The sequence below is a fragment of the Pyrgilauda ruficollis genome, unplaced genomic scaffold, assembly GCF_017590135.1.
Source record: "Pyrgilauda ruficollis isolate IOZ18807 unplaced genomic scaffold, ASM1759013v1 scaffold23, whole genome shotgun sequence".
In the NCBI taxonomy this organism is placed as follows: domain Eukaryota; kingdom Metazoa; phylum Chordata; class Aves; order Passeriformes; family Passeridae; genus Pyrgilauda; species Pyrgilauda ruficollis.
Window position 1 is genome coordinate 16144344 of NW_024522539.1, and position 120667 is coordinate 16265010.

Consider the following 120667-nt stretch of genomic DNA (forward strand, 5'->3'; position numbering starts at 1 on the left):
AGTACCAGGTAAGGATGGGGTGGCCCTGGGTATGGCACCAGGCTGGGTCCCTGCACACAGTGAGGGAGCTGAAGGAGGGGAGGAAATCAGGGTTTCCACTTCTGTTGCTCTTACAAGAGGCATCCTAGTGCCTTCTACTGCCAGCAGTGAGGAGGGAATTGCTGCCCACTGCCTATGTTTTCCCTTTAGTCTGACTGCCGCCTGATTCCTGGGGCAACCAACCAAGACCTGCCCATCATTGCAGAGCAGACCCAGCTCTACACCTGCAGAGTCAATGACCTTCACAGAAATGCTGTCTTCTCTGACTGGGTGAAGGTAGAGGTCCATCAGTGCGTTGCCAGAGGTACAAGCTTGTCTTTTACCTTCTTGATGTATTATGGAATCACAGAATGGTTTGGGTTGGAAGGGACCTTCAAGGTCACTGTGTACTGCCCCTTGCCATGGTCAGAGACACCTCTCATTAGACCAGGTTGCTCCAAGCCCCATCCAGTGCACCTGCACCTCATGCTTGCCATGGGTTTCCCAGAGTTATTCTGGGTATTGGAACTGGAAGAACCCATCTGGCTACTTTAAAGTTGACCAAAAGTGGGGTGTGGTTTTCCTTAGAATGTTGACTTCACCTTTGTCAGGAAAGGGCGAGGATCAGGTTTGGGAAGCCAGAGGCAGGGCTTTGGTGTGGCATTTGCTATCACAGGCATCGCTCCCAAGGCTTCCCTGCTCCCCAAGGAGAAAGGTGCAGTAGTGATGGTTGAAGATGGCGTTGTTTGCTGTCCCTGTGGAGGGAGGGCCAATTCTGTCTTGCTGCCTTTCAGGTCTGCCCCCTCGGCTGTGGCAAGGAGAGCCAGTCATTGTCCTCAACCCCCGGGAGCAGCGGGTGGAGGTGGGGCAGCCGCTGCAGCTGCAGTGTGCTGCCATGGGGGTCCCGGCCCCCAGCTACCAGTGGTACCGCAATGGGAACCTGCTGGAGCAGCAGAAGAGAAAAAAGCTCTGGGTAAGGTTTTCTGGGGATAGTACAGGAGCTTTGGGTGCTGGGAGAAGCTGATTGCAGGGTTGTGAGAAAGCCCTCCATGTATCACCCTGCTGCTCTGGCAGCTGGCTGGATGACTCTGTGTGAAGGGGGAATATGTTTTATGGATTTCTTCCAAAACTGTGGATATTTCTCTCAGAGGTGACCAATCCATAGATGTGTCAAGGGCTCTCAGCACATCTCTTGTGCCCTTTTATGCAGAGACATGAGAACAGTTACTGTCTGTGTGTGAAGGGGACTGTGGACTGGGGACTGGGAGCTGTGGGAATCCTGTCTGCCTGCTGGAGACCTAGAAGCAAATGTGCTTGGTCCTGACAGAAGAGAGTCAGGGAGGCAGTAGAGGGGCTGGCTTTATTCTGTGTCTCTGGCTAAGTGTAAATCAGTGCTGTGTTCTTGAATCAGGAAAGGAGATTTCCTCCCAGGGCATCATGTGAAAGGCACAAGGAGAAGACATCCAGTCTCTCCTCAGCAGTGGTCAATGGTGTTACAGATGGTCTTAGATGGTATTACATGGTGGCCTTACATTGCAATTCTGATGAGAAAGTGCAGTCTGGGCGCTAAGAAGAGGTTGTTTTTGGAGGTGGTTGGTGCTGTGCTGGAGCCAGAAAGGCAGCAATGTGCTTGGAGGTGTTCAGGGCTTAAATAGACAGAGCTGTGGCCACCCTGACTCAGTGGTGGCTTTAGTCCCTCTCTGAGCAGGATCCTGGGCTGGAGAACCGGAGTCCTCACCAGCTGGTACTGCTCTGGTTCTTGTCCCTGTCCTGATTCTTTGTGAGGTAAAATCTCTGCAAACAGCAGGAAAAATACTTTTTATTCCATGAACACGAGTGCTTTCAGCAGATCCTGGCATGGAGCTTCATACTTTCACCATGAATAATGTAATTTAACTTTTGATCTGCCTAGATCACCCACACCAAGGTCAGTGACTCCGGCACGTACCTCTGCTGTGCCTCCAACAGCCACGGAGAGCATTGGACCAACGCCGTGGACGTTCACGTCGGTGAGCAGAGCCACCCACGTCACTTTGCTGCATGTCACCTGGTGTGAGACACAGTTAGAGGGGACAGAGGAATTTGGTGCTCTCTGGAGGTGACAAGGACCATGATAAACGGGATTCCTTGACACTGGGGCTCTGAGGGAGCAAAGGGAGCAGTGGCTGGAAAAGCCCCTAAATGCAGTGATGCGCTGTCCAGCAGGTGGGATGCTGCTGGGCCCTGTCGTGGGTCAGGCACCTGCTGTGTAAGGGCAGGCTCAGTGCTCTCAGCTGCTGCCTGCAGACCTGCCAAGACACCATGCCAAGGTGCTGCTTTCACAGCTCCAGGCCAAATCACAGCAGGCTCCTGTGGCCATACTCATTTCCAGTCTTACTGACACTAAGGGATGTGTTTGGATACAGAGCTGGAGTGGATGGTGTTTATTTGGGAAGGTTCAGGCCTCTTGGGCTGGCAGCTCAGGGCTGGTGGTGTGTGAGTGATGGGTCCCAGGGAGAGGATGTGTTCCCAGAGCCTCAGGCATGCTCCACTTCTGGCTGCTTTGGCCTTCTGACTTACCTTATGTGCATCAGGAATGGCTCAGGCATAGCTTATAGCTCAGGCTGACTTTGCTGGCTCTTTACTCCACCTAGAGATTTTTCTATGCCATAAACTTCTTATCCTGCCTTTTATGCTGGCTTTAACATTTCTCCAAAGTGCAAATTGATCTTGTGTAGCCAGACAGCACTCTGCTTGCCTCCTCACAGCTGGCAAAACACATCCTGGGGGGACAGACAGTGAGAAAAGGACACCAGATTGGGTTGGATTCAATGTATTACTGCTGGGGAGCTTTCACATGCAACAGGTGCCTCTGTAGGAGATGGAAAAGAATGAGTGGTTTTTTTTCTGCAGCTTTTCAGGAATCTCTTGTATATCAGCAGCACTGGTTCAGGAACCAGAGGTCTTCAAGACCCATGAGATTTATGCAATTTATTCTTAATTTCTTCTTTTAAAGCATTTAGGGTTCTAGAATTTTCTCCTGGTCTGGATTTTTAAATTTATTTCTGATTGAAATAGGAAAAGCTGGAGCTGTTAGGGTAATAATGATTTTAAAAGACTGGAAGTGCTCAGGCAGGAGAGCTTGTGGACCAAAGTGTGAGTGGCTTTTCTGAGCCAGAACTGCTAAAACAACAGGAAAAGGCAGAGCAGGGATATGAAAAACTGGGAATATTGTTGCCATCAAAAGCAAACAGGGCAGCTTCCTCTGCACTGCACATTTATGGGGGAGAAACTCTTGTTTTGGAGCTTGTATTGACCTTGAGTCATTTTGTTTCCCTTGCTTTTGCTGCAGAGGTAGCAGGTGAGTCACATCAGGTATGAGTTCTCCATGTTGACCCTCCTTCCCTGGTGTGCCACTTCTCCAGGCTTTGCTTCCCAGCTGCTCAGGATGTCATAAATCAGTCTGGATTTCATAAATCCTCCTAGCATCAGACCAGTGTCTTTAAGGTTAGCAGTCAGGTTATGAAGGAGTTCCATGAGGAATGTTGCTTGTGCAGATCCTCTGTGTGTTTGATCCAGCTGTGCAGTGTCAGGGCTATTGGTGCAGAATTCACACCTGGCACTGGGTGCTGGGCCCAGCTTACTGAACCCAGGCTTATCATTTCCTTCTTTCTTTCCCAGGTACGTGTCCAGGCTCTGGAAAGTTTTTTGGTGAGTACTGTCATCTTTTCTTCCTGAGCAATTATTTCCTTAATTAAAAGCCAGGCTCCAGGGTGGATGGGAGGACAAGGAATGGGAGAGCTTTTCCTGCAAAGACTGCTTCAAGCCTTTATGACCACATTGCCACAGGCTCTGCACTTTTGGATTACAGCTGTACAGCATAAAATGAGTCCCATTCCCTGCCAAGCCCTGGTCTTTTTCAGCAAGTGGAGTAAGATTATTCCTAATGAGTAACTGAGTCTTAAGCTCTGGGCCTGCCAAATGATTTTAAAAAATGTTGTTCAAATGACAAATTATCCCTACTTGAAATACCTCTTCAGAGCAGGGCAAAGTTCCTTGCTCCCACCACCACTGAGCAACATAAATCCCTTTTCTTTACAGTAGGAGGTGGGATTAGAATCAAAGCAGCAGCCATGGGTTTCTCTCCTTCAGCCCTGGGGGGGAAGGGCCCCTCAGCCTGGCTCAGTGCATCCCCCTCCCATGCACACTGACGTGCCAGACCTGTGGTCACAGTAGGGCAGCTAGAGCAGAACCTCTGCATTCCTGGGATTTTGAATGTCAACTGAAAACTTTTCAAGCCCTTCTGCCAAAATGATTATGTATTTTGTCAAAGTGTTCAGAAAGCCAAGGGCTTTCTGGAGGGTGCTCCAGGCTTGCAGTAGCCTCGAGTCTATCCTTGCTTAGATTGCCCATATCCTCACTGCAGCAGGAGGAGGTGAGATCTTGCCTCCTGCTGAGCATTTACAGCTTTTTCACTCGGTGTTTGTTTCAGCTACAGGCAAAATAGCACTTTTAGTGGGCAACAACCGTTACCAGCATCACCCCAACCTCATGGCTCCTGTGAGGGATGTGTTTGAGCTGAGGCATCTTCTGGAGCATCTGGGCTTCCAGGTTGTCTCCCTGCTGGATCTGAACAAGGCTGAGATGGCGACAGCGGTCACTCAGTTCCTGCAGCTCCTGGGCAAGGGTGTCTATGGTAAGGCAAGCCAGCTCAGCCACCTGTGCTGGGTAGGGATTAGGCAATTTTCTGAACAGCTCTTGGATTAAAAGAGAAGAAATTGAATGTTGCTGTCTCAAAGGAGACCAGGCTTGGCAGGAGCCTTTGCATATGCGTCGTTTAGTTTTGGCAGATGTTTCTCCAACATGTAGCTCACCTCCAATCCCAACAGCATGGGCTCACACTGAGTTTTTGGGGAGCCAGTTCTTCCAATAGTGAATGGGAAAGTTTTGATTTTTCCTTGAATAAAAGAATTGAGGAGACTGGCTGATTGTCCCCCCCCCCGACTCATGTGTGAGGTGGGGAGCTCCTTTTGGGCCCTGACTGCTGCATCTGGTCTTGATTTCCTTGTTTCTCTTTCCTGAAGGTCTAATTTGGGCCCCTGACAACCCCTTTTGCAGAAGAGCATTTCCAGCTGCAGGTGGCTTTGAGGTTGGGCTTTGTGCTTAATTGTGCACTGTGCTCAGTTAGGAAGCGTTCCTGAACCACAAACCCAACCAGCAGAGCTTGTGGATCTTAAAGCAGGTGTTCAGATTTGGTGGTGAATGTAGCATCTTTGGGGTCCCTGAGATTCTCACAGTAGGACAGATACCCTTGCAGGTGTTTTTTTTTTTTGCTTCCAAACCTCATTGTGAGGCTTACATGCCAGCTGAGTGGCACCCAGGCAGTGAAAGTCAGCGTGGGATGATTCCAGGCTGGCATTCAGCGTGAGGTTTGGAGGTTGTGCAGTGGATGGGGACCTGGCCACGAGGTAAATGCTGCACAACCACCTTGTTCTGGGAAGCACTGACTCATCTGGGGAGCTGAGCTGGTGGGAAGGGCCACGTGCAGTCCTGGCACTCCGAGCAAATCACCTGTGACAGAATATTCCCATGACTTCACTTGCAGCTTCCTTTTCTTGTTGCTCTCTGAAATCTCCTTGTATCCCAGGCTTTACCTCTTCCAGGCCAGAGTCATCCCAGCTGCCATTCTTGGCATGTGAGGACCAAAAGGCATTTTATCCATGGCCCTTCCAAAGCTCTGGAGAGAAAAAAAGGCTTGGAAGCAGCAAACCTTTCATATTGTCATGCCTTATTTAAACTTCTAGAGCTTCTCTGCATTCGTGCCCTCTGATCCTTCCTGGCAAAATTGATTTTGTGTGCTGTCAGGAAAAACATCAACAGCTGAGTGGAGTGTTTGTGAGGCAATGCCTGCTTAGGTTGAGGTTTTCATAACAACTCTCCAGGCTGAGTGGTGTGCTATTCTTTGAAGGCAGTGAACCCCAGTGTGGGCTGGATCCAGCAGTGATTGGGTTCAGGATTCTTGCCACATTTGCTGGAATCCTAACTGAATGGTGGGACATTGGGTCAGGCTGCCTGCTGAGTGCCCCAGCTGTGGTGAGAGAGCAGCTCCAGGAGCAGCTCAGGCAGCCTGGTAAAGACCCCAGAGGTGCCTGTGACAGCCAGTCCTGTACACCCCTGTGCATGTTGGACATGCTCCTGTGGCATCCCAGTGTTCTTGCTTGAGGAATCTGGAGGTGCCACCCCCTGTGTAGCAGCCAGCAGAGCTGAAGTCAGGAGAGCACATACAGAGGGAGGAGAGGGCTGACTGGTGAACATGAACCTCCATGGGTTGGTGCTCATTGCCCCTTGTTGTATGGTCTATGCTGACGAGGACAGTTGGGCTTTTTGGTGTCTGTAACTGTCCCTCTAGGAACTGTAGGCTTTTATGAGACTTCCTTCCACATCTCCAGACCATCCCAGCACAGCTCCCAGGCCTGGATCCTGAAGTGTTCAAAAACAAGTGGATGTGGCAGTGCATGATATGGTTTGGTGGGCATGGTGAGGTTCAGTCCAAGGTTGGACTTGATGATCTTGGAGGTCTTTTCCAGCCCTAGTAATCCTATGATCCAAAGGTTTGTCCAATTCATTGTATGGAGCTGGTGGATTATTGGGCTGCTTTTCCTCCAGATCTCATCTTAAAAAAGCTTCACAGGATTTTTGAAAGCTCCTGAAACATCCTCTAAGTGATCTAATTATTGCACCCTCAGGCAAGTGAGGAATCCCCGTGGATGTTATTTTAAGCATTCTAAAAAGTCCCAAATAAAAAAAAATTATGTTGGAAATGCAATGCAAGCAGAAAATCGTGAGTGGAATACTAGAAATATGGAGCCACGCCTTTATTCAGCCTCATGCTGACATTTCCTGCATTATAAGCAGTGCTTGGAGCTTCCCCTTTTTAATTTGGTACTCAGAAGTTTTTCTGTGATGACCAGTTCTGACTCATACAATGTGGGAAGAACTCAGAATGAAACATCCCTTTCCTTCTCTGGGAAAATTGTTGACTTTCCTGTTCAGAAGGAGAGATTCAGTCCAGGAGAGGTTGGAGAAGTTGCTCAGGTGATGTGAAACTCACCTATCTTGATTTGAACACAAGTCTTTGTGGTTTCTACGGCATGAGGAGCACTTGGTGGTACATTCAGGTACTGAACAAGACCTCAAAAGTTAGAAGATTCAAGGAGTGAATCATTCATTGTGGGCTTTCCTGGTACATTTCATTTTTTCCAAGCCTCACTGATGCTGCCTGGTAACAGATGTCATCACTTCCCTTGCATGTACAGGCAGAAGGACAAAAGCCACCAGTGCTCAATGGCTCAAGGGGCTCAACCTGCATCTAATTTTTCTAGAAGGCTTCCTTTTTTGTACTCTTTTCTAGTCTCAGAGGAGGGTTCTGTGGCTTTGATTTGCAAGCTACGAAAGTTTAAAGCTTCTGCAAATCAGAGCCTGCTGTCTCTGGCTGCTGATCCACCAGAAGAGGAACCCAAATCTCATGGGCACCTGTGAAAATGGCCATTTGAGAAACTTTCCATTGTCCCCTGAGAACAGAAACCAAAGGTGACTCAAGGTCTTTTTGACTATGAGATCATGTTTTCCGTTCTCCACACAATGAGATCATGCTTTCAGCCTTCAGCTCCTGCCCCTGTTACTGCATCCTTGCAGAATCACACCAAAGTGAGCGTCCTGCCAAGTGCAGCGGCAGGAGCAGTGGAAGGAAAATAGAAGGAGGTTACTCACTGAAGTGTGGATTTTGGCAGTGAATCTGAGTGGAGAATTTCTCCTCCTGTTGCCTCCTAGCTGCTTTTTCCCATTTCTGACCTCTCACTCTTCACTGTCCCCCAGCTGTAGTGACACAACTCTCTGTGTCACCTTGTAGAGCTATTTTTAACCTATTTCAATTCCCCAGGTTTCACCAACCAGCATCCCCCAAGCTGTGGCATTGGTCCTGGGGAGGGGTAGCCAGCCACTCTCCTTTTGAGAAGCTCCAGCCTGTTTAGGGACACCTGTGCCAGCCCTGCACTGAGCACAGGGTTGGAAAGGAGCCCCAGATTAGGCCATGCCAAGTTCCCCAGTGCTGGCTTTCCACCTGGATGGCTGTATTGCCATCTCTTGGGAAGGCAGAAATCATTACTAAGTTTCATTGTGCCTACAAGTAAAAAAAAATCCATAATTCTTGTTGGGTTTTGGGCTTCCCATGGGCATCTGTGTGACTCTGACTCCTCCCCTGCCTAATGGGGCTGGTGTCTGGTTTGAGGTTGTTGAAGCACACAGTCCTGATGTTCTGGACTTCTGAAAAGCTCATCTCTCCCTGTGTCTAATTTTTCACCAGTTTATAGGTGTGTGAATACAGGCAGACCTTTGAAATGGAGAATGTTTCCCATCACCTAATCAGTTGTTAGTCTCTTCTTCAAAGCTAGGAAACTGAGGAGCTTCTCATTTAAATGGCTGTTAATGTATTTTCCATCCTGGTAAAATCTTTTTCTGTTGCCTTATTCCTTCAGAGAGCTGAGGACTAACCAAAACATGGTGCAAGGATGAAATTCAGCCTGGCAGGTGCTGAGCCTGGGTGTTGCAGCACAGAGGGTTTGGAAGTGTGTAAACCCAGGGCCTTCAGGAGACAAACAGTGCAGGAATCCACAAGCACAGGAGAGCTTCTTGGGGCTGCTTCCAACACTAATGAAGGGAATAAATTGGGAAAAAGTTGAAATTGTGAGGTCAACGTTCACCAGTTCCATAGGTGCTACTGGTCTAGGTGTGCCCTGCACCTTTCAGTTTGGGGTGGGATGTGGCCATGGGGAGCTGGTTACAGACCTGCAGGTTGGCATCCTGATTCATGCTCTCCTCTCCCTGTTCCCAGCTATATTCTACTATGCTGGGCATGGCTATGAACATCTGGGGAGGAACTACATGGTCCCTGTGGATGCTCCACAGCCCTATGCCCCTGAGAACTGCATCAGCGTGCAGAGGATCCTCCAGAAGATGCAGCAGCAGCAGACAGCCCTGAACATCATCCTGCTGGACACCTGCAGGAAATGGTAGAGGCCTCTTCCCCCTTCCTTATCTGGGATGGGCTTTCTGAGGGCTGTGGGAGGGGAGCCATCCTCAGCTGTGGGTTTTGACAGCCCCCATGGTGCTGCTGAGCCCCTGCCAGAGGATATTGATCTATGCCATAAAATCAACCACGTTGTCAGGTCCTGCAGCGTGTCCTGGGGATGGGTCAGTCATGTCTTAGTGCAGACCTTGTCTGAGATCTGCTGGAGAGAAGGAGCTGGAAACCCTCCCTTGTTTTTTTGAGGTGAAGAAGCCTGGCAAATACAGGCAGGTTGCCTCAAGCCTATGGAGGGGTGACTCTGCCTGGCATAAATTGTTGGCTGAAACTCAGCACGGGGTTTGTCTTTTGTGTTTCAAGCCTGACCCACCTGACCTGATCTTGCTGATTGTGTGCTTTCCTGGTCCATATTTCCCACGTGCTCAGGCTGGGAGTGTTCACTTCTCTTCTCCTGGCTCCATTTTTGTTAACATCTGTGAGAAGAGTGCAGCATGACAGGAAAATGTTTTAAGCCCTGCTACTTCATTTTTGCTGGGCTTAAATCCTTCTGAAGTGGTCATGTTGTGAAGCTGCTGCTGCTGAGGTCAGGGATCAGCATTTTCCCACTTTCTGTGGAAAACCCATCATCCTCCCTTGGCCTGCAGACTTCTATCCTGATGCAGGAAATTACTACTTGTCCAATTTCAGCAGAGGTGGGTGGACTGTTGCAGTAGAAGCTGTCATTAGTTCATTTGTTTCAGGCTCCTGAGGCAGATTTACAGGTCAGAGAGGACCTGGAGAGTGAATGTAAGAATATCTCTCTCTCTGTGCTGTGGTTCCTGTGCTAAGAATTGGAAAGAAAACAGAGCTTTTGGTACCCTGAGAGAGCTGCCAGCCCCTGGAGAGATGATAAATTTTGGATGCCTTTTAGCTGCAGTGATGGGGCTGCTTGCTTTGAATAGCTTAAAGCTGTCTGTGCTGGGATTTGTCCCACAGCTCTGGAGCAGGAGCTTGATGTCCCCTAATGCTGCCCTAAACTCTCCAGAGTGGAGCATCCCCTTTGTCCCTTCCTGCTGGCTGCTGGGAGCAGAGTGTGTTGCTTCCCTGGTGCACCTGGCTGCCCTCCCCAGTATGATCAGAGGCAGGGGATGGCCTGCAGCAAAGCAGGAGCACCTGGCTCTCATGGATACTCTGCTGGAGCTGGGCTGGTGCAGCTCTGGGCTGCTGGTGTGCCATCTGTGTGATGGGGAGGCAGTGTGGGGGCTGCACAGGCCCCACCAGTGCAAGTGTTAACAATCTGTAAAACAGCTTTTGAGATGCTGTCTGTCTCCCTTTGAGCTGCTGTCTCCTTCCCTGGCATTGCCACTGGTTCCTTTGCTCAAAGGAGTCTCAGAGGTGCTCAGAGGATGCAGTGTGAGATCTGCTGTTATATTTAGGCAAACTTGTGCAGCTGGTTTTCTCCCTCCTTCCATGAAGTTCACACCTCCCCTTTTCCACAGTAAGCACAGCACTTCATGCAGTGGGTGTTATCCCTGATCTTGGGGCAGGAGCTCTCTCTTGAGCTCATTTTTTTCAAGAAGTCACCATTTCAGCTCAGGAAAGCATCTGGATTTCATAGCTGTGCGTGTTTACACTGCTGTGTAAAGCAAGGCTCCCAGGGCCTCCTTTCCCAACACCCTCCTGGTCAGACTCATGCATGAAGCTGTGTCTGTGCTAAGAGGGAGCTCACCCAGGGTTTCTGCTCACCCCATGTGTTGGCATCAGAAATGCCAGGGTGGTGAGAAACACATCTCCCTGTGCCAAGTGGGAGCAGATGCTCAGCCTTAGCAGGGGAGGAATCAGAGCACAGAGCCTGTGTGTAGCCTCATACATTTATATACTGATTTTGGGTGGATGTGATTGCCTTTTCCAGGAATTCCCTGATTTATCCTAGGACCTGGAACCAAAGATTTCTGCATTACATTAAGAGCAATTGAAGAGCAGATAAATCTCAATATTCAGATTTAGAAACATGTCTCCTTTCTCACGTTTTCTCTTCTGATCATCTTTAGGACAACTTACGCAAGCCAGTTGAATTCTGCCATTGAACATCTCCAGACTGTGCCACCAGCAGTAGGTCACACGCTGGCTGCTGGCAATACCCCTGTCCTTTCTACTCTCCTTAGTGTGCCAGCTCCAGCCCCAGGAAACTGTGCTGGAATTGAATTACATGGACTTACACTGCCTCTGTCACTGTGTGACTGGGAACAGCTCCGAGTCACTGGTGTGAACTGGAGGCAGCCTGTCCCCACGCTGTCAGTCTGGCTGCAGTCAGATGGGCAAGGTTTAGCCATTCAGTGCAACCAAGATACCTTTTTTGTTGGAAGTCAGATCCTGTCACCATGGATCTACCTGATTTTGGGAATAATAGGGGCTGTGCTCATTCAGCTGTGTCTAGATTGAAGTGCCAGGACCAGTTTTGGGCTTTGAGACTTGTGTGTGTGTCCTGATCCCGTCTCTCAGGGAGATCTGGGGGTGTATCACCCATAGCCTGTTTGGTTCCCTAAGGCAAAGGTGTGGGCATGGTCTGGAAGGGCCCGTGGGGTGTTCCAGACCCCCAGCAAAGACAGTTGAGCTGCCACCCCTAAGAGATGGACATGAGGAATGTGTAGGATTTGTCTCCTGACAAATGTCCTTGACATGTGAAGCTGACAGATGTCCTCAACACTGACTTGTGCCTTTGCCTCCTCTCCAGGTACAACCCAGGACGTGCCTTGTCCCAGGTGCAGCCCCTGGAGCCCTGGGGAAACACTGTCTATGGCTATTCCACGTGAGTGACTTCACCATTCCTGCAGCCTCCCACAGGACCAGACTCTGGCACAGCCCTGTCTCCTCTCATCCTTTCACGCACAGAGGCTGGAGAGGTTTCATGTTCCCTCTGGTCTCACCCTCCATCTGCTGGGTGTGCCCTTCAGGCACTTCTGTCCTTCCTGCTGCCATCAGCCTGTGCTTCAGTTAAAAGTTGTGTGTGAAGGTGACATCAGCTCCTGTCACCTGATCTTCAGCCTGGTTCCCCAGGTGGATGTCCCATGAGCAGCTCACCCAAAGCCTCCTGAGATGCTGGGCATTATTTACTGGTCCAGTGCAGTTCCACTGGCTTTTCATCTTTGTCACCCACCTGGGCTGGCAAAGGAGACTGTGCTGGCCTATCCCATTCCCTTCCCTGCTTTTTCCTGTCCTGTGGCCTGCCCATCCTCTCTGGGGCACAACCAAAGCACTTTGTGTTATTCCTTGAGCAGCTCACTCTGACCCAGCCAGTACAGTCTGGATGGAGTTGGCCACCCCAGCCTGACCTTGGACTTCATGTTCAATGCAGAACTGCAGGGACTCTGAAGAAATACCCTTACTCTTGCAGGAGTGAAGATGCAGAAGCCTATGAATTGCAGGATGGGGAGTTCAGCTCTGGGATCTTCATGAAATACCTGAAGAAACACATTCTGCAAGAGAAAAAGGTTACACACATGCTGGAGGATGTGTTAGAAGGTAAGAGAAGCTAGAAAACACTTGTTTCGGTGGCAGGGGTGAGAAGAGTCAGCAGTGGCTCCACATTGCCCCATCCCATCCCATCCCATCCCATCCCATCCCATCCCATCCCATCCCATCCCATCCCATCCCATCCCATCCTGCCCTCTGTTCTTCCCTAAGCTCCAAATCACAGGTGGTGCCCCATGGGAGCTTTCAGTAGCCTCCGAGCAGCATGGAGACATTAATGTAGGGCCTGAAAGGCAGGGAGATCAGTAAGGAGCCTGGAGTGATCCTTGTGCTCCCCACTCTTTCCACAGACATTGGCCGTGATCCCCTGGTCACTGGGAAGCAGGTGATGGAGATCAAGCACACTCTGAAGGAAGCCCGGTCCCTGACAGACCCCATCTGTCCCTTGGGAGCAGCTGCCGAGCACTGGGGACACGGCCAAGGTGAGCCATGCAGGGCGTGGGGAGCAGGCAGCTGGGGGTGCCTGTGGCCCTCAGGGACTCTGCTGTGCAGGGAGGTGTTGACAGAAGCCTCAGAGGAGCTGATGGTGCTCGAATTTCCCTTCCAGAGCTGCCGAGCAGAACAGTGACCTTCCCGTGCGGGGCGCGGGTGGAGCTCCGCTTCCTGCGGCTCTTCTCCAACCTGATGTTCGTGTGTGCCAAGCCACAGCCCCCCCTGGCCCACATCACTGAGCCTCAGCTCCTGCTCCGCCAGCTCGCTGTGAGTGCTCTGCCTGTCCCCTTCCTGGGCTGCTTTCCCCGGGTCTGACGTGGGGAGGGTGGTTGGGCTGAGTCCTGAGGAGTGGGAGTGGCTGGTCCCAGGTGAGAAAGGATCCCCTCCTCTGCATGCACCTCTTTGAGGCTCCTTCCACATCTCAGTGGATTCCCTGCCTTGCTCCTCATGCATCACAAAAAAAGATTTGGCAGCAGTTGGATGCCTTTAACCAGTCCTCAGATTGATTTCTGGCCTGCCTGATTAAATTATTGCATTTAATGTGATTGAGGCCAAGAGCTATTCTGTTTTCTGTGTTAGAAAGTAGGTCTGGCTTTTTAACTTCTTTAGCCTGCTGTGCTAATATATCTTAATGCAGTAATATACTCCTTCCCAGCTGAGCTGTACCAGCTTTCTTGAACCCTTTCTCAAGCCTTTCCTCCCAGACCATGTGCCCAGTGTGGGCTTTACTGATGGTCTCCATCCCACTTGTACAGATTTAATTTGCTGCTCCTTCCTGTAACTATCTCCCTTGTTTTCTGTAGTCCTCCTGAAGCATAGCTCATTTGTGGTGGATTTTTTGGCCCTTGTTTCTCGTGGAGGGACACTGCTCCTCAGCACACTGGGGTCACTGATGCAGCGTGGTGTATCCAGGAGGTTTGGAGCCTGATCCTGCCCATTCCTAAGCTGCAGCATCATTTCCCCTTGTGAGCATCATGCATGAAAGTTGTGTCTTGTGTATGTGAGCATGTATTTGTGTGCTTTGCCCCACATCAGTGACGGGGGAAGGGGACCCAGCTGCCTGCTCCTGCCTCTGGAGCTGTCTCAAGAGGGATCAGGGGGACCAAAAAGGACCCCAGTACAGCCAGACCCCTCTTCTTGTCCTAGTGCATGGTGGAGCTGGCTCCCACTGAGCTCCAGTGCTGTCTGCAGAGGCAGCAGCATGTCCTTCCACGACTGTCACCTGCCCCACCTCCGACATCACAGCAGCCACCACCCCGCTGTGGGATCCCTGAGATGCCCACGGGGGACACTGGGCTCCCTCTAGTGAGGAAAAGCTGGGAGAGCTGGGGCTGTTCATCCTGTGGAAGGACAGGCTCAGGAAGAGCTCATCCAGGTTTGCAAACACCTTCAGGAAGGGTGCAAAGAGGAAGGAGCCAGGTTCTTCCCAGCAGTGCCCAGTGCCAGGACTGGAGGCCATGGGCACACACTGATGCACAGGAAATTCCACTTAAAACTAAGAGAAAACTCTCCTCGCAGGATGATTGAGTATGTTTGGGCTTTGTTGGAAAATCAGGGCTGTGGGATTGGTTTTTATTTTCACTGATGTGCTTATTAAATACGCAGATCCCATAGCACCGAGTGTCTCTGCAAGGTGCTACAAAGCAGATTTTTGAAGCATTTGGATAACTGAAGGTACAATTGGAGCCCAAGGCTGTTATTCAGCAGATGCAAGTTCCTGCATGTGAGCAAGAATAAAAAGTAGCATCAGCATGGGATGGGCAGTGAGTGTAGAACCAGTTCTGGTCAGAGCCCAAAACAGCTGAGGCCACAAAAACAGGGCACAAAACCATGGCAAAGTTACAAACTAGAGCTCTGAGATTTGTGTGAGATCCTGTCTGGCTCTCCTGGCTGTTGCTGGAGCACTGGGTCCAGTTTTGGGTCTGTGCTTCATGGAAAAAAAGTGTGCCAACTAAAACACAGACAAAGTAATGAAAGGAAGGAGCAAGGCAATTGTAGTTTAGGCAAGAAAAGCAAAAATGTTGATTTTACCGGGCCTTGAAATTTACAAAAAGTTGTTTCCAACATGGAAGTAAGTCATGGTTTGAATTGCAGGCAGGAAGTTCCACAGTGAAGATGACATTCTCCCTAATCTCTAAGCTAACCCTGCCCCTGCAGTGGGAAGCCATTCCCCTCTTGTCCTGTCACTCCAGGTTCTTATTTTGCAGTCTCCTGAAGTGCTGTGGTGTTACTCTCTATGGGGTGAAGCTTTCTGATCATGTATGGTGATACTCTGTGTATCATTGCTGTCTCACCTGCAATATATGCTGACACTTGTGGTCTTCTCATTACATACAAGGCAAGTGTGTAAAATCTCTGCATTCCTGTGGCTTTTTGTAGTACTTCCATTAGGATACACAGCATTTCCACTAGGAAATATATTCATCAAAGCCCTGAGCACATGTTTGATGGGCAGTTGTGCCTCAATGCTTCATGCTGATGCTGAATTTTCCTTGCATTTCCTCTTGTTTTCCTGACCCAGGAGGTGGATGATGTGGCCATCCAGAGGGAGAGCTGTCTGGACCACGTGGAGACTCTGCTGGCCTCTGTGTACAAGAGGGAGGAGCTGGACTGTGTCTTCCAGCTCTGTGCACTGCAGAAAATTCAGGTAGAGAGCAGCCAGCAAATTTCCCCAGCTCTGCACTCTCATGGAACTGGTGTCCCCATCTGCATGGCTGGAGCTGGATCTGCCTCTCTGACCGTGTGTCAGTGTCACATCCAGACCGAAGAGGAGCTGTTTATCTTCAAGGCATAAAAGCTACCCTCTTTTAGAGAATCACAGACTGGTTTGGGTTAGGGGGGGACCTTTAAAAGTCACGTTGTTCCACCCCCATCCATAGGCAGGTACACCTTCCAGAAGCCCAGGTTGCTCCAAGCCCTGTTCAGCCTGGTCTGGGACACTTCCAGGGATGGGGCAGCCACAGCTTCTCTGGGCAGGCTGTGCCAGGGCCTCACAGGGAAGAATTCCTTCCCATTATCCCATTTAACCCTGCCCTCTGGCAGTGGGAAGCCATTCCCTCTTGTCCTCTCCAGCTCTCCTGGAGCCCCTTTAGGCACTGGAAGGGCCTCTAAAGTTATCTTGGATCCTTTTCTTCTCCAGGTGAACACTCCCACCTCTCCCAGCTTGTTTCCATAGGAGAGCACTGTCCTTTCACCTCACCTTTTCCATCTCAGCAAAATCTTTCTGATTTACAATCAGGCTGCAGAACCCAGCTGTGGATGCTCTTTGCTTTTGTGTTGTCTCCTCTGCCTGACTTTGCCATCAAAGCTGACCCACAGCAGCCTCTGCTGAGAGCAGAGAGGCACCACTGCTCATGGATTGTTCTGTATTTCTCTGCTGCCTGGCCCGGAGGCTGCTCCCTGCCCCATCAACCACAGGGAGGTCAGAGCTGCCCAGTTATTTCAGGTGGAGGAATGTCTCACTAGGCTGTGTGCTTGCCTGAGAGATGAGTTCATGGGCTGGCCAGGATCTCCAGTCATCAGAGTAACACTGCCAAGCCTGATCCAAGCTGTGCCTCTTTGGCACACTTCAAAACATCCTCAAACTATTTAAAGACCTTGAGAGAAGCAGAATTGCTTCCCCCCTGGCTTGTCTCACCTCACACAGCAGTACGTACCTTGTTTATACTTGGATTTTCCTTCCTCCCCTAACACACAGCCAGTGGATCTTACACCAGGTGCTGCTCTCAAGCTGCTGCCTGGATCTGCCTGCAGCAAGTTCTGCTTGCTCTGTACGTGATGTGCTCCAGCATATGGCAGTGCTTTCAGTTCTTGCTTGTTCCTGGAGCTCTTTTCTGAGCCTTTCCCTGTTCTGCTTTGCTTTTAAGTGCAGACAGGAGACCTGGACCAGGTATTGCCTGCCAGAATTTTCTTGTTCCATTATACCTCTCCCTGCCCTTTACAGGTGTTTCAGGCACAGTGCTGTGCTGGGGGTCTGTTTTCAGGGGTTTGACTGCCACAAATGTGGTTATTCTCTTATTTCTTCATCATTTATAAAATTTTAAAATAGAGCTAGGCTGTGAGTAGGTCCCTGTAGAGCACTGCTGGTTAAAGCTGTTGGCTTTTACAGTGTGAGGTGTGTTTTAGTTCATAGAATCCCAGAATGGTTTGAGCTGGAAGGGATCTTAAACCTCATCGAACAGGGATACTTTCCACTAGATCAGGATGCTCCAGCCCCATCCAACCTGGCCTGGAGCACTGTAAGTGGTTCATGCTTTCCTCTCCCTTGTGCATTGCTCTTGGCCCTGGTGCAGCTGCTCCTGCTCCCCCGTGCCCCCACCCCAGGGGTGATGCTGGCAGTGGCACTTCCCTGATGGAGCTGATGGGATCCCACATGGCCTGATTTCAGGAGAGGTCCTGAAATCCAAAATCCGTGGCTGAGGCCTGCAGGCATAGTGAGCTGTATGAGTAAGTACAGCTCATTTTCTCTGGCAGTAGTGTTGCTCCATTGTGCCACAGCATGGGGCTGTGAGCCTGCACAGCAGCCAGCCAAGGCTCCTTCCTGCCAGCAGCACTAGGAGAGCTCTGCTTCCAATCCAATTCCCCCATTCACTCGGTGTTCTTTGTTCTCCCCTTCCAGACAGATGTGGTCCTGCAGTTGGATCTGCATTACACCCAGCCAAGCACAAACCAGAGGACTTGTGAAAGCCTGCAAACGACCCTGCAGAAATCCCTGCTGAGGCAGCTGTTCAGCCAGGGGAAGGACTCCCAGGCAGCTCCGGCCAGCACAGGCAGCGTGTGCCCACAGGATGCCCTGGGGCAGAGCACTGAGCCCAAGGGCCAGGGGTCCCTGAGCACAGGCTCTGGCCACAGCTTGCCCAGCAGCAGCCCCTCCAACTTCAGCAGCGAGCCCGAGGAGAACGATGAGAGCGAGCTGGGCCAGCTCTGCTCGGCGCTGCCTCGGGCTGGCCCGGGGCAGGACAGGCCCTGAGCCTCGGCCTGGAGAGCTGCTCTTTTCACTGAGGCCTCAGTTTGAGTGCTAAATCTGTCAGAGTCCATCAGCTGCTTCCCAGCCTTGGCATAGCCCTGTCTGAATGAGGCCAAGGCTGCTTTTTTGGAAAGGTTTCTCCTATCTGTGCTCTCTGGTGTGCAGGGCCTCAGTTCCCACTGGGAATGTTCCCTGTCCCGTGGGAGCGTTGGGATCAGCAAGGAGTCATTGTGGTGTCTGGCAGGGGACACAGCCACCCACCAGTCATAACACTGCCAGGAAAAAATGGTGTTGCTGCAAGGCAAGGGCTCAGGCTGACGTTTTCTGCCTGGAAACAAAAGTTGCTGCATTGAGAAGCCCGCAAACACTACAGACCCCTCTGGCTCAAATCCCAGCCGTGACTGCTGGATCTCCCCAGCCTGTGCAAGGGACACAGGGCTGCACTGAGGGAACAGGTGAAACAGTGTGGGCTCTCCACGGGGTCCCAGTGTGGTTTCCTTGCCATGCCTGTGTCAAAGCAGGTGTTAAATTATGCATTTATGTATTTCTGAAGCATGTATTTATAACAGGGCGGGGGGGAGGCAGTAGCTTGCCAGGAAAAGGAAGGTCAGATGTTCCATCCAGTGTGAGTTTACATTGGAGGCTGGTGTTGCACTGGGCCAGGAATAGTGTCCAGGCAGGTGCACGGACACCTGCCCCTTCCAGAGTGGTACAGGGGCATTGGGGGGTGTTCAGCCCTCTGCACTTCCCAGTTCTTCTCAGGTGCAGAATATCCTACAGGACTGAGAAAGGATAAGTTCAAAAAAGTTATTATTAATGCAGATTGTTCTGTCTGTGTGCCTGTCTGTGCTGTGGGCAGCCTCAAGCACTAGATGGAGAACCAGCTGTCCAGGGAGAGCCCCAGGTGAGCAGGGCCCAAAGGACAGCCTGGGTGGGCACAGGCCCCTCCCTGATTGCTTCCCTAATAAATGTTTGATTGCTCAGTAACAGCCAGTGACCCTAGGGAAGTGTGGGGGCTCCATCCTTGGAGGAAAGTTCACTTTGGGCTGCAGAAGGTGCCGATGACGTGATCCAGGCTCGCTGAGGGCTGGACCAGAGACCACTGGAGATCCCTTCTGGCTGCTGTGGTCCTGTGGAAGAGAGAGGTTGGAGGGCAGAACTTCTTGAGATGTCAAGGGCAGTGGGGTGGGGAGAATGCCTGAGCAGTCTTGCTTTAAAAGAGGTTGGAGGCAGAACTTTCTCAGTTTTGCTCTCCTTCAGCAGTGAAGATACATCCCTGTCTGTGGTGTCAGTTGCAGCATAGAAAAATCTGAAATGTTGCTTCCAGATAAACCATTCTACAAGTGCTGGAAACCTGTCCAAAGAGAACAGAGGAGGTGTTTATTCTTCTCACAGTGAGTAGAGCCAAGGGAAAGAAGAGGGGCCCCAGCTGGCTGTGGACTAGAAAGTCTCAAAAAAAAAAATCTAAAGCTCAAAAAAAAAATGAGGATGTAGTTTAAATAATGAGGATGTAGTTTAAAGCTAAACCAGAAAATAATAAATTAATTTCAGGATGAACCAAAGATCAGCTCAACAGCAGCAGCCACTGGGGACAGGTCAGTGGGAGTGGCTCAGCAGGCATTTGGGAGGAGCTGGGGCTCTCTTGCCTCCGAGGATTATTCACACCCTCCTGTGCTGTTGAGGCACTGAGGCACAGCTTGTTCCTGGCTCACATTATCGTGCCAGGTGTCATCTAACGTGAATGTTTATCTCATTCAAAGCAAGGCTGTTTATTTTTTCTGAATAAAACACTATTGGTGTTTTTAATGCACAAAGCTTCGCATGGCTCTGAGTTAACTCTCTTTATTTTCCCTCTAATTGCCAGGATGTAACTTAATATTGATCTGCTGGGGTTTCATGCTTCCAGCCTGAGCTTCTAGGCTCTTCTGGGTGAGCATTGTTTCTTTTTTTAGGTAACTAAAAATACTGAAGTTTGGATTTAGAAGGCAGATCAAGTGACTAGATAGGATTATGTGATGTCAGGTGAAATGTGTAGATAAAATACTGGTCCTCATTCATTGTGATTTGTCCATCTGCTTTGTGAGTGTGCCTCTTGGGTGGCTTAGGTGGTCTCCTGTCTTGGTGCCAACCACAGCACTTGTCCCTGTCATCAGTTCTGCTCCTCCAAGGAGACCCTGCAGCCAAGCCCAGGGGAACCACCACATTCCCATGGTGGTTCATTCCCTGAGATCATGGTTTGTCATGTCTGGGAACTTGCTGAATTCCAAAGGTGGACTTGTGTCCTGGGCCTCAGCTGGAGTCATTGTAGGAGGGGATGGAGCTGTGGATCCTTCATCCCCACCTTTACGTGTGAAATCCAAACTCCCTCACGGTGGTTAAACTGTTTAGTGCCAGTAAATTTTCCTGGAAATCTCTGTTTCCATCTCCCAGCATCCAGGACAAACAAGGCATCCCAAGACTACCACGTGTCTTTCTGATCTGCACCTTGGGCTCCAGGGCCAGCTGGAAGGCTGGGAAGAGAGGAGAGCTCAGGCAGCAGCAAACAAAGCAGGATGAAGACATCAGCTCCAGTTTACCTCCCCTTTCTGCCTCCTTACCTTCCAAGCCCTTGCCCTCCACTTCCTCTGTTTCTGGGCCAGTCTGTGCCCAGAGGCTACAAACAGCACCATTTTTGTAGGTAATACAGGTGCTTTCCTTCCCCCAAGTCTTTAAAAAGCACCAAGTGAACTGAAGCTTTAAAACAATGTATGATGAAAATAGCAGCACCTAAATATTCAATAATTTTATTTTTAGATAGATGCCCTTCTTTTCCTCTCTGCTAATGCAGATGTGTTGAAGGAAAGGATCTTGGACAACAGCCTGATATGTTCTTCTGCTACAGAATTCATTTGGGATGCAGTTCTCTGCTTATTTGCTGAGGTTTGGCAGTTCTGACAAAACAAGGCAAGTGTACCCAAAAGGATTGAGAAAATAAGGCAGTGAAAATCAGAGGAATCAGGGAATCTTGGACATTTTAGTCTGTTACTGGAAAATCTGGGCCCAAGTGCAGTCAGGAGCTGTGTTACACGTGCATGGCAGATGCACCCCAGCCTGGCACCCTTCTGCTGGCAGCACATTCCTGAAGGTTTCTTTTCAGTTGGCATTTTTTGTGATCAAAGAAAGGAAAAGGTGGATTTGTCTCATGTCAGCCACACTCCAGTCTCAACCATAGAGAGAAAGAAACACAAGACAGGTCCTTCATTTCAGGAGGTGTTTCTAGGGGGAAAAAATCAGTATGGGGCAATATTGAGTAATTTTATTTACCAGCTCACTTAACTCTTTCCATCTTTTTGGGACAAATCCTTCTCCCTCACAGATATAAATCTGAATTTACTCTTCAGAAGCTGGTGGGTTCTCCTTACTTTCTGCAATAAGAGGTTTTCCATGGTGTACAGAACCTGCCAGATCATTTCTTACCCCACATAAGGGGCAGAGTGCTGTTGATGGAATGTGCTTGCAGTGTATTAAAACATGTAGAGTGACACACAGGGGAATTCCAAGATTCAACAACATGGTTTTGGTCTTCTTTCCCTGTTTTTTTAGAAGTAGTTTCTCATACAGGCAGTAGAGATCCTGAAGGCATTCAGGAGCCATTCACTCCCAGGAAGGAAGGAAGGAGCTTCCCAAAGGGTTAGTTCTCTAGAAGTTAATGCTGCCTTTCATGTGGACAAGGGGTGAAGAGGATGATCTTGTGAACTGATGGGATATGGGAATCACCTGTTTTCTGAAATGCTGAGGGTTGCTTCTGGAACACCAGCTACTGGAAGTCAACTTCCTCTGAGCACAACAGGACCATGCACAAGGCAGAAATGGGAGAGACAGGCTCGGTTCTAGTGAGGAGGGAATCTTTAAATCCAGGTGCTGCTCTCACAGCCAGTGTGTCACACAGCCTTTATCCATCGTGTTTTGCACATGGAGACATCCACAGCTCTGCTCTCCTTTCCCAGTGCTGGCAACTGTCCTGCTTCCAACAGAAATTTGGAGTATTTCCCTCCCAACCAACGCTGTGGTTGTGCTACAGAATATGCCCAGAAGAATGCATGTGTTCTGAGGGATTCTGAACACCAAACTGGGAGTTTCAAGATTCAGTTTCAGTGAAATATCCCTGCTCCCTGTGCAAAAAGCAAACAAGGACATTGGTTCAGCTTAGCTGGATTCAAAACTTATAAAACAAAACTCATGACAGGGCAAGAAAATAAGGAAAAAGTGGTAAAAGAGCTGATTTGAAAATGTCACATTGTTCAGATTCAGTTCTTCCAGGCCTCCCCATCAGGTGGATGGTTCAGGAATGAAGCCAGGAGCACAGTTTGAAACAAAAGGGGTGAGTGAGTGAAGCCATCCACTGTCAAGCTGATAAACCTGGGGTGACTCATGAGGAGATTCACACTGCTGACCTTCATTCAGGCACCTCTGCAGAGACCTGGGCACCTCCTGGGGAAGCAGGAGCAGGTCTGGTGTCACTGTGAAGCTTGCAGACCACGATTTTCTTATTAATGGTGAGAAATTATTGATAGCACAGACTTCTCATGCTGTCCCAGAGTTCTGTCCTCTATCACAGATTATTTCAATTACTGTTTTGCAATTGTTACTAATCTCTTGAAATTAGGTCTGTAACATCATGTGGCAGTGAAGAGAAAAACACATCAAAAAAAGGAGACTCCTTGAAGCACTTGAAATTGCTTCTTATCTTCACAGTTTGGATAACCTTTCACATAACAAGCAACAATTTCAAATATATTGGTCATATCACCCCCTCAAAGAGATAGAAGACACACTTTGAAATTACAGACCAGACTTCATGTGCAGGAGAAGAGCTGACGTGGTGTCACACAGTAAGGAAGAGCTAATGTCTCTTTGATAAATCTGTCTTCACTGAGTTGGATTTTCTTGCCACAGTGTCAGGAATAGTTGACGAGACAGACGTGTTATTAAGTGATAAAAATAAACAGATGGAAGAGAAAAGTGAGAGATTTCAGCTCTGACTTTTCCAGAATGTTTCAGCAGAGAATAACCTCCTCATTTCCATTCCCTACCAGAGATGAAAAACAGGCAATACTTACTGAAGGACTGCATGGCTGGAGAAATGGGGCACCTGCTCCCCACCTGCCCCATGAGAGATGGGGCAGTCCCAGAAAGGGGTGGTGGTCCTGACCTGCTGCTCCCCCAGATTCAAAGTCACCACTGTGGAGAGCATTGGTGCCTGCCTTGGGTCCTCCTGGGAATTGGAACCTGTTTTTGAGACCAAACCCCTACACCTTCCCTCTTCTCTCACTCCTTCCCTCCATGGAGGATGGAGCAGTTTGGTCAAGGCTGTGTTCCTGACAAGGGAAAGGACAGAGGACAGGCAGGCTGGAGATACAGGCACTGCAAGAGAGCCTCACCCCAAGACTGACATGGAGGGGCTGGAGCATGTCCAGAGCTGGGAAAGGGGCTGGAGCTGCTGGGGGGGCTCAGCCCAGAGGAAAGGAGGCTCAGAGGGGACCTTTTTGTGCTCCATGACTCCCTGACAGGAGGGTGCAGCTGGTTGGGGATTGAGCACTGCTCTCACGGAACAAGGGATAGGATGAGAGGAAACTGACTCAAGTTGTACCAGGGGAAAGTTTAGATTGGATTTTGGGGAAAAGTCCTTCACAGAAAAAGTGATCAGGCATTGGCACAGGTTGCCCAGGGCAGTTGTGGTGTCACCATCCCTGGAAGTGTTCAAAAAACATGGATGTGGCCCTTAGGGACATGGTTTAGTGGTGAACCTGGCAGCTGGACTCAATGATCTTACAGGGTTTCTCCAACCTTAATAATTCCATGATCCTATGATTCTATAAAATGTTTCATCCCCTGGAATGTGATGGTAGAGCACCAGCTTCTGCAAATGTGACACTGAAATAGGGTCAAGTGGCAGTGTTGTAGGTGTGGGGGAGCTGACCTTGGCAGCTGGGGTCCTCACCACAGCAGGGCACAGCACAAAATCCACTTTTCTGAAGAGCTGGTGGTCAAGGGATGTTGTTCCCAAACCTGGCTCATGCCCAGGTCAATGGGCATTGCTGGGAGAGCAGAGAGTGGCTTCTGCTGTGTCACTGCAGCCACCTCTTGGCCTGCCTGTGCTATTCTTCTGTGTCACTTAACATTAAATTATAAAATATTAAATCAGATAAATACCTTTAACCTTTATGGATGATAAGAAAAGATATTGTTCAGCCTCCTAAAATGCCTTGTATTCACTGGAAAATGCTAATGGGATTATATAAAGGTTATTTCAGCCTCCTTTCAAGTCTGGAGACGTGGCAAAACAATCATGATGCCCTTTGTTTATGCCTTTTTAATGACTGCTTTTACCTTCAGGTGTTTGATGCTTCTGCATCTTTTCAGGTGATCCTCTGGGAAGTCCTTGGACTGCTTTTTTTTTGGAAGCTTCCCGAGGAATGTAAATGTGCCTGTGATTTTAGAGGTCTGGAGGAGAGCTGGGGTGTCGGAGCGCTCTGGGAGTCTGGCAAGGGTTTGATGTGCTTATTTTGATGCCCTTGTGTATTTTGCAGGTCAGGAGCTGCACTCCCGGGTCCAACAAGCTCCTGAGCTGTGTGTGCAGCAGTGCTTGCACCCCTGGGGCACTGCTCGTGTCCTTCCCTGGAGGCCCCTGCCTGTGGGCTGTGCCAGGCTGCACAGAGAGGAGCTCAGGGGTGGCACAGCCCCTTTGCAGCCTCCAGTCCAGAGGGACCTTTGCTCCCCTCTGTGCAGCAGTGAATTTCTGCGTAAGAAACCATTCATGGTGCAGAGAAATACAAAAATAATGTTCCACTTACTCTGTCCTCTGGGAAGGACTTCCCAAGCCCGTGATTTCCTCTGCTTTTTTGTTGTTACTGGTCTTTTCTCCAGGTTTTGGGCTTTTTTTTTTTGCTAAATCTTGTGTCCCAAACAGCTCCAATGTTGTGCAGGGAACTTGTGGTGGCCTGATAACCTCCCTGCTTTCCAGAGCAAAGCAGAGCACCAATGTAGCCCAAGGCAGCCTGTCATCATTTCTAACAAAGGAAACATCAGCAAGAATTGGTTCTCAGCAGGGAACTCCAGCCGTGGCTCATCTAACTGGGCCTTGAGCACTTCCAGGGATGGGGCAGCCACAACTTCTCTGGGCAACCTGTGCCAGGGTCTCACCACTCTCACAAGGAAAAATCCTTCTTAGCCTAGTTTTATTGTGTTAATAGATGGAGTAATTAGAGAGGAAGAAGAAATTGTTCCTGGAGAGCAGAGGGCAGGTTAGCTGAGCCAGCTAACCTGGTTTGCATCTTTCACAGCTGGAAAGAGAAGGTGGTTGTCACTGCCTGTGGAATACAAAAGCATTTAGCCAAGAGCAGAGGCAGAGAAGGTGGTGCCTCCCTTGTGTTTGGTGGAGATACAAATGGCCCATTGCATTACTGAAAGTTATAATTCTCTTTTCTGAGGTTATTTTGCAGGTGTCCCTGGAGGGTCATGCCTGGGAGGTCAGAGGCAGAGCAGAGCAGCTCCTCTGGGAGAACTGTGTTCTCCTACCCATGGGGCTTTTTTCATGCACGTTGGCTGTGCAAATTCAACAGCTGTTGAGTTTCTCACATCCTTTTAAAAACGTCTCTCTGGCATCTGTGTTAATTAGGGAAAATCTGCAATTTAATCACTAGCACACCATTTCCAGTTTGGGGATAGCCTTTCTGAGTGCACTGCTGGTATAATGGAGCCCCTGGAGCCCCTCCTGAGCCTGCTGAGAGCTGTGCAGCCTCCTGGGTGCCCACCTGCACAGACCATCACACTGGCATCGCTGCTGGGCTCCCCATGACACTGCCTGCCCCCAGTCTCCCTCTCCTGCAAGCCATGGAGTCACTGTGGTGGCCAAAATGACAAGAAGAAGCAGAATGACCCTCAGCTGTAACCACGGACCAGGCTCCAGCTCCACTGTGGGCAGGGAGAAGCCCCAGCCTGCACTTGAATTTCAGTGAATCACAATCACAGACTGGTTTAGTTGGAAGGGACCTTCATGCTCATCTTGTTCCACCCCCTGCCATGGACAGAGACACTTGCTCCAAGCTCTGTCCAACTTGACCTTGGACAATTCCAGGCATGGGGCAACCTGTGCCAGGGCCCTAATTCTGGATACACACACTTCTTCAGCTCTTTTGTGCTATAGTCCTTGAATGAAGCATTGTCAATGGTAATGTCAAAGTTAATCACTTTGCATCAAAAGTGTGATCTCAGCTGGAGGGTCCAGCCTTTGCACTGGCTTGGGACAGTTCTACCAAGGATGTAATGGAGAACACCAAAAAACATGCTGAAAATTGCAATCAGTCTGGGGTGGGGGGAAATGGAAGGATTTTGGGCAGAAGAGAAGATTTATTGAAAGCAGAAGATCAATCCTTCTAAGTGGTCTGCATGCCTGTGTTGTCAGGGTCTGGAGTTCCTTGGGTCATGGATGTCTTTCACTCTGTTGTGGTTGAACACTGGCCAAACACCAGGCACCCACAAAAGTCATTCACTTCTCTTGTTACAGAGAGCTGGGCAGATGAGAGGGAAAAAATTTAACAAAGGGCTCATGAGTTGAGATAAAGGCTATGAGAAAAAACACTCTAAGGGCAAAACAGATTCAAATTTAAAGGTATAAAATAAATTTATTATTAGCAATCAGAAGAGGATAATGTGAAGTAAAATAAGCTTTTGAAACACCTTTTTTCCCCCCAGCCCCTTCCTATTTCCCAGCAACAGCACAGGGAGACAAGGCCTGGGAGTTTTGGTCAGTTTGTCACTTGAGGTCTTTTGTTTGCTCAGGGACAGGAGTCTTGTCCCTGCTATGCCATGGGGTCCCTCCCATGGACAAACAACCTTCCCAAAACTGCTGTGGTGTGGGTCACTCATCCATGGGGTGCACTCCCCTAGGGATAGGCTGCTCTAGTTTGGGAGCAAGGGCCCTCTCTCTCTGGAAGCAGAAGTCTTCTCTCTTCATTTGGGTTTCCCACTGGATCCCAGCTTTCTCTGGCATCCACCCTCTCTGGTGTGAGCACTTTTCCCATGGGCTGTGAGTGGATCTCTGCATCCCCTGTGGACTTAATGAGTTACAGAGGGACAGTTTGTTTTAACACAGTCTTTACCACGGCCTGCAGAGGATTCTCAGCTCCAACACTCGAAGCTCCTCTTCCCCCTCCTTGTTTCCACTGCCTCAGTGCCACCATGTTGTTTTCCCTCTCATCTTCCCACTTCCTCTTCTCTGATGAGAAGAAAAACTGTTGCTTGTAGGTACCATTGCCAACAAATTTCACTAATTAAAACAAATTCTTGCAGGATTTCACAGCATCAAAAGGTCGATCTTGTCTAGGTTCACACCGGGGAGTCACTCACCCTGTTTTTGCTGCCGGCCATGGGACCCTGAGACAAAGTAAGTCCCTATTTAATGCTCATCCATTGCCATGGTTTGGCATCAGCCCAGCTCAACTCCTCCCACAGGACATTCAGAAACACATCACAGCCCTCCAGCACACCAGCAAACTCCAGTGGCTTCCTTCAGGCCACTTCAGTGGTGGGAACAAAGAGACTGTCTCAGACACACGTGGTCCCTGTGTCATGGGCAGCAGTGCAGAAGCTCTTTCTGAGGTCCTGGTGTGATGCACATCCTTCTTGAGGAATGTGACATACAGCAGTAGGACCAGAGCAAATGGCCTCAAGTTGCAGCAGGGGAGGTTTGGGTTGGATATCAGGAGAGATTTCTTCACTGGGTATTCTATGACATGGAAAGGTGCTCGAGGAGAAGATGACATAAGCTACCTCCCAAAGAGGCCAGTTCCTTTATTACCTGTTTCCTTCCTACCTCAACCTACTTACCTACCTGGAGGTTATAATTTTCCTGTATACCTCATTGTAATTTTATTCTCTGGCTTCATCAATGCTTTAACAAGCCCTACTTAGCCCTTTCATAGGAAGAGGTTTTATGATCCACAATGCAATGAGGCTGCTTATTCATTCCTGGCTCCTCTCCACTGTTTTCCCTCACAGGAAATGCTGCTGATTCCCGGTAGGCTGCGATGAGAGTGCCGAGTGCATTTCTCTGCTACAGTGGCATGAGTCAATATGAGTTCAACCTTTGGAAAATTGTTTCTTGAAGGCCAGAGACATTTGTTTCTCCTACAGTTAAACATCTTTTGCTGACACATCAGAGCCACCACAGCCCATTGCTCAGTGTCCTGAGTGACAGTCCAGCTTAACTGAGGCCCCATGGATGCCTAACAGGATAAAAAAAGGATGTGAAATGCTCTAATGTCTGCAGTTAATGGGGTCAAAGGAGGCCCACAATGGAAAATTTCATTTTCAGATGACTTTTGACTGTGCCATTACAGTGCTTTCTCAGCATTGTCTGTCATGTTTTTAAGGCATTAAAAGAATTTTCTTCTTAACAAATCTTATTTTTTTTTTCATTCCTGAAAAGCCCATTTGTCACACCTCCTTATAGTTTCCTATCTTTTTTCCTTTCTCTCAAAGCTTGGTTTGAACAAAAAGTATTCAGAACCCTGCACTTCTTACGATACCATGTGCACTGATGGGGCTTGGAGCAACCTGGTCTAGTGGAAGGTGTCCCTGCCCACCACAGCAGGTGGAGCAAAATGAGCTTTAAGGTCCTTCCAACCCAAACCATTCTGGGATTCTATGACTTTCTAACTTTTAGGAACTTGATATTGCATCTAATACTGCTTCTCAGGAGCTGCAGCCCCACAACATGTGGCTGACAGCTGTGACCTCTCCAGGGGAGTAATTCCTGCTGATTGATTCCAGCCAGTCTCCAGGTCTTTCACAGGGGCATGGAACTGTGTCCTGTGTGGTACCAATATGGGCTGCCCCATTGGGCAGAGGGGCAGAACTAAAGGTGAACAAGGGCCAAAGGCAAGGCAGGAATGAGAGGCAACACAGGAGGGAGAGAAGATGCAGGAGGCACAGGAAATGCAGGAGGAAGAGGAGGTGCAGGTGCAATAAGTAGAGGCAGAGGTGATGCAGGAGGCACAGGACATGTAGGAGGCTGAAGCTGCACTGACTTTTCTTTTTTACCCCCCTGCAGTAGGTATGGGGGGCTCTGCCCTCATGTGTGAAACAGTGCAAGACACAAAGTAGAAGCCAAGACATTTGTGTTAACAAAATCGAAACCAAATTGAAAATTTAGCAGTTTTTCCAAGGTGCTGGTCTTTCCCTTGGCTGAGAGCTTGGTGGAAGGATTACCCAGGGAGTGAGAGCAGCAGAGTGCCCTGATTTCCTCAGGGTGGATCCCAGCTCCTGATCCAAATGCATTAGTATGACATTAATAAGTCAAATGCAAGACAAACACAGAGGATTTTTTTGCCTCACCTGTGGGATTCCTAGAAACTTGAAGGTTTGAAGAGCGAGAAGAAAAATCCTCTGGTTCCTAGTTATCCTCTTGTCCCTAGTTATGAAGAAAAGCCTGTGCCCCAGACTGGGAACAGTTTAAAATCCAGCTCCTCAGCACAACTTGTGGAATAAAGCCTGAGAATGTGCTGCCCTGCCTGGGGTTGGACCCACCCCACTCACACCCAGATCCATATTAAATTGCTCAGATGCTTCCCAGTCCCCCATGACCTTTTAACTACACCACGGGGAGGATCAGCAGGGCTCCTTGTGAGCACCTGGGAAAGTGCCAGAGGTCATTTCAACAACCAGAAGCATGAAGAAGGGTATTTAAGTATGCAAGTGCCAGGGAAGAAGTGGCACAGGTTGGGGGGGTGAGGGGAGGGGCCTGTGCACAGAAACCCCCATTTCTGAGCTATTTTATCCTTATTCTACTAGTGGAATTAGCTTCTGTACATTAGCCCCTTGTTTTGGGGCTATGTTGCCCTTAATTCTTGTTTAACATCTGGAAACATATTGATATGTTCTAATAAATACCTCTCCTAGCTCTGTGTGATAATTTGAAGCAGAAGAATTTAATCTACTGACCTCTTCTTTCCCACCTTACCTTAAACTTGGTCACGTTGGCTGCCTGTTCCTCCTGTTGGGAAAAACATTCCACTCATCCCTCAGCTACACCTGTGCCGTGTACTGACCTTGTGCCAATCCCATTCCTCTTTTTGTGAGAGTGCAAAGCAATTTCTCGAGCTTTCTTGGGGAAGTTTTTCAAGATACAACTGCACTGATACTGTTTGAAGTGTGCCACTGGCAGTTTAAGACTGACAACCCTGATGGAATTATTTTTCCTGCAATTTTCTCAAGCTTTTGTTTAAATTTTTTACCAAAGTTTGGGAGAGTTTCCAGGAGCAATGTGGGCTGTGGTTCCTCTACCCAAGCAGCTGTCCCTCCAGCTGGGTCCCACCTGGGAGTCAAGTACCTCAGTCTTTGTTTTTGCCCAAACAACCACTTGTTAGACTAAGTGTAAGCTGAACTTGAATCCTGGGAGCAGTTCTGGGTCCCACAAAATGTTGAGGGCCTGGAGCAAGTCTAGAGAAGGGAATGGAGCTGGGGAAGGGTCTGGAGCAGCAGGAGCAGCTGAGGGAGCTGGGGGGGCTCAGTCTGGAGAAAAGGAGGGTCGGGAGGGGCCTTCTGGCTCTGCACAACCCCCTGACAGGAGGGGACAGCCGGGTGGGGCTTGGGCTCTGCTCCCAGGATGACAAGAGGAAATGGCTTCTAGTTGTATTAGGGAAGGTTTAGGTTGGATATTAAGGAAATGTTCTTCATTGGAAGGATGTTCAGACACTGACTCAGCTGCCCAGGGCAGTGGTGGAGTCCCCAGCCCTGGAAGGATTTAAACATAAGTGGATGTGGCACCTGGGGACATGGTTCAGTGGTGAACATGGCAGTGCTGCATTAATGGTTGGACTCAATGACCTTAGGGGGCCTTTCCAGCCGAAATGAGTCCATGATTCTATGATAAGGGATGATTCAAAGTTTAATTCCTTCCCTGAAGAGCTTTACCAGCCTGGATCAGTTCTCTCTGGTTCACAGAGCCATCCCACTGCCATCACATGGGGCAAGTGGAGGCACAAAGGCAAGAACAGCTCAAGCCCTTGTCACCCTGGGAAAGGTATGGGGAAATCATGGTGCTCCCCAACCACTGGAGACATTGCTTCATCAGGAGAGGGAATGGACACTGCAGCCACTGGAGACATTGCTTCATCAGGAGAGGGTCTTGAGAAGGCTCTCTTGCCATAGGCTGGAGAGTGGGAGTGACTGTTCAGAGGCGGCTGGAGAAGGAGAGCGGTCACTGTGAATCCCAGTCGTGTTCAGCAGCCATGAGGAGCCCCTCAAGTGCTCATGTCAGCTCTTCTTGGGCAGAGCCACACAAAGCCTGGGGCTCTGCTGTCAGCTCAGAGGATTGCACAGAGGGTCCTTGCTTGCCCAGGCCTTGGAGCATGTCCATACTGTCTGGAGCCTGCAGTTCCCATGGTGAAGAAAACTGGCTGTCTGGAAGTTATTCTGCTGGTCTCCTGGTCGAGTAGTAGAATGGGTTTGGTATTGCACCAGAAAAAGGTGATGTGGGCAACGTGCATCTTGGCATTTCAGCAGGGATTGACTGCAACCTCCCTGCAAGAAATCTCATCATGTCTCCAACTGGGAATCCACCAAATTCCAACAAATGGGATTCAGAAGCATGTTAAGTCATGAAACAGTCCTTCTCTATTGGGATTTTGCCACATTATGGTACTTATTCCTGTTCCCAAACTCGCTGGGATACATGGCTTTGTTGTCTTAGATTTGACTCAGGAATTTAAGGTCAGGGCTCCATCACTGCAAGAGAGTATCACAACCACTACAAGTTGTGCTGAGTGAGGATGGATGTGAGGTAGAGGCAGGTTTTCCTGTGTTTGTGGTGGATCAGTGGTTGTACAGAGGGATCTTCAGTGAAGACATGCACCAGCTCATCAATATTTGTACCAATAAGGAAAAAGACAGAAAAATCCAGTTTGGGACAATGAAGAGGGCAGGGAGTGAGTGAGACCAAAAAGCCAAAGTGATAGCTGTAAAGGGTTTTAATTGTATACAGAAGTCATCTGTGTAATTAATTACCCTGGTTTAAGTTACACCACTTTTTGTGTGTGTGTCGGTAACACCAAGGGCTACGGTGTTATCTTAGAGGAATGTTTGTGTCTGGGGATTCATACTCACCCTGCCAATAACAAATCTTCCCCCGAGTTTCTGAAACATTAATTACAGTTTTGTAACAGGCAAGTTTTGCAACCAGCTCAAGGTAATTTACTACAACATAGACGTCTGGCAGAAACAAATGAATCGCTGATGTGAAAACTGACAGTTGCTTAGACATGAATGCTCAAGACTTTGTAATGTTTGTTATTAAAAATAAAATGGGTCTCACTGTCCTTGCCAGCCTGCCTGCCTCCATACGCTTTTCAACACATCAGCACCTGGGAAGAACCATTTCCCCCAGCTAAAAAGCAAGAACCAACAACCCCAAGCAGGTTAAGAATTGAAAGTTAAGGTCTCACATGTAGCCGGATGTAGCTTGAGGGTGTTTCATCCAGGGGTTTCCCTCTCTGAGGTGCCACCAGTGGGTCCCACCAATGTTGCTCTGCATGCAGGCCTCAGCACCTCCCAGGTGCAGAGGGCTGCTCTGTACCTTGTCTCCTTAGATCAACAGCTTCTGTCTTTTCCACATTACATCACAGAATCCCAGACTGGTTTGGGTTGGAAAGGACCTTAAAGCTCATCCCATTCCACACCCCTGTCATGGACAGGGACACCTTCTGCTAGATCAGGGTGCTCCAAGACCTGTCCAGCCTTGGATACTTCCAGGGGTGGGGATTCCACAACCTTTACAAAACAAGCCTAAAGAGACAACTTTAAATTTTAAAAGAAAATCAAAGAGGAGGAAGATGTTTTGCTTCCAGATTTGTCAAATCACCACACTGGACTACAAATAAGAAGAGGAAGGTGGTTTTTAGGTCATGCTGACAGACAGAGACTTTCCTTAGAGCATTTTGTGTATCTGCTGTCTTGAGGAAGGGACCCCAGCCACTCCAGGGCTGTCTCTCCTCCTGGGCCATCTGAGGGATGGAGATAAATTCCCATTGGCATTACATTTCTTAATTATCACAGTCCTTCAAATTACCACAGCTTTCCGACAAGCTACAACTTGTTCAGGACTGTGACAGCTCTTAGTGAATTGTGTAACAAATGTCAGCTCTCTTACTAGATACAATTTAGAGGTTTTCATAGACATGTGCTAAAATTAGAGGTAACAGTTGCAATTTTGAAAATGTTTTCTGTTTGTGACTCCTTTTGTCCTTTTGGTCGTTTTTGGAAACTGGCTATCGCCTCCAAAAGAAGAAAAGTGATGACACTGATTTGGAAATCAAAGATGTGACGCTACATGTGTCAGCTAGAAAAAAGACTTTCTTTGCCCATGATGACAAAGAAAAAAAAAATTATTTAACTAGATGAGAAACAAATGTAGTATGAGCAATGCTGTATGCCTGGTGCTGGGGGTAGATGGTTAAAATGTCAGTTCATAGAAAGACAACCTCAAGAAATACTGTTTATTTATTATGATGGGAGTGTGCATATCCACACCTCGATACAAAATCCTTCACAGCATCTCAGAATCTTGAAGGTGAAAAAGAACTCCTGATGTTGTCTGGTCCAGCCTCGAGCTGGGGCAGCTAATGCTGGCTGCTCAGAAAATCCCAACTGCTTTTGAACACCTCCAAGGTTGGAGACTCCACAGCCACGCTGGGCAACCTGAGCCAGCCCGTGGTTACCATCACAGGGAAAAGGTATTTCCTGATGTGGATCAGTGTGTGCCCATGGCCTCTGCTCCTGGCACTGGGCACCACTGGGAAGAACCTGGCTCCTTCTTCTTTGCACCCTCCCTGCAGGTGTTTGCAGACCTGGATGAGCCCTCCCCAACTCTGCTGTTCCATAGGATGAACAGCCCCAACTCTCTCAGTCTTTCCTTACAGGGGAGGTGCTTCAACCACTCCATCATCTCCACGGCACCTCGCTGGACTCTCTCCAGTATGTCCATGTCTCTCTTGTGCTGAGGAGCCCAGAACTGCACATGGGTGGAGAACAAACAATATCCATGACCCTCTCCTCATCCTCTGAACCTGCCATAGAATGGAAAGGGCCCTAAAGTTCATCCTGTTCCAGACTCTGCCATGGGCGGGGACACCTTCCAGAAGCCCAGGGTGCTCCAAGCCCCATCCAGCCTGGCCTGGGACACTTCCAGGGATGGGGCAGCCACAGCTGCTCTGGGCAACCAAGAAGGCCTCACCACCCCCACGGAGAAGAATGTCTCCCTAACCTCTAATCTAAATCTACCGTTCTAGTAATTTCCATGCAGAAGGCATCAGGGATGGAAGCCCTTTGCAACCTGTGCTGACAGATCCCAGACATCTCCTTGTCGTCGCTGTGTTTGCAAACGGCTCCAGGGGTTACTGGCTCCGCCGCCTTCCCAGGGATCGGGGCGAGGCTCCCCAGCCTGGAGCTCCGCACATCTTCGCCCTCGCCTTTATGAGAGATCAGCGGGTCGATCGGTGTAACTGTGAGCAAACCGCAGCTGCGCGGGTGTGGGACACAGCGAGGAAGGAGCTGGAGACACGGAGCGGGGACTGCAGCGGGAGCCGCTCCCGGGGCAGGTTTTGGTGAGGAAACCTTAGAACAGCGGGAGCGCGGGGCCTCGGCGGCGTGAGGGGGCGGCGGGACCGGGCCGGGCCCGTGGACACCTCTGTCAGGAGCCTCCCCGAGGGAGAGCGGCGGGGAAGGGAAGGGAAGGGAAGGGAAGGGAAGGGAAGGGAAGGGAAGAGACCGAGCCCTGCGCGCCCGCACCGGCTCTTCCGGCCCGCAGGCCGCCAGCTCTCCCCATTCTTCAGGTCCCTGCCCCGATCGGCTCCGGTGCCCGCGGCGGCCCGGCCCGGCCCGGCCCGGCGGCGCCGGGACAAACTAAGTTCGGCGGGCGGCCCACGTGCGGCGGGGCCGGGCCGGGCCGGGCTGTCAGCGCGGGGGGCGGCGGGGCCGGCCTTTGTCTCGGGTGGGGACGGCGTGGGATGGGGGCGGTGTGTGTGTGCATGTGTGCGGGGGCGTGCGTCTCTGTGTGTGTGGGAGTGCCACGGGCCGGACGAGTCCCCAGCCCAGCGGCCCCGTTCGCACCGAGAGCCGCACCGGGCTTATGAAACTTTCACGGGTGTTGCAGCCCCGGGTCCCGCCTGCCGCTGAGCCGCCCTCCGGTTTAGCCCTCGCCAGCTGCCGCTGCCCCGTGCCTCCCCCGCAGCCTGACACGGCCTCTTCCCCCGTGCCCTGCCTTCCCCGCGCTTCCCGGCTATCCCTGCCATCCCTGCCTTCCCATGGGATTCCAGTGTCATGCAGTCTCTGCATCCCCTCCCGGAGACGCCAGCCGGGCTTGAGCGGCCCTTGGCAGATGTCTTCCCTTCTACGCTGTTGTTTTGCAGAATTACCAATATTTAGTAATGGCAATGTAGATGATAAATAATCCGTACAGCAGGGGATTGAGCCCTTAGAACAGCGGGATGTCTAGATGGTCATCAAGGCCCCTTCCAACCCAAGCCATTCTCTGATAAATTTCCTTGGTGTAACTGGGGTTTCATGCTTCGCTATTAAGTGGCAATCTCAAACCTCCTCCCTAGTTTGAAAGCTGCAGAGCATCTACGCCCAGTCTCCAGAAGTCCCTGGGAATAGCACCGCTAGCAAAACGTTTGTAAGGAGTGAGTGGAGGAAGTGGCTCCTGTGGTGCCTCTCCTTGACTTTGAAGCTTATCCACAGCACACTGCCCTGGGATTTGACATCCTTCCCCAGGGCTTCTTTGGGTGCTTGGAGCCTTCCAGGTTTGCTGATTCCTGCAGAAATGTGCTATAGTGAGGTTGAGTTTGCACACTGAAATACACTCTTTACTCCATAAGTCCTTCTCCTTTGCTCACTCTTTTCACCTCTTCTACTGCTTTGGAAGTCTCAACCTCCATGTTTTCATTGGATCCCAAGCTTGGGTTTGCAGTCCTTTGCACAAGAATGATGGAATAAGGACAATGGTCTTTATTTTCAGCTTTCCTCACAGGCTAGTTTACATAATTTCCTTCAATATCCTTTTTTTGTTTGTTATCTATGATCAGAAGTATACAGTGTTAAGTCAAAAGTTTAAATTTATGTTATTTAAAAGTCACTTCTGTCGATAAGATACTTATTCTCCAGAATCTGGGTCAAAACTTGCTTTATTCTGGGAAAGTGTAGCTTTGTGTATGACGAGTTTAAGATGCAGTTCTGTAGAGAAATACTTGGGTAGAGACTTGTGCCCTCATGATTTGCAAAGCCAGTAAAACAGTGTTTTATAAGACTCAAAGATGAACACGAATCCTTCTGAAAAAGCGAGGTTTCATCCTAGTAAAGGATATTTTGAGATGCTGCAGATACATGGGATTTGTCTTTCATTTTAAAACAGATGCAGAGAGGTGTTCCAGAGTAGGAAGGGGAAGGTCAAGAGTGATTGGCAGGCTCATTTTTCTCTGTACAAAACTCAGTCATGCCAGGTTATGGAATGAAGTGTCTTCCTTGCAGAAGGATTTGTGTGCCAGAAATTTTGGGAGCTGCGTGGTGCCTAGTTCTCTCCCAGCTGGTACAACTTTTCCCACCCAAAGAAATGGGAAATTTCAGGTCCATGCCTTTGCCAGCTACAGTAATCTGTGTTGTTTCCGAAGTCCTTATCAAGTGCTGGGGATGTGGAGTGTGTGGATAATGTGGGCTTCCAGGGATTTCATGTCCAGCTGTGATTCCTTGAGGGACATGGTTGCAAATTATTGCATAGCCCTCTGTGGACCTTCATATTTGTAGTTTAATTTAAGAACGAGTTTAAGTTCAGCCACAGCAAGCCACTTTTAAGCCAAGTAAATCTCTGCAGAGTGTTTTGCACTAGATTAACCAAAGCAGCACCTCTGAGACTTGTCTGGAGGAATGGCTGAGCTAAAGCTCAAAGACCACTGTGTCCCTGTGTTCCACTCCAAGTGATTTCTCCTGGCCTAGGAGTTGTTCCCCATTCCAGCAGCCTGGCCAGAAGGGTTGAGCTTTGTTTGGTTTGAATGTGATGCTTGACAGACTTCTGTTGACAACAACAGCAGCCTTAAATCAGGCCCCTTTTGGGAAGGCATTAGATGGCTTTTCTCTCTCCCTCTGCCTTGTCCCCTGGTCCTGCTCTCTGCCTGCACCTCTGCTCTCAGTTCTTCCCCATTGTCCTGGAATCCTGCCACCCCCTCAGTCTCCCTGGCTTGCTGCTGGCTTTGGCAGCATTGTTGCAGCCCAAGTCCAGTGTGGCAGGACTCACCTTGCCTGTGGATGCTCCTTGCCAAGCAGGAACTGATGCCCTGCTAGTTCTGTTGACACATTTTGTTTTTTTTCCCCTCCCTTATGTACAACATGCACCAGTTCACATAAATTTGGGGCTTAAATAAAATATATTACGAGAATGACTCATTAAGTGTTTGTGAAGTCTCTGTATTGTAGCAACTCAAAAATATTTTGGTTTAACAGTGTAAATCCGGTATCCCTGACAGTAGTGAACGCAAATGTTCTAGTAATTCTGTGCTGTCAGTTTTCATGTACCTCACCAGAGCTTGATTATTGCTGTTGTAGGTTTCTGTGTTGAGTGCTCCAAGTCCCCACTTCCTTTCTGAAGAGCTTAGAAAGAAAGTGCTGGCTGGGAACACAATTTCATCTTACAGTTTGGATATAGTTCTTTATTCTGTCTTTGGGTGGTTTTTGGTTCCCATCATAATTAAGGATTGCCCCTGTTTCAAATAATCCTTGGAACAGTTATATCGAAATATTTCCTGAAGACTTCTATTATTTAAATTGCTCAGAGTAGGGAGTCATCTCACTTTTCAGGTCTGTGTCTCTCGGGCCACCTGTTTGCCCCTGCCTTTCTTCCTCAAGAAAGGACTGAGTTCTTCAAATGTGATAATCTGTTGAGAAATCAGCAGCGATTGCTGCCTATTAGCTCTACAAAAACCCCACCCAAACAAAAAAAACCAAAAAAAAACCTCTGCTAAAGTACTTCAGAACCTTCTGTTGAGGCTCACATGATGATGGCTGGCTTTGGATTAGTGGTGCACCTGACAGGTTGAAAAGATGTCCCCTGCATGAGCTGGGTGTGGTTTCAAAGGTCATGCCTTGTACCAGCTCTGTTCTTGGGGATCCTGGGAAAAGGGCATGCTTGCTGTCTCTCACTGTGCTGCTTGAAGCACCTCTGAGGAGCAGCTCTGCCCACATCCCAAGCTTTGGGCAGCTGTGATTTTTGTCACAGAAGATGTTGATGCACATGAGTCTTACAAAGTTTGTCCATGGGGAAAGTATATTAACAAAGTATTTTTTGTGCTTTTGATTGTAGCTTTCATCATGGGGGACATGAAAACCCCTGACTTTGATGACCTCTTGGCTGCTTTTGACATCCCTGATCCAACTAGTCTGGATGCTAAGGAGACCATTCCATCAGCTGGGGAGGAGAGTGAGAATCACCTGAAGTCATCGGGAATGTGCATCGATGAGAATGTGTCCTTATCCCACTCTCTGCCTCCCTCTGACGCACCTGTTGTCAGTGTGATAGTGAAGAACACAAGTCGCCAGGAGTCCTTTGAGGCAGAAAAGGAGGGGAATCACCTTGGAACTGGTCTGTTACACAATGGGTTTCGTGGCTCTGACCTGCCAGCTGAGGCTCATGCTTTAGTCCACAATTATGGCAAGTTTGAGTCAACTTTTATTAATGGTGACAGCTCTAGAGGTTACTCTGATAAACTGGATGAGTCCAAGTCAGAGCCTTTGCCAACATTTAGTCAGTTTAGCCCCATTTCCAGCCCTGAACCGGAGGATACATTCAAAGAGAACAGTATTGGGGATAAACCCAAACATGCCCAAACTCCCTATTTTCCACCACCTTCAATATATGTACCAACAGGGGCTTCAGTCCTAGATCATCTTAGGAAGGTGCCAGAGCCCGAATTAAGCATGTTTGATCAATACTGTAAAAAGGAACAGAAGACAGAAATCCACTGCCAGCCAGAGAATAGGCTGGAAATGAGCAGGAGAGAGCAAGATAGAGCAGTGGAGAGGTTTGCAGAGTCAAGCAAGGACTTGTTAGACACCAACAGCTTTCTTGGGGAAGGCTTGGTGTTTGGAGACCTCCCTCACAACAATTTAGGAGACGGCAAGGGGTCTGTGCCCGAGCTGAACATGTCTTCATCCATACCACCTCGGCAGAGGCTAAAGCCAACTCATTCCAAGCTGTCATCCTGTGTAGCAGCTTTAGTAGCTCTTCAGGCCAAAAAGGTTGTGTGTATTCCAAAAAGCGATCAGCCAAATTTTACCAAGGAACCTGGTCCTTTTAAAGATGGGACGAAGGGAAGTCCAAAAATGCCCAAGTCGCCAAAGAGTCCCCGAAGCCCCTTGGAGGTGGTGAGGAAGGCTGGCAAGCAGCCTGAGAGTCCTCGGAGTGTGTGCAGCGACAGCAGTGGGAAAGGCTCTCCTTCCATGGCAGCTGGCTCTCCGCCAGCTATTCCCAAAGTTAGAATAAAGACTATCAAGACATCTTCCGGTGAAATTAAAAGGACTGTAACTAGAATTTTGCCAGAAAATGATGAGTTGGGCAAATCTTCAGAAGAGTCACCTGCAGAAACCTCATCTGCCGAAGAGTTTATCAAATCTTTCCCATCCCCTGACACTAGTGCAGTTACGGAAGGTGAGGCTGGCAGGAATTCAACCAAAAACGGGGCTGCTGTGGCTATCCAGCTGTCAAATGTCATGAGTCCTTACTCAGACAGTATGAAAATGGATATTGCAAACAGCACTTGCACTGTGTCTTTATCTCCACTGCCAAACTGCGGCGGCGGTGCCATAAAAGTGGGGGTCAAGAGGCAGCAGCCATCCAACACGGCCACCTCCAGCCTCCTTCCCAAAGCTGTGCACTTGGCAAATCTCAACTTGGTCCCCCACAGTGTTGCTGCTTCTGTTACAGCGAAGACATCGGCACAGAGGCGAAACCAGCCTCAAGTGACACAGATGTCCGTGCCCCTGGTGCACCAAGTCAAGAAAGCTGCTCCCGTTGTCATGGAGGCATTCCACAAAGTGCTACACAGTGCCAATCCAGTGCCGATATATACGCCAAACCTTAGCCCCCCTCCTGACACTAGTATTAATTTACCTGCCTCTGGGTATTGTTGCCTGGAATGTGGGGACTCATTTGCCTTAGAGAAAAGCCTGACTCAACACTATAGTAGGCGAAGCGTTCACATTGAAGTCATGTGCACTCAGTGTTCAACTATGCTCCTTTTTTTTAATAAGTGTAGCTTGCTTAAACATGCACGAGATCATAAGAGCAAAGGATTTATCATGCAGTGCTCTCAGCTGCTCATGAAACCAATTTCCATAGACCAAATGTTTTCACCTTCTCCTACAAGCTCTTCAGCCTCTCCAGCTCCTCAGACTTTTCTCTCGTCCTCTCCTCCACCTAAGTCCAGTGCTGCTTCAGGAGGTGGGGTAGGGATTTCTGCGAGCTCTCAGCCAGCCTTGCCTCTCTACACAGACCCACAGAGGCTAATCCGTCATGGACTTAAGTGTTTGGAGTGTAACAAGCAGGAGCAGGATTACACTTCTTTAGCAGCTCATTACCAGAGAACCTCAGAAGATAATGAGAGACTGGTAAGTCATCATTTTAATGTTATTAGTTAAATCTCTCTGAGTTTAAAGAGATTGTCCTCAAGGGGAAAAGTAGGCATCGTGGTGGCAAATGAGTTGCTTTGCCTAAAAAAGTGCTTATGGGGAGAATTTGGAATGCACATGAGCCCAGACGCGTGCGTGTGAAGAGATACTTAGTGTTGCTTGCTTGCCTTGTTTCTACCCTCTGCCAATAAAAAGAGCATAGTAAGGAGACTATGGAGATCCCTGAGTGTCAAAGAAAGGTGATGGAAATGAAAGATCCCTTGGATAAGGTGTGCAAAAAGCTGTAGGGGAGGATCAGTGGAGCGTTACCTGGAACAAGTTTTTGTGCTGTAAGCGTGGCTGGAGGAGATCTGGCACAGTTGAATGTTGCCTTTCCTGCAGCTGGTGCCAGAACCTTGTGTGTGAGGCATTGCACATGGGGTGTTATTGTTGCTGTTTGTGTGGTCAGCTGTGTATTGGACAGGCCTGCTGTGGTTTGGGGGCGGAAGGCTGCTTCTGGCTGCTTTTGCCCTTTGGGTGGTACAGGGCAAGTGGGTGCATTGCAGAGTTCAAGAGCCTTGTTAGTGGCTTCCTCCTGTGCTGCTCTGCTGAGGTCTCCACCACCTTTATGGACCTGTTTGGAATCCCCTTAAATTAAACTCCAGCTTAGGTTTCCCCTGACGAAGAGAAGATGATTATTGTTGTGTACCAGGACCATACACTTTGTTTATGGCTTTTATTTTGGAAGACAGCGGTCAGTCTTGTTTAAGTGTTAACCAGCCTGCAGTTGAAGAGGAGGAGTGAGTACACCCTTCTCCTTATCTCTTTGCATGAGGTGAAAGCTTTCCAGGTTGGTGTGCCTGCCAGCAGAGCTGGCTCCCAGTGCAAGGGCTGTGAAAAACCAGGACTCCATGCCAGCATTTGGGAGGATGACCACATCTCTGCCGAGGCTGTCAGAACACCTGCACTCTCCAGAGCCTCCTTGTGCTGCTTGAATGGCTTGCAGGAGTATTGAGGTTGCTGTGGTCCCATTTAGATAGTTGGTTATCTTAAATGCATCAGCCACCAAAAAAATAGATTATGACTGAATGGTTTTGATGTCATAAAAAATGGTGAGGCCAAAAGGGATCAGTGTGGCCACATAATCAGGTTTTCTGCCTGAGGCAGGTCAGTGAGCACAGTGCTCTGTCAACACACCAACTTATTTTTCAACTATAATGCTTTTTTATGAAATGTCAGCAGTCTGGCATTAAAACTTCCAGGAGAAGGGATACAGCGAATGCTCCAAAGTGATCTAAAATGTTAATCACTGGCATTAAAAATGTATTTCCTTATTTCTATTGTGGGATTATCAATTCAAGAGCTCCTTAAAGAGGAAAAGAATGTGTGATAGTAAGTATTTTTAGGTTGCAATCAAATAATTTATTCTGTAACTTAACCAAGAATAGAGTTTACGCCTCTCATGTCAAGTAGTTCTGCTAGATGTGAGATTATTTTTGTGGTATTTCTCTGAAGAGAAGCACTGGAAAAAGAGGCTACTTTTGAGCTCCTGAAACCAGTTCCTCCCTGTAAGATCTTCCCGTGCTTACACTCCACAGGATGCATGCTCTGCTCTGGGAGTCCTTTTCCACTGTATATTTGCAGTCCTCAAGGCTGCCTGGTGGTGCTCCATGCTGTTCCCAGAACATCTGTTTCAATAAAGTTGTTACATCTCTAAAGGAAATAAGAGTTTGTGCCCCATGCCTGTAATGGTGTGTCTGGATTTAGCAGTAGCTGATGGAAACCATCCCACTGCCTTTTACCAGAGCCCAAGTGTTTGATGTCACTGGGCTGAGAGGTTAAAGGATGGTGGAATTCAGGGATGGATCCCTGATTCTCTGAGCTGTCCAAGGGAAAAGGTGTGGGTGACCTTCACATCATGTGTCCCATGTGGATAACACAGTGTAGCTCCCAGCAATATCAAGGTCTGAGAAGCTGAAGGTTTTGCATATAGGGTATTAATGAATGCAATACTATTAGTCATGGTGTGAGAAGGTTGTGGGTGAAGCTGTTGGAATGTGTGTCATAAACTCCTGGAATAGTAGAACATGGCCACCACTTTCTGAAAGATACTCTGACTCTGCATTAGGGTAATTCCTTGGGTTGTTCTTTCTGTTTTGGTCAGAAAAAAGAGAAGTGCTGGTGTAAGCAGGAGAGGATCAAGTGACTGATTTTGCAAACACTTTCTTACATGGTAGAGGTGGTTAAAAACTCTGGTTTCCATCTGCAGAGTTGGGCCAGGACACTTGTTTTTTGGTGCAGTGGTAGAAATTGGGTGTAGAGAAATTCTTCCCTGTGATGGGGTGAGGCTCTGGTGTGGGTTGCCTGGAGAAGCTGTGGCTGCCCCATCCCCATAAATGTTGAAGGTAAGGTTGGATGGGGCTTGGAGCAACCTGGTCTAGTGGGAGGTGTCCCTGCCCAAGGCAGGGGGTGGAACAAGATGGTCTTCAAGGTCCCTTCCAACCCAACCCAAACCACTCTGGGGTTCTCTGATTCTCTGAAACTGGGGTGCTGAGGAAGGCATTGATGTAACACCTGTAGTGAACATATTTTAGTGCCCTGGTAATGGTTCCAAACCACTATGTCCACAGGGCAGAAGATATTGATATACATACTGGTACATCTAATTAAAACCACAGTCCACAGCAGTTGTCGTGCTTGATCCACAGCAAGCTGTAATGGTGGGACAATCTGTCAGGATGCAGAAATAGTATTAATTGTTGTGGGCAAGCTTGGCTATGAACCACATCCCTAGATCTCAAGAGACTTAATTATCTAGAGTTTTAGCATAATTTTATGCATTTTGAACAGAAACTGTGTATTTCTTCCTCTATACCTGATGTCTATCTCACTGTGTTGAAATGCTGGTTTAGAAGTGGTGGTATGGGCTGTGATTGTCATAGTTTCTTAAAGACAGCAAAAAACTGCACTCTGATAAAAAATACAGAAAAATTTCCAAATTAATTTCTTATTCAATCTCAGAACTCAGGCACAAACTCTTTGCCATGCCTCACTGAAAAACTAGGAAGTACTGATGCTTTCCACATAAAGACATGGTTTGATTTATGCTTTCTAAGGAGCCTCAAGAAGTAGCAGGGCAGGTCGTCTTTGTATTATGGCCAAAAGCTTTTAATCTGTGACTATTCAGATGTTTGGTACCAGATTGTCCCAAAAAAATGAGGGTGCTTGGAAAGGGTAGATGAATGTATAATGGAAAGAGCAACTTCAGCTGAAGGGAAAGGGTAAAAGCAATTTATCCACATCCCTGGGTTCATACTAGAAAGTGGAGACCTGTGGAAAATAAGCCAGGTGATTTTTGATCCGTGTTCTTGAAAGCTTTTCTGTTAAATGACAGCAAATCTGGATGCACATCCAGTGTGACTGTAACTTGTGAAACCAAGAAGGCTTTGAATTGCTCAGTTATGGTGCTTTTAACTCAAAAACTGTTTTGACATGGCTTTGGTGTGGCACCTTGCTAAGAAGGAAGGGCTGATCCAATGGGGTTGATGGAGAAAAGAAATAGCAGGAAAGAGACTTATTTTTCAGTATGATGTTTTCAGTTACCCAGAAGCTGGAGGACGGGCACCCTGTGATAAGAGGCAGGAATGATTGGATTGGAGAGGGGGAAGAGCCAAAGCTCTCTCTGCTCCACAAGAAAACTTAGCCTCTGCTGATACTGAAGACTTTTCACTTTAATTGGAATTTCTTACCATGACTTTGTGAATTACTCTGACATTTTCAGGTTTCCCAGAGCTGCTTGAAAGGAGATTGTTGTTTTTTCTCTTTCTTCCAGATGATGGCTTGGGAAATACCTGGTTTTACACTCCTACATGGCTGTGGGTAAATCCTGCATAAATAGGATGGATAACTGTAAATTACTTTCCTAGGTGTGGCTAAAATGTGAATGACATGGCTGGGTCACAGTTCTATTGCAGGAAGGAAGAAAGATAGTGTTGTGGTCTAGACAGCAGGGAAAGGAGGAGATTTGGAGCAAGTGGGAGGAGGAGAGAGGGATGATGATGTGGTTGAGAAGGTGCTGTGGTTTTCTAAAGGAAAGACCTTTAAAAAAATGATGGAGAGCTTGACCTTAATGTTGTATTTTTAAACATGTACATGATTGCAGTTGCTGAGAGCACAGCAGGGTTTATTTTGGTACAGAATATGTGTAGGATGAAGGCAGTTCCTCCCAGCTGAATACCGTGGTGGGATGGGATCTCCATGGCTTGCAGGGAGGGTACAAACTTGAATAATCCACTTCAGAAACATAAAGAACTGCATTTATTAAATGCATGTTTTGAATGGATCATCTTAATGGATCTTTGCCTTTTTTGGCAACTAGTGAGGCCAATTCTGCAATTTTTTCAAGCTTGTGAATCAAGTTGCTCAGTGGGGCCTGTGTGCTGTTTTTCCATCACTGAACTGCAAGAAGGAAGCGCTGTGGGAATTTGAATAGCTGGCAGGTTGCATTTGTTCAAACCAGAAGCTGTGCTCTGTGTAGGCATTACACTTGACAGATGTTGAAGAGGTGGTACCAGATGTTACATGTAACTTCAGGTCTGTTTGGTCTGATATAGTGGTGTGTTCTAGAGCAAGATTTTTGGGGGTTGAAGGGGGGAAGGATATTTAAGTAGGTGTAGTTTATGCCAAATTAATCTTTATTTTTGGAATAGAGAAATGAGTTTATCCTCATCTCCTTGATATTCAGTGAGAGGTTGTTAGAGAACTGCATGAAGAAGGCATATATTGGAGGAGTTGGATTGTGAGGTTGGAGCAGAATCAGGTAAACTCCTGGAAATAATTGCCGCTGGGATCAGGTTTTGAGGAGATCTCCTGAGGGATGGTTTTGAGTATCTGTGGAGTTAATATTTGTATTAAGGAGACCTTGGAGGGTGACTGTGTTAAAAAATTTGCTGAACCAAAATAACAAAGTAAGAAGTCATGGCAAATGGGGAGTATTTTACAGGAGGTTCTAGATGATCTTGAAGACTGAGTAGGAATGGTATGAAAAGCAACCAAAGGCAGGATTTTTGTTCTTGAGAACTCTTTGAATGACTGAGGTGACACTACTGTGCGGGAGACATGTCAATCTGCAGCACCAGTCAGAGCTGTGGTAATGCTCCCTCATGCTAGAAATAACTGAGCTGGAGAGGAGTGTATTGTTTTGTTTATCGGGATAGATTGGAGTAACTGAGGGAAGAATGACCAGAAATGGAAATATGACCTCTTAAGAGGAAATTAAAATCCCTTTACGAGTTCAGCTTGGCAAAGACCTGGTAAATGAGGGTGGGTCTCCTTCAGCACTGAAGCAGACAAAGGATTAGGGTGAGTATAGTGGCACTTTTTTCCACCACCAGAAACGAAATCTGCCCTCAAGAAGTACTTCCTGTACTCACAGGAATTGCTCTGGGCAAGCCATCAGCATCAGACAGTTTTCAGGGCTTAAATTACAGGAGGGGAACAAAGCCCATGCAGCTCCTGGTGCCTGCATTTAGGATGTGCTTTTCATTGCAGTATGTTCTCTGTATCCACTCTCACCCTGTATCTGGTGTGATCTTTGTAGAAAGGAGCTTTTTAATTTAGGGGCAATAATAATGCAAAAACAGATTGAAATAGATTTACTTAGAAAATCAGAGGACAGTCTGTAATCATCACAGGAATGAATTCTGGAAGAGCTTTGCAGCAGAAGTAACAGAACAAAGGACACAAACTAGTTTTGAGGCAGAGCTTATTTGTTTTCTTGGCAAGGAGAGACCAGTGCACAATAACATATGCAAGAATTAAAAGTACTTCCTGACCCTCTCGGGCATAATTGTCTATCTACTGGTAACCAGAGATGTTTAATCCTTTTTTCTTTTCCTTTCTTATTTGACTTGACCACCCCAAATCCACCAAGGTAGCTAGCAACTCGAATAAAGTACAAAACATAAACTTGGGACCTCTGCATTTTCTTGAACCTTTTGTTCTCCTTGCTTTTTTTTTTTCTTTTCACTTTTTTTTTCCCAATAAAAATTTTTCAATGAATTGTGGTGTGTCCTGTTTATATACCACCTACACAAGTAATTTAAAAGCAATTTTATTGCTGCCTTTTCTTTTTCTTCTTCCTTCCCCATCTTAAGTCAATGCTTTATAATTTATTGGATAAAACTTGCCAGGAGCTAGTAGAACCACATGCTGCCCTGATAATTTCCCAGCAGCAAAAAAAAGAAAGGCAGCAGCTGTATTTTTTCCTATTTTTCTCTTCCTTCCCCCCTTCAAGTTCATGTTTTAATTTAGAAAACAAGAGGGTTGAAAATCACCAAAAAAATTCCCTTGGCCCCATAAAGCGCTATTTTCTCCCTGTCCCAAACCAAGAGTGATTAATGCAGTCCTTGGGTACTAACGAGGATGGATTTTGGTTTTTATGGAAATGTTCCATGTGGATTTTGTAGAAGCAAAGGCGTAGAAGATGTTATGATGAAAGCATGTTGGGGAAATAGAGCTGCTGGGGGTGAAGACAAAGTGGCAGGATAGCAGAGCCTGCACCCAAGGCCACACCAGAGCATCAGGATGAGGAGGAGAGGCTGGTGAGGAAGAAAAGCCAGGGTGTGGCTCCATGGTCTGCTTAAATCAGTTTGTGATCTGTTGCCATGAGGCAACAATCCCACCCTCTCCTCCTTCCCCACCCATGCCTGGCCCTGGTGGTCCTGCAGGCCCTGGAGGACTTAGAAAAGCTGGAGGGAAGAGGATAAGGAGCAGGACTGTGAACTGGAGGCCAGGACATGGCTGAGAGAGAGGACGAGGGGATAGCTGGAGACAGGGGGATTGTCCTGAGTAGGATGGAAATGGGGCTGGAAGCTGGTGTCTGCTGGCACTAAAAGAGTCTTGCTCCTGCATTCTTCTTCCAGCTGGGCACTTATGATGCTGCCCCAGGCAACCTGGAGTTGTGACTGGAGGGCTCTCTGGGTGACAGGAAGGGGAACAAGAGTCCAGGTAGTGGTGATGGTCTGCTCTGTCCTGCTGTGAGAAGGTGCTCACTGAAGTGTCTAATGCTGCTGCAAACACCATGGGCAATAAACACAATCTCCAACCCAGAGAAACTGTGGCTGCTGCATCCCTGAAAGTGTTCAAGGCCAGATTGGATGGGGCTTGGAGCAACCTGGTCTAGTGGAGAGTGTCCCTGCAAGGTGGGCAGGAAGGGCAGCCCTGCAGGGTGGAGGAAAGAGCAGAGGCCTTTAACATCACCACTGTAAGAAAAGAGAGGGATTGTGTCCTATGTAGCATATGGGGTCACACTGGTGACTTGAAAGCGTGGATGTGAAAAGTAATGATCACTACGTGATCATTTTAGTGAGTGGGAGTTCAGATTTCTAGTTGGAACTAATTGCCCACCCAGCCTCCCTCCTCACACTCTTCTGTGCTCCGTCATGGAGTCCTTCCCTTGGGAGACAGTCTGTCATGAACAGCTTTGTCATGAGTCCTTTCCTTGGGCTGCAGTTCTTGAGGATCTGCTCTAGGATCAGTACTTTCTGTGGGTCCTTCAGGAACAGGCTGGAAGAGCATGGGCCTTCCATGGGGTCAGAGGTCCTGCCAGAAAACCTGCTCCAGCAAGGGCTCTCTCCATGGGCTGCAGTGTCCTTCAGAGCACATCCACGCTGGTGGTCCTCCATGGATCAGAGGGGGACAGCCTGTGTCACCATGGATTCCTGACGCTGTGCAGGGGAGCCTGCTCTGCCATCTAGGCTCTTACTCTCACATCTTCTCCCTCCTCTCTCCCAGCTGCTGCACAGCATCTTTTTTACCTTTTCCTAATCTGTTATGCCAGAGGTGCTGCTCAAGGGCTCGCTCTTGGCCACTGACAGGTCCTTCACAGAGCTCGGTCTGACATGAGGGCAGCTTCTGGTGTCTTCTCAGAGGTCACCCCTGCAGCTGCTCTCAACCAAAACCTTGCCACATAAACCTGATACAGTGGGTCAAAAGAAAATATGTCAAAATTGCAATTCTTGATATTACAGCTGAGATCATAAAAAGACCTACAGATTTTGCAAATTCAGAAGTAAGCTGATTTGATGCAATATTGTCTAAGATCTGTGATGCTAGTGGATTTTTCCATTGCAATTCCACTTTGTTTCTCTAAGCTGTCGAGTTTCTAGATTTACACCGATGCTTTAACCAGGGATTTTTCCATGTATAAAAAATTGCATTTCTTGTTTATTTAATGGCCTTAGTTTCCAGAGATAAGTTTTTATTGGAGTGCCTTACTGAAGGTTAAGCATCCTGGTGTGTTGGGATGATTGAGATGTGTGTGTAGGAGTTGGTCTCGGTGCAGGTCTGAGGAGGACACTGGATTGGGGAGTGTTGAAGAGTTAGTGAGGTTCAAGGATACAAATACAAAAGGTCAGTGGGAGGAGGAGGGATGCAACAATGAGGCTGAGGATGAATTGATGTGAGTTGGGAGTGAGCTGAAGGTCAGGCAGGCTCCCTCAGTGGCACTGGCTCCTTAGGCTGACAAAATAGGCAGCTATAATCTAAGGTAGTAACAATAGCTGTTGTGCTGTGGTTAATTAGAACAAAATCTCTACATTAGGGTTCTGGGTTTTTCTTCTTCAAATGAATAATCTTGAGTTTCTGTTGAAGGGGTATTTTTCATCCATGAATTGAACATGTTAATGCAATGATGTGTGTTCATTTAGAGAGAACCTGAGCAGGAGTAAGTTCAGTTATCACAGGGAGAGCAGATTCAGTTCTCTGCCTGCTGCTTCTCCACAGATTGGTAAAATGTTGTGTAGCAGTGCTGTCACCTGGATTGTTGTAATAAATCAAAAATAGCTTTCCAGGCAGCTGGAGCTTGACTGTAGTGTGGCTCACAACCAGTCCTGGAGGGATGTGGGAAGGGGAGCACAGGGGGCAGAGATGAAGGTGTGCCAGCTCATGGTGCCACCGCAGTGCAGGCACCCCTGCTGAGGGTACAGGTGCTGGCATTGATCCCAGCCAGGCAGGAAGGGACACCTACTGAGAAGTTAACCTTTAACTTGAACTAGTAATTGGTCACTATTTTTTTTCATTTTAATAGCAAGAGGATCCTGCTAATCTCTGTGATTCCTTTGCTCCCCCAGCAGCTCTGCCTGAAGCAGAAAAATTATAGCTTGCAAAAGGCTGGGTTTGGGAAGAACTGGGGCTTTAGGGCACCACTGGTAGGGGATTTTTGGTTTGAATATGTTAGGGGCAAGCATTTTGTGAAACATTAACAGTCTGCAAATGCAGTTTCTGTTCCTCTGACTGTTTAACTTTGAGTCTTTAGTAATTTCTTTTTTTTTTTTTTTAGAGATAATTTGGCTTGTGAATCTTTTTCCTAGCGCTGGTTCCATGCCACAGGGTTGCTGCCTAAGTGTTTTTAACTGAAGCTCCATGATGATCATGTCAAGATGGACCCTTGTAGTCTGGGGGCAGCTCTTAAGTAGATGTGGACTCCATCACCATCACATAACTCTGGAACAGCAAAGAGACTAAAACTGCTGGAATGTTTCTTTGCTCATGCCAGTTCTTTTCCACAGGCACTATCTGGGGCAAAACTGTGTTCTACTATAAATGCCCTGATTTGCAAACACCTCTGTGGCCACAGGGTTGGGTTTAACAGACAAACTTTTTTTTAGTATATATTTTTTTCAATCTGCACTGCATCTCAGTGAATATTTCTTTTTTTTCCCCTTTTGAAGAAGCTAATAAGTAAAAATGGGAATCAGCTCAAGTATTCCAAAACGGCTGAGCTTCTGAGCATTTGTCTGTGTGTGAATGTGACTTGTGGAAGAAAAGCCCAAATGAAATGTGGCAGGCAAACCAGAATTAAAGAAAATTTGTAATAAATAACTCTTGATTAAAGCGTAGGCTATGGGAGTATGAAAAACACAGACATTACACAACTGAATCCCGTCCTGGTAAAATGTTTTAGAAATAACTGACTAATGAATGTCTCAAATTGCTGCCAGACTTCTTTGAAAAGTCATGGAAAACTAGGAGAGAGATAAAAATGTGACATCTGGAACCAAGTTACAATTTCTCATACGAAGCAGAAGAGTTGCAAAAGGAAGAACCACTCCATGTCCCAGACTGGGTGTTTGGTGGGGAGCCCAGCATGGCTGCACACTGGCTCCTGACAAGTGCAGCAGCTCCTGGTGCAAAGGGATGAGCAGAACCTCCTGTAACCCTCCTGGCAGGATGTCTGGTCTCCTGTCTTCTGCAGGTGTTGAGAAGAGGACGAGTGTGAGCAGGAAAACACCTGTTATGTTTTTTTTTCTCTTACTGGAACCTTCCTCAGCTCTAGTATGCTCCTTGCTTGGTTCATTTTATTATACTCAGCCCTACACATTCTTTTTGCAGCCAGCCCTCGTGGTCAGCCCTTATCTATAACATGCTGAGTTACTGGGTTGTGATCATCAATCTTTGCTGTTTAACTTTCCCAGATACTTTGAGGTTATTTTGTAGAGCCAAAATGCCAGCACAACTTCCTGGGCACCTTTCTCTGTCTTACTCTGTCTTTTCTTCTAACCACTTACTTATCCAAGCAAACTCCTCTAATGTGGTGGTACCTCAATTTCCTCAAAATCCTGTAGTGAAGGATGTTGCAAAGCTGTTTGGAAAATCCAGGTGGCCTGACCCATTGCAGCTCAGATCTTCCTTACCCATGTGGTTGTGGACTCCTCTGGAGGGCCTGGATTGTTCCATGGGGCCAGAAGGGAGAAGATGCATTGACTTTTCCCAAGTCCAGAACTAATGCTGCTGGAGGATGAGATTTTCCTTATTCTTACTCATTTATCCTTGTGTCTCATCTCTCTTCTTTGTCTATTTACTGCCCAATGTCTTGGCTCTTCCACAAGACAATCTGAACTTGGAGGCTGGGGCTGTTTTATGTCCCCCTGTGCTGTGTGGTGTCAGTGTGGGAATCCTTCTAGCTCCTTCCCTGGTGCCTCAGGAGCAATGAATTAATTGAGCCTTATTCTCACTGAGTCTTGCTTTTTATTCCTGTATCATGTGTCTACATTTTCTGACAGGCCTAAAGTCGATAACCACAATTTTGGTGCCTCTTACTCACAGTCCCCAAACTTTTCTGGCCTATGTTAGCATGGTTTTGGTCCCTGTGGAGCCTTTCACATAACACAGGAGGTGATGGGAGCTGGCTGCTCCTCTGGCATCCCCAGGCAGCAGTGCCCAGGCGTGGAGATCATCAAATACTGAGTGGTTTTGGCATATTTTAGATCCAGCACAAGAGCACACAGGGTGCTGAAAATTCAGGTTTTCAACATGTGCTGATTGATTTTGGGAGCAGTGGGTATGACATGCGGGGGAGGAAGAGGTGAGCCTCAGACTGACTTAAAATCAAAACTAAATTGGCTTTGACAAGGCAGGGTCTGGAGAGAGTGTTTCTCACTGAGTTACTAGGGCAAAGGTGCTTTCAGCTTGTCGTTGTGGTGGCTCTGCCTTACATACTAGTTGAGATCACAGCAAGAAGCCCCATTTTAACAATGCCAGGGAGATAAATTCTCCATTCTTAAGCCAGTTAGAAAAAAATATCTTAAACACAATAAAACTGCTTCTACTTATTACTTACTTATTACTTACTGTTCTTATTTACTATGAATTTATTGCTTATTACTTACTTTTGTATCTCTTACTTGGGGATTTGAGAGTGCATTGGAGAATTAAAGGTCCCGCTCAGCTGCTTGCAGAGAGATCCTGGGGGATTTTGTTTCTCATTTTCCCATTCCCATGGCCCTTTTGCACTGTTTTTCTTTGCTGAAATTAGGGGACTTCTGCAGCATTTGAAAGGCTCTTGAGCTTCCTTTAATTGCCTATGGGTGTGTACATGGGAGTCTTACCATGTGGTTTTTCCACTAATTTCTCTCCTTCCTGGAGAAACAGTTTCTCCTCTAAATTTGAGTTGTGACATATCTCAGATCACGTCTGAAGTTTTTCATGTATTTGGCAATTTCTGCAGTTTTCACTTTTGAGTGCCTAATTTTTTATTCCCTTCCACCCCATGAACCTTTCAGGTTTGTCACAGCTTTGCATTTTATTGTAAGTGATGCTTTCTCTTACCTGCAGGGGTTTTGACATTTCCCTGATGGGTGTTATGTAGTGGAGCATCACAGAGGTGCTGCATGAAATAGCAATGATACAGAAAAGGGAATTGGCCATTAATTTAATTCTATTTTTGTCAGATTTAGGGGCTTCTGTCTCATGTTTCTACCCTGCCTGCCAGCAGTGAAGCCCATGGAAATTATTTTGTTAAATTACTTGATTTAATAATCCATAATTAGCTGCATGCTGTTGTTCATTCTTAAGTTAGAGGAGTGATTTTGCATGGGATGATAAATATTGGAAGACAGTTTTTGCTCCTGGAGGGCTCAGAGTGGGCTGGGATCTGCTCCAGCTCTACTCCTGCTCAGGCACCCTGCAATGTGCTTCCTGCAGAGGAGGAGTAGCTGCTCCCGGGCTTTGCAGGAGTGCAGAGAGTTGAGACACCTGTGGAAGGGAGCAGAGGTTGATGGCTGTTGAAAATGGGATGATACATCCACATAAAAGCTCTACTTGTCAAATAAATTATGCTTCTGCAAAGAGGTTTTGATAGTAAGCATGTGTGTAAAAATGGATTTCATTAAGGATGAAACAGGGAGAGAAAGAGGCTTTGTATTATTTCTGGTCATCAGGAAGTTTCTGTAAGGGAAACACATAGTTTGTGGTCTTGGAAGTTCAGATTTCATCTGATACAAAGAAATTTTGCAAGAGACACAGCAGTTGTTTTGATGGGGAAGGTGCACATCAGGACTGCACTGCCTTCAGCATTAGGTGTTTGGAGTCAGGCTGTAATTTTCCTCCTTTTTTGTTGTGTTTTGGTGTGTGGTGAGCACTTGTTGAGAAAAGTGCTCTCCTCAAGTCAGGAAATGAAAGTGCTGAGCATTCACAATATCATGAGAGCTAAGAGGTGAAAGAATTTGCTTTCTTTTTTTTATGGGGAAAAAAGGAAATAAAGCATAGAAGATGTGGTTTAAATATAGAACTTCTATTTGGGAATGGTTAGCTGTGGAAGATGTAGGGAAAAGATGATAGACTAGTTAAAGAGCTTTGTGGAGTTGATGCTGCTGTTAGAGGAGTATGCCTGTTCTTCCTTTAAACCTGGAAGTTTTCTAGGGTGAATTTGGGGGAGAAAAACCCCAAGCAGAGAATAACTAACGAATGTAACCTTTCTTCCATCAGACGTGTCAAGTGTGCCAGATGATGCTGCCCAACCAGTGCAGTTACTGTGCCCACCAGAGGATCCACGCCCACAAGTCCCCGTACTGCTGCCCCGAGTGCGGAGCCGTGTGCCGCTCCGCCTACTTCCAGACCCACGTCAAGGAGAACTGCCTGCACTATTCCCGCAAAGTTGGCTTCAGGTGCGTGCAGCTCAGGCTCCCTGAGAGGCTGGGATTTACACTTCTGCAGTTTGGTTGTGCCTGTCCCTGTCCTGGCTGTGTTCCTTCCCAGTTTGTGTGTCTTCTCGCTTGCAGAGCAGGAGACACACACACACCAATAAAAAAAGTCCTTGACTTAGGATAAACATAACTTAGCAAAAACCAAAACATCAGTGTGTTATCAATGTTGTTCTCATTCTGAATCCAAAACACAGCACTGTAGCAGCTACTGAGAAGAAATTAACTCTGTTCCATCTGTAACTAGGACATCCATCTCTGGAAGTGTTCAAGGCTAGGTTGAACAGGGCTTGGAGCCGCCTGGTGTAATGGAAGGTGTCCCTGCCCATAGCAGGGAGTGGATGGGATGAGTTTAAAAGTCCCTTTCAACCCAAAACATTCTGAGACTGTGAACTGTGTCTTACAGCAGAAATGAAAGTGGATGTAGCTGGAGCCTGGCATGGTTTTCTGCATGACAGAACACATTTGAAATGGGAAATAATTACTAACTGGATTTAAGGGAGGTTTCTGAGAGCAGACATTATTTTGTGGCGTCTTTGAGCTGAAAAGCTCTTGTATTGAATTCATGTTGCAGCTGGATGTCTCAGGATTGATACTTACAGCAAAAAGATTGCAGATCTTAATCCTGTAAATCTCCTTAAGGCTTGAATTTATATTTATGTCAGTTGTAATGGGCTGAGGATGTGTGCCTTTGTGAGAAGGGCACAGATTATTTCCTTCTATGCCCCTGTAAATCTCCAAACATTTCTCATGAGCTGAGACAGGTGGAGAAGGCTCCCAAGGCTCTGGATGTGGTACAATATCTTTTCTCCCACCAAACTGCTTGCTGTAATAAGATGTTACTTTTCCCTACGAGCCTTCCCTCCTTGGCATGTTTAGATCACCTGAGCTGCATGCAGCACAGTTCTTAACATGTGATTATTTCCTTGGGAGATGAGACTGGGTGATCTTTTGAATTTCCTTCAAGTTCTGTTTTTTCTCTTGGTTGCCATTAAATACTCTGAGAATTCAAACAAACAGGGCAATTTCTGCTCTTGGAGATGTTCTTTTAAGATGTCTGCAACTTCAGGAAGCTCTGCTGTGTGGTTTGGTCTGAATCACACTGAGGTTTTCAAGGCCTTTTTCTTTTCAACCGTGAAGACAAGAGGCACATAACAAACTAATTCTGAGTTTAATTATATACAGATAAGGTTTTTTAATGTGGGATCTGATTTGAGGAGACCCAGCCCACAACAAAGAATTAATTCCATCCATATTAAATGGCTGTGACACTGGGGCTGTTTGAAAATGAGTTAATCTGGGAAGGAGGAAAAAATATTTTCCCTGAGATGGAAAAAGGGCTATGGAGGAGATATCAAAAAATTAACTTGGGTTTGGTGCAGTTCTTGGGACTTCCATGGCACCTGGGAATCCAGCAAGGAGCTTCCATCTACCTGCAGATGTCTTTAGCAGATACCTACTCTCTGTTCCAGGGACATTAACGAAGCTCTAAACAAAGGCAAAGCTCACAAATTATGCTTAAAGATTTTATAGCTTTACCCAGCTTCTCTAAAAGCTGAATTTCTTTAACTTCTCCTCTAATTCACATCTACTGAAGCTCATCTGTGAAAGATGAGTCCACCAGACAGGGCAATGTCTGGCTATGCCATCCTTGTTATCCTGCCTGTCTCTGCTGCAGGGCTGATGTCACTGACATTGTTGAAAACAGAAGAGATAAATGCTGGTTGCAGAACCATATCTAGATAATCTGTGGCATCTGCCCTGTAGTCACGGAGTGACTTCATTCTTTTCTTTCACATTTCTTACTTGCAGAGCTGAAAAGCTGAGGAATTCTTTAAATCCCTCCCAGGATCAGCTTGACTTTAACTGCTTCTCTTTACGTCCCTATTTTTCTTGAATTTCTGGAGCACAGGTTTGGTTTAAGTCCTTATTCTGTCTCCTTTTCTGCTCATAACCCTATGCTTTCAATTAAATTTGGGGTATGGTTGTTTTATTTGGAGTTGAGTCATGGCTAGTGATTGCACTGAAAATGAGAATGGTCTTCTACAGTTAAAAATGAAACTCAACAAGATTGTCCTTAATGGTCCTTTCTTCTAGGCTCCAAGTGTCACCTTCCCCACTTTTCCCAAGCCCCTTCCAGCTGTCCCCACCAATTTGGGACTCATTTTTCTGCTTGGTACCATTTGGAGAATTGAGGGGCTGGAAGGTGATGGCATAGGAAGCGTTCAGAGGGTTAAGACAACATCTTGTAGCTGTTATCTCCTCTCACAGGGAGCTTTCCAAGACTTCCAGCCAACCCTCCTTGCCCTGAGGGATCCAGCAGCACTGGGGATGATAGCAGGATTTGCAATTTGCAGGAATTACATGGCAAGCCCCTTGACATCCTCCATCCACTTTGTTCAGCTAATTAGTTTATGAGACCTTGTCCTTCTGGCACTGGGATTCTTAATTACAACGTGGCTGTTGTTTAGGCTTCCATTTAGTGTAAATTAAATTAACCTGTGATCGTTTGACCCTGAGTTAGTGTTTGTTTCATTCCTCATTCTTAATGAAGCACTTCCCAAAATCAAGCATCAGGCAGAACCATCTCTTTAATTCAGGGAGTATTTATGGAGGAAGCCCCTTGGATATTCCTGGATGTACCAGGCATTCCTTACTGCTAGGATTAGTATTTGTTCTTCCATTTATACTTGGGGAATTCATTCTTCCATAATAACCTGGTTCCTGGTGTTACTGTATTAGAAAATCTCTCTCCCCCTGTCTCATATGGTTGAGGATCAGAAGGCAGAAGGCAGAACTACCCCAGCAGAATGTCTTCATGCTTCCCCAAAGGTCACACCAGCTTCTGTCACTGCTTCCCTCTTGAAATTTAAGAAAACAGCAATTCTGTGTTTTCTTAAAAGTGTGGGGGAGAGGGTTTGGCTCCTTCAGGCTGGTTTCTGCCTAATGATCTTTTGAAGTGCAACTTCAAAGCCTGGGCTTGTTTCCTAAACGCTGCTGGGAGGCTGGTTTGGAGGGAAGGATATTCCAGCAGCTTGTTTGTTTATGATACGGGCTTGGAGCAGTTCCAGTGCACCATAGCTGGGGTCCATCTGTGCCAGCAGTGCTGAGCACACATCCCCCCTCTGCTGTGGGCAGACAGCCCTCAGGGAAAGCAGGGAAATGAAGGGAAAACCTGTTTGTAAGGTGAGGAGGTTATCCCTTGTGCATCTCTCACATCCCACCAATGCAAGGTTGGCCCTTGCATTACCAGGCTGGAGTTCCCTGCTCTAATATCTGTACGTGCAGTGCTGGCTTAAGCAGAGTTCCACTGGTGCCATTTTGATGGGATATCCTTAGGAGAGGCTGTTCTGGTCCCAGAGCAGCAGAGGTGCACCTATGGGATGGCAGACCCTGTGGCTGGTGTGCTGGAGGCAGGTGAGGACAGGTGGCTGCATCCTCACGTGCTCTTGTAAGTTGGAGTGTGGCATCTCTCAGAGCACAGCAGGCAGATCTGGGGAGTGTTAAATGAGGTGAGGCTGCTGATTGTTGCCATCTTGTGGGAATAATAGGCAGGACCTGTCACAGGTATGTGTCTGGAGGAGAGGCAAGGTGGGAACAGCAGGGTGGGTGGCCCTGCTCTCCTCTTGGCCTTGTTTTCAGCTGCTGAGAACAATCCTTTTCTGCTCCTCTCTCTCTCTTCCCTTAGCACCCAGACAGTCCTTCCAGACAAGCAGTTTCTAGGCAGCACCTGTATCTAAATGATTTTAATGAGCTTTATCAGTTCCTTGGGTGTTTCTATTGCTGTTCTCAGTATCTTTGCTGTTGCTGTTGTGATTTTTCTGGAGCTCAGTGGAGTAGCAATTGCTGAAGATTTCCAACTGGGTATTCTTCCTCTTTATTTTGTACTGGGGTCTAACTGGTATTTGTGCTGCTTTTTCACAGAATCACTGAATAATGAGGTTGGAAGAGACCTCTAAGATCATCGAGTCCAACCTATGCCCTAACACCTCAACTAGACTATAGCAGCAAGTGCCATGTCCATTCTTTTTTTAAACACATCCAGAGATGGTGATTCTACCACCTCTTTGAAAGAGCATTCCAGTATTTTATTATTCTTTTGGTGAAAATTTTTTTCCTAATATCCAGCCTATACCTTCCTGATGTAGCTTGAGACTGTGTCTCTCTTTTTGCCACAGGGAGGTCTCGTCAGGTACTTTAGTCTTTCACTTGTGCCTTGTGCTGGAATTGGCTTTCACAGGTACAGGACTGGCATTCTGTTGAACCACATCTTCATTCTTTTTTAGGTTGTTTTAGTCGCTGAAGGTTTCTTTTATAGATCTTGTTAGTAACATTTAGCTGTGAGTTCTGCTCAGAATTCCTCCTTGACTCTTCCACATTAGTATGGTTGAACGGATTGAAGCAAGGACGCACCACAGCCTGGTCCTTCCATCTGTGCCATTCCATGGGTGTGATGGGAGTGGTGCTGTGGCTGTAACTCAGCTCTTTGTCATGCCTCCCCCAGGTGCATCCACTGTGGAGTTGTCTTCATGACCCTCGCCATGCTCAAAGTGCACATCCACGAGAAACACTGCGAAGTCTTCCACAAGTGTTCTTTTTGCCCGAAGGCCTTCAAGTCTGCTGACACCACCATGGCTCACGTGGCCAGCCAGCACCCAGCAGAGCCTCACAAGACTACTCAGTAAGTGTTTTGGCTTTATCTCTCCTCCTTTGCTGGATGGCTCCAGGATTCCCCCTTTCCCTCAGTTTTTTTTTTTCTATTTTTGGTTTCTGTCCTTGTATAAGATGATCTGCTGCTTTGTCTGCCAGCAGGGGTCTGTTCCAAACCAGAGCAAGCCTTGGTACAAACACAGTCTCCTGTGTAGGAGGAGAGGGCTTTGGTCAGGCAAGAGCTAAACATCCATAAAAGGAACTTAATTGTCACCTCTTTGTCCAGCAGGACCCTCAGTGGCACCTCTTGGTAGATGGCTCCAGGGCATCTGGCACTTGAAGGGAAGAGGAGTTATCCCAGTCTGTTGCCCCCAAAAATCACTAGAGAGAAGCCTCCTGATTTTTCTACCCTGTAGCTGTTCCCTCCAAGGCTTGAGCTAGTGCCAAAAATCTGTGCTTTAAGTGAGGAACTGTGGAAAGGTGGTATTGAAAGCAGTGTGTAGCTGGCTGATATGCTTTGTGTTTGCTCCCATCTGTCTGTGCTCATACACACGGGGTTATGCATATGCATACAAGCAAATTTATTTTTAGCAAGCTGTGGTATGTGCCTGAGGCATTTTGATGTTCTTCCCAGTTGAGTTACTGGTTCAGTTGCCCACGTGGGTGTGTGTTGACAATACATGGAGAGCACAGCCCTCCTCAGAAGTCCACCCCTTTGTGGAGTTGCTGAGATAACTTTTTACATTGTCTTCTTGAGGCAGAGAGACTGAATTTACTTTCTTTAATTGTTTAAGGGTGATCTACAAATGCTCTTGCGAGATGGTCTTTAACAAGAAGAAGCTGCTCCAAGAGCACTTCCAGCAGAACACCAGCAAGTTGTTAGTGGGAGTGTTTAAGTGCCCACAGTGTCAGCTGGTGTATATGCAGAAGCAGCAGCTAATGCAGCATGTCAAGGTAGGTAACTCTCTCCCTTACTGGTGCAAGATCTTATTTTTTGAGTTCACAGAGAATTTACATCAATCATGTGAAGCAAGTGGTTCAAGAAGTGGAAGATTGCTGAGGAATATATTAGTGGAAAATATAGACTACAGTGATGTACAGGATCTGGAAATGTCAGTGGAGTGGTTTGTGTTAGTTGGTCTTAATGCTGGCAGTTCTTCTCATCTAGATGCATTTTAGCTGTATGACAAAAACTTGTTTATACAGGTAAATCTCTTTGATTTTTAACTCTTCCAATTTCATAGAAGCACAGAATCACAGAGTGGTTTGGATTGGAAGGGACCTTAAAGCCCATCTCATTCTACTCCCTGCAGGGACATCTTCCACTATCCCAGGTTGCTCTGGGTGCTGTCCAATGTGTCCTTGAACGCTTCCAGGGATGGGGAGTCCCCAACCTCTTAAACTCAAGGAAAATAATTAAATTCATGTGGCAGCTTCTTCAGTTGGGAGACAGGAACAATTATTCTCTGCCCACAGTGTTACTGAATTTATATAGTGAAAGCTGAATCTGCCATTTTGGGTGCTCCCCTGGAGAGCTTTGGCCCCTTTGCAGCTGCCTCAGAGGGAGGTTATGTGGCATTTAACAGCCTGATTCCCTGCTGCTCTGAACGACACCAGGCTGCAAGAGGGGACTGAGAGAGGCAGAAGTGATTGCCCTGGAAGTACCAGCCTTACAGGTCTCATTATCCCATAAATGTAAAGGGACTACATTTTTCTGTTATCTTACTCAGGATGTTTTTATGTTCAGTGCCTAACAACACTCCACGAAAATCATCTCAGAAGATTTCTTAGTAGCATTCTGAAGAAAGAGCTTGTCCTTTGATGAGGGAAAAAAAGGACTTGTTTTTTTTAATCAGTGACTTTATTTTGTTTACACTAACACTGAGAAAGCCAAAAGATTTTTTTAGCTCATTCCTGAAAGCAAGACCCATTCAACACTCCTTCCTTGCTCTCTCCCCCATGCTTTTAACTTGCAAATCTGGAAGTGCTTTGCATGCAGTAATGAATTACAATTTGAAGCCCTCCTGTGAAGTCGATGATTGCTAATCTTGGTGCATTATAGCTAGGAAAATAGAGTTGAGATTAAGGCTAGAATCTTCAAAGAGATGTTCATCTCCAGTGCTAAAAAACTGGGGCTGAGATACTCACCTTGTGGTTCATTGTCAGATCCCAGCCCAGGGACCTGCCTGCAGCAGTTTGTGCGTCAGCACCCTGAGATCTTCACCACCAAACTTTGTCTCTTAACCTCTGAGGTAACCGAAGGCTTTTTGGCTGTGGCAGGGGAGTAATTTTACTCCCCCATCTCCTCTGAGATCACCTTCATGTGGTAGAGTTTTTAGGAGGTGCTGTCTAGTGTGTGCCTACCTGCAAAATAAAGAATCCATGTGCCTCCTCATCTTCCTCAGGTTTAGAGCGTCGCAGAGCAGGAGTTAGCTCTGCCTCCTGGTATTGATCCTGCAGAGAAATCATTTTCCCATGTTCCTCATTTGTTTTGCCCCAGTGGTGTAACAGTGGAGTAATGGGCACTCCAGAGATTTCCAGATGGGGAGAAAGGTGATGTGTGTGGGTTCTTGAGGAGCTGGCAGTGCTGTGGCTTCTGTGGTCATCAGCTGGGCCAGGTGCGAAGTACACAGACTTCTCGGCTGAGACCTTGTGTTTGGAGGTTTGTTTGGTGTCTAACCCACAGAAAGACTTCCAAATGCCTGGGGCTTTCATGTGTTGAAACTTTACCCGTTATTAATTACTGTGCACAATTAAACCTCTAAATTAGCCTTTTGTGTGGATGAACTGTTGTTCCTGGGGGAATTTCTTGAGGTTTCTTTGGTATGTTGCTCTTTTACTTGCTTTTGCTTTCCCACAGCTCTTCATTTTTAGATTATTTCCCTTATGTTCAATTTTCTTTGTTAAAATAACTTTTTGGGGGACTTTTGGATTTTGGCCTGTTGAATAACCAAAGAGCCTAAAGGCATATTCCTTATAAGGCTGGTTCCTGGCTCTATGCTTGGTTTTATATGTCGGAAGTGAAGTTTTGAACCATGAAAAATGTAAATATCAATAGATGGGGTGGAATTGAAGGAAATAGACTTGGAGAAACCTAAACATTTTCTCTTCCCATCCCTTGAGCAAAAATGAAGCAGCTTTAGAGCCTCCAGGATAGCAGCAAACATTTCATTCAGAGCTTACCAGAGCTCTGTGTTTTTAGAGCTTAGGCTCTTGAAATAATGACAATTGAAATTTCTCTTCCATTACATCTTCCCTGTTTAACCAGAGTTCCCAGGGCTCATCCAAAATGCTAAACAGGCAGCACCAAGGAGTGCCTGTTGTCATGCAGGAAACAGAAATAGAAGTTTCATGTTTCTTGGGAAGATCTCTTGTCAGGGAAAGCACTGCAGCAGCTTCTAGGAGAAATGGGAAAACATACAGGAGCAAGACAACAACACCACATTGTTTGGCCAGTGGGGATTTAAATAATGTATTTAAATAGTAAATGGTATTTATTTATAAATAAAGGTGTGAAATATGAATTACATGCATTTCCATTATTACTGTTACACAGGGTGTTCATGGAGTCCCCCGTAATCCTGAAGAGCTCTCAAACTTTCGGCAAAAATCTGAGAAGGCTTCAAGGAACCAGGTTCATACCTCACCAAAGGAGCTTTTGGTAGCCAATGGGACTTCCCCCTCTCCTCTGACGAGGAAAGACATGAGGGTGGAAGGACATAATCCTGAATCCAAGTCTAGACTGAGAAGAACTGGTTGGACTTGCAAGGAATGTTCACAGTGGATCTCTGATCGGGAAACCTATGTGTCCCACATGAAGAGAAATCATGGAAGGGTAAGGACTGGGATGAAATACTTGAGCTAGTGAGCTGGGGAGGAGCACCAGTCTCCTGCATTCCAGGCCCCTTTGCAGGGCTGTCATTAGAAGAATTGCAAATCTCAATTTTTTGTGTGTTTTATCCAGCTCAAGCTTTGCGTTGCCATGACCTACTTTTGTCAAGCTAATCCTTGTTGCTGGCAGAACATGGGCCAAGATGCTGTGTGCAGCCAGATTTCTCAGTACTTAGGCATCAGGACTTCTTTCTTGTTCGATATCCTGAGTCACCCAGGCATGAATGGGAATCTGGATCATGGTGTTTTGAGTCCTTCTAGCTTGATTTGGAGAGGGCTGGGTTGTCCCATTTGATGATGGCCTCACTTCAAGAGAAGAAGATGAGGGCAGGCTGAGTGCTGGATTTTCCCATTTGAATGTCACAGAAGTAGGAAATTGGACAAATATTTCAATTTAATACATATATGCATTCATTAAACAAGTCTAAGAAGATTTTAACTGGAATGTACATGCAGGTTATATAAAGGGCTGTAGAAAAATTTGCAGGAGGCTGGTTACAGGACAGACCTGAGGGGGATGTGGATATCATACATGGATAACAGAAAGGCCCATGTGATGCTTTGTAGCATCTTGCCCTTTTCTTGTGCTGAATTATGAGGAGCTAGAAGGGTAAAGTGGACTTGTACTTAATTGGGGTCCTGCTGCCTTCTCAGGCTAAAGGGACTTTCCACTGAGGGAATTCTGCATGGGGTCCAATAGTGATATGAACCACAGGAAAAGCATATATGTAATTCCTAATAAAAACATCAATAAAATCAAGCATGTGCTTTAAGTAGTCCTGGTTTTATAAGATCAGTGCTGCTATTACCCAACTGTAGGGCTGAATCTAAGTGGAATCTCAAAGTCTTAGTGATCTCTATCAGTAGAATTACATATTATAGAAGGGATATTTTTTTGCTTCTGAGAGGTAATGTCCAGGTGAAGAGCAGGTGAATTAGAATCCAGTCAGTGCTGGATTCATGGAATCCTTCCATGTCCGTGCTGTTGAAAGCTGTTTCTGTTTCCCTGCCAGTCCATGAAGAGATATCCCTGTCGGCAGTGCGAGCGCTCGTTCAACGCCTCCAACAGCCTGCGCAGACACATCCGCAACAACCACGACACAGCAAAGAAGGTCTACACCTGCTGGTACGTACCCAGTGCCACTCTGCAGGCTGCTTTTCAGCAGCAGCATAACCCTCTGAGCTTGGAAGTTGTAATAACTCATGTCTGCTGCTCCTGTCTACTCCAGACTGTGAGTTACTGAAGGAAAGTGAGGAGAAGAATGTGTTAGAAACACAAGAGACTTGGTGGCTAAAAAAGAGTGTTAAAGAATGTGTTAAACACAAGAGACTTAGTGGCTTTTTGACTGCACAGTCAATGTCTTTTGGAAACTTAAGGGAAGGTGTGGTTTGATATCTACAGGTGGTAAATGAGATTAATGTTTTGCTTTGTTGTGAAACAGCTAATAAAATATTGGGTCAGTCTTTCACTGCTTTGTGGTTGGTGTGGTCATGCATCACTCTTGTGCCTTCTCCTTGGGTGCAGAAGGTGTGTAAAATCCTAATAATGAACCAGATCTTGCCACTGCTGTAGAAGGGCAGAACTGACTGCACAGGCTGCAGGGCAATAGAGAATTAATCTGGGTGGAATTGCTTGGGAAGTCACACCACAAAGTTGGAAAATGGATCTGCAGACTTCAGACAAGTTATGGAAATCAGTGGTAAATGAAAATCATTGCTGGTCAACATATTTTAACTGTGGATACAATCTCAGTTAGGAAAAAGCCCAGTGCTTACAAATCTACCTTTATAACTGCTGCAGATAAAGTTGTTTGCTGAGTGACCTTGCAAAATTCCTTCCTGTCTCATTCCAAGACATCCTTTCTAAATAGGATGAAAGCACATTTGGGTTGGAAAAGAAGTTTGCAGTGATGCAGGCTGGGGGATTTTTCTAATTTATCTAAAATTTTGGTTTAATGCAAGCATTTCTGACGTGTGTTGTCATCACTTCACTGCACTCAAGTTGCTAAAACCTCATCTGAAGGGTACAAGCACATTCCTCAAGTACTGTGTTTCTTTGAACTATCTAGTGAGCCACAACAGCTTTTAGTAAATTGATACAGCATTGGCATTACCACTGGGAATACATTCCTGAGATATTTTTTCATCTAGAACTTCTAAACTTTCCATTTCTTGTAACTGCTCTGACTTGGAACCTCCGAGGAGATGAAATGTTGGCTCCTATTGTGTTTCATTCATCTTCAAGTTTGTGGGTGATGGTTTTGGGTGTTACCCTCACCTGATCTGTGTAAATCTGTTCTCTCTGGATCAGTTGTTTTTAAAGTGGAATGTTTCAGGATCAAAATGAGCATAAGATGTTACTGGGAAGAAGGATTTGTGTGGAAATTCCTGACAGCCTGGGATATGCCAGCCTGCTGTGTGCTACCTTGTTACTTTTCAGAACAACACACAGCTGTGCATCCACTGGTTCACCCAAAGGGCAGTGATCATGCCAGCAGAGAAAACACAGCTAGCAATCCAAGAGAATTGTGGTTGCATTTAATTCTGCAACTTGTGGTTGCTCCTTCTCAAAATCTGTTGATGAACTTTTAATTGGACAGCAGTTTTGCTCTCTTCAGTCATTGTAGGGCAGACTCACTGAAATCACAGCACTCTGCAGATGAAGCCTCTTCCTTGAAATACTCTCCCAGCATCTCCAAGAGCTGCTACTTGCCTGGATCTGAGATTTCTTGTCCTGTCTTCCATTTGATCCCTCTTAGCTTGTAGAGGACTGCTCTAAAAGTCTTACCCTCCAGTCTCTGCATTCCTCCTTGACTCTTTTCAGAGCTTTGTGAGGCATCACATGTCCACTGCTCCTCCTTTCCTCTGGTTCTGGTGTCTCTTTTCCTTATTCCTGTTTGGCATTTTGTATCACTCTCACCTGTTACTCTCTTCAGGGGTTTTGATGCCTTGACTTCATGTCACCCTTTTCTCCTGGGTTTCCGTGTGAAACATGAATAAAATCTGTCATGGATCTGGTTATTGACAATTTTTGTGACTCTGGCATGCTTGCTTGTAGGTGACCTTCCTCTGGCTTCCAACATTCCCAGCTGTGATTTCCCCTTTCTCCCCCTGCCCTGCTTAGGTCTCTGGGTTTGGATAAATTTGTAGGGAGCAACCAGTGATGGAGGACTTAGTTGAACACCCTCCTGTCGTGCTTGTCACTGGAGTTATTCAGGTTAGGCAAACATCTTTCCCTGCTCACATGAAAAGAATTCTAAATTAGGGCAAATTGCAAAATATTGTGTTGTGTATTTTCTTTCATAATTCACTTGGTTATTGTTTTCTTACTCTTCTTTTCCAAGTCTTAAGTACAAAGTGTTTGAAACACTTGATTTTCAACATGTTTATTTTTGATAAATACCACTTAATAACCTCTCAGCTCTCCTCCACGAAGAAGAAAAATTCCATCATCATTAAATATTGATTTAGCCTCTGAGCAATTCCTGTTAAAACCCAGAAGTATTCAATGAGCATGTCTGCATTTTCACATCTAGTTACTGGAAGATCAGTAGGAATCTTCTTCTGTCCTTTTAGAAGATGTCTTTGTTACCCACAGATGCTTCAGCTCCTCTCTGTTGCCCTTAATCCTGTCTCAGATGCAATTAGGGCACTTCAGGGGACTCTGGTGTCACTTGTCCTTGCTCAGGTCTGTGTGTGATGGACCTTCATTGTGTTGTGCTGGCAAAAACAGCACAGATACTCAATTTTGGCTTTCCCAGTGGCTAACAGAGCCCACTGTGCACTTGAGGGGGCCTGGCTTATGTCTGCAGGGCCTGGCACTTATTCCAGGAGATCTCAGTCATCCAGGAGCAAAGGTGCAGACAGCACATCCCCTTCACAGCTCCTTTTGGAGATGTCAGCCAGCTCTGGAGCAGCTCTGGAGTGCTGCCAGCTTCAAACATGAGTTACATATAAATGACATGGTTCATGAGTGATTCTGCCTAGATTGTTGGTATAGAAGTTGGAATTTCAACAGTTTGGTAAGAATTTTAACTGTGTTGTGGTACAGCCTGGTGGAGGTAATGCTGGTTCTCCTTGGGACTTGGGAGTGCTGGGTGCAGGACTGGGTTGTGCCTCATGCCTCCTAGGTGTCACACCAGTCACCAGCCCCCTCTGTGTAGTTCTCTCATCTCAGAGTCCGTGTTTGTTGTTCTCCCATGTGTTTTCCATCCTGATCATTTATCCTCTGGCACTTTCCACAGGGTGCCTGACCCCCACTAGTCCCTGTATTTGTTTAGCACTGTAAAGAAGACGTGCCCTACTCCCATTCATGAGCACTGTGGCAAGCTCCAAACCATTCTAGATTTCTCTCAGGGTAATGTTTTATTATTAATACGATGCTTTGCTGTGTATTTTGGTAACCTGATGGTACATTACTCACCAGAGCCTGTCTCTAATTCCACCTCTTTGTTTGACACATAACAAAGAGCATATCCTCTAATAAATTGTCTTTTTTTATTTCCAAGGTACTGCACAGATGAAAATCAGACATTTCCTCAGCCATTCATGCTGGAGAACCACATCAGCCTCATGCACGGCATCAAAAACCCAGACTTATCCCAGATGGCCAAAGCGAAAGCTCCAGAGAGAAACAGAGCAGAAGTAACTGATCCCTATTTTCATGGAAAATTAAATGTACAATTAAATGTACTTGGCGAGTAGCTGTTCATTCGGGGTGTTACGTCGAGCTGTGGCCTTGTGCCAGTCAAACCCTCCCAGCCCCAGGGCAGATCTCCTTCCCTCACTCCATTCCATCCAGCCTGGTTCCCTCTGGCAGGGTCAGGGTCAGCAGTGTGAGTGCAGCTGAGCTGCACCAGCACAACGTGCATTTGCATCTTGCATTTCTCAGGATTTTCTCTGGCATTTATTCAATCCATTTTGTAATTTAAGTTTGTTATTACCCTCGTTTTCCCCTGGTACCCTGTTCACTAGCATGGCACATTTTTCTTCTTTCTCCCTCATTTTTTCTGCTACTTATAAAAGATTTATTTTCTGTTAAAATACTTGCTAGATCCATTACCTATGAGAACTGCATTTTTCTTAAGTAGGAATGTGTAATTTTGTATAGCAGCTGTAACTGTTCTACTGATTTTTGTTTTGGATTGGAGTGGAGGGTTGGCTGCTTGGGCTTCTTTGCTCCATTTATTTTAAAAATACACATTTTGCATATCACTGCAGGGATATATATAAGCAAGTCATCCTCATGGGAGAAGGTTTTAAGATAGAGGGGATGAGTTACTGAGAGATGCCACTAGGACAAAATTGAGTGGAGGGCAGAATGTTCAGAGTTTAATCTGAGAAGTGTTGTCTGGGCTATCGACCACCCCTGTGTGCCTCAGCTGTCCCTCTTCTGTGGGCTCCTCCTTCCCACACCAAACTGAATTTTTACCCAGAGAGGTCATGCCTGCCCCATCCCTGGAAGTGTCCAAGGCCAGGCTGGACAGGGCTTGGAGCAACCTGGGATAGTGGAAGATGTCCCTGCCCATGAGAGGGTGGAACTGCTGGATGGGTTTTAAAGTCTCTTCCAACCCAAACAATTTCATGATTCCTTGACTGTAAACTATTTCCCCATCATGTTTCTGGCCAGCCAGCCTCTCCCAGTGTTCCTGTCTCACATCACAGGACAGCAGCTGAAATCCTGTGCACTGGGTGAGGTGTTTGGCTGTGGGGAGGGAAGGGAATACCCCAGGAATCCCTAGGCATGACTTCACCCTCAGGCATCTTCAGACACGTGTGTGGATTTTAGTGCTTACTCTTCCACGGGTTCAAATGATAAAGTAACTTTTTAATCTTATTTTTTGAAGGCAAAATCTCCAAAGAGGATGGCACTGGATGAGCTGGGTCGGGCAGAGAGCGCTGCGGGTTTGGACGCGCCGCCAGCCAAAAAACTGAAAGCGCCTTGGAAATGCGCGAAGTGCGGCTTTGCGACAGACGTCCAGACTGAGTTCCAGGAACACATCCCTCGGCACAAGACAGACAGCTCCACCTTCCAGTGCTTGTTCTGTGGCCTCTGCTACACCTCCCACATCTCTCTGAACAGACACCTCTTCATCGTTCATAAAGTCAAAGATGAGGAGGAGGAGGAGGATGAGGAGGAGGAGGAGGAAGATGAAAGGCAGAAGTTACAAATAGAGATGGGTAAGAATGGACACGAGGACTACAATGGCGAGTTGAACACTACGGTGGAAGAGGAAAACAAATACAAAGAGTGCAAAAGGGACTCAGCTCTTTGTGAGCACAGTCAGACGTGTGGAGCAGAAGGACCCAACAGCACCTCACAGAACAATCATTCAAAGTCTCTTAAGACTTAAAAGCAAAAAAAGAAAAAGCCCTTTTGGTTGATTAGGGGTTTTTTGTTGGGGGGTTTCTACTCAAAGTACAGGGTGGGGACGGGGCAAATCTTTGAAATATTCTGTTGATTTCTTGGGATGGACGTTGCAACTCCTATTTGTAAGGGAAATTTAAAACAGAAAAAAACAAAACCAACCCTGCCATTGCATCCTAAGCACTAACTCTCTGCCAGCCCAGAGAGGTGAAAAGGGAAAGCAGGGCCAGAACCCTCAGTGGGGTTTGGCCAGCTCCTGAGGATCCAGGGATCCAGGAGCACTCTGCAGCTGCAGTTTCCTTCAGATGAGCTCTCCTCCTTTGAGTGTGCACCGCCTCAGCCTCTGCCCAGAGCCCCAGCCTCACCTTTCCAATCTCCCTTTCTTTCTCCTTCTATTTATGGCTTCTTTTTTCTCTCCCCATCCTGCCTTTGTGTTACTCATTTTAACTCATAACGCTGGCTCAGCCAAACGCGCTTGTCAGGACCGTGTTGGCCGATCTGGGATCTGCGTTACACGGCATGGGTTCGAGCTGTAAGTTGTGCTGGTTATTCTTTAGTTATGCCCAAATAACAACATTCTTTTCCAAAACGCAGTTTAATGAAATGTCTTGGACCTGAATCATCCTTAAAAGAGGATTTTGTAGCCCCAGTGCTCCCCGGTGAGTATGGCGTTGAGGAGGGCCGGGTCCCTTTGGGGCCACGTTGGCCGTGTGTCTGTGGAGCTGTGCTGCTGGAAGCCATCCTGGGCTGGGCATTGCCAGGTCTCATCCCAGTGGGGAGCTCAGACTGGCACCATTGCCAGAAGGGGACAAATCCCCCATCAGTGGGTCAGCTGGAGTGAAGTTATTTCAGAGCTCCCGATGTATCAGTGCCAGGGCTCCCTGACAGCTCATTTTGAGGGGAGAGGAGCAGAGCTCAGCTCACAGAGGTGTTGGAACAGCGGGAGCCACCATCGTGCAGCACGGCAGGGGCTCCATAACTGCTGTCCTGCTGTGGCTCCGCACTACCCATCCTTCAGGAGATGTTTCTTTCCATGTAGTCACATTGACTCTCTTTCCTCCCTCATTCCATGTCACACCCATGCTTTGTGTAATACAATTACCTTCTATACCATTATTTTTTTTCATTCTGTTGAGCCAGAACTCCGCTTGTTATTGTTTACTCTGACAATGTTTAAATAATTTAAGAACTATTTATCTCCTTGCTTGGGCTCATCACCATCTGGTCTCGCCATGCTTGGGTACAGCTGGAGCTGTCTGGGTGTTGAGCGGTGTGTGGGTTGGATGAGCAAAGGCTGGATTGGGGTGTTGGTTGGATGTGGGGTGTCTGTAGGATGGGGTGGTGGGCAGCGCTTGGCCGAATGCCGTGAGAAGCGCAAGGGGTGCCGGGCGTTGGCTGAATAGGGTTTGGATCGGTGTGTGTTCCGCGGAGGGAGCGACTGGAAGAGGCGTGGATGGAGCTGAGCGGGGCACGGCTGGATGTGCGTTTGGCAGGCTGGGCGTTGTGTCGGCCGCGGGGCGCTGAGCTGGGTGCGGGTGCGGGTGCGGGTGCGCGGCGCTCTCGGCTGCGGGCGAGGCCCGGCCCCGCTCCGGCCCCGCTCCCGCTCCGGGGCCGGGCCTCGCCCGCGCGCGGCGGAAGCGGCGGTGACGTGGCCGCGCAGGCGGAAGCGGAAGCGGGGCCGTGCGGGCGCGGCGGCGGTGGCGGCGGCGATGCTGTCGCTGGACTTTCTGGACGATGTGCGGCGCATGAACAAGCGGCAGGTGCCGGAGGGGCCGCGGGAAGGGGGGGAAAGCCGGGCGGGCGGACGGGCGGACGGGGCCTGACCGACCCCCTTCCTCCCCAGCTGTACTACCAGGTGTTGAACTTCGGCATGATCGTGTCCTCCGCCCTCATGATCTGGAAGGGGCTCATGGTGGTGACGGGTAGCGAGAGTCCCATCGTGGTGGTGCTGAGGTCAGTCCCGCGATGCGGGGATTAAACTCCCAGGGTTTAGGCGGGCTGGGGATCGGCAGGCCCCGAGGGGATCCCCAGGATGGCCCAGGCGGAGCCACAGCGGGCGAGGAGCTCCCTGGGAATCCAGGCTGGGAATGGCGAGGGAGTGGGTGGAAAGAGCATCTCACCCCGCTCTGTCAGCCGGCTGGTAAGAAAGAGAGAGAGGGACTTTATACCCGGGCAGGTAGTGACGGGACACTGGGCCGTGACAGTGACAGCGCTGCCAGAGGGCAGGGTTAGAGGAGAGAGTGTGAGGAAATCCTTCCCTCTGAGGGCAGCGAGGCCCGGGCTCAGGCTGCCCAGAGAAGCTGTGGCTGCCCCATCCCTGGAGGTGTTCCAGGCCAGGTTGAACTCGGCTTGGAGCAATCTGGGATAATGAGAGATGTCCCTGCCCCTGGCAGGGGTGGACCGGCATGATCTTTAAGGTCCCTTCCAGCCCATCTGTGATAATTCAATGACTGTCCACTACAGAGGTGCTCCTGAGCTTAAGGGTTGTCACTCTGTCACTGTATGTTTTGGGTGTCACACGTTGTCCTTACAGCAGTGCCCTGCAGTGGGTACCACCAGTGTTACTCCCACCTTCCTGCTGCCTGGGACAAATTCCCTGGGCTGCCATTGGGTGCTGGCATGGATATTGCACCTGCCCTGTGGCCACACTGCCCTTTTCTTTGTGTTTCTGTGTCAGTGTTCATGATGCAGAAGTGCTGTCATGCCAGGACCAAGTGCTGCTTACCAAAACCCCCTCCTGATGAGGTGCAGGGCAGATGTTTCCCCCCGCTCCACCCAGACAGGGTGGTGAGGTCACATCCCCTCTGCAGTGATTGATCTGCTGTTCTGACCTGCATCTGCTGTGCTCTGTGAAGATAAAACTCAAATGCACGCAGTACTTAAAGTTCATTGTTCTGCTTTGCATTATTTATGTGGAATTAGGAAGGATAAGTAGTTGGTAACAATTGCCATTTACAAGACAGAAGAAAAATAACTTGAGTCGTGATGCCTGAAATGAGATAATTAAACAAAGCAATGAATCACAGTAGCAAATTTTTGGCAAGTCCCTTTGTCTGTTTCAGATGGGAATGCTTTCAGTGCTTTGTTTCTGAGGATAATCTGTCTATCTCTAAAAAATAAATTAAGTTTAAAAAAAGCTTCCCATCATTACAGGGCTGCCAGCATTGCCCTGCCAGTGGTGAGCTCAGAAATCAAAAGATAGTGTTCATCATCAGCTTTTTGCTTATTAAAAAAGCTTTTCCCTTTGGATGTGCTTGTAACACCAGGTACTGGCAGTGCTCTTTTCCCAACAAATCCAAGCTGCTGGCAGTGTGATGATTGAAAACCTGCTTGCAGTAGAGGTTACACGGTTGCCCAGTCTCTAGGGTGGTTTTCTCAGAAGCTCTTCATCAAGGTTTCAGCCTGGTCTTGAACACTTCCAGGAATGGGGTATCCACAGCTTCTCTTTCTCATGAGGTTCTTGGGAGATTTTTCTTGAAGAGCCACGAACTGCAAAACCTGGTTCAGTTGTTCCCCTCCTCTTTTTCAGTGGGAGTATGGAGCCTGCTTTCCACAGAGGAGATCTCCTGTTCCTCACCAACCGAATTGAAGATCCAATCAGAGTGGGAGAAATAGTCGTCTTCAGGATAGAAGGAAGGGAAATTCCTATAGTCCATCGTGTCCTGAAAATCCATGAGAAGTATGTTGAGTCTGGGGGTTCTGCTGCTGATGTTTCCCTAACTGGTGTTCTTCATCTGCTTGGGTAAACAAGGGCGGGGGAGGATGTCAGTCATGGAAATCCAGGTGCTCTAGGAAGTAACACAGGAGTTTCAGACAGAAAAAATCTCTCCTGCTTTGTTTACTTGTAAAGATCATCCAGCAGAAGGGACAAGCTGAGAGCCTGTGCCACACAAATCCTACACTCCAAACTGTAGAATCATGGAATTGTTATGGTTGGAAGGGACCTTAAAGCCAGTCTCATTCCACCCTGTGCCATGGGCAGGGACACCTTCCACTGTCCCAGAGGGCTCCAAGCCCTGTCCCACCTGGCCTTGGACACTTCCAGGGATCCAGGGGCAGCCACAGCTGCTCTGGGCACCCCGTGCCAGGGCCTGCCCACCCTCACAGGGAGGAATTTAATCCTTACATCCCATCTAACCCTGGCAGTGGGAAGCCATTGCCCCTGTTACTTTAGGGCTCTTGTTTGCAGTCCTGGTCCATCTCTCTTGGAGCCCCTTTAGGCACTGGAAGTGACTCCACTGCCTGTCTCCTGTGCCATCCTCTCTGTCCCGAGCTGCTGTGCTGTCTGCTGCAGCATGGCTGTGTTTGTGTGTGAAGTGATTCTTGTTTGTGGGGCACAGCTGTGGCAGAAGGCGTTTTGTGTGTAGTGTGTGTTATTTTGGAGCTTGTCTCTATGTCCTGGTCTTTGCTGTCCGGCACACTCAGGGCCTTTTGTCTCTCTGGAAGGTTGTGGTGCTGTCCTCAGAGTCTTTGTGTGCTGTTCACTCTCAGCACTGGGGAGGCTGTGTGTCTGAAGGAATGGAACAGGCATTGGTTTCATGGCTGATCAAGGCTTAGTTTTCCAGCCAAGGCTTCCACTGCAGTCATGAGCTTTCCTGTTTTGCTGGATGGAACTGTGGCCTCTCCAGGCCAGTGTGTGGTGATACAAACCAGCTCTGTGAGTTGTTTGAGTGAAAACTGAATCTAGAACTGAATCCCTGATTCTTCAAGACATCTTGGAGAGGCAACAGCTGGTTGGGGTCCCAGCATCTGTTTCTGCTGAGTGAATGTTTTCTGAATGGTGTGAGCTGGAGCTGAGCCAGGTGGCATCTGGGATTCCTCTGGTTGAGACATGGATGGGATGGAGAGGGTCCCTTTCCCAAAGCTGTTGGAATATCCATACAATTTTCTGCTCCAACTGAAGGATGACCAGCCTTGTGCATGTACAGCTGGAATCCTGGCTCTGAGGCAGTGAAACAATGCCTCTCCCAGCAGGCAAAGCACATTCTTTGCTGTTCAGATTTATTCTGTACTCAGAATTTTGAACAGTGTCAGTTTGCAAAGTGCTGGTCTTTGATACCACTGATTTAAAAATAACTTCAGTTTATGGGCTGAATTTGACATCTGATGTTGCACGAGCGTTTTTTGTGATGTTGTGGAAACTCTTTCAAGTGAAATGCAGTTTTCCTTCTCCCCTGTTCTGTGCAGCATTTTCTCTTCAGATGTTGCCCACCCTTCTTTTTTTGCCTGGCTCCATCTCTAGATATTAGGTTACCAAACACTATTTTTTGTTTAAATGTAACAGGGCCATAGTGCCAATCCTGGGAGGGTGAAACCATTCTGCAGTATTTTAGGTTTCATTTAACTGAAACAACCAAACACAAACCTAATCTTTTTATTAGGAGAGATAAACTGAAAAATCCATATTGCAACCTGAACCTGGGAGCTGAAGGCAGGATTTGGGTGTCAGTTGCTTCTTTCACTACTTAAAGAATAATTTTCTAGTGCCAGTTTGGAAGAGAAAAGTCTCTGCAGAAGCTGACAGGAGTGTCAAAATGCAGGAAGACATAAACAGCATTTTCTGTGATTTTGGGGCAGCTCAGGCCCCAGTTCACATCAATATTGTGTCCGTGAGAAAATGTCTCTTACTTGCTGGCCTTTTCTTCTTGTTTCAGCCCAAAATTGAATTCATTCTTTATTACTAACACAGAGTCTGCATTCCAAATTTACTTAGTGGTTTTGGAGCAGGGTCACTCACCTCAGACAGCAGAGAAGTGCAGCAAGGGCTTCTCATGCTGCATTGTGGCAGAGCCTTGACTCAGCTCAATAAGGTGCTGCACTCCTACACCATCACTCTTCAGAGCTAAACTACATTATCTGCACCTCTGGGGATCTTTATCTTTTCCCAGACAGTGTTTGTTGTTCCCACATAACAAGCCAGATGTGCTTTGGAGAAAGAGCTGTGGGTTTTTTCCCTTTTTCCTTTCCAAACTTCTCCTGTCAAGGAGCTTTTTGGTGTTCAGGCATGATGAAAACAGCCTGAGCTCCAGAGAACTGCCTGCTTTCCTGCTTGCATTCCATCTGTCATTTCTGTGAGAGCTGAGATTCAAGCACTGAGGATGCTCCTGCTCAGCACCTGCCTGCAGGTGCCACAGGAAGGTGACAGTGGCAAATCCCTGAGTAGTGCCATGGGCTGCTCTCCAGCATCTGAATGGGAATGGCTGGGAAAGAATCTATACATCTTTTTCCTGGTCAAAGAAAAGATTCATCTGCTCCATGATCCCGATTCTGGCAAGCTAATTAATCTGAAAATTAATTAAAGACTGGAGAGGGCATATAGTGGTAATTTCCCTGCTTTCTGCAGGTTACAGTTTCAAGCACAAAGTCCTAGTTCTTTATGAATAGCCTAATTTCCTCTTTTACGTGGAGTATCAGGTCAATTTTTCAGCCAGTATAATTTTTTGCCAACCAAAATACTTTTGCAGAGAGTCTGGTTTAGTTTGCACTGTGGCTATTTCTGCATAGCACCTTCTCTGCCTGGCTTTAACCCATTACTTCTGAGCTCCTTTTGGTACCTTCTGGCTCTTGCATTGGAAGAGACAGTGAAAAGCTATTTGATTGTTGCTGTCATTTGAGGTGGACTGTGTCATATCTCCCATCAGTTCTGTCTTTTCCAGGCTGGAGAGTCCTGGTCTGTAGTTCTTGTATGGAAGTGGTTCCAGACCTTGTTAAGCATTTGTTAGCCTTTGCCAGTTCTTCTCTCCATTGCAGGAAAGGATCTGGGGGGCTCAGCACTGCCCAGAGCATTCCAGATGTAGGCACATTGTGAGTTCATGCAGCATCATTGTGGTATTATTTGGATTTTTTTCGGTCCCCCTTTCCTAATCAGTTCTAATTTTCAGCTTGCTTCTGCCCACTGCTGAGTAGAGCTGTGTGCTTCAATCCCAACCTCTCCTTTTGTGTGGTAGTAGGGAGACCAGAATCCAACATTGTGTGAAGCAAAAGCATCAACACAAGATGGGTCAAAAGCCAAGAGGCAATAGCTGCACCTGCACTAGAAACTGTTCTGAAACTCTGCTGGAGATCTTTGCTGGGGCCAGAATTCATTCTTCCCATGGCAGTTTTTTCCAAACCATCTGCTTTCTGCTGCATTTGACAGTTTCCCTGATTTATCCTCCTTGAATTGTAGGACACAGGTGCTTCTAGTGCCCTTGTGTTGGTATCTCCATGCTTGTTGTAGAACAGCTTTTAACAACTTTCTGTCCTGCCTTACCTGGCTGTCTTGTCTTTACCAGGCAAAACGGAGACATCAAATTTCTGACAAAGGGAGACAACAATGCTGTGGATGACAGAGGGCTCTACAAGCAGGGGCAGCACTGGCTGGAGAAAAAGGATGTAGTGGGACGAGCAAGAGGGTGAGTGAAGTTGAAAATGGTGGGGCTTTTCACACTGCTGTCCCCAAAAGCCATCTGGTAAATCCCCCCTTGTGCTGGCTGTCCCTGCTGGGTTTGTAACCTGCCTGAGAGTGTGGAGAGTTCAGTTCTTAGTTTGGCTGTGAGCTGTGTCCTGAGTTGTTGATGCTGGATGGACACAGGTGTAAGGGTAGCGTGGGCTCAGACTTGATCAGAATTGTCATCAGGTTTGTCCTGGGAGGCTCAATGTTAGCAGACAAGTGAAATCTGAGCCAGGCATAGGCTGAAACACCCTCTGGGCTGGTTGTCACCCAGGCCCACTGCCACAGGGAGGGAGAAGTCACCAGCCCATTGACTGGAGCCCTTGGGATGCTTGAATGACTCTTCCTCTGCACCCTGGAATAGTGTTTCTTTTAACAAAACCTTTATTCTTGTAGATTTGTGCCCTACATTGGAATAGTGACTATCTTAATGAACGATTATCCAAAATTTAAGGTAAGAGCTCTTCTATTTCCTGCCTGCTTTTCCCCCCCCAGCTATAATTCCTTCATGAGAACACGGGCAGAACCCTGTGCCCTGCATGTTTGCTGCTGTAGATGTCAGTGTGCACTCCTGTGTCTCCTCTGCTCTCTCTTCCAGTATGCAGTCCTCTTTTTACTGGGTTTATTTGTGCTGGTCCATCGAGAGTAGTCCCTTGCACTGAACTACGAGATGAAGGTGCCATGGAATTTTCTAGATGAACCTTTAAAGTAGCTGATGGTCCAGTGTACCAGGAGAAAGAAGAAAGCATGCATTTCAAAGCTTCGTGCCAGTTTGGGTTTGTTTTGGTTTTTACTGCGTAAGGGCGAATGTTTGTCACAGTATTTCCAATGGTTTGTCACATTTTAGCCTTTTTAGTGAATTTTTATATTAAAAATTTGAGCCAAAGTGTTTAGTGCTTGTACTTTGAAGCTGAGCTTCCTCTCCAAGTGCCTCTGGGACCGTGTCCTCAGTCTGTGCCTGGCCGGGCCAGGTGCCCCCTCCCTTGTGCTCACTGAGCTGTCCACTGGTGAGTTGTGGCCATGACAGTTTTTTTCCGATTCAGAGCTGGAATAAAGATTTTGCCTCTTGCCACGTTTTTTGTTATTGCCCTGATGAGAGCAGCCTCCTTGCCCAGGTTCTGGGGGATACCTGGGCTTTGCTGTTACACACTCACTCCCAGAGCCATCATCTGACTTGTTCTCTCTCCAGAGAGCAGTAGCAGCTGCTCCTCTCACCTCTTTTTGGGGAATTATCTGTCCTGAGCTGTAGATCATTCAGTATTTCTGTGTTTCTTTAAATCACACTGAAATAATCTGCCAAAACACTGCGAAGTGTTTGGGGTAGAAGATGGCAAAGGATTACTTTGTGCATTGTGGCAATAGGTAGCAGAAGGATAGAGATGGAAAATACCCACAGCTCTTTGACAGGGATGATTTAGCAGGATGCAATAGTAAAAATTGCTTAGTTTTGCAAAAGGGTTTCAGGTGTGAGCTGGCCACGTCTCACAGCTCACCTGAAAGCTACAGGCTGCCCTGGGGTCTGAAATAAAAAACCCACTTGTCACCACTGTCTTTTTCTGAGCTTCTCATTCAAGCTTGTGATCCTGCTGGTGGAGGTGTTGTCAGAAAGAGCCCAGGGAGGAGGTGCAGGGCAGTGATGCTGCAGTTTATCAGCTCTTCTCCATGACTGCTCCAGGATTCCAGAGCAACAGGAATCATTGCAGATGGTCACTGCACCCACACACACAGCTTGTATAAAGCAAAAGCAGTCAGGAAAAGCAAGGACAAAACCCACTGGGGTGTTTATGGCTGTTTGCAGTTTGTTGCATATGTCTCTCATTGGGTTTGTCAGGCCTCTCCCATCTCTGGAGGTGAATTGTACCATTTTGCTGGTTTTGATGTTACCAGGTGCTTTGTTCCCTATGTAGGATAAAGCAAACATCACCTGTAGGGCACTGCAAAGAGTCTACAAACAGGTACAACCCCCAGCACTGAGCCTTGAGCCTGTAGCTCTGAGTAATCAAAACTTCATAATAAAAATGGTAATAAAATCTGTATCTCTTGCCCCCAGTGTTAGAGCCCTTGGGAGGAAAATGTGGATAAAGCTTCTCTTTAATTCTTGAGTTAAGGATGGGATGTTCTGTCAAAAGTCAAATGCAGGCAGCAGTGAGAGAGCAGAGAATCTCTGAGAGCTGCTCTCACTATAGAGTGCCTTCCTGAGGCATTTCTGCCTTTGCAGCTCATGTGGAGCCTGAGTCTGTCCCTGCTTTGCCTTGAGCCTCAACAGCTTTTGTGCATAAACGAGTTTTACACACAAAGGGCTGAGTTGAGCTTGTCTGAAAGCTGCTAACCAACACCTCCCCATAAACACTTGCTGTGGGTGCTGCTGCTGCTGCTCTCCAAGTCCTCTCCCTTTCAGACCTTCTCCAAAATTCTAAGCATGTGAAAGCAGTTGTATTCCTGTCACTGAGTTAATTTAACCCAAAAAAGAAAGCTGAAACACAAAGGATTATGGAGCAAGGTTTAGCTCTCAAAGTGCTAAGCCTGCAGTTCTTCAGGAGGCTGATGTGTCCAGGAGTCCCTGGGCTGGGGGCACAGGGCACAGTGAGCTCTTGCAGGAGGCTGTGCTCTGCTCTCACCTGGTGCTGTGTGAAGGAATTGAACAAGAAGTGCTTCAAAAATGCAGGGTGGGTGGGGTGAGGAGCCCCTGCTGCAGCCCAGCTTCAGAGGCTTCCCTCCAGGGTCTGCAGGCACTTGAAGAACAGGAACAATTGCCCTAAACCAGGGGCTGCCATGTGGCACTTGGGAATTCATCTCTGCAGGCCCTGTTCTGCCTGTTTTCAGCTCTGTGCAGCTGGGAATGTGGTTCTGTTTCCTGCAGCTGTGAAATGGGGAGTTGACTCCAATTAGGCAAAGAATAATTTGGCAGTCAACCCCATCACAGCTCTGGCACCCACCACCTCCTGTGCCACCTCCCATGCCAGCTCCCACATTGCCTCCTGCCTTCCAGCAGCACCTTTCCTGCCACAGTGGGATAAGGGAGTGTTGGGGATGAGCCTGCACAGGCTGGAAACTTCAGATATGGGGGCAGGGTGACACAGAGCCGTTGCTAGCTCCATCCCCACCAGATTTATTCTGCTTTGCTGAGCAGAAAAGCCACGGAGTGAGTAGGATATCTGGCTGGCTGGGTGCTGATGCTGAGGTGTTTGGGAGCACTGCTGAGCTCCCACAGAGCCAGAGTGGTTGGTGATAGAACTTGATGTGTTCATGTTTTATGTCAGTTTTATGCTACTTTGTTTTTTTAAGGTGAAACTGTCTGGGCAGCTCCAGCAAAGCCAGTGACACTGGAGGCTCTGGAAATGGATGGAGATCTTCATGTCACCACAGGAATGGGATTGGCTTGTAAAGTATGTGGGTGTTGAAAGGTCTGGTTTATAAAAGAGAAAAAAATGAAGGAAAAAATCTGCCAGGGCTCATTGCTCCTGTGTCTGTTGTGGTTGGTTACAGCCAAACAGGGCAGGTTTTCTGTGAGCAATTCCAGTGCTTAATTACAGTTCAGTCACATCCGCAGTTCAGGCACAGATTCCTTCACGGGCAGGAGCTGTTCCATGAGGCAAAGCCATGCTGGGCTGTGTCTGAGGGCTGCTGGAATTCTAGTGGGTGATATTTTTTTTGTATCAAAGCTAAATGCATAAGCAAGAGCGTGATGGTTGGGAAGTGAGCTGTGAGGGGTGATGTGCTGCAAGCTGGAGTTCTGTGAGACAGAGGCTGTTCTGTGTATTTATGGTGCTTTAGTGCACGGTTGTTGGTTGAACAGCAGTGAGCATCACGGTGCTTCATCCAGATCTGTTGCTGCTTATTGCTTTGCAGGGGTTCACAGGGCTCAGGTTTTGTCAGATGGTCAGTTCCCCACTGTCTTTAATGAGATTGGGTAATTTCATGGTGGTTTTCCTGCCCTTAAAATCAGAACAGATCAACTGTGGTTTTTTCCAAGATAAAACCTGGTCTATGCATGAAGACCACTCTTTGCTGGAGAAATGCACAACACAAAGTGTGCAGCTCCCAGGACAGCCCAAAAGTTGGGCAGGAGAAGGAGAAGAGACAGAGAAGGAAGAGAAGCGGTGCTTAGAGCACATGCCTTGGGGATGGCTCCTGTGCCAGAGCAGGGACAGTGCAGAGCAGCTGCTTGTGTGACCCTCACGGTGCCAGTGACTCAGTGGCTGAATCAGATGAGGAATGTCCTGGTTCCATCCCCCAGGAAGGTGCACTGGGGTGACACCAGAAGGGCCCAGCCTGTGCCATTCCCACAGTGTCAGCAGCTCAGGGTGGGAGTTGATGTGTGGTGGGTGACTGATCTGAGACTCATCTCTGAGAGAAGAGAAGCAGCACCCACACTGTGCTCTCAGCCAGCTGAACAGCCTCCTGCCCCTTTTAGCTCTCCCCAGCCTCGTAACACTTTGGTCCCTTTGTCATCTGCACCCAGATTCTCACCTGTCAGGAGCCACAGGTCTCTGCCAGAGTAGATCCACCAGCCCAAGCATGTTGGATTCATATGGGACACAGGAGCTTTCCTGAGAAATCTGCCTTGGTGGCTCTATTTTGCCCTAATTGGGTGGCTTTGCTGTGGGTTCCTAGTCTGCCTAGCTCTGAGAGTCCTTCTTCACATTTGCTTATCCCTCAGTTTCTGTGAAAATCCAGCAGCTCCATCACACACAATCCTGCTTCCCCTTGGAGCAGGACCTGATTTTGTGTGCTGGCCTGCTGGCTGAGCACATTGTGTGTCAAACCTACTCCAGCTCGTGGGGAAATCCATACACTTGTTCAGTTCTAGCAGGTCCTGTGAATGCCTGATCCAGCAGGTTCCCTAAACCTCAGGGGAAATAAACATCTTCACAGAGAACAGTCTAAATAGTGATGGACTAGAAATTCAACCTTTGTGATTCAGAACCTCTATGATCCAGGATGGAGCAGATGCTCTCAGTCTCTTGCTCCTTCTGCCCAGCTCCTCATCTTTTGACTATTTGTGCTCCTTCTGTTTAACAATTCAAAAACCCTTCCTGCATCTCTCTCTGCTCAATATCTTGGTATCACCTTTGTTTTCCAACCTCCCCTTTCCCCATAGAAACAGTCCTGAAGGAAAAATAATGTGGAGGAAATTAACTTCTCTGAGCCTTGATTCACTCAAACTGGCATGTCAGATTTCTGCTGTATAATTCTGGCTGGGACACTTCTGAGCTGGGCCTGGGTTTGCCTGGAAGAAAACATGATTTTCTTCTCTAAGTCTTCTTGCAGAGCAGTTATTTGTATTTGTCCAGCAGTGTGGAGTGAAAGGGAGACCTCAGGGAAAACCACAGCTCATTTACAGCTTAAATGAAAATTGAAAATGAGTTGAAAACAAGATGTGCAAGATTTCAAATTTTATCTTTTATAAACAACAGCTATTGCCTGTGGACGAATGGATGTAACAGAGGGATTTAATCTTTGTAAACAAGAGAAAAATGCATCAAAATAGACCCTCAGGCATGTGGCAGGACCTGGCTTTGGAAAATGGTGAAGAAAAGGCTGAAGCAACCTAACTGCTACTAAGAGTTTTATTGGCACAGGAGCTCTGTGAAGGAGACAAATAGGGACATTCAAGGCCTTTGCTCTTTGTATTTGTTTTTTATTAGAGCCATCAGTTTGAGCACATGTTTGCCTGCCCAGGTGGGTATTTGCAGTGCCTGGGAAGCCTCAGCTCCACAGCATGGAGTGTCTCCCTTGCCTGCCTGGCCACCTCTCTCATGGTAGAGTCAGCGCCAAAGGAACTAAAACATGGAATCTCAGAATGAGTTGGGCTGGAAGGGACCCTAAAGCCCAGGCAGTCCCACCTCCTACTGTGGGCAGGGACACCTTCCACTATCCCAGGTGGGTCCAAGCCATGTCCAACCTGGCCTTGGACGTTTCCTGGGATGGAGCAGCTGCAGCTGCTCTGGGCACTCTGTGCCAGGACCTCACCACCCTCACAGGGAAGAGTATCTTCCCAATATCCCATCTAACCCTGCCCTCTGGCAGTGGGAAGATATTTCCCCTTGTCCTGTCCCTCCATCCCTTGTCCCCAGTCCCTCTCCAGCTCTCCTGGAGCCCCTTCAGGCCCTGGCAGGGGCTCTGAGCTCTCCCTGGAGCCTGCTCCTCTCCAGGTGAGCACCCCCAGCTCTCCCAGCCTGGCTCCAGAGCAGAGGGGCTCCACTCTCAGAGCAGCTCAGGGGCCTCCTCTGGACTGGCTCCAACTGGTCCATGTCTTGTGCTGAGGACTCCAGACCTGGATGCAAAGCAGAGAAAAAACAAATTGGGCCTTGCTTTAAAGCCCTTGAACCAGGGTATTTTCAGGTTGGTCTGTTACATTTGTTAGTGAGGCCCTTTTGGCTGTGCAGTTTTTACATCCATTTATTTTGCCTAGTTATGGTTTCCTTTCTTTACCTGGTGAAATCCTGCTTTAGCTTTAGGTGCATTTAGAGGATTTGCTCCTAGCGCCTGTTTCACAGGTCTGTTATTGCTCATCTTATCCCTACTTGGACAGGAGTTTGGTAAGGAACAGAACACCCTGAGAGAGTAGACTTGGAACTTGTGGAAGGAATTTGGAGCCTTATGGGTAAGGTGAACCCACAGGGATCATCTACCTGGATTTCCCAAAGGTATTTGGCAAGGTCCCTCAGCAAAGGCTCCTGAAGGAAGGAAGCAGTCCTGGAACAGGTGGTGAGATCCTGTCCTGTTACAGGAGAGATTGTTTGCTGAAAGGTAAAGAACAAACGGGAGAAGGGAAGAGGGAAGAGACTGGGTAATAAAGGGGATGAAGTTTAAATGTACATAAATATAAAATGGTGCACAGGGAGAAAAACCAATTTTAACTCTATTTATGAAACAACGGGTTCCAAGTTAAGTGTTGCCATCTGAAACATCAGGGTTGTTACAGATTGTGCTGTGAAAATGTCAATTCTGTGGTCAGCAGCCATCCAGAGTAAACTGTGTGTGTCAATTGCTGGGGAAAACAGAACAAAACAACCCCTGCTCCCTCTGGCTGCAGGCATCTGGGGAAGCTGAGGATTCCTGGAGCTTTGAGGTGTTTTGGGTGGGAAGGGACATTCCTGGAGGGTGTGGGACTGTGCAGGGCTGCTCTCAGCCAGCCCCAGAGGGTAAATCCTACAGAGAGGGGAGTGGAGCTCTGTGCAGACCCTCCTCTGCCTCGGGATATAACCATTGGCAGCTGCCATTTTCCAGAGTCACCTTTGGGGCTGCCAACAGCCCCATCTCCTGCATCACCTGGGAAAGTCGGTGTGCCTACCTCTGCCAGCAAAACTGATTTATAAAGTAGAATTTCTACAGCTTTTTTAATATATAAGGTGGGAAGATTCCCTTGGAGACTGGTAGCTGTTGGGACGTGAATCTCTGCTGAGCTGGAGAGAGCAAGTGGCAGAGAAGCACTGCAGTGTCAATTCCTGCCTGGAATGCTGGAAGTCCCAGCAGGCTCCAGGCTGGGTGTCTTGCTCTGACACACCAAAGTGGACAAAGAGAGAGGCAGAAAATCTACCACAAACCCCACCAAGCTGGTGACCCGGTTCTGGAGCTCAGGTCCTGGTGCCCTTCCCAAGCAGGTCCTGGGTGCCAGTTATTTTCCCTAAAATTAGAAGCAACTTCTTTGTGAAGGCTGGAAAATCCTGAAAAAAAATCAGGTCTTTCTGTTGGTGTCTGGGGCTGGTATTTACCAAGGCTGCTGTGGAGGAAGGAATTGCTGTTCCTGCCTGGACCACAGCACTGCTGCTGCTGCTCAGTGAGTGCTGAACCCTTTTACCAGCTGTTTTCCAATAAAGCCCCACTGGCTGCCCTGAACTGTGCTCCCACTTGCAGCCTCCAACATGTCTCTGAGTAGCTGTTCTGGTGCTCTTTCCAGACTTGAAATCAGAGTTATGGGCTCTCATCTCCCACACATCATGAGGTCAAGCCTTGGTACTCAGCAATTAATCTGACATCCCCTCAGGTTTTGAGGGTTTACAGTGGCACTGCAAAAGGGCAGGAGCTCCCCGATTTCCTTTTCCCAGCCTTTCCCAAGCTTCCTTAGCAGTGCCACTAGGATGGAAAACACCTGTTGCTCTGCTCCCACCCTGGCTGAGGTAACACCAGCTGAAAAAGAAAGAACATCTGGGTGCATTTGGTTGTGCATCTAATTAGAGCAGTGCATAAGCCTTCATCCTGTTTGAAACCCTGCAGCTTCCCACTGCTCATCCCTTGTCCCTGGGGCTGCCTGTAGGAGCACTAAAGGAATGGGACTTAACCCTGCCACGCTTCAGTTGGTGCCATAATTGCCCAGGGCTCTTTCATCTGCCCTCTGTAATTGGGATCACTTTATCCCTGCCTTCATCCTCCCTAATCCTACAGGTAACCCTTCAGCTTGCTGTTCTCCACAGTGGAGGATTCTGCTCAGCTTTCCCAAAAACACCCCTTCCCCAGGGAAAGGAGGAGACAGATTCAGCTATGCCAGTGCTGGGCAGCACCAGCATCTTCCTTCACATTAAGCACCTTCTCTGGACCTCCCATCCTCCTCCTTCTCCTCCCGCCCTTCCTACATCCCCCAGCTTCTCCAGACACCATGAGTGAATTTAAAACTTTTGAAGAAAAGGCTCGGGACAATGTCCATCCATTTCAAGCTGTTTTGTCAGTGCAATGGCAGTGCAGGACACTGGGGGAGGGACACAGGCTGAGAGAGGAAATGGAGAAGGGACAGGGGTGTTTCTGTCTGTCCAGGTGCAGCACTGGGAGGGGACAGCAGAGCCCAAGCAGTTGTCCCAGCCACCAGCACCACTGGGACCAGGGGCCCCAGGTCTCCTGTCCCTGCTGCCTCAGTGGGGACACAAGGCTGCTGTGATGTGGATGTGAGAGCTGGGGTGCTGCGAGTGCCACATCTGGGGGGAGCACTGCACTCATGGCCCCCTGGCCCCCTAAAGGGTCACCTCCTCGAGTGGCAAGTCCAGCTCTGCCTGCTCAGCCCTTCTCCTGCTGAACACAGGGAAGGAGCACAGTGAGAGAGCGGAGTGAAATCCCCCTCTGGAGCCCAGGAGCTCCAGCACACAAGCTGGAGTTCCTGGACAAGGCTGGCAGAGGTGTCACACCTGAGAAGGCCATGTCCATCACCGTGGCACATCTCTGGAACAGTGAGGGAGCCCATGCTGATCTGGCCACCCAAGGGGACACTCACACACTTTGGGAGGATGCCTGGTAGCACAGGAACACTTTGGGTTTTTTCTTTCTTTCTTTCCTGTAAGCTTAGAGCTGAGTTTGCAGTTGGAACTCTGACCCCCTGCTGCTGAAGGGGAACGTGTCACCTCCAGCCCTGCTCTCCTGAACAGCAGCACGTGCTGAGAATGGCATTGCTAATGAATTCCCTCTGCCATTTCCCAGGAGAACTGGGAATCTCATCCCCACCCACCAGCACCTCCTTGCAAAGTTATGGAACTGTAAATCCAGCAGAAGCTGTCAGCGCCTTTAGATGGGCTGCACCTGGTATGGACTTCTATCCACATGGACCCAGGAGCCACGTGAGCTCAGCCCTGCAGTCTGTCACTGATCTGTGCTTGGGAGCTCAGCAGTGCCTGAGTGAGCGGCCTGACCTGGCCCCAGGCCCTCCTCCTCACCATGGACCTGCCAGGATTATGTCTGACCCTGGGTACCCCCCCAGACTCACCCCAGCCCAGACCCTGAGGGTATCCCTGTGTAAATATGGAACCTGGAGGAATCCCTATTGGCTGCAGGCAAGGAGGAGAAGAAACAGAGCACAACCTGTGCCTTGGAGCCCTCTGATCAAATGCTTCCAGTTTCACCAGGAATTCACTTCATTTGAGCCCTGGGCACACACAGTCCATGCCCCAGGCCCCACTGTCTGTGTCCCTGGCATGGCTGGGCACAGCTCCATCCCTTTAATGGAAAAGGGGGAGCGCATGGGAAACATAATTGTCTATGGAAGGTTTGGGTGTAGCAATCAGGAAACAGTGGTCTGCAAAATCTCAAAGGGAGTGGGAAAGGTGAGAAGTGGTACACAGGCTCTGGCTGAAGCTCTGCAGTGTGTGGGATCCTCTGGGAGGCTGCTCTGGGAAATGCAGGAGCTGGGCAGAGCTGGCAGGTCCTTAAGGACAGGATCCCGGATTACCCATCCCGATAATCAGGCACATCTACTGGGATGGCTTTGAGCTAAACTGGGAATGAACTCCTGGCTGAGCTCCAGTGCAAAAAGGGCAGCATGGAGAAGGTGGAAGCACGGACATGGAGAGATCTGGGCACCGGGGTCGGACTCAGCGGTGAGTCCATCACTGCCCCCCTCAGCGCTGCCCCTGTCACGTCTCCCGCTCCGCCGGGGCGCTGGGATGGCACAGCACGGGCACGGCCAGGCTCGGAGCGCGTCGGCCGGGGCGGGGCCGGGCCGTGCGGCGGGGCCGGGTGGTGTGGCGGGGTCGGACCGGGCTGTGTGGCGGGGCGGTGTGTCCCGCCCCGCGGCTTTAAGCGGGCGGCGGCGGGCGCGGGTCCCGCGGCGGCGATGGCGCTGCGCTGCCTGCTGCTGCTGCTCTGCGGAGCCGCGCTGGGACCCGCCGTGCACCTCGACTTCGCCGAGCACCGCAGCCAGGCCGCCAAGATCAAGGTCAACCCCCGCGGCAACCTCTGGGCCACAGGTACCGGGCGGGGGCACAGGGACCCCTGTGCGGGAGGTGCGGGCGCGGCGACATCCCGCGCTGTCCTGTGGCTGCCTGTGCGGAGCCCCCTGCTCCCAGCGGGACGGGGATGCTGGCAGTGCCGCGATGGGCAGGGGCGAAGTCACCTCCACCTGCATCCCTGCATCGGCAGCAGGTCCGACATCCCCGACAGACTGAGCAGTCTGGCATCCCTGGATATGCGCTTCAGCATCCCTGGGTGGCATCTCTGTAACCGCAGAGATCTTGTCAGCGGGAACAGGGAGGGAAGTTTCCCAAAAATCCCACGTGGAGTGAGGAGCTAGCGTTTCTGGGTTTCTCTTGACTCAGCTGGTTGGGGCATTAGGTGCTCCCCGTTGGTTCGTGCCGGTGCAGGGTGGCTGGTGCCAGCTCAGCTGGAGCCCTGTGTCCCCCCAGACACCCCGGGTGTGCTGTTGCAGGTCACTTCATGGGGAAGAAGAGCGTCACAGGCTCCCAACACCTGGAGACTGCCGAGGAGCCTGCAGTGCCAGTGGTCTTCGGTCCCTCTCTCCGAGCCCTGCTGGAGGACATGATGGAACTGCTGACCCGGGAGCTCCTGAAAATCCTCTTGCAAGAAAGGCTACTGGATGAGAACCAAGGGAAATATGACCTCACTGGCCAGGTGAACATTTACTTAGCTAGAGGGAGATGCTCAGAGCAGAAAGGTGGAGCAGCTTTGCTGGAGAGGGGAGCACCTGCACAGCTGCTAGAGGTGCACTCCCCTCTTTACCCTCCTTTTAGCCCTCCTTAAGCCACTTCCTAAGACCAACCATAAAGGGAGGGAGGAGAAGTGTCCTGAGACTTGTGTCTAGCTGGGCACTGACAAATAGTCCCAGGTGCTTGGGAAGGGTGTGAGGATGAGCAAGTAACTCTGCAATGGAGCTGTGACAGCAGTGGTGTCCAGGGGTTGTTAATAAGCTTCCTCAGCCAGATGCAGAAGAGTATGGTGTCCCCCTTTTCCAAGGACAAGGAAATCCCTTCTTCCTCTTATTTCCACAGCAAGAGACAAAGAGGGGACACAGTATGTGAAGGGAAAGGCATCTGTCAAGCAAAGAGCTTTGGCTCTGTGTCACTGTGGTTGGGATCCCTCGATGCTGAGGGCACAGAGCCTTGCAGGGAGTATGTGTACATTGGTTCTGCTGCTGCAGAGTGGGTTTTGGGGAGCAGGGAGAGGGCAGGAACTCTGCTGGTTCCACTGTGTATCAGCAGACCCTCACTGTGCTTTTTACCCTGGAGCTCGCTCAGCTCCTAGTGTAAAACCTGCCCCTGGGAGCAATGCATGGGCACAGATCCTCAGGCAGGATGTACAGATCGAATTGCTCAGTCCAGAGATGGAATTTCTGCATCCATAAATGGAATTAGTCTGTGTGGTCTGCTTGTCTGTTGCCTCCTGCACACCTCCCTGGTGTCTCACCCTTTCCAGTCACTGCAGGAAGTAACTGGGAGTCTAAAAAGGATGAAATCCTCTTAGGTCAGTCCCACCTGTGCTGTCCCACTGAGCCAGATGCCTGAGGAGCTATCCAGTAGCACTGCATGCAGGTGAAGCTATTTCTGCTGTGCAGGGTTAGGCAGGGCTTGCTCCTCTTTGGCACAGGTGGAGCAGAGTTGCAGGACTGGGAGCCTGAGAGCCACTGATTGCTCAAGCCCCTTTTGGACTCACTGCCAGCAGATTAAAGTAAACTGGTGCATCCCAGAGGGCTTTCCACAGTGAAAATACAGCTGGGCATGGTGAAGGTACCAGCCCACCCCACTCCCTGTGCAGTGTGCTGTGCTGGGCTGCTGCAATGTTGGCACTTCAGATGCATCTGGAGAGGAGATGAGGGCTGTGGAGGTTCTGGACCCTTCCTCATGCCCCTCAAGGAACCTTTGAGCAGGAGGGCACTTGTTGGGAAGATGGGAGAGCTGGCAGATGTGCTGCCCTGCCTCGTTTCTGAGTGTGGTGTGAATTTGGTAGAGCTGGGGCTCTCCCCTGTGTGGGAGGGCTGCTCCTCACTGCTCACGTTGCAGATGTGCCTGTGCAAAGGCTGCCTGGAGTGCTGGTGCTGTGCCCCTGATTCCAGCTGAGGGCCAGAGTCCTGCCAGCCCTGCCAGTGCTCATTCCCAGAGCTCAGGGTGGGTACAGGTTGGCACTGGGTGCCAAAGCCCTGCTGCTGGAGGTGATTTGTCTGCAGCCATGCAGGTGCTGGCCAGTGCCCGCCTCGGTGCCCGCTGCCTCTCTAGGGCAAGGTGGGCTGGTGTGCCCACACGTGGCATCACAGCTGAGCTGCTTGATGTGCAGCTGGCTCCTGCCCCTCACTTTCTCTTCCCAAAGCCTGAAGCCTCTCTCTGTCAGTGCCCTGCTCCCCTTGGTCACCTTGCTGGGTGCTCTTTCTGGTTTTGCTCCTTGGGCACCTCTGAGCACTTCACTTCCCCAACTCCTGCCCCTCCTGCTCCTTTCTCCCACCCATTCCCATGGCATCCTCACATCTGTGCTGTTGTGGGTATTACAGAACTGCTTCTCCCCATTGCCTCTGAGTGCTGTCCACATTATGCTGTTCTGTGTGACCTTGTTTTTTCTTGCTCTTGTAGTTGTTACAGTGCCAGTCTAAATTCCTGCCACCCTGACAGCTTTCCCCTTCAGCGTGATTGTTGTTGGACCCCAGGTGTCAGCACCCAGCCTGAACTCATCTGTGTGCTGTGTTCCCACCTTCCTCACAGCCTTTTTCACTGCTCTGCCCTGTGAAACTCCTGTTCCATGCCCTGCTCAGGATCTGTTACTTCCATCTCAAGCCATGTGTGGCAGACAGGGTTTGGCTCTCAGTGTGCTGAGGCTTCACAGAGCTGCCATGTTGCTCTGTGTGACAAAGATTGGGCTGGCAGAGGAGGATCCTTCCCATCCTTTGGCATCTCCTTGGCTGTGTGGCACTGATTCCCCAGGATGCAGAGACCATGAGTGTGGAAGGGAACAGCTCCAGGGTCTGGGGAGAGCCCTTCTGCTGAGGGCAGCTGCTGCCCTGTGTAGCTCTGGGACCTGTGGTCAGTGCCAATCCCACAAACTCCTCTGTGACTCTTCCTTGCCATGTTTTCTGTCTCTTTCTGCCTTCTGCTGAATGAGGCTCTCCCCTGAAGCTCAACTCAGTGGCTGCTGCCTCACTGGGATGAAGTTTCCCTCAGACATCTGAGTTGTGGTTCAGCTGTTGGAGCACAGATGGGAGCTTCTGGCTCTGTCCTTCTCATGTGCCATGCCAAGCCACCCCTGCAGTGCCATGGTGCTCCAGCATGGGATGTTTGTCTGATCTGCCCCACGGGACCAGCGTGGGTGGTGATGGTGGTGGTTGTGTGCACGGCCCCATGTCTCACTGTTGTGTCTTGTTTTGTAGGAGACAGGGCTTTTAACAAAGGTGCTGGAGAAGTACTTTTCAAACTGAAGAGGTGGGGAGGATGAGGTCTGCAAGGTCAGCTGTGCCTGGTGAACAGAGGAGAGCATCGTCCTTGTGGGTTTCTACAGCAGCATCACTTTTATTTATTCTCTCTGAAATATTGTTAATAGTGATGTTGTGTGTGAAGGTGGAGCCTGCCTGTATAGCTCCTGTATGTTTTGTGTTTCCTTGACATCTGATGTGTGCCTGTGTGAATAAAACTGGTTCTTTGCACAGACTCTTCTGTGGGGGGTAGGAAGGCAGACCCCCAGGGCTTGTGAAGGGGGAGTGGGAGCACCTTGGGGCAGGGTGAAGGGAAGCTCTCAACAGCTCAGAGGGCTTGGATTCAGTCCCTGCAGCTCTGCTCACTGAAGGAGACCCTGACATGATAAAACAGCACACCTGGGTGAGCTGATCACACCACTCATACTGGAGCATTTGTGACCCTCTTTGCTGGGAATGTTTCCAGCAAAATCTTGTCCTGGCAGTGGTGGGATTCTGGCTCAGAGTCCTGGCCTTGTGGCACCTCAGGATTAACTACAGGCTCCTTGGCCACCAAACACTCAGTCTGGCTAAGAGGCTGCTTTGTGATGATGGCTCAGTGCTCCCTCACCTCATGCATGCAGTCAGACACTCACAGGGGCAGAGGGACAGCCCTGGGCCCTTGGCTGTGCAGGGTGGCAGGAGAAGGGAGCTGGGGCCTGGCTGAAATGGCAGGAACAGTCCCATGAGCAGACTCTGGGTCTATACCTTCTGAAAGTGCAGCTCACAGAGGCACCCTATGGCTGCCAGCCGCTTGTAGGGGTCATAGAATGGGTTGGGTTAGAAGGCACACCTTGTGGCCACATTCCAGGGGCAGGGACACCTTCTGCTCTCCCAGGTTGCTCTAAGCCCTGTCCAGCCTGGCCTTGGGCATTTCCAGGGATGGGCCAGCCACAGCTGCGCTGGGCACCCTGTGCCAGAGCCTCACCACCCTCTCAGGGAGGAATTCCTTCCCAATATCCCATCTAGCCCTGCCCTCTGGCTGTGGGAAGCCATTTCCCCTTGTCTTGTCACTCCAAGCCCTTGTCCCCAGTCCCTCTCCAGCTCTCCTGGAGTCCCTTTAGGCACTGGCAGAGGCTCTGAGGTCTCTTCTGAGCCTGCTCTTCTCCAGGTGAGCAGTTGCCACTGTATCAGCCTTTCCTCAGAGCATCTCCATGGCCCTGGAGATGTCTCCAGGAAGAGCAAAGCCTGGTAGCAGAGCCCAGAGTGATGCCATAAATGAAACCATAACCTTTCACACTCTGCTCCCCACAATTCTGGTGATAAATTCAGCCTGATTCTTTCATCCCACAGGGGGAGAGCCCTTTTCCCAAGAACAGGAACCTCAGAGCCACCTCACACCAAGCCAAGGGATGATCCAGCATCTGAAGATGCTGATAATTAGTAGAGGGATCAAAGCAATGGCAGGGGACCTTCCCACCATGCTCCCTATTCTTCCAAGGACAGTTCAGATCCTGTGAAGCCTCCTGTTCCTCACTGGAGCAGCTGCTTGGCTGCAGCCTCTGGGAAGAGCAGCCCCTTGAGCCTCCCAGGTTCCATGTGCTGCTGGTGAACAGCCCACCTGCAGCACCACCTGCAGCTGTTCCCTTTGTGAGTCCATGGTCTCCTGCCCACCAGCTTTGCTCAAGAGGGTTTCCACTGTTTTGCAGCCATTCATGCAGGAATCCTCCCCCTAACATCTACTTTTTTTGCCAAGACTTGCTGCTGTGTTCTGGGATGTGGGTGACCCCCAGCTCACCTTTTCATTAGCTGGAGTAAAGCTTTGACTTAAAACTAATTATTAACAAGAAAAATAATGACACTGTGGATTGTGTTTGACATCTGGAGGAAGCCAGATGCCCCTCAGCCAGCAGTGTGAGGGACTGACAGCCCTCACAGTAATGGGGTTCCTGCCTTGATGTGTCATGGGACCACCCTGACAAGCTCACTGGAGGGGGAGCAGGTTCCTGGCCATGAGGCACACAGATGAGATCCTCATTCTCCCTCTCACCCAGCCAGAACCTGTCCAGCTGCCTCTCTGTCTGTCTGTCTGTCCCCAGCCCCCCATCACTCTCCTCTGGGTTAAGATAAAGAAGAGTGAGGTCACTTGTCAACTGCTGCCATGGGCAGAACTGGCTCGCCTTGGGAGTATAAATTAATTTATTGTCAATTAATTTAAGTATTTGATTCAGGTTTTGGGAATAAACACCTCCCCCTCCCAAGCATTTCCACATCTGGGGAAGGCACCTCCCCTCCCCTTTCCCAAGCTCACCTCCAGCACCTCTCCTGCTCCTGCTGTCCCTGCAGGTGACACTCAGTGCCCTTGTGGAGGCAGCAGCTGGAGCAGGAGGGACACACCTGCTCTTCCGAGGGTGAGGCTTGCACAGGCAGTGCCCGGCACGGCAGTGATCGTTCCAGGAGTGCGCGTTCCACTCTCTGCATCCTCCTCTCTGAGCTGCAGCAATGCTGCCCCTGAGCCCCGATTGCCCCGTGCCTGCCTTGGACACCACCCTGCGAGCACAGGGGGACTCAGGCTGGGGCAATCTCAGCAGATCTTGGTTCAGCCACCTGCCCAAAGCAGCATGAGCCCTGAGCTCAGACTGGGTTACTCAGGGCTTGAAAACCTCTGTGTATGAAGGCTGGCTCCACTGCTCAGCTGCTTCAAAGTTTCTATTTATCCCTCAAGGCAAACAACTACTCAAGCCCTAAATCACTATTCCCTCTTGAGTTTAGATTACAAACTGAGAGGATCAGGAAAGCTTTTGAGGAAGCTCATCATGTTTTGGCAGTTTTCTGGCTCTGTCCTGTCATCCACCTTTCTGACATTTACCTGCTGGCCCACAGCGTGCACAGGCTCAGCACAATGTCCTATCACTCAGTGTGTCAGAGGGTGCTCAGGCTGGACACCAGGAGAAATTTTTTCATGGAAAGGGCAGTCAGGTGTTTATTGAAAGGGGCTGCTCAGGAGAGGGAGTCCCCATCCCTGGAGGCATTCAAGGAATGATTTCATGTGGCATTCAGTGCTCTGGTCTGGTTGGCAAAGTGGGGATTGGTCACACACTGGGCTCGATGGTCTTGGAGGTCTTTTCCAACCTCAGTGATCCTGTGATTCTGTAATAAGGCACGCAGAGGCCTTTTCCTTATGATATGACCCACCAGCTCACTTTTCCCCATCACTCACCAGCCTCTGGAAAAATCAGACTGGTAAAGATGGCACTGAGAGGGTGATGGGGCCCTCAAACATTGGGGTGTGCATTTTTACAAAGGCCAGCTGCTCCTCAGTCAGCCCCAGGGATCTGCCTGTTGGGCTGGCCCTGCCCAGCCCAAACCTTCAGGTACAGCAGAGTGGGATGAAGCTCCTGCAGTGCACATAAAGAACATGCTGCAGAAAACAGCCTGGGTTATTCCTGCCTCAGGCAAAGCCAAACCCATTGTGGGATTCCTTCTACTCAGGGACCTGAGTGCACTTTGTGGGTGAAGCTGGAGGATGGGAAAGGGCAATGTGTGCCTCAAGGTGATTTAATTTAGGGTGAGAACAGCCAATAAATTCAATTGTGTGAAGTTAGTGGATACATAATGCTGTGTATTATCACTTCTAGATGCTCCTCATGCCACCAGGCACCTCCCAGCACTGTCTGGATTTGGGGATCTGAACCTGACACTCCTCTGATCATCAATTAACAAAGGATGAACTTTGATGGAACTGGACAAATGCAGTGGTGATGGAGCAAGAACTGGCTTTAACAAGGAACAAACTTTTGCTGCCCTGAAAGACAGCTGGAACGCAATGCCATGGTCAAAACGAGCTCAGTGGACTTTCACAGGCACAGTCCATCCATGAGGGAATGATCTGTGTGTGAGTGCATCCATCAGAGCACAGGAAAGGTGTCAGGGTCTGGCAAGTGTGGAACTTGGCACCACCAGTGATATGGGTAAGGGATGGATGCTGCCCTAATTTTACTGGGATAGAGTTAATTTTTTCCTCATTAGCTGGCCCAGTGCTGTGGTTTGGATTCAGGACAAGAATAATGTTGACAGCACAGGGATGTTTTGGCTGTTGCTGAGCTTACTCTAAGTCAAGAACTTTGCAGTGTCCCACGTTCTGCCGGTGAGGGGAAGGGAGCTGCCCAGGAAGCTGAGGGAAGCATGGTCAGGACAGCTGAGGGATGTTCCACACTACAGAACAGGATATTCAGGATATAAACTGGGAGGGATCTATATAAGGAGTAAATAGGAGTATATAAACTGGCCAGGAGCCTCTGATTTTGCTCTCAGGGCAGCCTGGGCATTGGTCAGCAGAGGGTGAGCATGAACTGTGTACCCCTTGTTTCTCTTGGGTGTTCCTTTAATATTTTTTTCTTAAATTGCAGCTATTATCATTAGTAGTAGTAGTATGTATCACAAGTATTATTAGTATTTTTATATTTTTGTGATCTTCCAGTCATCAAACTTCTATCAACCCACAGAATCTTTTTTCATTTTCTTGTGATGCAGACTTTCATTGCACCAGGTCCTTGGGTCTTGGCTGAGGCCTCAAGAGGAGATTCAGCTAAAGATGAGCAAAGAATGTGCAGTGGTGGACAGTCAGAGGCCTGCCAGAGACCTGGTACCTCTGTGGGAGCCCCAGAGCTCAGAATCCATTTCACACTGGAGCAACAGTTCTCCAGTTTCACCTGGAAATGAGCAAGGGCCAAACTCCCTGGACACCAGCCTGCTCTCTGGTCTTTAGAGGAAACCCTTCTCCTTTTCTTTCTGAGCCCAGGGGAAATCCCAGCCTTCTGGGATATGAAGTGACTCCAAGTGCTGCTGGTCCCAAGCCAAATCTCCCCCCAAGGGCTGAGCTCACCGTGGCCCCACGGAAATGTCTCACTCTGGACTGATGGGCTGTGCTTCAGCAGCTGCAGCATGGGCATCACTGAACACGGAGCCCTCAAATCCTGACTGTTCTCCTGCTCTGAGTAACCCAGGAAAGAGGCACAGGTGCTTGGCAGAATCCCAGTTCCCTGCCTGCCCGGGCTGGGAGGTCTCAGGGCTGTGTCTGACCCCAAGTCCCCTGCATGGCCCTGCTCAGGAGAGGTTCTCACAGAGTGTGTGCACCCAGAGCTGCCCCTTGGAGCAAGAGACAGGGGCCAGCCCAGGACACACCCACAAAGTCTTCTTTTATGGGCTTTTCTATGGGATGAAAACAGCTCTAGACAGCAGGGACAAAGCCAGCTGTGGGGCTGGATGAGAGCCCTTCTGCCAGAGGACCCTCCCCACAGGACTCCCAAAACCCCCAGGGTGCTGGAGTGCAGTGAGAGAAGGTCCAGCACAATCCAACATTTTCTATTTTTCATTTCTATTCATTTTAACCTCCATGCAAGGCTGAGGAGAAGCCAAGGACTCCAGTGGGAAAGAGGGATTCATACATTTTTTGGTTCTTCAGGCTGGTGGAGTCCAAAATGCAGTGAGCAGGACACACCTGGCAGAGCACTGGGCAATTGCAGCTCCTGGTGCTCGTGGTCCTGCTGTGCTGCAGGGAGGTGCCACAAACACCTCCTGCCACATCCCCCACCAACCTTTGCACTCCTGCTACAATGCTGAGGCCATGCCAGGAGCTGCAGAGCTGCAGGATTGCCGTGGGGTTGATGGATTTTATAAAATACGCATGGCTCAGTACCAACACAGAGGTGTTTTCCTGCTGTGGGAAGACCAGCCAAGCTGTAATTCAGGCAAACCTCCTTCCCAAAGGAGGAGGCAGAGGTGGATGCAGTAAGCCCCAGGCAGGAAATGGAGAGAGTGAACTTAGGGCACTCCTGTGGTTCCATTTCCTGCTCTCACAGTTCCCACAGCCTTGTTGACATCTCCCTGTGCCAGGGAACACCTCTGCCTTCAGGAGTGAATCTGTGCCTGGTCCAAGTGTTTTCAAGCCAAAACCAGCAAAAACTGTCCCAGGGTGGTGGCACTGACAAGGGAAGCACAGCCTCCAGCGCTGCTCAAGGAGCAGCTCCAGCCCCGTCATGGTGCTGGTGTGGGAGGCAGCAACCTGCTCCAGAACCTGGATCCAGGTGCCATGGAAGGATAAGGGAGCTCCAGGCAGGGCAGGAGGACTTGTGGGAATTCTTACCTGGGACTTGGTGAAAGGAGGGCTCTGTTTTTCATGCTTGGGAACATTTGTGTGGCAGGCCTAGACCTTCAAAGACCCTGTCCTTCAAAGACCCCGTGCTTTCATGAAGGGCCAGCCTCCCTTTCCCTGGGAGGATGGGAGACACCTCCCCACCAGAACCAGCTCTGCTGGGAGAGCTGTGAGACTATGGTGGCAGGAACAGGGTCGTCAGCCTCATGTAAGTTCTGGTGAGTGGCTGCTGGAGGCCTCTGGCTCACCCCCTGACCCACAGCAGGATTCACCAGCTGCAGGACACCAGCCCAGGCTGAGTTTGGTGGGACAGGACCGCTGGGAGGGAGCAGCTCTGAGCATCGTTGTCTTGGGGTGATTTTGTAATGATGTTTTACTCCCTAATTGTCTGCTTTATGCACAGAAAATGGCTGCTGTAGATTTAAGATGGGCCTGGGGGCTGGGCTGGGGAGCTTTGGGCTCCTGCCTGATTTTGGTTCAATCTCTCTCCAGGCTGGACTGGGGACTCTGCATTGCTTTTTTGTGGGATTGGTTTTTAGCTAGCTTCAAGCCAGAAGGATTTTTCCCCCTTCCCTTTCCTTCCCTTCCCTTCCCTTCCCTTCCCTTCCCTTCCCTAACCCTCTCAGCCTTTTTTTTCTCCCCCTCTTGAAATGTTTTTGGCTTTTCTTATTTTTCCTTTCTGGGGAGGCAGTGGGGACCTTGGAGGAGCTGAACCAACACGAGAAAGGGCATTAAAATCCACCAGCTTTGGCTGCTTTGAGGAGAGATCCCACACCAGAAATCCAACAGGTTCCCAGCTGCTGTGTGAATTCTTTTCTCCCCCTCCCAAAGAAGATCAGCCACCACCCTCACCTCTCAGCCACACAATGAGGTGGGGTTGGGGTGTAAGGTTCAATTTTATTTCTTTTTCCTGTGCTTTGCAGGTATCTTGCTTTGATAATGAACAGTTTTACTTTTTTTTTTTTTTTTTTTTTCTCACTTTCATCCCCCAGGATCCATTTCTCTCTTTGGCAGAAGAAAGAAGAGTTACTGAAGCCCCTTCTCCTTAGAGGAAACACTCATTCCAGGGCATTTCCTTCTGAATTTTGTCTCCAGAGCTGAGACCATCATCCATGAAAGCTTTTGTGACACCCAGAGCTGGTAGAGAACACGCACAGGAGACCTGGCCAACCCCAAATCTGCCTTGGATATCTTCCACCACAAAGTTCACTCTGCTGATCTGAGATCTGGAAGCTCACACTCCTCAGGAGCTGGTGTGAAGGGATTCCAAGGCTGGCAGGGAGACAGAAGACAGAGGAGTTTCCATGGAAAAATGTTTGTTGCTTAAAACTGGCCTCTAATGCCAGGGATTGCAAGAGAAAGCTCTCTGAGCTGCAGCCAAGGATGAAAGTGATAATTAGCACACAGTGCATCACCAACAAGCCCCAGCAAAGCTGGGAACAGTTCAACTCCCTGATGGCTCCATTAAACTGGCAGGAAGGGCTGTGATCTGTGGGGACAAGGCTGCCAGGCTGGGGCAGTAAAATCCCTGATAAATGCATCCCACAGCTCATGCCCCTCCCGAGACCCACCCCGGGGCAGAGAAGCTCTGTCAGAGCAGGGAGGTGCTCTGGGATGAGCCTGGAGGGGCACTTAGGGAGCTGATGGAGAGGAAACACCTGTAAGAGATGCAGGATGGGAAGTGAGGTTCTTCCCCTCTCCTCCCCGCTCCCAGGGATCAGTTTAGATTCTCTTGGGATCCCTGCCCACATCCCTGCTGCAGAGCTGGGACCGGGACAGCCTGGAGGGGACACTTGGGCTCTGTCAGCAGCTGGGCCTGCAGCCCCTCATCCAAGCTGGGCAAGCCCAGGAAGGAGCAAGGGAAGGAATGGGAGCAGCCCCAGCCCCTTCCCCACTCAGACACGGGTCTTAGTGCCCATGGAGTCTCTGGGATGGGTGGAAATATTTGGGAGGGCAGTGGGACAGCCAGGTCCCTGTCCCCTGTGTCTCTGAGAACCCATGGAAACTGTAACCCTGGCGGGAGCTGAAAGGAGCTCTTTGGGACTGAAGCAGAGATGATCAAGAGCAAGGTGCTCCGCCTGTCCTGTGCCACAGGAGGTGGAGATGTGTCCAGAGACTTGTTCCTCTCCTGCACGATGGCTCTTGGGAGGGGCAGAGCGCTGAAGCCCCAGCACCATTTCTAGGTGAGGATTTCCTCAGGGTGGCTGAACCCCTCCTGTTTCAGTTCCCACAGGGATGGTGTGTGGCTCCTGCTGGGCTCTGCCTCCATCTCCTGGCAGTCCTTTCACTGACCCTGAGCTGCCTCCAGCAGGAGATATGAAACACACTGCTCAGGGGAGTGGGTGGCAACAGCTTCTCTTCTCTCAAAACGTGTAACCCCCAAGCAGAGCTGGGAAAACAGATCCTTCCTTCCTTCCTTCCTTCCTTCCTTCCTTCCTTCCTTCCATCATGTCCCAAAGATTCCTGGGCTTCATCCCAGCAGATCCCCAGCTGCAGCCTTGTCCCTGGCAGGGTGAGGACAGAGGGCTCATGGGGACAGCTGTGTGGCAGAGTGACTCCTGGAGATGAGCACCACATCCATCATTCTGGCTCCAATGTCAGAATCCATCATTCTGGGTCAGGCAGAAATCCTCCCTGTCCATCCTCAGAATCATCTCCCTGCCCAGGCATGTACCCACTCTTTCCTCACTTCCCAGCCCCGAGAGGGGTGGCTGATCCAGCACTCCACATCCGCTTGCACAAGAGGTGATGGGTGCTCCCCCTGCCCCCCTCCCTGGGTGACCTGGATCCAGTGACTCATCTCTAATCTGGGCATCCATCTCTCCAGAGGGAGTGAAGCAGAAGCTTCCCAAGTAAGAGGGCTGCCCCAGCAAGGGCAGGGTGCTGACACTGGGAGAAGAAACTCCCCGGAAAATGTGTAGTGTTCCCTGGAAACTGTGTGATGGAATGCACACCTTTACTACCTGCAGAAATACTCAGAAAATTTAAAATGTAAAAAGGAGGAAAACACAAACAACCAGCTGTAATAATTGCCTTTTCCTATGTGCAGAGTGCTGGGTGAGGGGTAAATCAAGCCGTTTTCTCAGGATAGGACCTCATCAGCACTCCAGGGAAGCATCCCACTGTCACAATCATTCCCCATGTCCATCCCTGCTGGGGACAGATGATAGAACCAGAGCATTTCTGGCAGCTCCCTCCACGTCCTTGCACACAAACCTTGTGGTGCTGGTCACCTTTAGAAAAGAAGGGGAGCTCCCTCCCCCTTGTTTGCACTTTTGGGAACAGGATATCTCCCAATGGATGAGTTTGTGATGCTTGTCTGAGCAGCCCCAAACCCGTGAAGGCAAACCCCACACATTAGTTTATCCAAGCCAGTGCAGGGCTCATCCTCTGCTGCCTCTCCCAGCTCCAAGGGAGCGCAGTGGGGGATGCTTTAAACCCTCATCCCACACTTCACATGGTTGCATCTTCCCCCTCTTGATTAATTTCATCCTGCCAGTTACCAGCCACTCCCTCAGTTATCCTCTCCCACACTGGAGGGAGAGGTGGTTCCACCTTTCCAACAAGTCCAAAGCCCCACGGGTATCCCTGTGATCACCCCGAAGGATTTGCTGTGAGGTCCATGTCTCCCTCTGCTTTGCAGAGGCTGTCAGAGCTGGAGCTGGTGCCATGTCCCCAGCAGACAGCTCCTCAGCACATCTCTGCACACACATTCCCAGCCACAGCACCTTTCCCACCCTTTCATTTTTGTAAACCACTCCAGGGGAGGGATACAGTGTTCAGACTGGATCAGACCAATTGGGGATTTGAGGGGAAATGGCAAAGTCTTTGCCCAAAAAATGCCTTTATTTCCTGTTGGGCATGAGTGAAAACTCATTTTTACCTCCCTCTGTCAAGGGGGTGGTACCCAACCAGCCCATTCACTGGGATGCAAAAAAGAAATATCCAGGGGATGGCTGTGCCAGTTTCAGAGGGAAGACTCCAGACGTGGGTCAGGAGAGTGTTTCTGCCATGCTGGTCCTTCTCAGTATAAATACAACCTTCTTCAGCCAACTGAAATGCCAAAGTGGAGGAGCAAACCCAAAAGCTTGAATTTCCATGATCTCCATGCTATGGCCAGGTTACAAACCTGAGCATCTTCTGCACAGTGGGGCTGGGAGCACCCCTGGACACCTTGCCAGGACATTCTAAGGGAAACTCCCCGAGGGATGGAGCCAGGGCCATCGGGAGGCCAGGCAGGCACAGCCCGTGCTCGATGATCCCAGCTGGGAATTCCACCAGGCAGGGCTTTGGAGACTCTAGTCCCATTAGGATCCGGAGGGGCCTGGCAGCTCCAGGGTCTCCATGCCATGTGGAGCTGGACTTTTTTACTGTTCTCCAAGAAAAGCCAAGGAGATGAAGCCGACCCTTCCCGGGGCTGTGCCCTGCCCTTTGTGCCCTGAGCAGGAGCGCGGGAGCGGCTGGGGCGCTCCGGGTTAGGCTGGATGATCCAAGCGCCTCTGGAGGCGGGCACTCCAAAAACCTCCGGCAGCAGCACAGCCGTGACTCCACGCCGGGCTGGCTGCTGGCCCGCAGCTTTGGCAGGAGGAGCGGGCGGGCAGGCGGCATCCCGGCGCTTCCCGGCACTTCCCGGAGCATCCCGGCTCATCCCGGAGCATCCCGGCGCACGCCGCGGCTCCCAGCCCGGCAGCGGCTGCAGCGCAGGTAGGCTGGCGTGGGGAAGGAGCTGTGGGTGTTGCTGCTGCTGCTGCTGCTGCAGGGATATTCCCCATTGCCGGGGGATGCTGAGCAGCCCTTTCCCAGCAGGAAAGGGAGCTGTGAAGTGCTGCGGTAAAAGCAGCGCTTGGTGTCCCGAGCAGCGTCCCAGCGCCGTCCCCAGCTGGCTGCTGAGGGGCTGGCACACGGCTGCGGGGACGGGCAGTGCCGCTGTCCCCTCGGGTCGCTGCCGTCTCCCCGGACGGTGAGGAGTGAGCTCCGGGGCTCGGCCGGGGTCTGCGCCGCGATCCGCCCGAGCCCCAGCACCGCGGGAAAAGCACTGCTGGAAAAGAGCTGGACAGCGAGGCCGGGAGCTCAGGGAGCATTCTGGGGATGGAGAACGGAGGAGGGGAGCGAGCTGTCCAGCGGAGTTTGCAGGTCTTGAGTTTTGCACCTGAGCACTGCAGCGATGCCCCGGCGGCTCCCAGGCAGCTCTGCCGTGGGCTGAACACCGGGAGGATGAAGGGACATCCCTGAGTGCACGGCCAGAGTGGAATGCAGTGTCCAGGGGCACTGGGATGCACACACAGCCGTGCCAGGGACAGGCAGAGCGCTGCCCAGGGGGCAGGGGATGTTTCTGTGGGGAATGCTGCATGGAGTGGATGTGCGATGATTTTCTCACCACTGTCTCTCTGGGGGCCAGTTTTGGATCCTTCCAGGCAGCAAGATGACTCTGTGGAATGGCTCCTACCCCTTCTACCCTGGAGCCAATGCCTGCTTCCCCTTTGACACCACCCGGGCTGTCATTGTCACCGTATTCCTCTCCGTGCTGGCCACGTTCATCATCATCCTGCCGGGGATCCCGGGCAGGGGGGTAAGTGGAGGGGCAGGGGCCGTTCACACCTCTGGTCCCTGCCTGTGCATCCCACATTTCTCCTCTTTCCCAGCCTCGGGAACATATTTGGCAAGCAGATCTGCCCGCGGGCTATGGCCAGAGCTCTGGGATCTCTGGAATTCCATGGGGCTGAGTGAGCTCCAGCCCATCCCAGCATGAGCAGCAAACTCCACCACCCCAGATTTCTGAGGCAGCTAGGGCTGATCTTGGCTGGATTTCTCTGTGAACAAGCCGAAATTCTTTCACCAGAGTGGAATAGCAGGGTGAGGCTCAAAGCTCTCACCCCACCTTCCCAGAAAGCTCAATGAAAGAGGGAGGTGTGTACCGGGCATGTCCCAGCACTGCTCAGCGGGCTCTGCGTGGCCAACAGACCCTGCTGGGAGCCACACCAGGGCTGGTTGTGTGCCTGGCTTTGCAGCAGGGCTGGCTCAGGGGCTTCTGTCCCCCAGGGGACACTCTACAAATGCCTGGTCACTCCTTTTTGCTACAGCTGTGGCCAGCTGTCAACACATCCAAACACATGAGGTTTGGGTAAGTGTGGAAATTGCAGCTGAAGACTGGTGGGGGGAATGTTTCCATCCTCCTTCCCCAAAAAGGGTCGTCACAGCTTTCTCCGGCGTGTTCTTTTTGTGATCTTCTTCCTCTGCCTGGATCTCCCTGCTGCCTCCCCCACCCCAGCAGGGATGCACAGGATACCCCATGCCAGCCACCCACAAAGCACACGGGGTGACTCCCCAGGGAGGGACAGGTCTGCTTCTCATCATTTCACCTTTCTGAATTATGTGCTTGGTGCTGAGGTGCCAAAAATCTGGCTGACCCCTGTGCCTCCACCCTGCTCCCCCCTTACAGAGACTCTTCTGGTTCCTGCGCTTGGTGCTGGGGCTCTTCATGGGAGCAGTGATCCTCAGTGAGTGCTGGGGCCCTGGGGGAGTTCGTGGATATCCAGGAAATGGAGGGGAGAGGTGGGGGAGGGTGAATAGATCAGTCAAGGGCCAAGTCCAGCCCGTAGGATGAGCTCATGGGAAGATGGACACGTGTCTTATGTCTGGGAGGTGGCTCCAGCAACTGGTGGAAGGCACCAATCTGCTCTGAAGACTGGTGGCCATAACCAGGGCAGTCAGTAAAAGCTCACCACCAGCTTCCAGGGAATTCAGGCACGCTGGCAGGGGCTTAGGGGAGAAGCAGTGCCCAGACAGTGCCACACATCAGCCCCACTGCCACCAGGGCTAGGATCTGTGCTGGGGCTGGGGAGAAACCAACCCAAGTGGGGCTTTCAGGGTCATGGATCTTGAGGAAGGACACACAGGATTTCTGCCCCTCGGGGCTAACAGCCCAGTTCTGGACTTGGGATGAGGAAAGTGATGCTCAGAGCACGGCGACCATCCTGGCAGCACCAGGCATCTTGCTGCCAGGCTGTAACTAACCCCTGAGGTCTTCACAGACGTCCAGTTCACCAGGGACTGGGAGAGTGGCTGGGTGCAGGCAAACACCTCCTACAAGTCCTTCAGCCCTGTCCAGGTGAACGCGGACATCGGGCTGCACATCGGCCTGGCCGGGGTGAACGTCACGCTCAGGGGTGAGTCTGACGTCCCCACCTGCAGCTCCGGAGTGGCCGTGGCCCCAGCAGGCCTGCAGCTGCCCTGCGGGGCCCTCGCTGTGTCTGCAGGCTGCTGGGACCCTGCGGTGCCCGTGCTGCAGGCTGGCAGTGCCCGGCTGCTGGCACAGCGGGAGCTCAGCCGCTGCCTCCCGCAGGAAACCCGGTGCAGCAGATCAACGAGACCATCGACTACAACGAGCACTTTCCCTGGAGCTTTGGGGCGGATTACGACCACAGCTACAGCCAGGGGCTGCACAAGGGGCTGCCCAGCCCCATCCTGTACGTGGCAGAGAAGTTCAGCTCGCAGAGCCCCTGCGCTGTGCACAGGCAGTACCGCATCGCCGGCCACTACGCCTCAGCCGTGCTCTGGTGAGCCACAGCCAGGCTCAGCCTGCCCCGGGAGCTGGGAAGGACCAGGGAGAGCACAGAGAGCTCTGTGGAGAGCCCCTTGTCACTGCAAGGCCGTACCAAAGCCTTGGCTCTCTGCAGGATCTGGGGTTCTCATGGTTCCTGGCCTGTTAAGGATTCATAGAATTGTGGAATCATGGAGTGATTTGGGTTGGATGGGATCTTAAAGCTTGTTGTTGCTCTAACCCCCCACCACAGACAGGGACACTTTCACTATCCCAGGTTGCTCCAAGTCCCATCCAGCCTGGCCTGGAACACTTCCAAGAATCACTTCCCTAAATGTCTCCCATGTAAAACCAGGACAGGCAGCCACAGCTTCTCTGGGCACCCTGTGCCAGGGCCTCCTCACCGTCACAGGGAGGAATTCCTTCCCAATATCCCATCTAACCCTGCCCTCTGGCAGTGGGAAGTTATTCATCCTCATCCTGTCCCTACAGTCCCCTGTTCAAGGTCCTTCCCCAGCTCTCTGGAGCCCCTCCAGGCACTGGAAGGGGCTCTGGGGTCTCCCCAGAGCCTTCTCTCCTCTCTCAACACCCCCAGCTCTCCCAGCCTGGCCCCAGGGCAGAGGGGCTGCAGCCCTTGGAGCATCTTTTGTCCATGTCCCCAGACTCCTCTTATGAGTCCTCTGCCTTGATGTACAAAACTGCAGTCAGAAAATCTCACTGGAGGGAAAACAGACGCAGCCGTGGGCTCGTGGTTCGAGATCTCCGCCAGGACCAGGATAAAGAGTCCAAGCTGAGATCCACTCTGAAGGGTCTGTGCAGGTGGGCACAGACCTGACTGAGGGGAGCAGGAGGGACCATCAAGAGGGAGCTCATGGAACTCAGAGCCCCCGTGTGTGTTGTGATTGTGGAGTCCCAGGGCACCCCCACGAGTCTCAGTCTTGGGAAAGGCACGGCAGGGAAGAGAGAGCCTTGCAATTCCCCCATGAATGTAGGCTCCAGGTCCCTGTACCCATCTCCTTTCTCATTTTCAGGAAAAATAATTATCCCCACCCAAACGTTCCTGTATTTCAAAGCAGAAATGTTCACGAAAATTTTTTTTGTTGTTGTTTTTTTCTTGGAATCAGAAAAATTTCTTAGCTCACCTTTGTAGGGAGCCAAATGCAAGCCCCAAGCACAGGGCAGGGCTGGCAGCTGGGTGCACTCCAGGTGCTGAATCAGGTGTGGGCATGGCTAATGGTGCAGTTCTCCAAACAAAGGTGTCCCTTGATGCCATTGTCCCTCTGAAGACGTGGGAACTGCCCGGGGGTGACCAGTTGTGGACAATCACAAGAATCAGGAAAGAAGTTACTTTGGTGGGACTGTTACAATCTGATCATTAGAGACATCCTCTGGCCAAATTAGGGTGCAGATGAGGCCGTATGCTGAAGTCAATACTATGGATTTTATGTTGCAGGAAATGTGATGTAGACAAAGATAGAAAGAAAATAGAAAAGGAAATGGGAGGAGAGAAAGTGAGAGAGAGACAGATTAAGTAAGAAGATATGACCCCCCATGGACCCAGACAGAGCCCCACTGATGCTCCTCTTCTGGTCTTCTCAGAGGTGGGGGTCCCAGGGAGCTCAGAGCCCAGTGCTGGTTCAGGTTTAGGTGAGAACACCCAGGCACCCTCCCTGCAGAGGGGAATTTTACACTTTGCAGTGCTGTGGATCAGGGGTATTGCTCTGTGGAAGGGTCTCGGGGAGCTTTTGGGGTGTTCCATGGTTTGTGACCCCTTCTAAGGCATGACCCTGGCTCTCACACCGGTGTTGAACCATTTCTGCCCCCTCGGAAGGGGTGAAAACCCCCAGGCCGAGGTGTGAACAGAAACAATGTCCCGTGTGAATGGATGCTTCCCGGGAAGGGAGGGGAGCGTTCCAGCTTGTGTAAGGGACGGCATTGGCGTGACAACAAACATCACCTGCCTCTCTCTGCTGCTGCTCATCAGCCCTTTCCTCATCTGCCTCAAATCCTCTCCTGCCCCACTCCTAGGGGCCCAGCAAAGCACCTCTGCCTCTGCAAGTGGCCACACCTTTGAGCTGTTGAACACCAATATTTCAGTCTCTCACAGGAGCCTCCAGAGATTTCTGCTCCAGGCCCACACCCAGATCAGGGCTGGTGCCAAAGCCTTACCAAGGTGCTTGGGGGCATCAGGAAATTCAATGCTGAACATTCTCTGCTGTAGAGATTCCTCTCCGCTGCTGCAGGATCTGTCCCACAGCTCCACCTCTCATGCCATTACACAGTTTGGGTTGTAAGGGACTCTCTAGATCAGGCTGTCCAGCTATCTGCTGAAGCAAGGCCAGCTGGACCAGGTTGCCCAGGGCTTTATCCCTCCACTGGGATATGGAGAGGAGAGCCTGAGTAGATACTCCAAGCCTGATGTTTTGTGCTCAGTTTTGTGGTCCTTTTGCAGGCTGGCCTTTTGCACATGGCTCATATCCATCCTGCTCTTCTCTATGTCCATCCTGCTCTATGGTGGCCAGATGCTCCTGCTCACTGGCACTCTGATCCTCTCCTCGCTGCTCCTCTTCTCCACTGCGAGGAACACCCTGCAGTGCCCCATCCAGTTCAGCCCAGCTGCCTTGAGAACAGACTATGGTGAATCCTTTTGGCTGGCATTAGCAACAGGTGAGTGCTCAGCTTGCTTCTGGGGCTTTCCTTCTCCATCCCTGCAGAGGTGATGGCCCAACAGCACCTCATCCCTTCTTTCCCCATGGCTGGTCACGGAAAATTATAATTTTAGGTTAGAAGATTTTAGATTATAATTATCAAGGTTGGGGAGAGAAAGAGATGAGCATTCCAGATATTTGAACGTTTGAAGCTGCCTGCTGGATAGAGATTCCCTCTGCCTTTCAGGACCTGCTCCTCTGCCAAGCAGCAATTGTTTCCTTTGATCAAACCAGAATTTTCCGTGTTACTTGACCTCCAGGGAGACCAGCCCTTTCCCTGTAGCAGGTGGTAACTAATTCCCCCTGGGTGCTCCTCTTCTTCAGGCTAAGCAAGCCCAGGTTCTCCAGCCTTTCCCTTGCCTGGTGGGCTCCAGCCCCAACTCTCTGCCCCCGTTCACTGACCTCTCTTTTGTACTGGGGAGCCCACAGTGATGCCAGAATCGCCGTGGGGAAAGAGAAATCAGCCCCTCTGCCTGGCTGCTGGTGATGCCACACGTCCCTGGTGTGCAGCTGGGACCCAGCAGAGCTCCTGCAGAGGTGTCACTGTGTGTTTGCAGGACTGCTGTGCCTGCTCCTGGGGCTGGGCATCATCATCCTCAACTCTGTGCAGCCAGAGAAGCTGAAGCTCATCTTTAGCCTGAGCAAGAGCAGCCAAGAGGAGCTGTGGGACAAGTCCTGCCTGCCAGCCCAGCCCAGCTGCTCTGCACAGGGTGGGTTCATGGTCCCCCTCGGGGAGCTGTGCCACGGGACAGCCACCCAGCTCTGAGGCACAGGGCAGGCAGGGCAAGGCCTGCAGCTGCTGCTCCTGAATTCACCAAATCCATCAGGAGCCCAGGTGGGAAGAGACATGACAAGAACCAAGTGATGAGAATATCCAGATTTGGAAAAGTGCCTCAAATACAACAGTTTTTGTTCGGTTTGGAGTGTTTTTTGTTTCTGTTTTGCGCCCAACACCTCAGTGTGAGGTGGATGGCAAAGAGGAACACAATCCAGGAGGATGCTGGAGGAACCAGACCAGGAGGGAGGGAAGGGGAGGAGGAATTGGGAAAGGAGGTGCAACAGTGCCTTGGAGAGCAGCTATAAACAATTAGGGAGAGGCGAGCAGCCCCTCCAGTCTGGGTTACTCATGACAAAGTTTCCTTAGTGGGTGACCTTGAAATGTGCCAAGGAGGCATTTGTCCCCATGGGAAGGATTCTGCTGCTGAGGGCTTGCCAAAAGTGCCTTTCAGATGTGCCCCATGGCCCCTTCTTAAGAAACCAGCCCCCTAAAAGTCCACAGTGTTTCAAAGGAGAGGGTTTTTTTGTAAAGTTTTATTGAAAATAATTCCTGTGCAGAACAAAACACATTAGTGACACACAAGTATCATCTGACAGAAACAAGTAACTTACCAGCAAGGATCTCAGAAAGGAAAGTCAAAATACTGAAATTATGTACTTTACAATTAATTGGAATGAAAGTGCCCAGGTTTCCAGCATTCAGATACAGAATCCCAGAATAATTTGGGTTGGAAGGGACCTTAAAGCTCAGCTTGTTCCACCCCCCACCATGGGCAAGGACAGCTTCCACTATCCCAGGTTGGTCCAAGCCCCATCCTACCAGGCCTGGCACACTTCCAGGAATGCAGGGGCAGCCACAGCTTCTCTGGGCAACCTGTGCCAGGGCCTCAAGACTCTCACAGGGATTAATTCCTTCCCAATATCCCATCCATCCCTGCCCCCTGGCAGTGGGAAGTTATTCCTCCTCATCCTGTCCCTCCATCCCTTGTCCCCAGTCCCTCTCCAGCTCTCCTGGAGCCCCTTCAGGCCCTGGCAGGGGCTCTGAGCTCTCCCTGGAGCCTTCTCCTCTCCAGGTGAGCACCCCCAGCTCTCCCAGCCTGGCTCCAGAGCAGAGGGGCTCCACCCTCAGAGCCTCTCCGTGGGCTCCTCTGGACTCTCTCCAGCAGCTCCAGGTCCTTCTCTGGAGGAGCTCTGCAGGTGGGGTCTCACCTGAGTGAGGCAGAGGGGCAGATTCCCCTCCCTCCCCTGCTGCCCAGCCAGTCTGAGTGTGCTGCAGCTGGACAGGGATAACTTCATTCCTCACTCTCCTTCCTTTCCTATGGCATCTTTTTGGCCCACACTAGGCTACAAGTTTGGTCTAATAAAGGCCAAATTTGAAGGTGGAAAGAATCACATCAGCACATCTCCCACAGCAAAATCTATGGTACATTTACTCAGTCCTTGTTTCTGGAGCAGTTTTTTTATTCCAGCTCCTGCAGCATCCAGCCTGCAGAAGCTGGATCCATACCTGGCTTTCCTGGATACACCTAAATAAAAAAATGTCATGTCTGGGGAAAAAGTGAGCAGGTTTAATCCCAGGCTTTTGGAGTGGCAGGTGCTCCAGGCAGAAATGTGACCCATGAGCTGTTTCTCAGTTTCAGTGGGAACAGACCATTGGAGAATCCCTGCACGGCCAGGGGCAGGGCATGGAGCAGGAGGGGCATGGAGCAGGGAGGGAATTCCTCCTGGGACAGGGGTCCCCAGGTGAGTGTGCAGCCCAAGTCTCAGCAGCTGTGAGCTGCTCTGATGGCAGCCTGCCAGCACAGCCTGCCCCTTCCAGAGGGAGTCACAGGGAGACACAGTCTGGGAAGGCACTTCCCAGCAGGGATCCATCCCAGTGTGGACTTCAAAGGCAGCTGGGTGGGGAAATGCATCTCTGGGGACATCAAGAAGAATTTGTTCTGCCCTCTTGGGTCCATCTTCAGGGAAAGAGTGAGGACTTTCTTCTAGATGCTCTTGATTTCAGTGGGCTCAGAAGGAGACAGGCTCTTGCTCACGAAGTGAGGGTTGATGAACACCTCCGGCATTTCCTGGTGCTCCTCTGCTTTGTCCTCACGGAGATCAAAGAAAGTTTTCAGCAGGTCCAAATTGAGGTGGTGCATTGCCACGATGGTGATCCCAACCACCAAACAGAGCAGGGCTGGAAACAAACATGCACTCTGGTGGGTTCCTGTCACTCCAACAGTGTCCCCACCCCACAGCCCTCCTTGGATTGTCCCCTGCCAGAGGACAATGCCTTTGCTTATGGACATTGCCTTCTATTGTATCAGCTGTTCTGAGCATCCTTAAAGCCCAGACACAGGTCTGAAAACCCAGATGAGCGATCCCAATGTCTTTGCACCTCAGGAGCTACAGATGCCTGTATTTCCTCAAGATGAGGACGGTGTTTCCCCTTTTCCCACCCCTCTCCACGGCTCTGCCAGGATCTGCTTTGCCAAGGCCCAGGCTGGGGCTCTGGGGAGCTGCCCTTCCCACCTGGGGGGAAGCCCTGGGACACAGTGATGTCTCCTGGGGCACCCCAGTGTTCTCACCAGTTGCTAGCATCAGCCAGAAGGATCCCCCATAGGCTACGTGCAGGGTCCTGGTCCCAATCTGGATCAGGCACATCGGGGAGTTCCTCACGGTGGAGAAGGAGAGCAGAGAGAAGATCATGAAGGCCCCCGTGGCCAGGAGCATGTATCCTCCATAAACCAGGACAGGCATGGAGAAGAGAATGTTGGAGATGACCCACGTGCAAAAGGCTGCCCTGGAGACAGGAGGAGACCAAGAGATGAGTGGTGTGAGTGCCATGGATTAGGATGCTCTGTGTGAGGATTTCCATGTGGTAGGAGCAATCTGGGCTCCAAGTGCACTGTAGGAGGTGGAGAAGCTCTGTGGGCAGGCAGGAATGATCCCTAATCCCCACGCTGAGCAGGTACACGTGCAAGGCTCACATTGCTACATCCAGAAGGCAGAAACACAGATCTCCTCCTCCCATTGCTCAGCCCACAGACAGCACCAGCCTCGGGGAGGCTCTGGCAGCCCCCTCAGTGTACCTGGACCACCCCAGGTACCTGCCCTTCCACATGTGGGGCAGTGTGGACCCTGAGAGCAGCACCCAGGACTGAGATAAGTGCAGGAGCAGGCAAAGGTCATTTGCAGTAGCTCTGCACTTGCTGAGGAGTTGGGCTACAGAGGAAGGCCTCAGCTATGGACCAGGAGCTCTTGTTCCAGGCTTCTTCCCTAGTGCCTGTGTCCCTGCTGTCAAGCACCAAGCAGGGAGAACAGCACTGCAGTGGTTCCTGATGGCCAGCACGTGGTGGAAGGGACCATCCCCTGCCAGCTGGGGACCAGCCCTCCCCCAGCCCAGGTGGGCACTGACATATCTCTGACCTTGCCAAAGAATCAAGATCTACTTCACGATAACAGCAGCAGCACCTTTTCCTCACCTGATCCCAATCTTAGATACAAAGTCCACTCACAGGTAGGGTTGGGAGAGCTCTTCATGTGTCCATGGGCCTCTCTGGGCCACCAAGGACAGCAGCTTCAACTCCATCCGTGGGGATGGACTTCTGCCACCACCACCACATCACAGCAGGGACCTGCAGCACGTTCCTTTCTCCAGCAGGGAGAACCGGAACTTCTTCTCTGCTCATCCTAAAGTGCTTACAGTGCCCATCAGGGCCCCCTCCAAGCACACAGCTTCCCTCCTGGCAGGATGCAATCCCACCCATCCCAAAGGCCGAGGGGAAAGGCAGCCAAGCTCTGCACACCCCTGCAGGTCCCCAGTGCAGCAGGAGAGGAGGGCTCACCAGAGCACGGCTGAGGCGTAGTGGCCGGCGATGCGGTACTGCCTGTGCACAGCGCAGGGGCTCTGCGAGCTGAACTTCTCTGCCACGTACAGGATGGGGCTGGGCAGCCCCTTGTGCAGCCCCTGGCTGTAGCTGTGGTCGTAATCCGCCCCAAAGCTCCAGGGAAAGTGCTCGTTGTAGTCGATGGTCTCGTTGATCTGCTGCACCGGGTTTCCTGCGGGAGGCAGCGGCTGAGCTCCCGCTGTGCCAGCAGCCGGGCACTGCCAGCCTGCAGCACGGGCACCGCAGGGTCCCAGCAGCCTGCAGACACAGCGAGGGCCCCGCAGGGCAGCTGCAGGCCTGCTGGGGCCACGGCCACTCCGGAGCTGCAGGTGGGGACGTCAGACTCACCCCTGAGCGTGACGTTCACCCCGGCCAGGCCGATGTGCAGCCCGATGTCCGCGTTCACCTGGACAGGGCTGAAGGACTTGTAGGAGGTGTTTGCCCGCACCCAGCCACTCTCCCAGTCCCCTGTGAACTGGACAACTGCCAGGAAAAATAAAGCTGGGGTTAAAGCAGGTCTGGTTTCAGGCTTTGCTGTGCTCAAGGGGAGAATCACAGGTGAGTGGCAGCATTCCCACCATGGCACTGGAAGGGAGTGTTAGGAGGGCAGGAATGCTGATTCAGCCACCAGGACGTGCCCCAACCAGCTCCCACACCCTGCAGAGCTCAGGTCCTCCCCTTGCTAAGCATCCACTCCCTGGATCCGGGAACAGCGGAGCTCAGATCCCCAGGCATGGACGTCATGATCTGATTTCTCCTTGGACATCCTCTCCAGAACTTCCCTGCAAGCTCCCCACCATGGCAAGCACCACGCCACCCCGGGACAGGGCTCAGAGATGAGCCTGTTTGTCAGCCACAGGAACAGGGGTGAGTCTCATTTCACATCCAGCTCCCTGAATTGCTCTATTAGCGAACAGTAAAAGCCATTGTCAAAAGGAGGCGGTGGAGAGGGGCGGGAAGTGCCATCACAGCTTGGGCACTCATTCCAGCTGGGAAAAAAAATAACAACCGCAAGCTTTTCTGGTATATGTTTTTGGGGTCAGGGTATCCTTTTCTGAAGCACTTACACTTTGCAGCGGGCTTCATTTTCCAGCAGGGAAAGTAAAGCCGATGGTTTGATGTCAGGCTGAACAAAACCTTCCTGAGAAAATGTTCCATTGCTGAGTCAACTTGTGAGGGCACTGATGCAGTGGGAGCTCCACAGGAATGTTTTTTGGCGGCAGGGGTGAGCGTGCCCTGCTGCTGCCAGACAGAAACTCTGGCGCTGGCTCCAGAACAATTTGTTCTTGCCGTGTGCCCAAGCAGAGCCCGGGTGCAGCCTTGTCCCGGCGGTGCTGGGTGGCTCTGCAGGGCCCAGCTGGCTGTGGCCATGGGACCAGCCCTGGCCTCCACCCCTCTGCCACCTCCAGCCTGGCACCACGGTCTCAGGTGGCTCTGGTGGCATCTCCCAGGACCTGGGCATCCCCAGGGTGGCAACCTCATGCTGGGGTGGACCCAGTGTCCCAGAGCTGATCCCAGTCTGGCTACCTAATTCTAGTGCCTGGCTAAATCAGAGCTGAATCTTTGAGGTTATCGTTATCCCTCTCCTTCACCATCCCTCTCCAAGCAGTCCTGCAATCCATCTTGTCCTTCACAGAGGGAGGGATGCTTTGGTTTAGGGTCAGGGCTGGTTTCTCTTGCCACCTGGCATCTTCTGTCCCCTCAGTGCATCTTTTCTTATCCATTCTGTTGCCCTGCCTGAGTTGGAAATCCCACTGCCTGGTTTCCACCATCAGTTATTACAGGAGATTTCCTGGTTTTTACTAAATTAAATCCTCTCTTTCTTCTCCTCTGACCTTGCTCCTTGGGAGGTCTTTACCCCACTGCTGCAATCTCTGCCCTGCCTGTGCTTTATTCCAAGCTGCTCCCTCCACATCACTGCAAGGCTCCTCACAATCTCCAAACACGCCTGGCTGCAGCCCCAGGCAGCACAAGAGGGCTCACAGAGTTGGGGGAAATAATGGAAAACTGGTGAGGGGGATTGTAAACACACTCAAGCAATGTGTAGCTGGGTGTGGAAAAACCCAGAGATCACAGCGAGCACTGTCTAGCCTCCTGTGTCAGAGAAGTGGAGCACTATTGAACAAGCTCCAGAGCCAGCCCTGTTACAGGGAAGATCAAAGTACATCAGTGAGCTACACCTGCACAAATCCCTGAAACACGGGTGAAAACAGGTTAGGTGATCCTCGGTGCCAGTCCCTTCCTTGTCTCTACCCAGTGCTGCTTTGGGGGTCCCCTGGAGGGCGAGGGAATGAAAATAAATCTGCTCTTTGCATTTCATCCACGCTTTTGTGGTTGTTCCTGCACCCTGCCTGTGTGGGGTCATCCACACAGCCGGAGGAACACGGGGCTGTGCAGCCTGACGGAGCTGGGGCTGTTTGAGTTACAGCCGGCAAAACTGCCAGAAGCAACCACAGGCACATCCAAGCGCCCTCGGCCCCCGCAGCAGGGAAGGGAAAGCCGTTCTGGGAAGATGTGTGACTGCTTCGCAGAGCAAGGGTAAGGTGGACCCCACGACCAGCTGTGGTTGTGCCCCCCAGCTCAAATTTCCCGGCCACAGGGTTCAACCCTGCCCCCAGACCCATCCCCGAGGGCAGCACTTACCCACGATCACCACTCCCACGAAGAGGCTGAGGAGAACACGGAGAGTCCAGTAGAGCCTCTGCGGGGAGAGAGCGGGACATCAGGCAGGCAGGAGCAGCCCTGCCTCTCCTCCTGCCTCCCCAAACCCCCGGAGGGTCCCAGCGAGCGGAGCGGGGGCGCAGCAGCATCCCCGGGGTCACGCACCGCCCGGCCGCGGATGCCCGGAGTGATGAGCAGGAAGCTGCAAGCCAGCGTCAGGAAGACCACGATGACTATGATGGAGCTGATGTCAAACACAGCAGCCTTCCTCTGCTGCGGGTAGAAGGGGTAGACGCCGTCAAAAAGAGTCATCCTGCACCTCCAGGAGCCTGCGGGAGAGAGCTGGTGACAGCGGGGACCCTGCCCCGCCCTGCCTGGGTGCCTCCAGCCCGTGGTGGCTCAGCTCTGGAAGAACCAGCTGAGGGAGGTTCACCTAAAGGGTCCCCAGAGGGACGAGGAAATGTGACGCTGCGAGCAGGCGGGCGGGCAGAACCCTCCCCAGCAGAGAGCACGCCGCCCAAAAACCCTGAGCGGAGCAGAGGAGTGCCCGGGGCAGGGCTCCAGCAGCCCCAGGGATGGGGCAGCCCCAGGAAGCACAAAGCCCTTGTCCTGCTGCAGTGTGAGGAGCAGCCCCGAGCAGGAACCTGTTGAGCAGCTCTTGCCTGGACAGGGCTTTCCCTCCAGCAGGTGCAGCCAGGGATTTGGGGTGAGCCCCTGGGGGAAGTGCCCGAGCCCACTGGGGAACTTCCCAGAGGGGAAAGAATGCAGAAGCGTTTTCCTTCAAAATTACAAGGAACCTCTGAAAACTGGATTTCACAACAAATTATCAACAAACAACAAATTAACAAATCACAGCAAAATTATCCCCGGCCAAGGGCCAGCAGTGCCAAGTGGAACAAAGCCCACTACTCCCATTTCTGCCCATTTCCTTCAAGAAGATTTTCCCCAGGAGCTGCTGGTCTGGCAAAGGAGGAAGAGGAAGGATTGGTCCTGCACTTGATCAAGAGGGGCCAGAAGCAGCCCCATCCCAGGATGAGGGTCCAAAGGACATTCAAAACTCCGTGAGCTCATCTCAAGGCTAAAGGAAGCTGAATTCTATAAAATTAAAAGGTGTGTTTAATTTGCACAGATGACTTTGGACTTCCTCTGGCACTGCACTTCCAGCAATTACACACCTTATTCCTGTACCTGGGTTAGCTCTTTTCTACCAAAACTGATAATGTGCTTAGTCCTCTTGTTTTGTTTATTTAATAGCCTCTCTGCATGTGACTGTCCCAGGAAGTTTGCTAAACTCAGGGAATGTCAGAGCTGATCTGACTCGTGTCCAAGCAGCATTTTATTCTGTTCCTGTACGGAGCAGGTGAATTTATTCTCATTTTCCAAAAACAGTTTAAAATCATCATTTTAGGTAAGATCCAACCCAGAGCAATTCAGCCACAAAAAGCTGGTCCCAAATCCCTGGAGACGAGTGGGGATCACAATGATTATCATAAAACAGTTTGTTTAGGCAGCTGAATTACTTTTCAATACATAAAGCAATATTTGATTTGAGAATAATTTTCTGTCCAGTAACCCAGATAATAACAGCAAAGAGTGGAGCAGGGACTGGGATTTTACAACGGCTCTGATTTTAGCTTGACTGCTACAGACTGACAGAGCTGTCGTGTGCTCTTACAAATCTTCTTTGGGGCTATTTTGCTGTAACATCTTTGGGTCATTTCCTTGGAAAGCCAAACCCGGAGAAAGGCAGCGTTCAAGCTCCATGATTACCTGGCAAGAAGAGCTGCAGCTGATTCCTGATGCTGCTGAAGCCCAGCAAAAGTGCCCACAAAACAGTCAGAGCTGCTGCAAGAAAGGAAATAAATGAGTAGTTTAACCTAGGACAGATTAAATCATAATGGCTTGAATTCCACTTGTTCCTGGTACCTTTGCCCAAATTTCCAGTGAGATAAAATGAAGCAGGAAAAATTTCCATTTCCATATTCACCAAAACACAACTCTTCAGAGTTTAAAATGTTAAAAACCAGAACATAACATGGAGAATGCTGCCTTGTTAAATCTAAATTTAACTTTCAACCAACACCAATGGATGTTTGCATTTCTGTACTCTGGGACTCGTTTTATAGAGAATTTCCAGGGAAACAACTCTTTTGCTGTCTGTCCATCTTTCTCCCTTGACTGCCCTTCCAGCATTTTTGCAGCTCTTTGGCATTTTTGCAGCTTTCAAGTGGAAAAGTGATGCCTACAGCTCACGGCAGGAGAAACTGGACTTGTTGCACCTGGGGAAGCATCCTCCACACTGAAGCATTGCTGTGACCTTGGAGCCCCTGTGGGTCCCTCTGTCACAGCCTATGGAGGGGGGGAAACTGGGAACATCTTCAAGGAAGGATCAGCAGTTACCAGAAACAGACAAGTTAATCTTGTATTTTAAAATAGTCTGGATCTGGAGGAGACAAAGACAAAGGAGGCAGAAAGTTTGCCCAAACCCCAGAAGTTTCTCCTTACAGAATCTCCATTTTCCTGCCTCAGAAAGAATCGAGATAAAAGGATTTTCTGGAAGTGCTCGGCCAAAAAACTCCCGGTGGCAGAGCCAGCAGCATTCCTAGCTGGGTTGCTCAGGGCTGCAGGTTGACATTTTCCACAAGAGAAAAAAAATCCTGTCCCCTGGAAACTGAAACATCAGAACTGCAATTCCCAGCGGGGGAAAGAGGAGCGAGGAGGCAACTTCGCTGCGCTCTCCTGCCCCTGTAACCGGGTGCAAGAGAGGGAACCGAGCCGGGACCCCCGCAGCAGGGACGGGGCTGGGGATGCCGCCCCCTCCCACACCTACCTCCTCCTCCTCCTCCTCCTCCTCTTCCTCCTGCTGCTGCTGCTCTTGCGGGCGGCTCCGTCCCGCACGGCGCTCTTATAGGCGGCGGCACGGGCTGTGTGTACCCGCGGCAGCGCCCGCCCCGCCGCCACAGCGCCCGGACAGCGCGGGGCACGGCTGGGCACCGCGACACGCGTGTCACCGCCTGCCAGCGGGATCGGGACCTGCCACAGCGCCCGGCACAGCGCGGGGCACGGCTGGCACCGCGACACGCGTGTCACCGCCTGCCAGCGGGATCGGGACCCGCCACAGCGCCCGGACAGCGCGGGGCACGGCTGGGCACCGCGACACTCGTGGGCCTGAGGGAGCGGAGGAATCGAGGAATCGTGTCCCGCTCGCGTGGAGGAAAGGAGGTGGGACACGGGGGTACGCGTGTCCTGCTCGTGGGACAGCGGGGAGCGAGCTGCGGCAGCGGGGACACTCGCGGTGCCGCTGTGCGGGTGGCTGAGGGCACTGCGGGCCGCGCTTGCGAGGATGTCTGCGGGACCGAGCCCACGCGTGGTCCTGCCCTGTTCCTGCCCTGTTCCTGCCGGCTCGGGACCACGCGTGTTCCCGCTTGCGTGGGAGCTGCGGGACCCCTCCGGCCCCGCGCTTAGCCAGGGCCGGGCACGCTGCTACCTGCGGGGCTTCTGCTGTCACCTCTGCCGGGGACAGCGGCTGGTGCTGCTCCTCCCCACGTCCTGCTGCGGGGACAGCTGGGATGGCCGTGCCCGGGGGATGGAAGGGGCTGTGTCCCCGTGTCACTGCACGGCCCTGTGTGTGTGAGCACGGTGAGATGGAGCCGGGGATGGAAGGGGCTGTGTCCCCGTGTCACTGCACATCCCGGGGGCTCTGGGGGTGTGTGAGGACGGTGAGATGGAGCCGGGGATGGAAGGGGCTGTGTCCCCGTGTCACTGCACATCCCGGGGGCTCTGGGTGTGTGTGAGCACGGTGAGATGGAGCCGTGCGTGCCTCACCTGCAGGATGCGGTGGAGCCACGCTCATCCATCCCTGCAGCTGAGGGAGAAGGCACGGGCAGAGCGTGTCCCTGCGTGGGGACAGGACACCGCGGGCACAGGCAGAGACCCCTCGCGTTCCTCCGGGGCACAGAGTCCCTGCCGTGCTCCGGGCACTGGGCTGTCCGGCCCCGGGGGGAGCTGGGGACACGGCTCCTGTGCAGGTTGTCCCGGGAGCGTGCACACCTCTAGGGCACTCTGGGATCCAAGGCTGGGGACATGCAGCCCGTTCTGAAATCCCGGGACTGACTGGGGCGTGGGGGAAGGTGGCAGCCCCCAGAAGCACTGGGAAGAGATAGAAATCAGCTGTGGCTCACAAGGACCATAGGGATCAGGCTATGGAATGCCTTGGATCTGCTGTCCTCTGGGTCACCACACTTAGGTTCTGCCATGGGGCTGATGCTTTCTCAGGACGCTGGTGTGTTCCATGATCCCAGGTGACCTGTGGCTCTGGGGAGAGCCCAAGAGACATTGGAGGCTGAAGCCCTAACTTTAGGGGAGCCTAAAGCTACATCTTTAAAATCTGCTGGGATCAGGTGGAACAGGAGGTCCTTGCTCTGTGGAAAGCTGTGTTTGCACTATCTGACATACGGTTTTTGGAGGGTTGTGAAACTCCAGGCTCTGACAGGACTCAGGGAACCTCTCTGATGGGAGAAGACAAAGCTGACAAGCTTAATTTCACTAGATGCAGAGGGAGGGAGTGAGTTTCCAAAGGTGGCACAGGGAAGCTCTGGAAAAGCAGAGTCTGGAGGGCTCATCATCACAATATTCCTGGAAAGCTTGACAAGGCTGTGGAAATAATCCAAACTTGCCTAGCTTTCCCTCAGCAAGCTGCACCATGAACTTCCAAGGTCAGTCTGTGAGATGATCACTGTTACTGTACCACATTGGCCATGATCCAGACTGGAAAACCTCCAGAGTCTTGGACTGATAAGGCAATAAGTTGATTTTAATTCCTGGGCGTAAGGAGATAAAGTGTTCATGAGAACTGGCATGTCATCTCATGGCTTGGGACAAGAGTAATTCCCACAGCTGAGGAAAAGGGAGGTGTGCTCAGCGACAGAAGGAAATTTAAAACACTTGTTCTGCTGGAACTCTGTGAGAAGCCCCAGGGGGAAAGGGGAGATGCTCTGTGCTGTGGCTGTGCTGCTGTGCTTTGAGCCTTGGCTCTGCTCTGTGTCTCCTGAGCCGCTTCTGTGGCACCTTCAGACCTCGCTCTGGACGGGGCTTGGTACATTTTGTCAGGAGATCAATCCAGCTCGGGGATCTCCCTTTCGAGAGCACAGGAGCCGTGGGCACCTCCCTGCACAAGTCAGCAGCTGCTGCCCTGCTCAGGAGGGGCTGCTCCAGCAGGGACAGCTTTCAGGCAGGAGTCCCAGTCCCCCGTGGCCACGGTGGCAGCACTCTGCCCCTCCTGGCGGAGGTCACAGCCACCCCCGTGTGTCACCCTTAGCCAAACTTTCATGTTCTTTGTACAGAACGGGGCTCACAGAGCCTCTGGTTCCCACCAGCTGCACAAAATAAATCCCACATCCCCCAGACCTCGCTCAGCACAGGGCTGTGGGGTGGGAAGGATGGAAGAATGTGGAAATGTCACTTCTTGAGACACAACTTATTTTCTAATGCAAAAAACCAAAAGTACAGGAATCTCTGGCAGAAGGACTGACCACAGGTCACATTCTCTGCTCACAGCGTGGCAATGGGTGTTTAAATTGATGAATGTAATCAATGTGAGTGCAAATGATAGTATTTAAGTCTCAGACCACTTTGTTTTCCAAGCAGACAGTTCAACATGAACTCATATTTTGCAGTTTGCACCACTGGGAGTTATAGGTGAAAAATCCCCACTGCAACTCTCAGTAAATCAAATACAAAACCTACTGAGCAGCGGGAAATGTGCAAGCCTTTCCAAAACCAGACTTTATTTAAATTAAAATAATGAAAAAAAATTAAAATATCAATTTGGATGTGACAGAGTGGTGTAGGAAAAGCTGAAACCTGGGTGCTGCTGCATCTCTTGGCAGCACAGCTCTTCTGAAATAGTGCTGATCTTTGGATACACACTGAACCAGGGACAAAGAGCCATATTTAACTCCAAACCCTGTATTGGAGTTAAATTAATTTTTGACATTTCTGTGCATGGAAAGCCAGTGGTAGGTGGAATTGTCACATTTGTGACTCTAAGTCACTTCACAGTTCAGAACTGGGAATCCCTCTCTTCTGCCAAGTGTTGCCTGGGATTTTAAATGTTGGGTTCCCAGTGGTGAAACCTGCTCTGGATCCAGGGCTTTTGTGGAAAGGGAGATGGTAAAGCATCATGAGAAAGGCTGGTCAGGAGGGATGGCCATCAGGTTAGCTCAGAGGGGATCAAGCTGTCCTGTCTGCAGTACTCACACACTTTGGGATGTCTGACTGTGTGCTAAGGCTCTTCCATCATGTTCACAGCTGGATTTGCTCGGATGGGTCAATGCAGGAAAAATTTCCAGCTGAAATGTGCTTGTTTCTGTA

The 120667-nt window shown here is 49.9% G+C and overlaps 6 protein-coding genes and 1 long non-coding RNA gene across 12 annotated transcripts in view; 5 read left to right on the forward strand and 2 right to left on the reverse strand.

Annotated features, from left to right (window-relative positions):
* The window catches only part of LOC121354487 (mucosa-associated lymphoid tissue lymphoma translocation protein 1-like), a 20389-nt gene extending 583 nt beyond the window's left edge, over positions 1-19806 (forward strand). The window contains exons 2-14 of one of the 2 annotated variants that reach the window (XM_041469160.1): positions 1-8; positions 190-343; positions 813-991; positions 1931-2027; positions 3679-3708; positions 4490-4693; positions 8888-9065; positions 11793-11867; positions 12453-12580; positions 12880-13011; positions 13137-13288; positions 15543-15668; positions 17640-19806. The exon at positions 1-8 is cut by the window's left edge and continues 111 nt beyond it. In XM_041469160.1, the coding sequence (XP_041325094.1) occupies positions 1-8; positions 190-343; positions 813-991; positions 1931-2027; positions 3679-3708; positions 4490-4693; positions 8888-9065; positions 11793-11867; positions 12453-12580; positions 12880-13011; positions 13137-13288; positions 15543-15668; positions 17640-17990 (1814 nt within the window). In that variant the 3' untranslated portion in view covers positions 17991-19806. The remainder of the gene's footprint in view (positions 9-189; positions 344-812; positions 992-1930; positions 2028-3678; positions 3709-4489; positions 4694-8887; positions 9066-11792; positions 11868-12452; positions 12581-12879; positions 13012-13136; positions 13289-15542; positions 15669-17639) is intronic. The other variant, XM_041469161.1, reaches the window with a different exon arrangement.
* A 6826-nt stretch (positions 19807-26632) lies between these two features.
* Positions 26633-29591, reverse strand: LOC121354488. Its single transcript, XR_005955287.1, has 3 exons — positions 29364-29591; positions 27375-27401; positions 26633-27294 (listed from the first exon to the last, which is right to left on the reverse strand). It is a non-coding gene; the product is annotated as an uncharacterized LOC121354488 (long non-coding RNA).
* An 8781-nt stretch (positions 29592-38372) lies between these two features.
* ZNF592 (zinc finger protein 592) lies at positions 38373-70501 on the forward strand. Of its 2 annotated transcripts, none has more exons than XM_041468825.1 (8): positions 38373-40673; positions 53940-54118; positions 58659-58835; positions 59599-59758; positions 62361-62639; positions 63709-63821; positions 67204-67372; positions 68542-70501. In XM_041468825.1, exons 1-8 carry the CDS (start codon positions 38379-38381, stop codon positions 69046-69048), a joined length of 3879 nt encoding a protein of 1292 aa, XP_041324759.1. In that variant the 5' UTR covers positions 38373-38378; the 3' UTR covers positions 69049-70501. The 2 variants fall into 2 exon arrangements, with proteins under 2 accessions (XP_041324759.1, XP_041324760.1); XM_041468826.1 differs by having other exon boundaries at positions 67204-67339; positions 68542-70499.
* Positions 70502-70656: 155 nt separating this feature from the next.
* SEC11A (SEC11 homolog A, signal peptidase complex subunit) lies at positions 70657-79909 on the forward strand. 3 transcript variants are annotated; one of them, XM_041468829.1, is made up of 6 exons: positions 70679-70822; positions 70906-71015; positions 72592-72741; positions 76337-76456; positions 76891-76948; positions 79780-79909. In XM_041468829.1, the coding sequence occupies exons 1-6, from the start codon at positions 70772-70774 to the stop codon at positions 79813-79815; spliced, it is 525 nt and encodes a 174-aa protein (XP_041324763.1). In that variant the 5' UTR covers positions 70679-70771; the 3' UTR covers positions 79816-79909. The 3 variants fall into 3 exon arrangements, with proteins under 3 accessions (XP_041324761.1, XP_041324763.1, XP_041324762.1); XM_041468828.1 differs by lacking the exon at positions 79780-79909 and adding an exon at positions 77093-77562; XM_041468827.1 differs by lacking the exon at positions 79780-79909 and having other exon boundaries at positions 70657-70822; positions 76891-77562.
* A 6043-nt stretch (positions 79910-85952) lies between these two features.
* Positions 85953-90835, forward strand: NMB (neuromedin B). Of its 2 annotated transcripts, none has more exons than XM_041469100.1 (3): positions 85953-86795; positions 87623-87825; positions 90563-90835. In XM_041469100.1, the coding sequence occupies exons 1-3, from the start codon at positions 86738-86740 to the stop codon at positions 90608-90610; spliced, it is 309 nt and encodes a 102-aa protein (XP_041325034.1). In that variant the 5' UTR covers positions 85953-86737; the 3' UTR covers positions 90611-90835. The 2 variants fall into 2 exon arrangements, with proteins under 2 accessions (XP_041325034.1, XP_041325033.1); XM_041469099.1 differs by lacking the exon at positions 85953-86795 and adding an exon at positions 86894-87164.
* An 11324-nt stretch (positions 90836-102159) lies between these two features.
* LOC121354502 (dual oxidase maturation factor 1-like) lies at positions 102160-107751 on the forward strand. The gene is made up of 6 exons (XM_041469185.1): positions 102160-102306; positions 103177-103234; positions 103769-103903; positions 104080-104293; positions 106730-106944; positions 107543-107751. Exons 1-6 carry the CDS (start codon positions 102160-102162, stop codon positions 107749-107751), a joined length of 978 nt encoding a protein of 325 aa, XP_041325119.1.
* A 1996-nt stretch (positions 107752-109747) lies between these two features.
* Positions 109748-114607, reverse strand: DUOXA2 (dual oxidase maturation factor 2). Its single transcript, XM_041469189.1, has 6 exons — positions 114461-114607; positions 114278-114335; positions 111983-112117; positions 111593-111806; positions 110333-110547; positions 109748-109941 (listed from the first exon to the last, which is right to left on the reverse strand). Exons 1-6 carry the CDS (start codon positions 114605-114607, stop codon positions 109748-109750), a joined length of 963 nt encoding a protein of 320 aa, XP_041325123.1.
* Between the last annotated feature and the right edge of the window lie 6060 nt (positions 114608-120667).

Coding starts and splice junctions, on each gene's coding strand:
- ZNF592 (XM_041468825.1), top strand. CDS start 38,379: ATGGGGGACATGAAAACCCCTGACTTTGATGACCTCTTGGCTGCTTTT. Junction 40,674..53,939: donor CAGAAGATAATGAGAGACTG/GTAAGTCATCAT, acceptor TTCTTCCATCAG/ACGTGTCAAGTGTGCCAGAT. Junction 67,373..68,541: donor ATTTTCATGGAAAATTAAAT/GTACAATTAAAT, acceptor TATTTTTTGAAG/GCAAAATCTCCAAAGAGGAT.
- SEC11A (XM_041468827.1), top strand. CDS start 70,772: ATGCTGTCGCTGGACTTTCTGGACGATGTGCGGCGCATGAACAAGCGG. Junction 70,823..70,905: donor GGCGCATGAACAAGCGGCAG/GTGCCGGAGGGG, acceptor CTTCCTCCCCAG/CTGTACTACCAGGTGTTGAA. Junction 72,742..76,336: donor GTCCTGAAAATCCATGAGAA/GTATGTTGAGTC, acceptor TGTCTTTACCAG/GCAAAACGGAGACATCAAAT.
- NMB (XM_041469099.1), top strand. CDS start 87,032: ATGGCGCTGCGCTGCCTGCTGCTGCTGCTCTGCGGAGCCGCGCTGGGA. Junction 87,165..87,622: donor CGGCAACCTCTGGGCCACAG/GTACCGGGCGGG, acceptor GTGCTGTTGCAG/GTCACTTCATGGGGAAGAAG. Junction 87,826..90,562: donor AATATGACCTCACTGGCCAG/GTGAACATTTAC, acceptor CTTGTTTTGTAG/GAGACAGGGCTTTTAACAAA.
- LOC121354502 (XM_041469185.1), top strand. CDS start 102,160: ATGACTCTGTGGAATGGCTCCTACCCCTTCTACCCTGGAGCCAATGCC. Junction 103,904..104,079: donor GGTGAACGTCACGCTCAGGG/GTGAGTCTGACG, acceptor TGCCTCCCGCAG/GAAACCCGGTGCAGCAGATC. Junction 104,294..106,729: donor TACGCCTCAGCCGTGCTCTG/GTGAGCCACAGC, acceptor GTCCTTTTGCAG/GCTGGCCTTTTGCACATGGC.
- DUOXA2 (XM_041469189.1), bottom strand. CDS start 114,607: ATGACTCTTTTTGACGGCGTCTACCCCTTCTACCCGCAGCAGAGGAAG. Junction 114,336..114,460: donor CGGGCATCCGCGGCCGGGCG/GTGCGTGACCCC, acceptor CTCTCCCCGCAG/AGGCTCTACTGGACTCTCCG. Junction 111,807..111,982: donor GGTGAACGTCACGCTCAGGG/GTGAGTCTGACG, acceptor TGCCTCCCGCAG/GAAACCCGGTGCAGCAGATC.